The sequence below is a fragment of the Thermobia domestica genome, chromosome 2 (assembly GCF_964235325.1).
Source record: "Thermobia domestica chromosome 2, izTheDome1.hap1.1, whole genome shotgun sequence".
NCBI lineage: Eukaryota > Metazoa > Arthropoda > Insecta > Zygentoma > Lepismatidae > Thermobia > Thermobia domestica.
The window spans coordinates 384,908,060-385,052,238 of NC_137455.1; the positions used below are offsets into that span (position 1 = coordinate 384,908,060).

The 144,179-nt window shown below is 36.8% G+C and overlaps 2 protein-coding genes across 2 annotated transcripts in view; both read left to right on the top strand.

The window, feature by feature from the left end:
• The first annotated feature begins 12,960 nt into the window (after nucleotides 1-12,960).
• Nucleotides 12,961-92,991, top strand: LOC145679908 (tachykinin-like peptides receptor 86C). Its single transcript, XM_081750417.1, has 7 exons — nucleotides 12,961-13,374; nucleotides 51,750-51,884; nucleotides 58,284-58,364; nucleotides 64,323-64,473; nucleotides 80,428-80,624; nucleotides 87,788-87,915; nucleotides 92,738-92,991. Exons 1-7 carry the CDS (start codon nucleotides 13,172-13,174, stop codon nucleotides 92,941-92,943), a joined length of 1,101 nt encoding a protein of 366 aa, XP_081606543.1. The 5' UTR covers nucleotides 12,961-13,171; the 3' UTR covers nucleotides 92,944-92,991.
• Nucleotides 92,992-120,999: 28,008 nt separating this feature from the next.
• The window catches only part of SMC1 (structural maintenance of chromosomes 1), an 86,648-nt gene continuing 63,468 nt past the window's right edge, over nucleotides 121,000-144,179 (top strand). The window contains exons 1-7 of the mRNA XM_081749462.1: nucleotides 121,000-121,281; nucleotides 124,562-124,682; nucleotides 126,296-126,395; nucleotides 131,820-131,968; nucleotides 134,770-134,938; nucleotides 138,636-138,848; nucleotides 142,548-142,799. Of these exons, the coding sequence (XP_081605588.1) occupies nucleotides 121,170-121,281; nucleotides 124,562-124,682; nucleotides 126,296-126,395; nucleotides 131,820-131,968; nucleotides 134,770-134,938; nucleotides 138,636-138,848; nucleotides 142,548-142,799 (1,116 nt within the window). The 5' untranslated portion in view covers nucleotides 121,000-121,169. The remainder of the gene's footprint in view (nucleotides 121,282-124,561; nucleotides 124,683-126,295; nucleotides 126,396-131,819; nucleotides 131,969-134,769; nucleotides 134,939-138,635; nucleotides 138,849-142,547; nucleotides 142,800-144,179) is intronic.

Consider the following 144,179-nt stretch of genomic DNA (forward strand, 5'->3'; position numbering starts at 1 on the left):
CTGCCCTCAATTAGGCTCAAGTTAGCTTAGACTTGCATTCGCTGGAGCTAGTGTGTCTGATTATAAGGTAAGGCATACTCCCTACATAAAGCTCACACTTACTGCCCTCAATTAGGCTCAAGTTAGCTTAGACTTGCACTCGCTGTAGCTGGTGTTCTCTATCCTCAATTAGACTTGCCTTAGCTTGGTCTTACGCTAATTAACCTCTTATTCCCTATGGACTTAGCCTCGCAATTCTCAATGAGACTCTCAGTCGTTCGGATTCGCTCTCACTAGCTACATCGGGACTACCGTTCGTTCAAACTCAGGTTCTGGCTTGTTGCTTATTTATAGGATTAATGTTCATTTACTGAGGCCAAGAGCCGACCTCTTTATATTTTATGGACAAATCGGTTTTCTCAAACGACTGATTCATTTGTAAGGGACGAGATGAGAAGACAGAGAGATAATGCGTGATTCAAGAAGTAGAAACTGATTGTGCATATGGTATTCAGTGGGAATTTTGTTTCGCGAGACTAGAGATAGTATAACAATAAAAATTGATATGAAAATGTAGGTCATGTGTAGGGAAGGAAAGCGATATGCCTGACACTGTCCTTCCAGGATTACGAGTTTATTATAAGTAGAAGCAAATGTGAAATCTAGACAAAACTTTTTTTTTTTTTTTTTTTTTTTTGTATCAGCAACAGTGGTGCTATTCAGCTGGTTCCAGTGCCGTGCCGTGGAAAATCAGCGCTCAGGGAGAGAGTGTACGACGGCGCCCGTATACATATATTCCAAGTAATTTTTCCTCCCTTTTTCCTTTTTTCTCTCCCGAATTTTGCGTCTCTTACTTCAGCGTCCGGGAACGTCACGTCGCTCGCCCCCACCCCACAGCACAGTACTGGCCGGTTCGTAAAATTTACTCACTTATATCAAGGAACAAGTAAATTTTAGTTCAACTACGATCTTTGTTTTTAGAAATTCTTATACTTAGAAGGTTAACATATGATCTCTCAGAATAAGGTATAAGCGTTTATTTCTTAACCTCAAATGCTCAGACATCAAAATCAGAACTGGGTTCACATGAGTGTAGTGGTGAGGGTTATCTATATTTGAAACGCATACATACCATTATCAACTATTGTCTATCCATTGCTGGATTAAGATCTTCGCAATACTTGTTGACAACTGTCTATCTTGGACAATTATTGTTTCCAAGATATTCGCAGTGGCTACCTAATTTCGTCACACCACCTTGTATTAGGATGCTATGTAGGTCTCTACTTGTCACTTGTGGTATCCAGTAAAAAAATTGCTTTTGTCTACTTTGCATAGTTTATTCCTTAAAAAGAGTTATACCTACCTATCCATCGACTTTCTCTCTCTCTCTCTCTCTCTCTCTCTCTCTCTCTCTCTATCTATCTATCTATCTATCTATCTATAGAATACTAGAATACCACCACTGATTAGGAATATGTAATGTTAAGCCCTAGACCTGTTAAACCTTTAACAAGAGTTACATGATCGATTGTAATCCTTAGTTTTTATATATTGAGGGTATGTTCGCACATTAAATGCTGACCAATTACAGTACATAAAGTATTGGCATATCGTGAACTCCTAATGATTACTGCTGGTATTTCGAAGTGCTTACGTAGTAGTATCAAAGCTAAAATGCGAGATTTGTTGGCTTGTGTGTGAGACGTTGCCAACAGTATTAGAAACTAAATCCATTGATTGCTTTTTGGACTGAAAGCTTAATATGTTGTATGAATTGGCCAAGAGTAAGCAAAGCTATATCATCAACATTTGCAAATAAATATTTGTTAGCAGCGGTGGTAAATGACAGAGTATTAACAGCAACAAAGAGAAGATAGAATCCATCCCTATGGGCCATTGGATGCGATATGGTAAGTAATAATTCGTGAAATGTAAGCTGGACGGATGACAAGAAAATTACATAGTGCAGTATAATGAGAGGGATATGTGCAATTCAGACAGTTTTCGATAAAATATAGCATGAGATATAGGGTTTATAAATGTTCAATTTGGTTTATTTTACAGTTGCACTTAAGAAACTGAATATCGAATCTCATGCCATAATAATAATTAGGCTAAACCACAGTGGCTCAGTGATAGAGCGTTCACCTCTGGTGCATAGGGTCCTGGGTCCGATCCCAGCCCGCGCCAAGTGAACTTTGTGGTGGACAAGCACCGTGCGCGTGGGTTTTCTCGGGGTTCTCCCGTTTCATCCCACTTTTTTCATTCCACCATTTCATTCATTTCTTATCATCACCGTCTTCTTTAGCCCAACCGGCATAATTGTGGGACGCAAAACTTAAAGATTGCATTTCATTTAACACAAATATTTGGAGAGCACATAATTTAAATTCACTGTTGAGAAGAAAGTTTATACTGTCGACGGGACTTCCAAATCTCATTAAGTAACGTTCTAGTACAAGGTTTTAGGCGGGCACGGTGGCTCAGTGGTAAAGCACTTAGGCTACCTGTGGTGCATGGGGTCTCTCGTTCGATCCCCGGCCACGTAATTTTGTGGTGGATAACACAGTGTCAGTAGGTTTTCTCCGGATACCCATGTTTCCTCCCACTTTGGCATTCCATCAATTCTTCCATCAGCATTCACTTGCCTTAGTCAATGGCTCTCTTAGCCTAAAGAGCATGGCCCACCCCCGAGGCCTATAGCTTTGCACCAGTATAAATAATAAAATTTCATGTCTCTAACCACTGGATTTCGAAATATGGGCATCGTATTAAAATAATTGCGATCCCCAACCTATCTGTTCACAGTATTTCCTGTTGCAATGATGCCACGTCCTAGATCCCCTGTTTCGCTTCACCGCGAGTAAGTAGAGGTACCAACTTATGAGATTGACCCGAACGAAGAGTGTAATGATTACATGGGGAAACTGCATGAATTATTATTAGATTTATGATTATAAAAAGTTAGTGATTCCAAAAGTTATGAACGGGCAGGAAAGGGCTAAAAAAAACAATGAAACAGGTATCTAATTATTTCAAATGGGAAGTCCATATACCAAATCTTATATCTCTACCTTCAGAGATTCGGACATATCGACATTTTACTATAATAACTGCCACCTCCATTTTCCTCTTTCCCTGACAAATTTTCGAAAATCCTCTCTTAGTGGTACTTTACGTCACAAATCCTATGTCCTGTCAAAATTTCAAGCTTCTAGCTTAAGCGATTTGACCTGGGAGTTGATCAGTCACTTAAGACTTCTTTTACATACAGAGATGTCCAAGAAAAAGAAAAATAGGAAGGAAAACCACCCTAATCCACCCCTTCTCCGTTAAATTTCCAAAAATCCAAATGTGGTACATTACATAACAAATCCTGTGCAGTGTTCAAATTTGAAATTTCTATCTTAAGCGGTTTGGCCTGGGAGTTGATTAGTCAGTCAGACAGAACGTCTTCTTTTATATAGAGAAATAAATAGTGAACTAATTATTTCCACATATCTTTTGGTATTATTTGTGCGTAGCTATCAGAAGTTGTAATATTATTCTTATTCATATGTTTGAGCTTATATTTATCTATCAGAACATTCTGATGGAACGCGAATATGACGCCATTTAGTCTAAACAAGAAAAGTAGCATTCTCCAGTAGCATTGTTGCCAATTTGGGGAGAAAATCGCTAAATCTTGGAGATTTAACTTCCAAGATATATTTTTTTCCGATTGGCGACTTTTCTTTCTACTTGCATTTTTGTTTTAAAAAAATACGATTTGCCGACATATACATAAGTCTAACGACTTTTGTGCTACGAAGAACTTGTCTTTCTGAAATGAAACATCGTTACTGTAGTTCAAAGTACTTTTGATATATGTGTCCTTTTTTTCTTGTGATCAGCGAGTTGTGCAAATGTACGACCTTTCCACATCTCTGCCATATTTTCTGTTATCCTCTTTGCTTTCTGACGGAGAATTATTCCAGCTTTCAGATTCTAGTTTGCAGTGCTTCCATTAAGAAGCATACGTAAAAAGCCAATTAGTTATGGAAGCGTGACTTAATATGAAGTGAGAATTAGTTTTTTCCTTGTTTGTGGACTTCTAATTTTTATGTATTTCTTAAAATCGTATAAAGTAATTACTTTATAGTGTTAGTTGTGTTGGAAATATTGTGGTTCCAATTTTTAGTGACTTTTCCTGTAACATTTTATTCATTTTTTCCTTCGTTTAGTGACTTTTTCAGTCAAAGTTTTGCGTACACTCCCAGTAATTCAAAATAACATGAGGGAAACTAACGATTAGGAGTCTATAGAGTGATGGCAAAGCATAGAATTAGAATTAGGGATACTATTTATACCAGATAGGTTTATTGTGAGATTTATGATATTAACTTCTAAACACAATTAAGTTTTCCTCCGATATTCAAGACTTTCACTTCCTACAGTGCGAAAATGAGAGAAATTCGTTTCCTTTTATTTTTTTAATAATTAAAAAATAATATACAGAATCCTATGCCCTTCGATTTCTGTAACCCTTATACACTACAAGTTTTAAACTTATATGAACCAACAAGTAAGTTTTAAAATAGGGGGCAAATCACAGAGGAGAGTGCAATTGGAAGGGGAGTTAGATGGGATGATGTCTCTTACCTACATTATTCAAAATATAGCTAGAAGAGATAGTGAAAAAGAGTCTAGGAAATGAAGACGGTAGCATTTCAGTAGCAGGTAGAATGATTAGGTGTATACAGTTTGCAGATGATATGGCGCTTGTTGCAGAATCTGAAGAGAAAATGAATAAGATGTAAGAAAACTTGAGGAAGGGCTGTGAAGAAAATGGGATGAAAATAAATGTTAGAAACACAAAAAAAGCCTTGGTGATTGGAACGAAAGGATCGGCATCAAATATGGAAGTAGGAGGGGAGAAAATAGAACAGGTGACTAGTTTTCGATACTTGACTAGTATTGTTAGCAATGATATGAAATGTGAACGTGAAATAAAAGCAAGGATAGGAATGGCGAAAGAAGCCTTTAGGAGGAAGAAAGTAATATTTTGTGAAACTTTGAATAAAGAGTTGAGAAAAAGACTCATAAGATGTTTCGTGTAGAGTATTGCACTGTATGTGTCAGAAACGCAACAATTATGAAAAACGACTGGAAAATTTCGACATGTGGGTGTGGAAGAGAATGGAAAGAATTAGCTGGGTTGAGCGGAAAACGAACGAGAGAGTGTTAGAAATGGTAGGGGAGAAAAGAACACTTTTAGATATTATTAAAAAGAGGAAGAGAAACTAGTTGAGACATGTTCTAAGAAGAAACTGCATCATGTGGGACGTACTAGAGGTGGCAGGAAAGAGGAGACGGGAGTAGACTAAAATAAATTAATGATATCAAAGCAGAAAAATCGAATGTGAAGACGAAGAGGTTAGCGGAAGACCGTGAAGCATGGAAGTTTCTCAGTGGCGGCAAGTGACCTGCAAAATACCTGTGATGATGATTATGATGCTATTAAAAACGAAAATAATAAACTGAAGAGCATTGAAATGCGACACAGCAGCATTGGATGAATTGCACTATGATTTCTCTACAGACTACATTGCAATGGGTAACTAATCACCAATAATTTGTGTATGTGACATCGTAATACGAATTGATTTCCCTTTGAAGCTGTATAGGGACATCGAACGGAAACAATCATGTGTATTGAGCCACTTGTTGCGCTAGTCTTCACTAAAATTGCCCTCTCCATCGAGTAAAGGGAATCCATACGAACAATAGAGTTTGCTAAGCTCAACTTGATTGTTTCCTAAGAGTTTTATTACCTGAATACTATTGTTCATTTTTCAACTTACTGTTTATCTTCCTCGAGTTTAAATTGTGCTTTGCTGTAGTGAATAATTCTATTGAGATGGAAGCCAATAATAACGCTTATATGTTTAGCAGGTATCATCAGAGAATGTACCAGGAAAATCTTTTAGATAGCAACAGAAGAGTACAAGGAAACATGGAAGCCAAGTTCTCATATACACGTTTCATAAGATCTCAAATCCAGCTACACATGTATATTAGGCACACAGGTTCCGGGTGGCATATTTGACAGTGAAAATGGATTTTGATAAAATCTTCAAAACATAATTCACAGCAACAAAAGCGCTAGAAAGTAGCAAATAGTAAAAGCTTTATAAAAACAGAAAATAAGTCATTGCCATTATATACGAGGTGGTATCAAAAAGTTTGGAAACTAGTACTGTTTACAAGAAAGTACTTTACTTACTTATTTATTTATTTACAAATGTTTCAGATGCAGATCAATGTCTATTTTACACTGAAACAATGTTACAGTGTATGTAAAAAGAAAAAAGAAAGAAAAATTTACAAAATAAAAAAGTTACAAAAATATATTTATATACATAGAACATGAACCAGATTTACAGAGACTTTAACTTGTTTTTAAAATGATTTTCAGCGTCAAAAATATCAACATCTGACAATAAACTATTATACAATGATGCCAGCCTGAAGTATACGGAACGTTGTATAATTGATAATCTGGGTGTTACATATGTAAGTAACATGACTGCGAGTAAGGCGAGAAGGTACGCGAAAATTGACAACGTGGACCAACAATTCAGAGTTAATTTTCCCATTCATAATTTTATGAAGAAATAGCAAGTCCGCTATCATACGTCGCGTAAGTGGAGTCTGAATATTGAGTTTGTTTAGGAGCTCTGTTTTATTAAGACTACGCACTGAAGGAACTCTTTGTTTGACAATGGCAAGAAAAAAGTTAAGGATAGAATCAAAACGGGATAAGTTTGAAGCGCAGGTCATATTTAATATCGGTGAGGAATATTCGATTTTAGGAGATACAGAAGCTTTGAAGAAAATACTGAGTGATTTGATATCTCGAATTTTAGTAAATCTGTAAAGCATACCCAGTATTCTCATAGCACTCTTAACAGTAAATGTGATGTGATCAGCAAATGTAAGTTTCTAATCGAACACTACTCCGAGATCTTCATGTGTAGCGACTCTTTCGATAGGACTGTTATTAATACAATATTTGTGATAAATTATATTTTTCTTCAAAGAAATACTAAGAGTACAACATTTTTTAGGGTTTAGTTTTAAATTTCAAGTCGTACACCAGTCCGTAAGTTTAGTAGGAATTTGTTGAAGTCGTAGGGCACCATCTATGGTAGAGATTTTATGGAAACTTTTACAATCATCAGCAAAGAGAAGAATGTTCGTAGATGGTAAAGAGAGGAAGGGAGGGAAATCATCCATGTAAAGAAGAAATAGCAGTGGTCCTAGAACACTACCCTGGGGAACTCCAGAAAGAACTGGGACAAATTTGGATGATGCATCTGGCATAACAACACGTTGCATACGATTAGTAAAATACTACTTTAGTAAAGACAGGAATTTGCCATGAAGATTAAATCTGTTGGATAGCTTGTAAAGAAGCATATGGGTGACAATTTTGTCGAAAGCTTTGGAGAAATCCAAGTATATAACATCCAGTGAGAGGTTTCTGAAATACAGTTTATAGCATGAATAAGAAATTCTGATAAGTTGGTGAGGCATGATTTCTGTTGCAGGAAGCCATGCTGTGCAATGTTCAAATAAGGGGCTGTGAACTTATAAAGTCTGTCCTTAATGATTTTCTCGCAAAGAATTGACAACAGAGAGAGAAGAGAAATGGGTCTATAGGAACATATATCAGTTTTAGTGCCAGATTTATAGATTGGAATAATGTTAACCTGTTTCCAAAGTTGGGGGGAAAAGCCTTCTGTAGAACATCTATTAAATAAAAAAAAAAGCCACGGGATAGGTAATTGACGCGGCTGTATTGCGGAAAAGGAAGGTTCGGGTCCAAGAGCACGATGATCAGGTAGAGCTGACAAGAGTGACTTGACTTCAGCGGGCGTAGTAGAAATCGAGGATAGGGAATGCGAACATACAGCTTCAAGAGCAGGAAGAGGATTTGGTACCGTCTGGGTGGAGAAATACCTGTAAAAATAGTCATTGAATGATTCAGCTGTGTTCTCCAGTGACAGTACTCCCAACATAGTTGACGTTCATAGGTATACTAGTTTTATTTCTCCCTGAATTCATTAGAGACCAGAAGCTGTTAGGTTTCGAACAAACCGAAGTTGTAATATTGGAGATGTAACTATTGTATTTTTCTAAGTAGGAACTTTGCGTATCGATAACTTTGCGAGAAACTATTGTAAGAAACTGCTTGGGATGTTGTTTCCAGAGTGATCACGCGAGCTTCTTGTTTTTCAGAGCAGAAAGAATCTCAGCATCAAACCAAGAAGGGAACTTAGATTACTTTTATGGTTTCTGAGGAACAAAGTCTTCGACAGCAGCTACAAAGGTATCAGTAAGGAGCGCTGTAGCATCATCGATGGTACCATTTTCCAAAAAAACACCATGGAAAAAGATCTAAGGCACGGCAGATATCATCCCATGGCGCCTTCTTCTACAGTCTATTAACATGTTTCACAGGACTAGAATTTCTGTTAGAAGTTCGTATATTAGGACAAAATATAATATCCAAAGAATCATGGTCAGAAGAAAAAAGTTCATACGTGGAGTTATGTCAATCTCATTTAAAGAGGAGACAACATAATCTAGGTTACTATCCCCGCGCGTATTGAACGTGTTATATTGACGTAAGGACAGACCGTGAATAAATGTATCCAAAAACCAGTCATCATTTCCACACTTACCAACCCCCATACCAGGTGATGTCCAATCAATGGACAAATTAAAATCACCCATTAAAACATCACCTAAGAAGAGGCTGCTAATACAGCCTTGCTGCTTATCTACGCTTGTACACTATTACCTTCAAAATAGTCACCTTGTACAGCAATATAGGCTCCCAGCGTTTCTGCCACTGGTGGAATGTGTCCTGAGAGTATTCTTTTCGAAACGTGGATTTCAGCTTCGGGAAGATAGCGAAGTCTGTAGAAGCCAAATCTGGCAAGCAGGGTCGGAGCGGAAGTGCGATCATCTTGTTTCTGGTGAGAAACTCACGTGTGGGAACAGCATGGTGACAATATGCATTGTTGAAGTGGAACAGCTAATTTCCGGTCTCTTTCGCCGAATGATCTCCCTCAGGCGCCTTAATATCTGTCAGTAGAACTCGCTATTGACGGGTTGCCCCCTGGGGATGAATTCGTGATGCACAATGCTGCGAATGTCGAAAAAAATATGCGCATGCACTTGGTTGAGTTGTGTGGAATTCTCACGCCTTTTTCGGTCGTGGAGGTGATGAGCTCTTCCACTGTGAAGACTGTAGTTCTGTCTCAGAGTCTTACCCATGCAACCAAGTTTTGTCGCCCGCATAATTCTCGACATAAAGGACGGGTCATCCACGACACGCTGACGAAATTCCTGCCAGACTTCGACGCGATGTTCCTTTTGCTCCTGAATCAGTAGCCTGGGAACGAACTTCGCATCAATACGGCGCATGTTCAAACCACACTTGAGAATTGCCTGTACTGTTCCATATGACACGCCGACTTTGGTAGTAATGCTGTGTGGGTTCTTCTCCGATGATACTCATGCACAAGTTGCCGAAGAGTTTCAACATTTTCGGGTGTTGTACTTGTTGAAGGTCCCGATCTCCCGTCGTTTTCCAGTTATGTTCTTCCACTCTTAGTGAAGCGTGCGTCCCACTAAAATACCTCGAACGACTCATCGCAGCATCGCTGTACACTTGCTGAATTATGTCAAGCGTCTCTGTGGTGGATTTGACCAGTTCACACAGAATTTTACGTTCGCTCCTTGTTCTAATTTGCTGTCCATAATGAAATCGCAGACGTAGTGACGCACGTGCTCAGAATGGCACCATCTGCATAGGTCCCGATGTACATAGGACGATGTCTCTTGGCACACTCATTTGTAAAGGACAGTGCTTCCTTTGTCTGTGGATGCAGCCTTGCGCTGCCATCTATTGACGTATTAAAGAACTAGTCTGGAAACTTTTTGATAAAATCTCGTATAAGAAATTTTGAAGTCTTTGACAAGCCGAAGGAATTAATGACAAAATTATAGTCGAAACTAATTTTATATTATTCATTAATTTGTTTGGCAGACGTAAAAATATTTTTACTTATAATAGTAACGAACTATTTTCTGCTTTTCACCGCTTTTCTTTTCTCTTTTTAGCGCTTTTGTTGAAATTGGTTAATATCGTTTTATTTTTTAAAAAAATTCTGGTTTTAAATACACTTTTATAGACCGTTATTTCTCTTTGTAAGTTTATTTAACTTTTCTTTTTACTCAAGTAGTTAGGTAGGTTTCTAAACTAAAGGTAGGGCAATAACTTCCTAGAAAGTAAATCAGCTTGCGAAACATGGATGACCATACGTTAATCCGTGGTTCGATCCTAGCTCGCGTTAAATGAATTTTGTGGTGGACAAATAAAGTGTGTGTGAGTTTTCTCGAGGTTCTCCCGTTTCTCCCGCTTTATTCGTTCCATCATTTTATTTATTTCTCGTTTAGCCTAGACGGCATAAGCGTGGGACATAAAACTGAAAAATTTAATTTTATTTCCTTCATTTCATTTGCGTTACGAAGTTATACGTGAACATAAACACGATAATAACACTATCATGGTCTAACTTCAAAATGATGAATTTCATGGTCTAAATCCAAAGATTTAATCAGATTCTGATAAAAATTTGTTGGAACCTGTAATATTTATGCTGAAGTCATGCGTGTGAACATGTACACAATAATGGTATGAACGCGTCAACTATTCATGGAGAATTTTCATGGTTCAGCTCCGAAGGCTATCATTAGATTCTCATGAAGTTTATTTGATACCAGAGAAAAAGTTCATATCGACCTGTGGGGTAAAAGTGCATATTTTAGAGCTAGAGCTGTTTAAAATCGCGAAAAAGCCAAATTTCCAGAGGCCCTAATTCGAATTTTAGAAACTGTGGATGGTGGTCCTTATCAGTGTAAAGGAAGTCACGCATGTTAAATCCAAAAATGCATAATTCATTAATGTTCAATGGGTGTACAGAGTATTCCCTGCAGGGTGATATTTCCAGACATCAACCGAATTTTGAGATGTACTCTGACTTTATGATTGGTCCAAAGTAGGCAAACAATAACCTTTGACAGCAATGAACACGTAATCTTTGGGCGGGGTGTCGGAAGTGTTAAGGATCGTCAGGAGCACGGTCTTTCGTATTCGGGAAAACTCATGCTGCAATGTTTTCTTTCACGCTTATTAGTGAATAAAACTTGAAATATACCATAACAAAATACATCACAGCACCCCGAACACAAAAATAGATGGAGCTACCGGTTCCTAACACTTTCGACCCCCCCCCCTCCCGAAGCACTGGATGTCGATTGTTGTCAAGGCTTACCTCCTGCCTACTATGGACCCTCCTTGAAATTACGGTACATCTGAAAAACTCTATTGAGAGCATATCTGAGAATTACACCCTGTGGGGAATATCCTGTACACCTACAGAAAATGAATGAAATATACACTTTTGGATTGCGTATGCGTGACTTCCTTTATGCTAATAATAACCACCATCCACAGCTTCTGGAATTCGAACTAGAGCCTCTGGAAATTTGACTTTTTTGCGATTTTGGACAGCCCTAACTCTGAAACTATGCACTTTTACCCATAGGTCCATATGAACTTTTTCTCTTATTTTGGTGTGAGGAATCACCTCCTTCAGTTTGTCGGTATAGTTCATTAACACCCTGTATATGGGTACAATCGAGAAACTCCCCCCCCTTTGTTTAGTCGGTTAAAAATATGGTTAGTTGTTTGCTAGTACCAAAGCAGGAAGAAAATCATTTTCCTGGCGGAATTGCAGACAATGGAGTACTGCTTAACTGTACTTGGAAACTTACTGAAAAGATTGTATTGCAACGGACTCTGTTCAACTCAAATAATTCAATTCAGCTACATTGTAATTAACTTCTGAATTCTTTATCTGTAAGAACTGCTATATAATTCTGTCTAAATTTGTTTCCAAGTCATTTACTCTACAGAAGTTATCGTGTAAGTTCATGCAGTGACAAGTATGATAAATAAGTATATTAAAAGTACACGTACTTACTATTTCACCACAAGTACAAAAAGTTGGTAACCTCAGCACTAGTCAAGAATCAAAACTACTTCGCTTTTCTAAGTTGCAACAAAAGTCTTAAAGAGTCTTCATCCCGGCGAAATTAAAATACCGCTAATTTTACAGTAATTATGTGATATCTTCAAATAGATAAAAGATAATCGAAATGTGAAACAAGAGCGCCCTAGACAATATTATTTTACATGAGATACCGCTATCAAGACTTACTTATCTGCTTTCGATTTCGAGCCATTTTGAAAATCGGCATTTATTTTCGCGTTTCTGAACAGCTGAAAACGGAAAGCCACTAGGTGATTTGTGATAACGGTACCTCACGCAAAATAATATTGTCTAGGGCGCTCTTGTTCCATATTTTAATTATCTTTTATCTATTTGAAGATATCACATAATTACTGTAAAATTAGCGGTACATTAATTTCGCCGGTATGAAGACTCTTAAGAAAAAAGAAACATCTTATCAACACTTTGAAGATAATCTCAACATTAAGAAAACATAAAAGTGAATAATCTATTAACCTTCTATTAAACCATAATATGTACTCGTTTCACATTTGTCAGTACCTGCGAAATTTCAACAACACAAATAAACATAAAATCACATACATTAAAATCATTTCTCCAAACCTTTAATTATTTCATTCCACCATAAACAAAATATTCATAGATGTTGGTGTATAAATTATCAACGTCTGAATTTCTTTTTTTAAAAAAGAGTTTATTGCTATAACTACAATATTTCTTCCGTACATCTCGTTCTATGTAAATCGTAGATAACACATAAGCGTAGTAGTATTTTTCTTTTGTGATTTTTTCATTTTTTTAAAAGACAAACTATAATGTTTCGTCTTTTGTCAGTTTTGTGTTGTTTTTGCTTCCACAAAACTGAGTACGAACAAATAAACTAGGTGCAAAATATTCTTGATCCCTGGGGCGTAAAATACCTGAATACAATTCTCTCTAGAACAGCCTTTAATAAATTCTTAACTTTTCCCTTTGTTTGCTCTTTACTTGAGCATACCTAATAAAGTTTCTATTTCCTGTTTACAGGGCATCGTCGTATGCGGACTGTGACCAACTACTACCTCGTGAATCTGAGCGTTTGTAATCTGTTGATGGCCTTCCTCAACTGTGTCTTCAATTTCATCTTCATGCTGAACTCCAACTGGCCCTTTGGCACCTTCTACTGTGTGGTCAACAACTTCGTTGCCAACGCAAGCGTGGCAGCTAATGTCTTTACTCTCACCGCCATATCATTGGACAGGTAAGTTAGACACACTTACAGTTGTATATACAAGGGATTTATTGTAAATTTATTCTATGATATGAAAGCAAGGGTACTTTCAACAGTAGTCAAAATGGAAAATTAATAGTTCGGGTATATTTGTGTACTTCAATACTCATCTATACCGTCCAATAAAATGCCCGATTTTAGAATTAAAATAAGCAACCCTAATATTCTAGCTCGTATAATAATAATGGTTTGGGTACAAAACCTCGCGGCCAGAACCTCGCGGCGACAACCTCGTGGACCAAAACCTCGCCTGGCCAAAACCTCGCCTCCCAAAACCTCGCGGCCCAAAATCTCGCCAGGCCGAAACCTCGCCTGGCCAAAACCTCGCCGCCCAAAACCTCGCGGGACAAAATCTCGCCTGGCCAAAACCTCGCGGGCAAAAATCTCGCGGGGCCAAAACCTCGCCTGGCCAAAACCTCGCCACCCAAAACCTCGCGGGCCAAAATCTCGCCGGGCCAAAACCTCGCGCCCCAAAATATCGCCATACCCAAAATCTCGCCTGACCAAAATGTAAATGTTCCAACAGATGATAAGGATGACGGTATAAAAGACGCTGTTTCAGAAGAAGTATCACGGGTATTTGACCAAGTCCCGCGATACCATATGAAAATTCTATTTCTGTATTAGAGGATTTCAATGTGAAGGTAGGGCGACAGGATATTTTTAAACTGGTTATAGGGAAAGAAAGTCTGCATAAGGAAAGTAATGACAACTAACGAGGTTAGTTTCGTGAACTTTGGAACATCCAAAAACTTAAAATTTTAACAAAAATCTAATAATATTTATGAAAATATGAAACAATATATGAGTTTTTACGACGTCCCTTGATTATGTACTATAGGTTAAAGAAGGCGTAGATGACCAGGATGAAGGAAATGATCGAATAAAGAAAGTGGGAGGAAACGGGAATAACCCGAAAAAGCCCACGCACACGATGTTTTGTATGTTGTTATTATTATTATTATTATTATTATTATTATTATTATTATTATTATTATTATTATTATTATTATTATTATTTGTAATGTGGAATTGCATATTAAGAAACACATTGGGTAAATTTTAAAGAAAAGTTTCATTCGCGGCGAGGTTTTGGCACGGCGAGATTTTGGGCGGCGAGGTTTTGGCCCGGCGAGATTTTGTCCCGCGAGGTTTTGGGCGGCGAGGTTTTGGCCACGCGAGGTTTTGACCACGCGAGGTTTTGGCCCGGCGAGATTTTGTCCCGCGAGGTTTTGGGCGGCGACGTTTTGGCCACGCGAGGTTTTGGCCCGGCGAGATTTTGTCCCGCGAGGGTTTGGGCGGCGAGGTTTTGGCCACGCGAGGTTTTGGCCCGGCGAGATTTTGTCCCGCGAGGTTTTGGCCGGCGAGATTTTGGGCGGCGATGTTTCGGCCGCGAGATTTTGTCCGTATACCAATAATAATATCAAATGACCACTATTCTTTCATCCAGTGAGTTCGGAAATTTTTTCTTTACTACTTTGACCTACACTCGAACTACTGCTATTAGCTTTGCTTGGACAATCACTTTTGTCTATTGCAAAGAATCACACAAATCACTGAAATTTGATGGTCGTAATTCACAAACATTACATTCGTTACGATCTAATTTACGGTTTTTAATAAAACCTTGTCTGACATATTTATTTACTTAGTTTTTGACAGTTTATGCCTTCAATATTTAAACAAATTACCCAACAGCAGTCACTGTCTCTCGATCTCTTTCAATGTTTGTAGTCGCAATGAATAAGTTCGCTTTTAGGAATAGACTAGAACTTATTAATTGTTCTTTCTCTTCTACTTGTCAACCGATTTTTTAATAAAACATTCCCTTTGAATACAACAATCGAAGATATTTCTATTACGAGGCACATCCAGAAAGTAACTTTCCTACGCGTTCCAAGCCTAGGAAACCGTACCGGTATGTTGCGTGAAGCGACTGCGTGCACGCGAGAGAGCAAGGTCCTAGCATGGCACATGCGCCAGCGGAACTTTCCTAGTGCTCTCAGTAGCGTCGTGGCAGTGGTTGAAGCCGGACGTTCCTATCCCAGCTCTAGCCGCGTGTGAAGTGTGAGTGGTGATAAAATTTTTGAATGCACGGGGCATAGCGCCGATTGAAATCCATCGTCAGCTGTGCCAAGTCTATGAGCTTAACATCATGAGCAAGAAGTTTCTGCACATTTCCCGCTCCTTATTACACATAATTGTCACAGAGCGCCTGTTGTTCAAGAAGTTGGATGCCAGTTGGTGTCAAAGCAATTGACTCCGGAACACAAAGCAAGGCGCATAGGGTCAGCACTGACATTTTTGCAACTATACAGGCTTTGTGTTAGAGGTCTGCACGGGGTCGGGCCCACAAAACATATACCACTTCGGGCCCGGGCCATAAATTTTTAAATATATAACCATATTTTTCGGCCATTTTCGGGCCTAACTTTGTAACTACATTGTATAATGATATTTATTGGACATTCTTTCTGGAGAACTTTTAAAACACAACTGCAAACTTAAATCTCTAATTGCTGTAAATAAAAACAATTTTGCCTTAATTATTATGTTTCTGTAATTCGGGCTCATTTCGGACTCATTTGATTATCACCCGAGCTCGGGCCTAAATGCTGAAACATATTTCGGATTTGGGTCGGGCCTCACATTATAAATTCACGGGCCTGGCCGGGCCCAGGCAAAAATTAGCGGTCCATGCAGACCTCTAACGTCAAGTCAAAATCGACACTTCCGCAAATACACTTTGCGGAAAACGAAAAGGGTGTCAATTGTTAGTGCTAGTTAGTCCTGCAAACACAGCATTAGTACTCCTACGTACGGAAAGCTATTTATAAATTAAAGTGACGATTCTAGCTTAACGTGAAGCAAAACCCGTCACATTTACAAATAATCCTTCTGCACAACAAAAAAGTTGACAATCATTAATACTACGTTATTCCTGGCTATGCTCGTACGTACGGAAAGTTATTAACAAATTAAAATGGCGTCAAGCCAAAATCACCACTTCTACAAATAAGCTTTAAGAGAAACGAAAAGAATGTCAATTCCTAGTGCTACTAATTCAATGTTAGTGCTCCTACATACGGAAAGTTATTAGTTAACTAAAGTGGCAATTCAGGTATGACGTCAAGCTAAAATCGCAGCGTTTGCAAATAGTTTTGCAGAAAACAAAAAGGGTGCCAATCGTTAGTGCTAGTCCCCCTACACACGGAATGCCACTAGTAAATGAAAGTGGCGTTTATGGCTTAACGTCAAATAAAATTCGTCACATTTACAAATAACGTTTGCGCAAAACTAAAAGGATGCCAATCGTTAATGCTACGTTACTACTACAAGCACAACTTTAGTGCTTCTACGTAAAGAATATTATTAACAAATTATAATTGTCATTCTGGCTTGACATCGAGTCACAATCCCCACTTCTACAAATTAACTTTGCGGAAAACGAAAAGGATCCGAATTGTTAATGTTGGTTAGTGTTCATACGTATGGAGAATTAACAAATTAAAGTTGCGATTCTAGCTTCAAGTCAACAAAAATCGCCTCTATATGGTTTGCCGTAAACTAGTGCAAAGGAACCACGAGGAAAAACAGAAAGGTATCATGTCATGAATTCTCTTATGATATAAATTTAAAGATCTAATAGTTAAAAAGTTATTTCACAACAAAACCCCGATATTAGTCATCAGTGGCGTATTTACGATTTTGTTTCGGGAGGGGCTTTGCTAACTTTCGGGGGGGCTTTGCCTGGAAATGTAAAAATTCTGCAAGATATTTCATTTACTTTACTATACTAAGTAAGATTTCGGGGGGGGCTTAAGCCCGGAAGCCACCCCCCTAAATACGCCACTGTTAGTCATTTCATAATAAGTACTGGCAACCATTTGGTCATAGTATATTTTACAGCAGGCATTTTGACAAGAGCATAGAACCGACTGTAAAATACAACAGAAAAGGAGCGATTTCAAATTTTATGAGTATTTGAAAAATCATAAGTTATATTTTACATGCAAGAAATAACTAAGTCCCACTAGAAGATCTTTGAAAAGAAATGTCATGCGTAAAAACTAAAAACAATCCCACTTTTGTTATTAATAATTCAAATAAAGTCAGTAATTGCACGATTATAAATCCTAATCAGCCCACACATATATCAAACACTTTCAGCCGTAAACAAACATGACAAATCTTGCACTTGAAACTAAACAAAACCTTTCTTTCAAACGCGTTAATCATGGGATTACTAGTAAGAGTATTAAGAACCACAACTAAAGCACTGACGAGAAAATGTGATAACTTACTAATGACTATTGACAGAATTAGATCAAATAAACACATGTTGAGTGAGAGTAATAGTCGGAACTGTATACTACGGCAAAGTAAGTCCCTGTCGAATTACAATTCAACTCAAGAGGCATAATTGCTTATTATGCTCAGTAGATCTACCATTAAATGCTAAATAGGCCCCTTCCAAAGAAAACTCTGCGATCTCATATTGCAACAACCCTTAGATCTACGTTAGTCTTTAGGTGATCAACAGTAGAAAAAAGATTTTTAATTATTGATAAAATGGCTATTCAACCACAATTACAATATCTGAGATTTTCTTGTTTACCTCAACCATAAGTTGGTGGGCAATATGGAAATTTTAAAACTTTTCTCTGCCTTGGGAGAGCTGTTTTATACTTTGATAAAGTCTCTTCTTCGTAACTGCATCTAGATATTCTATCCTTGGTCTTCCTCTTTATGAGTTTCTTTCTGGCTTTTCCCTCTATCAGTACGGTGATCCAATCGGAGTGTCGAATAAGTGGGCCAAGCATGTTCTTTCTTCTTTTTCCTATTATCTTCATGATATGTCGTCCTTCATTAGCTTTCTTTAGTACGTCTTCATTCCTTTTCCTTTCGGTCCATGATATGCGCCAACCCCACAAAATGCTTCCAGCTTGGATATTTCAGTTTTTCTCAATGTCCACGTCTCTGATCCGTAAAGTGCCACGCTCCATGCCAGGATCTTAATAAATCATTTACGAATGTCCAACGACACGTTTCATGATGTTAGTAGTCCTCTTTTCCTATTGAATGCTTGTTTAGCCTGCGCTATTCTATTGAAAAAGAACATGCAAATATTGCTTCCAAAAATCCTGCTACAAGTAAGTGGTACGGTGTTCACAAAAATGTTATTCGGACCACATATAAGGAATTATTGCTAAAAGGACATTAGTCACTACAAACAAATGGAATCATCGCCTGAAACCAGTTAGATTGACAGATATTTCAGAGGAAAAAGGAAGTTTTCAATTTTTAGTGGCGAAGGAAAACTGTAATATTTTGAACTAACCTAGCACTAACGATTAGCACTTTTTTCCTTTTCCGCAAAATTTATGCGATTTTCGCTTCACGTGAAGCCAGAATCGCCACATTACTGTATTAATAACTTTCCGTTTTCAGGAACACTAACGTTGAGATTATGGCACTAATCAGCACAGACCTAGCACTAATTATTAACACCCGTTTCATTTTTTGCAAGATATACGCCATTTTCACTTGACGTTAATCAGAAATCACCACTTTAATTTGTTAATAACTTTTCGTGTGTAGGAACACTATAACGCTCTGCTTGTAGCACTGACGAGCACTAAAGTAGCACGAACGATTGATACCCTTTGCGATTTCCGCAAAGCTTGCTTGTTAAACTGGTCATTTTTACTTGATGCCAAACCAGAATTGTGATTAAAATTTGTTAGTAACTCTTTGTACATAAGTGTATTAACATTATGCTTGTAACAGTAACGATTAATGTAATTTTTGTTATGATTTTCAGTTGTGTCTATTTTGATTTCGTTCATAATACATGCAAGTTTGTTGGGATCGTAGTACGGCAAATGATGGATGCTTTAAAATATTATATAATACTTTAGATAAAGTGAATACTTTCAGATATCTAGGATCAATATTAACAGACGAAAATTATATTCATGAACAAATTAAATGTCGACTAAAAGCAGGGAATTCGTGTTATTATTCAGTTCAAAATCTCTTGTCGTCGCGAATTCTGGCGAGGAATTTGAAGCTTAATATATACAAAAACGGTAATCATGCCTGTTGTTCTGTATGGTTGCAAGACATGGTCACTTACTCTGAGGGAAGAACGTAGACTGAAATTATTTAAGAACAAGATCCTGAGACGAATATTTGGACCCAAGAAGAACGGGAATTGGGAATGGCGGAAACTTCATAACGTGGTAATATATACGGTTTACGAAACACTGTTAGGGTCATCGAATCGGGGAGGTTTCAATGGGCATGTCATGTACCCAGAATGGAAGAAAGTAGAAACGCTTTCAAAGTCTTGACTGGAAGACCAACCGGAAAACGACCATTAGGAAAACCTAGGCACAGATGGGAGGACAATATTAAGATGGATCTCGCAGAAATGGGAATTCAAATAGAAACTGGATCCAGTTGGCTAAGGATAGAAGTCAGTGGAGAACTTTTGTGAACGCGGCATCGAACCTTCTTGTTCCAAGGAGTTAGATAGTTTCTTTTATTTATCCCTTTAACTTTTTCATGGTCTCTCTTCAACTTTACTAGGATAATGTTGGCGGGCCTTATAAGATTGTGATATTAGTCCCTCCGCCCGTTACTCTACACAATAACTCTTGAGGGAGGCATGGTGGCTCAGTGGTAGAACATTTACCTTTGGTGTGTGAGGTCACTGGTTCGATCTCCGACGAAGTAAGTTTGTGGTGGACAACATCATGTCCGTGGGTTTTCTTGTGGTACCCTCGTCTCCTCTCATATTCTCATTCCATTGATCATCACTTACTTGCCTTAATTATCCGTCTCCCTTAGCCTAAAGACCATAATCATGGGACGTTAAACTGAAATATTTCTTTTATAATAAATCGTGATCGAAAGCTACTTTTTAAAAATCTTGTCTTTTGTAATGTAGATCGATTATCTCAGCCGAATTCGTTAATGCAGTATATCGTTTAACACCTTAACCGATAACGGTGAGTAACAGTGTCTATCCATACCCTATACATGGAACAATGAGTGTTTCAACTTCCAAATAGTTAGTTCATTGGCAAATGCAAGTTTTGGGTGATTCCAGTGACATAACTAAAGGGGAGGGGGAAACGGGGCTTCTTCCCCTGGCGCCGGATTGGAAGGGCGCAAAACTGGGCAAATATTTATTTTTACTATAAGGCAAGGGAAGTAGATTTATCAAACTAAAGATCTTCAAAAACATTCGGATTTGCAGTTATTATGATAAGACTACAAGAATATATCAAGCATGCTACTTTCAGATCATTTGGCAATCCAATACTAATTAGTTGGTGTTCTATCTTATACTAAAAATGAAATTATGTACTGCAATTTTCAAATCAACCTTTACTACTTGAAGAAAAATAGAATAGGAGAATTACTGTGTGATGCCAATATCAAGTGTAGTCGGAGAGCATTTTGGTTTGCTTGATCAGGGAGTGGGAGACGCTAAGCTAAGCTGTTGCCCCGGGCGACAACTAACCTGGTTGCATCGATGTCCCTCCAGAACTTTTTCTTTTCTTTTTTCTTAATTTTTATGTCATCTACGAGGGCTATCCAGAAAGTAGATTACGTTTTCGTCTGTGTCCGCTAGGGGCGGGGCTAGCGCGGCCATCTTGGGGTCAGAGCGTTGCGCAGCTCAGTCGGCATCTAGCCGTGCTAGTGAGAGGTTCGTGCTGTGCTCCGTTAAGATACTGTGACGGTTTGAAATGTCTGCGTTAATTGAAAATCCCGCGAGCTGCGAGGTGCGTGCAGTAATAAGGTTTCTGACAGCACAAAAACTGTAAACCGATAGAAATCTATCGGCAGCTGTGTGAAGTGTATGGGGACAACATTATCACTGAAGGTGGAGTGCGACAGTGAATCATAAGATTTAAAAATGGCCGAACCAATGTTCACGACGAAGATCGAAGTGGGAGACCCAGCAAAGTGACTGCCGAACTTGTCGATAAAGTCGATGTTAAAGTCCGTGAAAATCGAAAGTTCACAATAACGGAACTTTCTTTGAGTTTTCCACAAATTTCGCGAAGTTTGTTGCACGAAATCATCAGCGAAAAGCTTGGTTACCACAAGTTTTGTGCAAGATGGATTCCAAAAATCTTGACAGAGGACCACAAAAATCAGCGAATGGCTGCAGCGTTGCACTTTTTGGACGCCTACAATAAGGATGGTGACTCTTTACTCGATCGCATCGTTACTGGTGACGAAACATGGGTGAAACACGTGAACTGTGAAACGAAATTGCAATCAATGCAGTGGGGGCACACAGGTTCTCCCCAAAAACCCAAGAAATGCATGCAAACAATGTCGGCAAGGAAGATGATGGCGACTGTTTTTTGGGACAGAAAAGGTGTGATTTTGGTGGACTTCCTGGAAAGAGGCACTACAATAAACGCTCAAAGGTATTGCCAAACTCTGCAAAACCTCAGAAGAGCAATTCAAAACAAGCGCAGAGGAATGTTGAGCTCTAAGATCTTGTTGATTCACGACAACGCCCGGCAAATGTCACGCGTGAAGTTCTTGAATCTTTTCAGTGGGAGTTGTTTCCTCATCCGCCGTACAGTCCCGACCTGGCACCGAGCGACTTCCACCTATTCCCAGCAATGAAGAAGTGGCTGGCTATGCAGCGTTTTGATGACGACGAACAGCTGCAAGAAGAGGTAACGAAGTGGTTGAAGTCGCAGGCGGCCGAATTTTTCGACGAAGGAATTTCCAAGCTCGTACATCGCTACGATAAATGCCTTAATTTGAATGGTGACTATGTCGAAAAGTAGTATTTGTGTGTGGCTTTCATCTGTATATAATAAAACTAGCAGCGTTCACCCCGCTTCGCTGGGGTCACCCCGGAACGCAATAAACTTTGTTACTTAGATAATTTTTACTTTTTCGCTTTCAAGTGATATGATAAAAACCATAGAAGATTGCAGTAAATGTTAACATTATATCGCCTGTCATTTATGTTAACCCGCCGAGTGACACGGTCATGTGGGTTGCATATAAATACGGTTAGATTTAGCTATGATGAGCTAACAAAGGATTTCTACGTTATGGACACTTGAATGGTCAATTATCTCAAGACACTGGTAATTGAAAATTAAAGTGATATGATAAAAACCATCTAGGGTCCAAATCTTAATAACCCCCCAAAAATGAAAGAAATTGGTTCAGCCGTATTAGCGTGATGAGCTAACAAAGGATTTGTACGTTCTCTTTTATATATATAGATTTGTTTCCTATACTTTGTTGATTTTTTATTCCAAAACGTAATCTACTTTCTGGATAGCCCTCGTATTTTGTTATTGTTTTACCTTTTTATTACTTTTGTTGTCTAATTTATCTTTATATTCTCTCGTCTATATTTCATCAAGCTTCTATTCAATTTAGACTTCTTTGGAAATTACAATTTTTATCATTGTTTTTATTTTCGAATTGTTTTACTGAACAGCATTGACCATTCGTGACAAGGTCAAAAGTCTCATCGCTATTGTCTTTATTAAACACCCAAACCATTCAATCAATCATGCTAATTACAATTTGAATTTGTTTACTTCCCACAGCTGGCGCTACATACAAGTTTCTTTACACTTATATGACACGTTGAGTGCACAATGGAATAATAATGAACTTTGTGGCCATTTTGAACATGTTTGATCTTTAAGATCTTTATCTGAAGCTTATTAACTAACTAACTAACTAATTCTATGGTCTATGGAACCCGGAGGTTCAATGCCGTGTTCACAAAAGCTCTCCACTGACTTCTATCCTTAGCTAACTGGATTCGGTTTCTACTTTGTATTTTTATTTCTGCAAGATCAATCTTAATATTGTCCTCTCATCTGCGCCTAGGTCATCCTAATGGGTTTATTCCCGTTGGATTACCAGTTTACATTTTGAAAGTGTTCCTACTTTCTTCCATCTTAGCTACATGACCTGCCCACCTAAGCCTTATAGACTTGATGACCCTAATAATGTTTGGCAAACCATATAAATTATGTAGTTCCTCGTTATGAAGATTACGCAATTCCCCATTCACATTCCTCTTGGGTCCGAATATTCTTCTCAGAATCCTGTTCTCAAATACTTTCAGTTTAATTCTTCTTTCAGAGTAAGCAACCATGTTTCGCAACCATACAGAACAACAGACATGATTATCGTTTTATACATTTTAAGCTTCCTCGACAGAATTCGCGACGACAAGAGATTTTGAACTGAATAATAACACAAATTCCCTATCTTTAATCGACGTTTAATTTCTTCGTGAATATGATTTTCCTCTGTTAATATTGATCCTAGATATCTGATAGTATCTACTTTTCTAAAGTATTATTTAATATTTTGACACATCCACAATTTGCTGTATACCGGTCCCGATGCACTTCCATGTATTTAGTTGTCTCCGCATTTACTTCTAAACCCATGTCTCTGCAAGCGTTTAATAAGATCTCTGCATTTCTTTCTATTGTTCTCCTATCATCCATTATTAAATTTACATCATCAGCATACGCCATAACCTGGTGAATACCGTTCAACTGTAGGCCCTGGTTGCTATCTTTGATTTTCCTTATAGCGTATTCCAGAACGAAGTTAAATAATAATGGCGACAACGCATCTCCTTGTTTCAGGCCATTCTCGATGTGAAAGCTCGTAGACAAAAGTTTTCCTACCCGGACTTTACTTTGGGATTCATTTAAACCTATCTTTCTTAATCTGATTAGCTTTTTCGGTATTTCAAATTCTGTAAGAACGTTGTACAATGTTTCTCTTCTAAGCGAGTTGTGAGCCTTTCTAAAATCAATAAATAGTTGATGTACCTGGGCTCTGAAGCTTATTTGAAAGCTTGAAATGTTGATGTCCAAATATTGTAAATAGCTCTTATAATAGTGAAACAGTGTTAGCTTTTACATTTAGTTAAACTTGTCATACAAACTTTTCGTCTCTGTTTCTGACAACTTTCACAATTAAATATAATTTCCTTGTACTCTGAACACCGCATATATGACTTCATACAAACCATAAACATTCAAGGAAGGTATAAAAGGTTAGTGTCAATGCCAAGGTGAAGCGCGACAGGTGATTAATAGAACAAAAAATTTTTTATAAGTGTTTTGTCACTGTAAATAGTATCAACAAAGCACTGAGGGCAACCTAGAAAATGTAAGAAAATTGTTGCCCAACAGATTGGGGATGTCGTCTCCACCACCAGCTTTATGAAAAGCTGGTAACATCAATATTTAAATTGTATAGTTCTTTCATGAAAATACATGAATACTAAATTCGGGATGTAGCTTTAACAGAGCTAATATTGTAATTATAAATGAAATACACAAAATACATATTTTTTAAAAAAATGCAGCAGAATTTGGGTAGGTAAAATAAAATCTTTGGTTCGTAAAATGTAATGGTTTGTAATGTAAAGTCCCTTCAATATATCAGCTGATTGCAATACATTTAAGTATTGAGGTAGCTCCATGACCTTTCGTCCAACGAAGTTTCTCTGTCAAAATCTTATGCACACTCCCCTCACAAACTCGGTGTTCGTGGTTTTATTCAAAGGCTGGTTTTACGAAACCCAACCCCCTTTCTTCTCTTATCCATAAAAGGTAACAAACTTTAAATGTTAGGAAACACCCACAATCACATTGTCTTGATGTAAATCGAAAGTTTTAGAAGGTTTAGGACATAAACCTCCAATGATCAATATCACAAGCGTTACCCTCAATTGACCTCACAGGAGGTGACATCGTCCACCGTGAACTTACCAATATAGCTGATGAAGTCGAAAATAAGAATTTCCACAATAAAATAATGTTTATGTTTGCGGATATAAATCACTTCACTCTGTAGAAAGCATTGTCTGGCATGTTAGTCAATATCAAAATATTGACTCAACAAAATAACATGACAAAGTATAGCTGACATTTGACAAGATGTATATTGTGTAAAAGTAGCAAGTAAGGGAAAATGTCAGGATAAGGAAAAAGATATAGACATGTGCCAGGTAAAGGACTTCTGCCATTGCATCTACCTTAATGAACCGAACAAGTTTTACAAACTGCTTGAAAGAAGCTTGAGCCCACATGAGTTCAAATCTTCTTGAAAAAAAATAATTAAAAAAATTGTGACATACACAAGAATCGAACGACGGACTTTCGAGACCATATCTCTGAAAAAAATGAAATCTTTGAGTTTTACGTCCCACGCTTATGTCGGTTAGGCTAAAGGAGACGGCGATGATGAGTAATGAATGAAATGGTGGAATGAAAAAAGTGGGAGGAAACGGGAGAACCCCGAGAAAATCCACGCACACGTTGTTTGTCCACCACAAAGTTCACTTGGCGGGGGCTAGGATTGAACCCGGGTTCCCAAGCACCACAGTTGAACGCTCTACCACTGAACCACCGCGATCCCACCATATTTCTGATCATGTAACATAAAGATATATAATTAATTTGACAGGTAAGCGTATAATGGAAAACATGTGCAAAGATGAGATGTACTAATTGATATATCATACTAAGCTGAACGAAATGAAATAGGTAAGTGTGCATCCTCATGCGTAGTTTTTGAACAAGTCTAGAAAAACTTATTTTTGTACACCTAAAAATGTATATGGTGTGCGATAGCTACGTCACCTATTACGATGTAAATGAACCTGAAGTATGCCATCATCAAGGTTTTCAATGTGACACGCTAGAAAGATAACAGTATATTATATGGTTAAGAAAATGTAGCCCAAAATTATGATAAAAAATTTACTTGACCACTTGGGTCAAATTTACACAGGTGATAAAGGGATCCAATATACGTATTTAGAGATAGGAAACCGAAGGTCGAAAATGGCCAGTTCAAGCATCACGCCATCTTGAAGTTACAGCAATTTGTGGGAACAAGTTCGAAATATTAATAAAAATGTATTATCAAGTCAATATAACCTGCTTTATTGTGCATAACACTACATCTGAGTATGTAAGGTTCAGTACAAACAAAGTACTGCTGCACTGTACGTACCAAAAACCCACAGAGACTGCACAAAATGACGACCACCAACCACGATAGATGTGCCTACAACCTGAATGGATGTATCACAACGCGTAAGGAAATTTTGTTTCACTCACTCAAATATTCCCGGCGTCTCTTGCACAATTAAGCAGGCAGTTAAGACTCTTGCAAGCAAGTCCTCCTGCGATTCACACACCAAGGACTTGATGTGTCCTCAAAGGAAAGAGTCGAGAGAGTTAAGATTCTGGGAGTGTGTTGACCACCGGATGGGGCCTCCTCTTTCAATCCAACGATTACGTAATTTTGTATCCGAATAATGGCGAACATCCACAGCGAAGTGGGCAGGTGCACTGTCATGTTGCACCCACACTCTCGCACGGATATCTAAAAGTACAGTCTACAATAGTTCAAGCAGTACATCACGAAGGAAGGAAGGTCCCAATACTAACACATATACTCTTAATAGTAATGCCCATAGTACTTGTAATAATAATAATAATAATAATAATAATAATAATAATAATAATAATAATAATAATGCAGTGAAATCTCTACAAACAGGCACCGACGAGACATAATTATTTCCCTGTAAATCAGAGGTGTACCGTTAGACAGACATAACCCAATTTCAGCGTAATCACTGTGAAAATTCCCCACCATAAAGAAAGAAAAATGTCGTTGAGGAATGTGTTTATAATGAACGTGACATGGAAAATATAATATTTGTGTGATAATTTCCTTATTAAGTACAAGTTATACCTGTATGGAAGTTCCTTAACACTCTTATTGACTATTTTAAAAGTAAATGTAACCCAATAAGAGCATGCAACATCTTTATTAGATACTGAAATGTAGACAGAAGAAACTAATTGTGATAATTTATGAATTACTTGCCAAAAAGATGGAGTGGATGTCAATTTTATGATTAAAGCTTCTTTATAACTGTTTGGCCAGTGGAAAAAATATACAGGGTGGCCCAAAAGTAGGCTATACAGTCTTGTACTGATAAACTCATTGCATTTTATATAATTTCTTTTTGTTATCCACCAGGTAGACTTAGTTTCTTTATTATTTGTTCTTAATGTACTTTTAGTTATACCTTAAGCTCGGAACAGCCGAAGCAAACAAACCTATAAGCTACATTGTTATACTTGATCAATGCAGGGGTGTATATCTACTTTTGGGCCACCCTGTATTGAAGACTTATTTTCAAATTACATATAAATTTTCTCAGCGAAATACGAATGAACTAAGACTAATTTCTGCGTGTTATGAAGAATTACTAAAACATCAGAGATAAAATAAAACTGATCTAAGCATGTTCGTAAAATGGATGGTCCTCTTCTATGAAAATATATATACGCTGTTGCCAGAAAAAAATCTGTTCCTATTATGAAGGGAAACGCTAATGAAATGTGTCCGTTATGGGAGATTTCACTGTAGTAACAAAGAATCAGTTATGAATACTACATTTGATGTTACCAAACCATTCCGTTCTGCAATGCTACATCAAACTTCCTAAAAAAAAAATTGGAAAATGATTTTCCCTTTACAGAAGTATAATGATTTATAGCAATTTATATTTTATATTAACTCAAAAGTACATTACAACACCAATGTTAATGGACTGTGTGAATCCGTTTGTTATTTCAGCTGCTCATTTAATATTCATTGACTTGCGTTCAGATATAGAATGAGATATCACCCACAACAAATATAGAACAATATCATTCATGATTAACACATCATGAAAGAGAAATGTTCAATTCAATGTATATGACTTTGAATAATGGACTCTTTCCAATAACAGTTTTTACATATTTAATTATCCTATTTATGCATTAGTTCCATTTGCAAGTTAATATTTATATGTATTTGGTGTAAAACAAAGAAAAAAGTCCTACATAATTGACTGATTAACGCCAAAGTCAAACTGCTTAAGAAACTTCAAATTTACATAGTACATAGGATTTGTGACGTAAAATACCACTAAGGAAGGATATCTGGAAATTTGACGTAGAAAATTAAAAATTGGATCGAGGTTCCAACTGCTATAAAGTGCTCATATCTCAGAATCACTTAAGCTTAGAGACGTGAAATTTAATATTTGGATTTTTCACTTAACTAACTCTATGAATTGTGGAAACCCGGAGGTTCAACGCTGCGTTCACAAAATCTCTCCATTGACTTCTGTCTTCAGCCAACTAGATCTAGTTTCTACTTTGTATTCCTATTTCTGCGAGATCCATCCTAATATTGTTCTATCATCTACACCTAGGTCTTCCTAATGGTTGTTTTCTGATTAATTTCCAGTTAAAACTTTGAAAGTGTTCCCACTTTCCTCCATTCTGGCTATATGATCTTCTAGACTTGATGACACTAACAATGTTTGGTAAGCGGTATAAATTATGCAGTTCCTTATTACGAAGATTCCCCATACCTGTTTCTCTTAGGTCCGAATATTCGCTCTAGGATCTTTGTCTCAAATACTTTGAGTCTACCCTCAGAGCAAACGACCATCCATCGCAGCTATCACAACAGGCATTATTATCGTTTTGTATACTTTAAGCTTCAATTTCCTCTTCAGAGTTCTCGACGAGAGAAGAGTTTGAACTGACTGATAACATGAATTTCCTGCTTTCAGTCGACATTTAATTTCTTCGTCGAAATAATTTTTGTTTGTTAACACTTATCCAGGATATTTGAAAGTATCTATTTTGTCGAAAGTATTATTTGATATTTCGACGATCCATAATTTGCAGTAATAGATTTTCTCACTTAAAATAATTTACACTTCTTTCAGAGTTTCTTGATATTTTAGGTAGAAGTTAAGAAAAGAGGTTGTGAGGGAAAAGGGGTGGGATTCCATACATTATAAAAGTTGTTCATATGTCGGAATAACTATAAGAAAAAGCATGTTTAAAAAATCTGAGGTTATTTTCCTACATAATCAGCTGCATCATATAACGAAATATTCCTTTCGCACAGACCTGTATTATGTTGTGTAATTGTATTGAGTATATGTGCTTAGTTGTGATACTCCTTCGTGGCTAAGTGGTTAGCGTACGCGTCTTTAGCGTGGGAGACCCGGGTTCAATTCCTGGTGGGAGCTCATGTGGTTCGGATTCTAGGTTAATCAGTAGGTCTCGTATCATATAGCCTCGCTGCTGAAAGGGACGTTAAACTCAGACAAAACTGAACTCAACTTAGTTGTGTAATTGTTATGTGTCTTGTGTAACTTTGATGCTCAATTTAAGAACTTTAAATAATGGAGGAATAGAGTAGAGTAAAAGGAGTAATAATAAAATCTTGAACCAATACAGTCTCAAACCTATTATTTAGATTTTATTTAAAATAATTGAACAGGTCTTCAAGTGTTTCTTGATCCTTGACTTAGAAGGGAAGAAAACAAATGGGAAGAGAAAGAGCAAATATGGCAATTACTGTAATCATGTTCATTACCTTTGTGATCCTTTACAGTTAGACATATTAAGTATGGTACTTGGACTTTCCATTAAAATAATTACTTTCTGAGATTCGAATATATTTTGCGTGTGTTTGACCTAGAAAGGAACAAGAAGGGTGATGATTATTCACAAAGTTTCCCACACGAGGAATTCTAATTTCATCTTAGGCATGCAGTTCAAGCGAATTCGATATGAAAGATGCAAAAGAAAGAACGCAATATATTGACCGCAGTAACTATAGAAGCACTTGTTGCTAAAGTTATATAAAGAAACACCAGAATATAAAGTACTTTTTATATTCTGCGTCAGACGTTTTTGTTTTATATTAGTTATATAACTTCCTCGATCATTGAGAAATGGAATGAAATGAAATCTGTCAGTTTAACGTCCCACGATTGCGCTCTTGAGGCTAAGGGAGACGAATAACTAAGGCAATTGAATGTTAATGGAAGAATTGGTGGAATGAGAAAGTGGGAGGAAACGGGAGTAGTCCAAGAAAACTCACGGACACGATGTTGTCCACCACAAACTTACTTGGCCTAGGACTGAATTATGCACCTACCACAACACAGATCTGAATACAAGAAAAATGTTTATGTGGGATGTTGGTCGGAAACACGTAAGTCTGGAAATGGAATCAATTTAAGGTTATTAGTGCAATTGGTCGAAGAGTGGTTAGAATGAATTGGCCTCATCTCTGTATTAATGATCGATTTTCTTGTATGAAGGATCCTACACACGTATGCAAGATTTATCGGTTGTTTGTTTCAATGTAGCTATTATACGACCTTTCCCACTAATCATTTTTAATTAGCCAAGTCTCTGTACTTGGTCGTTTCCAACCAAAGTCGTAGATAAATTATTTTTCTTGTGTTCAGGTCCTGAGCATGTATGCGAAGTTTGTCAGTTTAATTCCGGAATACCCTGCATATGTATTCTGTAGTCCTCCAAAAAACCGTATTGAGTTCCTTCGTGATTAAGCGGGTAGCGTACACACCTTTGGCGTGGGAGACCCGGGTTTGACTCTCGGTGGGAGCTCATGTGGCTCGGATTCCAAGTTAATCAGAGTTCCCGTAACAAATAGCCTCGCTGCTGAAAAGGACGTCAAACTCCAAGTCACCTCACCTCACCTCACCAAAACATCCTTTAAAAAAATCTCGGTAATAGTATACATGAGAACCCCCTGATCTGCGTTTCTTCTGTGTTCTATTACCACTTCTACATGAAATACCATAAATTTTCTACGTAGTGCAATAATTAGAAGTATCCATGTGCACAAGACATGCGATATGCGTTAAATCCCCCCCCCCCACACACACACATAGTCATAGATAAAGTACAAGGGCACTACACATGCAGATATAAAGTACAGATACGTACTTTTTTATTTTCGTATCAGTCGATAAGTAAATAAAAGTCGCTTTGTTACCCCCTTTGTAAGTTCGTACATACTCAATGAATAATCCCTAAAAGTATGAGCGTCCTGCTCCTTCGGGAACTGATGCAGCTTCATGTATACTATATCCAAAATCTCTTCTGGACCGCCTTTGGGACCGAAAAAGAGGACATGTCTTGATGAAAGAGGGTATCTGATAACCCTAAGTCGAAACCTTCACGAAGGGATTTTAAGAGATGGACATAGAATTCAGGCTTCAATACAAAAGGACGCAAGGGAACAAAGGTACACAAAAATGAACATACATTTAACACCCTTTAGACAGTTTTCCACGATTCCCACAAATCTTCACCATCGATGCGGAAGGCGTTGATAGACCTTATACATCGACAAATCCCACATGGCTTAGATACTCAACTTCATTGGCTGCTTTATATGTTTTGTGTTTATTCTAAGACGGACAGCATTTAGTGTCAGATATTTTAAGGAAAACTTGACAACCTTGAGAGAAGAATGAGAGTTATACATTTTTCCTTATCCTATCTTTTATGAAAATGTAATTAATTTCTTCTTTTATGATACGTGTCCTTATTTGAGAGCAAACAATACACGCTTTGTTGAGAAACAGTACGACTGATTAAAATGTCACTTTTTTTAAAAAAAATGAGGTGCTCTCTCTAAAATTAAAAATAAGAGAGGAGACTTAAGTTTAAAAAAGAAATTGAAAGAAAAATAATGAAAAATGTCAGCAGCAAATGTATTCGCTTTGAAGAATGAAAAATAAAATCCTATTAAACAACCTTGCTTGCTTCTAATTATAAAATAAACAATAGAAGATCGAAAAATGTTTATTACGCCAATATTCATTGTCTTTACATTCTTTCAAGTAAATTTCTGCATTCTCTCTTATTGTCAAATACCATGGCTACTCACTTTTTTTAAAAAAATTAAGTCACTCTCCGAAGACTTTTTTTAAAAAATTAAAACTTATAATGCCACCTTGGAGTGCAATACGTCCCCATCATATAAATATTAAAAGTACTGTTTACTTTAAATTGATTTTTTGGGACCGCGGTGGCTCAGTAATGCCCTCCCCGCTGGTCTACTGGTTAGCACGTGTGCATTTGGTGTACATGGTCTCGGGTTCAATTTCCAGTGAGAGAGCATTTGTGATTTTAATTGTCTTCGATGTTTCTGTGTTCGTGTCGTGCCCCTGTCGTTCTAGGTGATTGGAAAAGCTAGTTAAACGAGCGAAACAAGTAAGATTAGTAATAAGTAGTTTAAGTAAGTTAATGAAACATGTTCGGTGAGTCAATTAACTTTTAAAAAATAGAGCGTTCATGTCTGATGCTAGGGGTCGCTGGTTCGATCCCAGCTCGCGCCAAGTGAACTTTGTGGTGGACAAACACTCACACAGTGTGCGGGTTTCCTCGCGGTTCTCCCTTTTCCTCCCACTTTCTTCATTCTACCATTTCATTCATTTCTTATCATCATTGTCTCCTTTAGTCTAGCCAGCATAATCGTGTGACGTAAAATTTAAAGATTTCATTTTGTATTGCTTCAATTTCTCAGTGTCAAAATACACTATAAATCTTAATCTTAACTATATATAATACTACATGAACTGACATAAAATAAAAGGGTACTTCTGGTCAAGGGCGCCGATGTTTCTGTAAATTTGAGGGCGCCCATTCAGATGCAGAAGGTATATATATGAGAATATTAAGACAAATTGTATTCAAATTATGCCAAATAATGTATATTCATAAATACAATAGGGGGGCTCACATGAGCTTTGGGGGATCGGCCCTTCCCCCAGGATCGGCGCCCTTGCTTCTTGTTGACGTGGAAGGATGAAATTTGGCATGATTGTAGCTTTCCTGGACTAACCGACAGAAAAATTGCCATTTTTTTAAAATTTTTAGGGTGTCTAAAGATGGGATGAAGAATTTCCCCATGTTATTTAAAATGTCTTTTTTTGACATATAATCTCATGTTTTAGGTACTTAGAATTAGAATAAAAACTTGAAATTCGGTATACTTGTACGTTTTCGATAGCATTATCTAAGGAAACCAACAAAAATAAAAATTTCCAACTTTAGTGTGTCTTTATGGGGAAGTGAAAGATATTTCCCATGTTATTTATATGGGACATGTTTTACACCCCAAAATTATTGAGCACTTCCTGTAGGGCTACAATGACTAAATTTGACACGATTGTAGGTTTCCGGGACTAACCGATAGAAAAATTACCAAAAGTGAAAATATTTAATTTTTAGATGGTCTAAAGGGGAGATGAAGAAATTCCGTATGTTGTTTAAATGGGTCATTTTTTGGACCTATAATATATCTTAGGTATTTGTAATTGGAATAAACACGTGAAATTCAGTATGCTTGTACGTTTTTGTTATCATTACCTAAGTAAATCAGTAAAAATAAAAGTTTCTAACTTTAGAGTGGTCTTATGGTGAACTGAAAAATCTTTCCCATGTTATTTACATGGGACGTCTTCTAACTAACTAACTCTATGGCCTATGGAACCCGGAGGTTCAATGCCGCGTTCACAAAAGCTCTCCACTGACTTCTATCCTTAGCCAATTGGATCCACTTTCTACTTTGTATTCCAATCTCTGCGAGATCCATCTTAATATTGTCCTCCCATCTGCGCCTAGGTCTTCCTAATGGTCGTTTTCCGATTGGTTTTCCAGTCAAGACTTTGAAAGCGTTTCTACTTTCTTCCATTCTAGCTACATGACCCGCCCACCTAAGCCTTCTAGACTTGACGATCCTAACAATGTTGGGTAAACCATATAACTTATGTAGTTCCTCATTATGAAGTTTCCGCCATTCCCTATTCCCGTTCCTCTTGGGTCCGAATATTCGTCTCAGGATCTTGTTCTCAAATACTTTCAGTCTATGTTCTTCCCTCAGAGTAAGTGACCATGTTTCGCAGCCATACAGAACAACAGGCATAATTATCGTTTTGTATATTTTAAGCTTCAAATTCCTCGACAGAATTCGCGACGACAAGAGATTTTGAACCGAATAGTAACACGAATTCCCTGCTTTTAGTCGACATTTAATTTCTTCGTGAATATGATTTTCGTCTGTTAATATTGATCCTAGATATTTGAAGCTATGCACTTTATCAAAAGTATTATTTAATATTTTAACGCATCCATAATTTGCTCTATTCCGGTCCCGACGCACTTCCATGTATTTAATTTTCTCTGCATTTACTTCTAAACCCATGTCCCTGCAAGCGCTTAACAAAATCTCTGCATTTCTTTCTATTGTTCTCCTACCATCCCCTATTAAATTTACATCATCAGCATATGCCATAACCTGGTGAATACCGTTCAACGCTAGGCCCTGGTTGCTATCTTTGATTTTCCTTATAGCGTATTCCAGAACGAAGTTAAATAATAATGGCGACAACGCATCTCCTTGTTTCAGGCCATACTCGACGTGAAAGCTCGTGGCCAAAAATTTTCCTAACCGGACTTTGGGATTCATTTAAACATATCTTAATTAATCTAATTAGCTTTCTCGGTATTCCAAGTTCTGTAAGAACGTTGTATAATGTTTCTCTCCTAACCGAGTTGTACGCCTTTCTAAAATCAATAAATAGTTGATGTACTGGGGTATTGTATTCCCACTTTTTTTCGAGTAATTGGCGAATGGCAATATTTGATTGATTTCGTCTAAATCCGCACTGATAATCTCCAATAATTTCATCTGCGTATGGGGTCAGTCTTGCTAACAGAATATTTGAAAGGATTTTATAGGATGTTGACAGAAGAGAAATGCCTCGATAGTTATTACAGTCAGTTTTGTCGCCTTTCTTGTGAATTGGAACAATGATTGTTTCTTCCCACTCCTGTGGCAATTCTTCCTTGTTCCAGATAAGGAGAATGAGTTTGTGTATCTTGTTCCACAATTTCCCGCCTCCAGCTAAAATTAACTCAGCCGGAATTTCATCTACACCCGGAGATTTGTGTTTCTTTAAATTCTTTATAGCGGTTTCTGCTTCTATTCGGTTGGGTTCTGGAATATTGGGACGTCTTTTACACCCCAAAATGTTTAGGCACATCCGGCAGGATTAGAATGATGAAATTTGGCATGATTGTAGCCTTCCGGGACTAATCGACAGGGAAATTGCCAAAAGTGAATATTTTTAATTTAAAATTATTGTCGCATGTCTATAAATATGTTATTGTAGGAATATACTTTGATAACGAATTTGTCCGGTATTTCTTATAATGTTAGTATGTGTATAATCGCCAAAGACATGTATGTGGGAAATTTCATGAGAAAAGAGCAGTAAATAAGAACAATAAAACGAAAATAAAACTTTCTTGTCCATTTAGCAACTTTGTTTTACTCATTCTAATTTTAGTATTTATAATTATTTTCTTATGAAATTTACCACAAATTTACATTTCCCGATTGTACACTTAGTATCAGTATTAAAAGTACTCTGCAAAATCATTATCAAATTATATTCTTACAAGAATACAGTTATAGATATGCGACAATCATTTTGGACATTATTGTATGTATAGTAAGATGTCCATATCTAGTAATCCCTTAGTGCTCAAGACATCACTTAACATAAAGTCCTTAGTCAGTCGCGTTCAGTCCTTTGTATTTAATATTTGTTTTAGGAGAATTGTAAAGGGAGATGGGAAGAAAAAGGAATGGGGCTCAATTTTTGCAATAAGATATTCATATTTGAGCAAGAGACATGGAATTTGGTATTTAGGGTTTTCATTTAAAATAATGAAATGCATGTTTCAGCGTTTTTAGATAGTTGACGTAAAATGGAAAGAAAAAAAGGTCACGGCAGCTTAGATGCTAATACGAGCTGTTCGAATTTCGTGCAAGAGAGACGAATTCCATATGAAAGTCAACGAAGGAGGAATACAAAATATTCGGCGCAGACACGCGTGGCTGATTTTGCTAGTTACAAATAAGAGAACATTATGATATCAGTACAAAAGAATATGGTTACAAGGGTGTCATAAATCTTTCAATATTCTGGCATACAATACCTGCATTTATTACCAACGATGTTATAAATAGAGGATCTGCCCATATGTATCTTCATTCTATTAAATCTATGGGGCCAAAAAAATAGCCGAGCATCGGCACGTCTGATTGGCTACTCTCGTTTCTGCCATCGTCTGGTTGGCTACTTTCGTTTCCGCCATGATTGTTGGCTCAAAACATTGCGATACTTTGGGCGGAGTGAGCAGAGTGGGAGTGGCGAAATTGTGACGTATGGCTTCAAGATTTTGTTGTAAGGGCAGATCCTCTATTTTATAAGATCCTTGTTTATTACGGTACAATGGAAGGAAGTTAACATTTAAAGTATAGTGCCTCGTGTTGGGCTGTCTGCAGACACCTTACTGTCTGCTACCATGTCTTCTCCTTAAAAGAAACCTAATCGCTGCGAAATTAAAATACCGCTAATTTTACAGTAATTATATGATATCTTCAAATAGATAAAAAAAATTAATTGAAATGTGGAACAAGAGCGCTAGACAATATTATTTTGCATTAGGTACCGATATCATGACTCACCTAGTAGCTTTCCGTTTGCAGCCATTTAGAAACGCGAAAATAAATGCCGATTTTCTAAATGGCTAGAAATCGAAAGCAGATAAGTGAGTCATGATAACGGTATTACATGTAAAATAATATTGTCTCCCGAGCTCTTGTTCGACTTTATCATTTATCTATTTGAAGATATCACATAATTACTGTAAAATTAGCAGTATTTTAATTTCGCCATGATGGAGCCTCTTAAAGGCAAAGATCCCTGTTTTCACCTTGTGCTGGTTGGTGAAGCATAGTGATTTCAGGAAGTGTACTATAGACCGAAACAGGTAGTAATCTAAAGGGGCAAGGTCAGGACTATATGCGAATGTGGGATAAATTCTATGTCACCAACTTCATAAATTTTTTGTTTGCTTTTCCTACCAGACTATTTTTTCGTTAGTCTGTTCCAGCAGAGTCGCTTTTGATTCACTAATGCAGGATATTTTTCTGGCGCAGTGAATATACTTTCTCTTCAACTGTTTGCAATAAAAGTCAACATTGATAATACGACTGTTATCGAACGAACTCCAATTTAAGTATCCCCACGTAGTTCCACTACACGCAGAGTATAACGTTATGCTCGAAACGGCACTGTTTGACGACCAGTTCTCGAAGTTGATCGTTGCTCAACCACTGTTTTTGCACATTCGGATTTTGAAAGAATACGCACTTTTTATCTTCGTCGCATGTGGCAAATCCTTTCAGGAAACGCATATTATACGTATTTTCCAGTAGTTGTCGACACACATCCAATCTCCTCTGAACCTGAGCTAGAGTCGACTCATGTGGCACAATACGACAAATTCTGATGGTTTTCCTGAGTTCGTGAAGGTGACGCAGTACAGTGGACTGGAACATATAGAGTTCGCTTGAGAATCGTCATGCGCTGGTGGATAGATTTTTTTAAGTGGGGTGTTGCATGACCTCAGAATCTATTATCCTCGGGCGGCCGGATCTTAGCTGAACTTCGACATTGTTGCAACATGCTTGAAATTTCTGGAACCAACGAGGTGCTTGCTGTGGTACATTCAACCCTCCCCTTTCTCATAACAAATGTTTTAGGTTGCTGCTGCAGCGTTATGCCCGAGTTTGAACTCATGCAGTAAAAGCTGACGTAGAAGACGTAAATGAGTGCTCATCGTCACTGCAAATAACAGCTGACTGAAGATATTGACAGAGTAGCGGCCTCCCTGTTAAATAGTACGCTTGCCACATTATTTCTTGAGCCAACTTGACCTTATACTTGCTGTCGATTACGGAGTATACACCTGCACGATGTTTAAGTTGTGGTAATATTGTAAGACTTATGAGTCACCCTTGTATTACATAAAAATATTTTTGTCTTATGACTGTATTTTTTGAAAGAAAAAGTCAAAGTATTAAAGAATTGTCATAATTATCAATTGTTTGAGTTTCTTTGTATTAACCTTTGTGCAACGCCGAGGTTATGAAGACCGGGACTTTCTACATGGGGTCTGAACCACGACTGGAGTCTACGAGTACACGGACCATTATGTAAGGTCAACTCTCAGAGTATAGACCGCTCCCCACCACACCGAGGTTATGAAGGACGGACCTTCTATATGGGGCCTCTACCACGAATGGAGTCTACGAGTACACAAGCCATTATGTAAGGTCAACCCTCAGAGTAAGGCCGTTCCCCACCACACTCTCTTTCCGCCGAGAAAACTGGAATACAGGAAAAGGCCATTAGCTCCTACTATTTTGCTCCAATTCGTTCACTTTGTTTAATCTATTTTAGCCTCTTTGTCTCTCTCTTTCTCTCCTTTTCTCACTCTTTTTCTTGCTTATTTTCTCTTCTCTTTCTTTTCCTTTCTCTTTACTTCTCACCTTTTATTTATCTATTTACTTCCCTCTCTTTATGTTTGAATATTTTCCCTAATTTTTTATATTTCCCTCTCTTTATGTTTGTATATTTTCCCTAAATTTTTATGTATCATTTGTTCGTGTTACACAGAGTATTGAATCTAAATTAGGGTCCGTATACATTTGCCTCATTCCATGATTCCTTCCGTTTCGCTATTTTACTAAAAAGTACATTTATTTTATTGATTGTAAAGATGGTTCAACCGAGCGGTATATGATTACATTAAATTTTAACTGTTTCATTTTAATGTCAATTCTCAGAGTATAGGCCGTTCCCCACCACACACCCAGGCTATGAAGGACGAGACCTTCTATGACGGATCTGAACCACGACTGGAGTCTACGAGTACACAAGCCATTAGGTAAGGTCAACCCTCAGAGTATAGGCCGTTCCTCATCACACCGAGGTTATGAAGGACGGGTCCTTTTATATGAGGTCTGAACCACGAATGGAGTCTACGAGTGCACGGGTCATTATGTAAGATCAAACCACATAGCATAGGCTGTTCTCCACCACACCAAGGTTATGAAGGACAGGACCTTTATATTAGGTCTGAACCACGACTGGAGTCTAAGAGTACACAGGCCATTATGTAAGGTCAACCCTCAGAGTATAGGCCATTCACCACACTCAGGTTATGAAGGACGGGACCTTCTATGTGGGGTCAGAACCAAGACTGAAGTCTGCGAGTATGCTTGACTTGTACGATTTGACTTGTAAAACGCTTGCGTCAAGCTTGAATGGAACACTAAATGCAAGTTTGTTCCCATGTAACTTGGTTACAGGAATCTAGCTTGCGGCATGCTTGTACTTTTTCCAATCAAGCTGGATGCAAGCTTGGCCGATTTGCAATTCAAGCCTGGAGCAAGTGGTTTGCAAGTTGTATCTGCTACTAGGGCCTCTAGTAAATAATGCAAAATAGATAGAGAAATTTGAATAGTCTTATTGGGCTGTGGTGGGTAATAGGGAAGCCCTTCTAGCTGTTGTACCAGCTAACGCGTACGCCTTTGGTACGGTCCCGGGTTTGATTCCTGGTAGAGAGCCTTTAAAACGTTAACTGTTCTCGATATTTCTGTGTTCATCTCCTTGTCGTTGAGATTAATGGTCTAAAGTGAAAACAGTAATTAGATAATTTGGAAAATAAGTAATTGAGAAATGTTGAGTTGAATAGTTATTTTTTAAAAACTGGTATAGCGTTCATCTCTAGTGCGTGTGGTTCCTGGTTCAATTCCAGCTTTCGCTACATGGGCTTTGTGGTGGACAAATATTGTATATGTGGGTTTTATTCAGCTTCTCCCGTTCTCCTCCGTCACTTTCCTTCCACCATATGTTCCATCATGCCTTTCAGAATATAATTTCTCCTTATTACTCTCCTAGTCAATTCCATTTTCTCTGTTTGATTCTTTTCCTTGTTTTCCTCTCCCAAATATTTGCTAATTACTCCTGATTGTTTGATTCTTTTTGTTCTACCCAGATTATTTTCTCCATTCTCCCCCATATGCGAATTTCTAACATTTACGGATGTTTTTATTTTCTCCATTCTCCCCCATTTGCGAATTTCTAACATTTACGGATGTTTTTATTTTCTCCATTCTCCCCCATATGCGAATTTCTAACATTTACGGATCTTTTTATTTTCTTCATTCTCCCCCATATGCGAATTTCTAACATTTACGGATGTTTTTATTTTCTCCATTCTCCCCCATACGCGAATTTCTAACATTTATGGATGTTTTTATTTCACTTTCGTGATATTGATATCTCCTTGTATTACAGCAAAGTTCTTCACAGGAAGTACAGTACCCTTACGTAAGTAAATAAGCGTCTGGAGGCCAACATGATTTCATGGAAACATGCCGAACAAATGTGAACTGCCGCTGAATATGACGTAAATGATGATGTGATAATATAGTATAGTAAGTGCCCTCAAGGGAACGCGGACATGGAGGTGAGGAACTGACGGAGTTATCCGGGGTCGCATAATGAGGTATTCATTGGCATGTTGTTATGCTAGTGTACCATTAGTATTATATTAGGTCCACGTCTCATATAGCCTCGCTGCTGAACGGGACGTTAAATTCAAAATCAACTCAACTCAACATTAGTACATAGCAATGGCCACAGATCCTATTTGGAAATATATGTATTTATGTCAGGATTATATATATATGATTATTGTATTTATAAGTTTTTCGTAACTCCTTACTTAATGTGAGTTCCTTCGTGACTATATAGTCAGAATACTCGGTGAATGGTAGGTACATAGAGCTTCGGTGCTGAAAAATGACGTAAATTTACAAATCAATCACCTATTTTTTTTTTTATCCAAATACTATTTGGAAATGAGATTTGTTTTAGTCATATGTAAAATACATTGTTGAGGAGTAACATCCAAAGTAAAATAGAAGTCTAAAGATTGAAACTGGGTAACTTCTAACCTAATAAAGTAAGTATTGTATTGTACAGCCAGCGACAAAAGTTTTTTCCCCGTTTGATGAAATTAGTTTCGCAAGACAAGTATAATCCAGGACAATTAAAATAAAGTTTTCAGTGAATTAAAAAGAACATAATTTTCTGTACGTTCAAGCCGTACCACTTATTCCTAAAATAAATTTTACCAAACGAAAAAAACTTTCGTCGCTGACTGTACATCAATTTCAGTTTTTTTGTTAATTTAATTTTTTATCCTGTAGTTTTAATGAAATTTCATGCTTATATTTTAGTAGAATTACTTATCATTATACATAAATAGACTAAATTCCAGAAACAAGATAGTTCAAACAAATGCGAAAATACTTCTAGAATCTCCAAGCAGTGTTTCAATAAGAGTGGTACTTTCGTTGTGTTTGTTTTGGTGATAGACCTACTGCAAAATCCACTCCATCATGTACATTCATGTCCAAAATGATTGTCGCATATCTATAGCTGTCTTCTTGTACGAATATAATTTGATAATGATTTTGCATGGTACTTTTAATACTGATACTATGTGTATAATCGGAAAATGTATATTGGTGGGAAATTTCATAGGAAAAGAATTATAATTACGAAAATTAGAATGAGTAAAACAAAATCTTGCTAAATGGAAAGAAGAAAGTTTTATTTTCGTTTTGTTGTTCTTATTTACTGCTCTTTTGACATGAAATTTGCCACATACATGTGTTTGGCGATTATACACATACTAACATTATAAGAAATATCAAGCGAATTCGTAATCAAATTATATTCCTACAACAACATATTTATAGACATGCGACAATAATTTTGGACATGAGCGTACCTAGCTTCAACCAAAATGTTGCGTACAGCAATATCATTACTTAAAATTGCCATACAAAGGCGTAGCTCATGATTAAAATGATAGAAAGTTATACTAATTTGATAGAGCTTATGGAGTTCATTAGAACATGGTAGGTTAAACAGGAAACTCTTACAAACGACGTAGCGACTTATTTATCTTAGTTTGAGTCTGGAAATAACTCTTGAGTAAGAAGTTTATAAGTTTGAAAAAAAAAACGTAACTTCGATAATCTTTAATTACCGACAATTAGAACATCTTCTAACAGCCTCATCGACCTTCTTCACTAATTAAAAGTGCCATCAGGCTGGTTTCGTAGATTGGCTAAAAATAAATGCTCTCTATGAACGACCTCAGATTGGCTGCTCGAAATTGTAGTGTTACCAACGAAATAACTGAAAATTCTGCCAGACTCGTATACAAAACCGCTAGAATTTCACTGAAAAGTATGGCACTTTGGAAATATCGTCAAAATCCTGCTAATGCTATGAAAGATGCATAATACTTTAGTCTATATACTTACTATAGTATATATACTTAATAAACAATATATTTTTTTAAAAAAAGTATTTCCTACTATTGGCGTAACTATTGTGCTGCCAAAATGTCTTGAGCCGTGGCAAAAATGCGAACTACAGCTGAGACCCTCACGCACCCACACGCTGAGCCAATAAGGGTTCAGCTGCTGCTAAGTGAGAGAAAGTGAGTGGAATTCCTTGAGCAGCGCTTGCAATGGAAGACTAGGGATCAAGTGAATGTGCTATATGTTTAGCATAATTTCCTAGGGTGGGCATCGACCCTTACTTCTGACATTTAAAGGAACCTTACCTAGGGCTCAACGGTATTCTGCTGGGGTCTGCCCCTTGGTCTCTATCTAGCAACGCTCGTGCTTTCTACTAGCACATAACCTGTAAAGTCGAATGAGTTAATCTTGTCATTGTATCAATACTTGAAAAGACGAAAATGAGCAAATCCTCAGGAATATTTCCCAATCGACTCTGCAGTCAGTACTTTAAATTTGTGTCACATGAGCAGTCTTTGCTAAATTTCGGATAATTTGCTGCTTTTTTCTCCTCTATTTAATAACAAACGTATGGGGAAAAAAAATACCAAAACACGAAATAAATTGAAGCTTACGAAAGAAGGATTTAGGATTTAGATTTCTGGGCTTTCGGCATCTAAGGCCATTTAGCCCGTCACGTTTTTTAAGGGATGACGTCCCTCGGCGAGCACACTGTCCAGGGAAAGGGAAGGAAAAAAGGATTAGGAAAGGAAGGAAGCAGCCTGCAACCTATAAGTTAGGAACTATTCCGGCATTTGCCTGGTGTGAATGAGGGAAACCTCATTCAGGGTGGCTGGCCTGAAAAAGCGTTTTACGCTTTTTTGATCCAATACCTCAACCGGGAATCTAACCCGGGACCACTCACACCGAAGGCGAGAGCGTTAGCAACTACGCTACGCGGAACCACGCGCTTACGAAAGAAACGAGGTATTAAGCAAGTAATAGAAATCGACACATAGGTACGGAAAATCAAAAGGGTCATATGACATTGATAGTTCTTGTAACAGTAACGTAGCCACTTTTCTCAGCAATCATCTGCACTGCAATCAGAGATAAATTCAGGGGGTAGCCCGGGGGGAATCAACCCTTCCCCCCCGAAGAAAATTCATTCCCCCCGAGAAACTCCCAAAATTTCAGTCACAAAATGTAGAAATTACTTCACCCAATTATTTGCTTTTCTTTCCGTGCACGTACAGACGAAATTCGATCTCTCAATATACATATAAATGACGCAGACCCATACCAAATAGTCAAGAAAACTTGTATTTCTTAACGCTATGACCGAGTTTGGCAGAACATGAAATTGCTAATTGTTGAAGAAAGGTTTGTATTTTAGTAGGTACTATACTCTCGCCCTATATTATATATTAGTAGGTACCACTAGCACAGATTGAGATAGGAAAGGAAAGTTAGGGAAGATCTTTCGATCATTCCATATGATATCTGATGTCAGCAGACTTCAGTTCTTGAAAATGTACAGTTCTTGCATTATTTGAAATAAAGCGCCTAAATCCCATTTCTCGCATCGGAAGTAACAGACGTAAATGTGTTTTACGATTGTTAAAGTAAACACACCTTTCTTTAACTAAAAATATATCACTTAAAGGGTGAGATTCAGAGGGCGTAATTTAGAGGGATCAGGGAGGAACAGTTATCCCTCCTGGGTTAGAGATTTATATAGAATTTATCAATATAATAATAGTATATACACCTAAGTGAAAGATTGCTATTGAAGGTTACGAAGATCCTGCTCAGTGCCGTGCCATGGGGGAGGGGCAAGCGGGGCGACGGCCCCGGGAGCCGAAGTAAGGGGCGCAAAATTCGGGAGAGGAAAAAGAAAAGAAGGAAAGAAAAAGAGAGGAATGAAACACATGTGCACATATATAAAATGAAAGGAAAAAAGTAATAAAAAGTGCTTAAAATCAAGGAAAAGCAGGGTTTACTTTTTAAAATGTTCTCACCTTTCGCGGCTGGTCTGTTTACCTCAGTCATATGTACGGGGGTGCCGTCGTATACTCTCGCCCCAAGCGCTGATTTTCCACGACACGGGCACTAATCATACTGAAGATTTCGTAAACTAAACTATTGATGTGTATGCAGTGAAGAAACCAAGGCTAATATGCTTGATTTAGAATCAGAAGTTGAGAAAGAATGATAACTTTTTGTTAAGATATTCCTATGTATATTTGTTTTAGGACAAAAAATATTTGAGTGAATTTAAATCTTTTTTTAAAACTTCTACATTAGTAACAAACAGTAAGTACTGAATATAGGAAATAATAACAAAAATAGCTACTATAAATAGCAGTTAAAGTTTAGTCTAAAATATTTTTGCCAGTCTTTATTTAATGTTTTAGATAAAAATTAAACGATTGTTTTTTTTTTTTAATTGTAACCTCACATTGAATATTTATCAGTAATTAATCTCAATATTAGGTAAGATGTGCATGTGAATGGAATTGTTAAATATGCTGCTTTCTTGCAAAAATAAAGAAAAGCAACCCTCCCCTCCCCGCGAGGAGTTCGCATTCCCCCCGGGTGAAAATGTCTGAATTCAACACTGACTGCAATATATTTGTCCTATCTATTCCAGACGAAAACAAAGATGTACAGAAACATGTGTTACCGAAATACGTTACCAATAGTATTTTGAAATCTGGTTTCCCTACCCTCTGATGATCAATTTTCACTAATTATACACGATTGCAAAACCTCTAGATTTAGCGTGAAACCGCTGATGTTGACAACACTGCGAGATTGTTTTTTGTCCGAGTGTCTTTTGTTTTTCCGTTGTAAGAGTTGAAATAGCAATAAGGAAGTTTGCTTCGGAATGACGAAGGAACTTGTTATACCAGGAAATCATTATTTTATCTGTTCAAAGGGATAAGGAAAAGGTGATTCAATTTATTACTCAATTAGAACCAAAGATGTTATAAAATTGTGGAATTGCCTATATGTATCTTCATCCTATTAACTGAGTGAAGCCCTCCGCCCTCTCCCCCAAAAAACGAGTATCGGTGCGTCTTGTTGGCTACTCTCGTTTCCGCCATATACGTTGGCTTAAAACATTACGATCGTCATGTAAACATGTAGTGTGTCTGTCGTTTCTTTTTACAGTATTTAAGTCGTTGCTCTCCATTATACAATAGTTACATGCTGTCAGTGGCGGATCCAGGGGGCGATCGAGGCGATCTCTCCCCCAGAAGAGGAAACTCTCTTATTTTATATATAAATAAAACCCATCCTAGAGTTTGGAGCTCTTAAAAGTAGCTCTAAGTAGCAGTATTACAACCAACCGCCCCCCCCCCGAGGAAGTCCATCCTGGATCCGCCCCTGCATGCTGCACATATGGCTGTACAAATAGGAGTGAGAAGAAATTACCCGGAATATCCTTTCACAGGTAAGAAAATCACCAATCATAGGATACGTATGGCTTTATTATTTTGTAGTATGGGCAGATCCTTTATTTTATAACATCCTTGATTAGAAGTGTTGACAACAAGAAAGAACAATGAATACTCTCTAAACTAAACTTAGCATGTGACTTGTATCAGAGAGTTATTTGAGTAAAATTTGTCAAATATTTCCCCTGAAACTCCATATTTGAGGATGTACAACAATACACGATTCATAGTCATCTAGCGTGATGTGGAAGAACAATGGGTTATTATTGTGAAACCTTTCGATAGCAACGAACAATTCAGTCTTGTCAGTTGGCGGGAAATTTTCCGTAAAATGGCGGGAATGTGGGAATTTTCCTCTAAAATAAGCTGAAAACCATAAATAAAATCATAACCAGATATTCTCATGATTTTGGCACTTTTTTTCATTAATTCTTACTTTCTTTGTTTGTTTCTCATATACATAACAGGAAACCACTTATTAATCGATCTCAAAGTTCATGGACTAATATCAGCAGAGATCAGTTTTCAGTAGCATCTAACGTCAACGCAAAATAAATGTTATTGGACCAGGCAGTCTGTACGCCAAAGCTCAATATTTAGAGCTACTCCAGATCACTTTTCTCATCATTCAGCTACACTTTGTCCCTCATAAAGCGATACGGATCCCCCAACAGCTTCATCATGTTCATTAAAAACTGCTATTTTTTTCGAGTATAGTTAATCATAAATCATTTTGTTACTGTTTAGTGCGCATGTACGAGGGGTATCCAAAAGTTTTAAATATCACCATGAAAGAATAAAAACATTCAATATTCGCTGTAATTGGTCAAAGTTAGTTCTTCTAAACTTAGTGTCCCTGTAGAGTCACACATTTTCCCCCAGCGTTTCTTCAATTTTTTCAATCCCTCTTTGTAGAAGTCCTGCGATTCTCGCAAACCACTGTTCCACTTCGGAAATGGCATCCTTTCTATCGTCAAATCGCCCACCAGGAAGTGATTTCTTCATCTCGGGAAAGAGGAAGAAGTCACTTGGCGCAAGATCAGGCGAATAAGATGGATGTGGTAAAAGTGTATAGCCTAACCGGTGGGTCGTGGCAAAGTCATGGCGAGTTTGAAGAGGTCAACAAGCGAGGAATCTAGCATGCGGACACCTTATTCATGTGTCGTTCCTCATGAATAGTCCTCCACACATTTCCGTAACTTAGACCAGTCTCCGCCATTACTGTTTCCTAGGTCGATCTCATGTCTTTGAGAATAATGACCCTCACTTTATTTACCATGGCAAGGATCATCATTGATTGAGGGTCTCTTCGCTCGTGGCTCGTCTGTGAGGGACATGTAGCCACTTTGAAAGTTCCGCTTCCATCTTACAACCGTGTCATATGATGAGCTTTTACCCTCATAGACAGCTTTCATTTCGTCGTGGATTTGGCGTGCGTTGTTGCCCTTCAAATGGAGGAACTTAATGACACTTCGGGCTTCAATTTTGTTCATCATGCAGGTTGATGTCTTCTACAGGCTGTGGAAAGAAAAATACTTTAGACACATATTCGATATTTTTCACAAGTATACATAGAAATAACACTTTAAATAAATAAATAAATAATGCACAAAAGTGTCATGTAAATATCTGTATAACTGCTTTATGATAATTTATGATACCCCCTCGTATCTTTATGAACTTGGTCATGCAAAATCACAAATAGTTACTTTTATTTTTTAGGAATGGAATTATTCATTGTATCTATTTTAGTTCGTGTAAAATTTGACATGCAATCTGAAAATTTAATTGCTTTGGACGGGTAATTTCCTGTTGCGAAACTGACAACACGTAGCAATATTTCCCTTGAATAGTACCTGGACACGGTCCTTTTGACTGTCAGAAGCTTAAGCAATGACTTCTTGCCACCCTCAACGTTTCCATATATTTTCTTTTAGGCTATTGATATTTGAACGTTCCTTTTAGATTCGGTTTCTCTCTGGATAGATCTTATCATCTGTAATTAACATGTAAAAGTTTTTAACATATCATCAACCGGAGAAAAACAACGCACACAATATTCCGCCAGTAATATTATTTACGTTACTCCGGCCAATTCTGTAAAAGTTCCGTCAAAACTGACTTAGTTAAACCACAGATAATAGCAAGCAAGATGTGAAATCCTGTAGGAGATTGAAGGGAATTCCCCTACTTAATATTAAAAAAAAAAAACCTCTCCACTAAAACCATAGTGGAGTAAATAAAGTGACACTATTTTCATAAGTTTGAAAGTAATTACGGTAAATAATTAATGTGTATTTGACACGTAATTAATGGGTGAACTAGTGATAACTATATCCGTAATCTTACATAGTTTAATAATTTATGGCTCTTCAAATATGTGAATTCCCTATGTCGAACTATCCGGTGCTTGGGGTCCCTGATTCGATCCCAGCTCGCACCGTGTGGACTTTGTGGTGAACCATCATCGTGCTCGTGGGTTTTCTCGGGGTTCTCCCGTTTCCTCCCACTCTCTTCATTCCACTATTTTCATTCATTTCTCATCATCACCGTCTCCTTTAACCTCACCGGCATAGCCGTGGGACGTAAAACTTAAAATTTCATTTCATTTTCTTTCTATGTCGAAATATTCCACTGCGAAGGTTTTATTATTTATTTATTTATTTATTTACACTTCTGTCTCCCCTTTCACTGTTTAGATTTCGCACCGAGATCGCAAGTACGAACATACATCAGCTATCCACATCCCCCTCATTCATTTACCTGTGTAAATTGCGAATGAAACCTATTTTTTTTTTAAAAAAAAAGTAGAACAATGAAAATATAAAGATAAAAGATATAAAGAATCTAAAGATAAAGTTATAAGGTGAATATATTTTTATATAGACTATTTTTATTACTAGAAAGAATGTTGAATTCCATCGTAAAGTTATTTTAGTTTCTATTTTTTTTAAGAAAAAAAAGAAGAAAAGTAAGAGTAAGGAAGGCAATGACACGGGTTGTAGATCGTGGCAACACTGTTGTGCGAGTTGTGCAAGGATGTTATAAAATAGAGGATCTGCCCTTAGAATAAAATCTTGAAGCCATACGTCACAGTTTACCCACCCATACTCTGCCCACTCCATCCAATAATATCGCAATGTTTTGAGCCATCAATCATGACGCTTCATTGAGTTAATAGGATGAAGATACATATGGCCAGATCCTCTATTTTATAACATCCCTGGAGTTGTGATTGCAAGTTCTTTCCCTTATAGATCGGTGGAGTAGGGGACGGCTGAGTAGTTGCTCGAGTAGTGTGTTGGTTTCCCTCTTTCTTATGGATGAGTTGAGTGGTGGTGTAACTTAATTGGAGAGATTAGCGAGAGAAGGTGAAATGAGGTTGTTTGAAAGCATTCAAACGCAATATGCATGGTGTATTTATACTTACTTAGTGCTAAATTTTCTCAATTTCATCAATTTGAGTGATTTTGTGAAAATTGATTGTGGAAAGTTGAAGTAAATCCGTTTTTTTTTTTTTTTTTTGTCTTTAGAATATTTTAAAGGTAATATCTTGTTTCCTTCTACATTCTGTGGAAGTTGTGACAGAGCTCTGTTTAACTTAACACGTTCCCTGCGTTACAAGTCACCGATAGCTCGTGCGGTCTTACTTTGAGCTTCTCTCCACAGATGACGAAACGGTATTTCAAATTTACACTTCAGCCATCTGTTCACAAAACCTGAAGCTACATGACATCAAAGCAGGACGAGACAGACGGTGATTCGTATAGCACTGAGATCCAAACTCAGTTTTACATCGCCGCAGCGAACGTGTTAAGGTTTGATGCGAGTTCAAATCGACTCACTTCATCTTGTATAAATTTAATTATAAATAAGTCAATCCGATTGGAGGAATGGAATCCACCAAGACGAGAGGATTAAAAGGTAATCTTTTTGAGCAAAAGTAATACGTGGAAGAATAGAGAAAAGTAAAATTGGTAAGTGAAGCATTTTATCAAAAGTGGTTGTAGCAGGAACGGATCAAGGGGGAGGGGGAGATCGGGACAATCACCCACCCCCAGAAGAGGAAACTTTCATATTTTATATATAAATAAAACCCATTCCAGAGTTTGGATCTCTTAAAAGTAGCCTAAGTAGTATTATTACAACCCACCGCCCCCCCCCCAGAAGTCCGTCCTGGATCCGCCCCTGGGTTGTATGGGTTTATTTGACCTAAGGTGATGGTCCTTTAGCGAGATAGTTGGGAGTATGTGAAGAGAATTACATATGAGCGAAATCAATACTCGTACCAGTTCTCTGAATTTTTTAAAGAAAAATAGTAATCTCCAACTTCCCAAATAGTAATCTCCCCCAAATAAAGTTTCAACTCCACCTTGCTTTACAAGTTGGACTATTTTTTTTAAGACAAACAATTCAATGTTCATTATAATTTGTTATATTAGTTATGATTTATCATTTCTGCCTTCAGGATTTCGTTGTTTCGTTTATTCTCTTTATCCGAGTATCATTGCCTTGCTTAATTTTTAAACGGAAAGATTGAGGTTTGTGATGACTTGAGAATTGAATTAGATTATTATTGATTTGCGGATTGGTTGAGAGCAGTTATTTATTATGGTATTTAAATTCCAGAAGTTTGAAAAATTGTAGGGTGGATGATAAATTAGAATTTTGATTACGCTGAACGAAATGATTAGATATAATTTACCTGTTGCATGAATATTGATCATTTTGACTAATGTATTTGTTGAAAAATATAAATGGATACGATTATATTGTTAAATGAATAGACGAATTGAAGGAAGAAATTAGGAATACTTATGTGTATTAATTTGATATGCTCGATGGTATTTTAGGAGCATATTGCGTGAAGAAATGTTGTGGACTGCTCTGAACAAAAAGACTTAATTTTTTGATTTTTTGAAGATATTTAAGAAAATTGTAAATTAGGGCCCGGATTATTATGAACTTACGATTGTGTGTTTCTTCCCGAATTTTGGAATTTATTGAATTAACTCAAAATAGACTCCTGAAATCGGTTCGTATTTGAGATATTGAAGAATCAGGACGAATTGGTTGATATTTTTTAATTCGATTAGATCATTCTTATTCCTGGTTACATTCACAAGTGATTATTCTTTATTATGTTTTAATTATTGTTGTTGTTGTTGCCTGTATATGTATTTATCTAAGAATAAGTACATATTCAGAGCATGGTTTATTATTTGATAACAAAATTGTTTTCAATTGAAATTATTGTGATATATATATATATATATATATATATATATATATATATATATATATATATTCCTTATCCTTATGAATGAATATTGAATTGTCTGAGTTGAGCAATGACCAGGCATTTTGGGTCCCGTAGTTCCGTCTGTTGTAGGGTTTGCTTTTCAGATTGAGTCTGAGGTGACCAGTCAATATTTTGCTATTGTTTTTTTTTTTTCTCTTTGTTGACTGCTTATCTTTGATTCGACAGTACTTGATGGATAGGAATGTTAAATTGTTTCTAGTGGTTAATGACTCCAGAGTAAATTTCTCATCGTGGTTGTTGTCCTTGTGTTCAGTTGTTAATGACTCCAAGGTAAATTTGCTCTAAACAAGGTATTTCTATATATGTGAAGTAAATAACTATTTGTTTACAAAAGGTATTGTTAAATGTTCCAGGTACGTGGCGATTGTACGTCCCCTCCAGCATCACATGACGAAGGCTAAGGCGAGAATCTCTGTTCTGTTGATCTGGCTTTGTAGTATGGCGTTGGCAGTCCCCTGTCTCTTGTATTCCACTACACAGATCATCAGGTGAGTGCATACAAAGACAATTAAGTTTTTCTTTAATTCTAACAATGTCATTTCTTTCTGATATCAGAATTTTATCTACTTATATAATAAGTGTTATGCCTTATAGCTCGCATTCTGCTAAGATACGTCTATAATACAATTGTCAGAGCCATCTGCATCGGTTATGTAAAAAGCAGGGATAAAGAGAGATAATTATATGCAAAAAATATCCAAATAAACTTGCCTACAAAATATTCAATCTCATTTATACAAATTGTTTAATCTTCTACTAACTACTTAGAATTTCAACAAGCTAAATATAAAAATAATGCATTATTAACTTTTATCGGTAGAGTCAAATCGCTAATTATTTGTTCAACTGACATTTCTGTATGTGTGATTTCCATTTTTATATTTTGGTTAACTCTTTCAGACTTCCTTAGATATGTCAATTTATGAATTTGGTAATTTGCACCTTTATACCAAAGAAATTTGTTATTACCAACAAATGTAATTACTCCCGCGACGCATCTGACAACAGCTAGTACAGTTTACAGTTTCCTGAAAGAAACAAGCAACAAAATTTTGTACTCATATCATTCGAAGGTTTAATTGCAAGGCCAGGAATGATAATTACATTTATGAAACACTCGAACACTTTTATTGCCATCAACACTTATATATATAATAAAAAATAAATAATAAAATATAAAATATAGATAAGTTTACTTATGGCTAGAAAATAACTTAATGTTGTTAAGTTATGGCTAAAAAAAGAGTAGGGTTTGGTTGGATGAGTGCCTGGAGTCTAGAGACCTGCACGGGCCGGGCCTGGCCCGAGGCCCGAAGCCCGGCCCGGCCCGCGGGCCGGGCTTGGGCGGGCCGACACTGTTATTTCTTTGGGCCGGGCCGGGCTTGGGCGGGCCGACACTGTTATTTCTTTGGGCCGGGTTGGGCTTGGGCTGGCCGACATTGATTTCTCTTCAGGTCGGGCCGGGCTGGGGCCGATCAATTGCAATTCTTTAATAATCATTGACTTTCGTTAAACGATAATTGGAATAAAGCCAAACGTTGAAGAAGTGTGTCCGTGAAAAATGTTACAAAGAATGCAATAGCTATTTACATTTTGTGTTGCTTAGCGGCTCCACTTCTACTATTAGTCCAGGAACTTTAGTCAAAAAATGGGTGTTTCTTCGGAAAAATTAGAAGCCAAGGTTTTTCTTCACAAAAACGTTCATTAGGTAATTCTAAATGACATATCAAAAGTCCCCGACTTTCTGCTGTACGCTTCCCCTTTTTTCGGGGGTGGAAGTGGGGGAGGAAAATGCAATTTAAAATACAATCAAATTCAGCTTATTTGCATGTTAACCTAAATATTCTGAATAAAAAAACAAAATTTTTCGGGAACACTTAGCATATGTGCTCGTAAATGTTTCACAGGAAGTCCCAAAGAATATCGGGTAGGGTTTCGGAAATATGACGTCATCAATATGGCCGACACCAAAATTTGTAGTGTTTTGTGGGAATGGTTATAACTTCCCGCAGAATAGTGGTAAAACCGTCGTTTTTGTTTCAGATTGAAGATAATTAATTAGCAAATGTACGGAATGAAGCGTGATTCTGCATTGTTAATTTCTTTCGAGATACAATAACAAAAAAACTAGTTTTTGAGTACTTGGTTTTAAGTGTAAATTCAAGTAACTCAGTAATCATAAAATATTTCAAAATATATCTTCAAATAAAGGTTGTAGAACATTATAAAGCCTTTCCAACGGTATCTGTACCTGCATTTTTTGTAACTAAAACCAACTAAATGGCAGAGGTCCAACTGCACAATTATGGGACCAGTATTTAGATTTGGTGTTAATCCGTAAAGAGTTTATTAGGGCAGAGAGGATGGTGTGACTGGAAGGCATATCTATCTGCAGTGAAGAGGATGATTCCGTATTTTCACGCCGCAGGACATTTTTTGTACGCTAAAAGTGCCAACTTGTTTGTATATACAAGACATGGTAAAGTTGGAGTACATAATGGATGGAGAAATCTATAGAAAATTTACTGCAGACTTTTTCACTGTTAAGCGATCAGACAAATTTGTTAGTGGAACTCCAACAGATATGGTAATAGAACAGTCACTCATGAAGTCTTCAAAGATACGAGGAGGCTTTGTGCATGGAAGAAGTACAAGAGAGAATGTTTTAACTAAGTTTGTTGTTGGTTTTTTAAGGGCGAGTAACATTTCTGAAGGACTAGAAAACTTTTGTGGGATTTCGTTTGCAAGTGCAGAACAGCACGTAGATGCACGAGAATCTCGAATCAAATGGGACCAAGATGTTAGGAAAGTATCAGAGTGGTTGAGTTCCCACAACCCTTTCCCAAATATACAAGTGATCATGTCTATAGCAACAGGGGTTACAGGTAATATGGAGAAGATAAACTGCTACGATGCACTGAACATTGGAGAACTATGATGGAAAGAAAAGTTGGTGACAATTTTCATGACATAAAATATTCTCGCACTGATAGGGTTCTTTCTCTTCAAACAGTGAACAGTCACCTTACGGTACATGATGTTACTATGCCTGTCGATCCACTGCTGTTGTTTCAACGATTCAGCATAATCAAAAGATCAGATGATGACCTTCGAGCATGTTTAAATTTCGAACTGGATCCTTACCCAATGACTCCTTTCGATGCAACTGGAATGAGAAAAACGAAAAAATCATCCTTATTCAACATCTTCAACCCAACCAATGTTCATCCTGATCTCGGAAACGCAAACTACGTCCTTGATGGAGGGTTCCTTCTTCATCGAGTGGTGTGGCGTCAAAACGATTCTTTCATGGAAATTTGTGATAAATATGTGGCATATGTGGAAAAACACTTCGGTCAAAACACTGTCATCGTATTTGATGGGTATGGCAATCCTCAGAAAAATGTAAAAGGCACGGAGCAACTTCGACGGTACTCGAAAGCAGCATCAAAAACAATTATATTTGATGGAAACATGGTTGCGACTACGAGCCAAGAAAACTTTTTCGCCAATACAAACAACAAAAGTAGGTTGATTGCTTTGCTCACTGATAAATTCAAGGCTGTCAATATTGATGTCAAACAAGCAGAGAATGATTCTGATGTCCGCATTGTAGAAACCGCACTCACGATATCAAAAATTAATTGTAATTCTACAGTTATTGTTGATGGGGATATTCATTTGTTAGTAATCACAACAGCCCGAACTTCGCCGAATTTAGAAATTTTTTTCTTGAAGCCAGGAAAAGGAAAGACAGAACAGAAGATTTACTCATCAAGGAGTTTAGAAGGTGTATTCAAAAATCACATTTTATTTCTACATGCTTTTTTAGGCTGTGATGGAACATCTGCCATTTTTCAGAAGGGGAAATCAGCTTGTTTGAAATTATTACAAAAACGTCCAGATTTAAAACATGTCGTAGAAATTTTTAATCGAAGTAATGTTTCCCATCCAGAAATAACTGAAAATGGCATACACTTTTTTTTTGGGGGGGGGGGATTATACAGTGCATCTGCAAATGACATTTCACTAAATGATTAGCGTTACCATTATTTCACCAAATCCGTGAAGAGAAATAAGTCTGTCGATTTAAAAGCCATACCACCGACTTCAGCTGCAGCACAACATTTGTTTCGGGTTTATTACCACGTACAAACATGGCTTGGAAACCAACTAAATCCTGAGGAGTGGGGTTGGGTTATGAAAGACAATTTGTTAGTACCAATTCGATCAACGCAGCCACCTGCTCCACCGTCCCTTTAAAATGATTTTCTGTTCATGATTTAAAGGATGCGGCAATGTGTGTGGATGTCGAAAGCTGGGTCTGTTCTGTTCTCTTGCTTGTGCAAATTGTCACGGACAATCCTGTTTGAATGTCACTCCAACGGAAGGAATATCTGAACGTGAAATATTCATGGACGCCGAAGAAATAGAGGCCGAATACTTACCGAGTTCCTTTGCTGATTGATAAATAATAATTGTAATAATTATAGCATGTCCCAAACCGGGTGGACATGCTATAATTACAATTATTATTTATCAATCAGCAAAGGAACTCAATAAGTAAACCATTACAGGTAAGTTGAATAGTTTACATTTCTTATTCGTTATTACTCTGAATTTTACATTTCTCATTCTATAAACGATAAGAATCTATCGCCGAACGTTGTAAATCCTCATTTTTGTATCTATGTCTGGGGTGTATGTGACTTACGGATTCTAATGCGATATTGAATCTTATATCCAATATTTTTTATATTTTTTTTCAAAAAAGTAGGCTTATATTGTCTTTACAAGAGTCGGTATATTAAACAAAACAACATATCTTCCTTACATTTCAAAATACAAAAAAAAAAAAAATGCAGGTACAGGTACCGTTGGAAAGGTTTTATAATGCCCTACAACTATTGTTTGAAGATATATTTTGAAATATTTTATGATTACTGAGTTATTTGCATTTACACTTAAAACCAGGTACTCAAAAACTAGTTTTTTTGTTATTGTATCTCGAAAGAAATTAATGATACAGAACCACGTTTCATTCCGTACATTTGGTAATTATTTATCTTCAATCTGAAACAAAAACGACGGTTTTACCACTATTCTGCGGGAAGTTATAACCATTCCCACAAAACACTACAAATTTTGGTGTCGGCCATTTTGATGACGTCATATTTCCGAAACCCTACCCGATATTCTTTGGGACTTCCTGTGAAACATTTACGAGCACATGTGCTAAGCGTTCCCGGTAAATTTTGTTTTTTTATTCGGAATATTTAGGTTAACATGCAAATAAGCTGAATTTGATTGTATTTTAAATTGCATTTTCCTCCCCCACTTCCACCCCGAAAAAAGGGGAAGCGTACAGCAGAAAGTCGGGGACTTTTGATATGTCATTTAGAATGACCTAATGAACGTTTTTGTGAAGAAAAACCTTGGCTTCTAATTTTTCCTAAGAAAAATGCTAAAGTTCCTGGACTATATAGAGGAATGCAGGCATTATGCGGTAATTGAGCTCTGACCATGACCATCACTGAACTCAAAATATAAAAAGAAGAGGTGGGAATGTTTTGCCTGTCGCTAAACAATATTGCCATCTTCACTTTATGTTAAAAATCAATAAGGTTAGATTTTTGTTACAGGAAATGGAGTTTTTGTTCTCTCGATGACAGGCAAAGTTCTAGGAGGCAATGGTACCATTCGGGAGGCAAGCGTCAGGTTGTGAACCAAAGTTTAGAAAATGTTTCTGAGGGTTCGGTCAAATTTAGTACTAAATTTTGAGAAAGATTGGGGCTCGAGCTAATTTTTTAAAAAATTTATCGGGCCGGGGTCGGGCCAAAAACTTTTAAAATTTATCGGGCCCGGGCCGGGCTTGGGCCAAGAATTTTGAAAAACTTATCGGGCCGGGCCGGGCTCGGGCCGAAAATCTCTAAAACTTTTCGGGCCCGGGCTGGGCCGGGCCTAGGTACGTTCGGGCTGGATTGGGCTCGGGCCGAAAAATTCGGCCCGTGCAGGTCTCTACTGGAGTCCCTTTCGAGCACTCAAACTATATGTAACGTGGACTTACAGCTTAAGATGGAAACCGAACCACCTTACCTTCAAATTTCAATGTTTGCCTACCTGAAATCGAAGCTGGGACCCCATGTACCAAGCCCGTACGTGCCACTAGACCAGCGATGAAGGCAAGAAAGACACATTATTTCAAAGAAAGACTGTACACATAAAATGTTATTTTCTTTTGCCGCATGCTGTACATAAGCTGCCTTTCATTATACATCGGACGGGACAGAATTTTCACGACAAGAGGCAGGGCTTTCCTCATACAAAAGGTACGCTTTTCCGAGACGAGATAGGCTCTCCCAATACAAACAAATACATTTTCCAAGACGAAACAGGGCTCTCCCAGTACAAACAGGTAAGTTTTCCGAGACGAGATAGGCTCTTCCAATACAAACAGATAAATTTCTGAGACGAGACAAGGCTCTCCTAATACAAACAGATACGTTTTCCGAGACGAGGCAGGGCTCTCCTAATACAACAGATAAGTTTTTCTAAGACGAGACAGGGCCCTTCGAGTACAAACAGATACAGTTTTTCGCGACGAGACAGCTTCAATTCTTGTCACTTGCGCAACTCTAAAGCTGCCTACCAAGCGGGAAACTAAAACAGGGGCGATGAAAAATTCCAGAGAAATTGTTGCTCCGTAAGAAACTCATAGCGTCTTCCGTGATTACAGGACATTAGAGGTCAAAGCTGTTATATTGTATTAACTTCATGGCTTACGAAGTCCGATAATTCATTGCCAACGAACAAAATTCTGGTATACCTATAGTTTATGAAACCAATATTTATTATTATTATTATTATTATTATTATTATTATTACAGATACCCCAACGGAGAGACAGCAACCAGATGTTACATGTTATGGCCTGACGGTGACTCTACACATTCGCTGCTGGATTACCTGTAAGTATAACAACTTCCTGTTCACAGGCCGAACACTGGGAATTTTAACTGCTTCCCCACTTTCAACTGTTTGCTTTGATACACAGACATGAAAATATGATTTCAAAGGGAAGAACGAAGGAGAATATTTAATCTGTTGTAATACTTTAAATTTTATTTAAAAATAAAATTATTGAAGTTATAAGCTTGTAGACCTCCGAATTATGAAGGATGAAGCGGTAAAACTTCTTTATGTTAACCATTTCAGATGAAACATGTTGGAGTTCCAAGTGTCCGGAAATAGTGTAGCACTTTCATCTTGCTTGTAAAATGAAACTACGATACACAGAGGCAGAATAAAGAACTTAGTTTCCTCAAACATATAGCAAAAGTGAATGTCCACTACAACATACTCTCCACGTGATTGTCTCCACATGAACACCGTTGGCTGCTTGTAGAATGCCAGTTTCACCCTTAAAAGCTCAAGAATGCATGGTGTTACGTAATGCTTTCTTGGAGACCAATGATGCACCTCACGTTTGTTTTGGACATGAAATGCTTGAGTGTTTCCATAGAAAGAAATCACATGGAGTTATATCGGAAGAACTAGGTGGCCATTGTATTAAACCACTTTGAACAATAGCTTCCTCCTGCGTAGACGCCACCTATGATTATTCAGCCAACTATTGTCACCACTTACAAAAGTATCAAATTACCGCAACGTTTCCATACTTTAACAGTTGATAGTCACTTTACTTACAACAGAAAACATATTTGTAATGTAGTTTTCATTCTACTGGGAGAGGAAGTTGTATACATCATTTATAGAGACACGTGGTAGAAGACATATTTTTCTTCTTTCCTCTCTCTGCGACAACCTATGATAAAGTTAATGTTCGAATTTTTAAAAGACTCTTATGTGTTAAGTTCGCTGCTGTTACTAGAAGTTTAAATTATTATCCTAGCCTAGCATTGGTAGATGACTATTAGAACTGGCTATAAAGTGTATCTGAATAGGAAAGAAGCATCATGGAATGACACCTGGGAAAGCGCTGAAACATGAGCAGGAGCTAGTTCACGAAATTATGAAGCTGTTTCCAACTACACAATTTCTTGAGTTGAGTTGATTTTGAGTTTAACGTCCCGTTCAGCAGCGAGGCTATATGAGACGTGGAATTCGTGGAATTCGAACCACATGAGCTCCCCCCGGGAATCGAACCCGGGCCTCCCACGCCAAAGGCGCGTACGCTAACCGCTTAGCCACGGAGGAGCTCAGTACACAATTTCTTATTAGCCTCTAAATCCCTTCTTTACATCATTCTTTCATCCTCATACAATTACCTCTACTTGGTCGTTTCTTCACTGGTACAGTCAATGATGAGTTCAGGTGTATTGGGGGAAAATTCCCCCCTGGAGTTACGAAATTCCCCTAGGTCCATATCTCTGTTCGTGCTCAATGTATAGTGCAGGATTTCTGCAGTACTACTTTACGCCTCCCGTTTATTAGTAGGTCCCCTAGGGAGATCTTCTGAAATCACCACTCGATACGATTTGCCTGAAATTTTAAAAGATCTCCAATGGTTTCCGCTTTTGTTACCACTACAATATACAATATTTTCTTACCATTTCTCTTTTTTATTCTCTCGCAATTAATGACAAAATAAAAAGCCCGAAATGCCTTACAAAATTGCGAAATATAAAACCCAAAAATAGCACATAGAATGGCAAAATAAAACAAAAAATAATGGCCTTTGAAATAGTAGGTACTATCATATTTAAAACCTATAATAGTCAACTAATCAAATAAAAAATACGGATACTGAGAAATAAACGTTTCATTTTGCAGTTAGTGCTTTCAATTTAAATTTTGTGAAAACTTGCAAATTGTGCAACCCGTAAGGGACGATGTCTAACGATCCATTCGTCATTCTTCAATACTAACAATGACACAAAGTGATAAACATAAAAACACTAACACACTTTACTTACACGCGGTTCCGTTATCGGTTTAGAAAACACTCTAAGGATAAGAATTGCTCAAACGAAGTCGTTTTACACTGCACTAGCAGTTTATTTTCACTTAAGAAAGTTATTTCATATTTTTGTTCTCTGACATTATCAACAACTTCTTAAGATTTTTAACCCTTATCCGGGCAAGCTATTTTTGTAACGTAGACTGCAACTGGGGCCTTACCAACTCTATTAGCCTTACCAACTCGATATGTTCGTAACTTTAACTTCGACTAAAGATAGAAGAATTTTATGACATCGAATATTTATGGTTATTAAGAAATTCGAAGAAAAATATGAAGCTACTGGGCCTGGGAGGCCCCGGTTGCCCGGATAAGGGTTAAACGAAAGAATGTATCTGTCAGAAAGAATTCGCTTTAGTTTTGAAAATAGTTTTTCCATATCTACAGATGTCACTAGAGTAAACTGGAAAGAAGTAATTTGAGAAGGATTCATGTCATTGTCAACACCAATATCAGCATCACCCTCCATAACACTAGCAATGTTCTCCAATCTTTCCAAATCTGGATTAGCCGAATGTGCACGACCTTGTCACCAGCTACAACACTCAAATCAATGGCAGCATTTTTCAAGATTTTCAGAGCAGAGATGGAGTGGGTGAAGATTTGTGATTGGGTCAGTGGGTCGTAAATCAACAGGATGTGACTCACTTATCCACCCTGCTCAGTGCATTGCAGACAGCATGTTCTGAACACTGGTGAATTTGTCTACGATTTACTTTCAAGGCTTCCATCTTTCTTTCTTTTTCATTTGTTTCTACTATTTACTTACGTGAGATGAGTATATTGTGATTCAACAAGGAAACATAAATTGAAATTCATCGTAATATAGCCTATGACAAACACTTTACCATTTTATATCATAAAGATCAGATCTACCGGTATTGTAACAGAGAGGTTCTTGAGCGATTGATCGTAGAAATTCAAACTCCGATTAGTAGTAATTTCACAGTCTTCTTTTATTACAAGTGTAAACCGTTTAGTCAGTGGAGAGGAGGACGTGGATCATGGATCAGAGTTGATGACGATGTGTTTTGGTGGGTCAGTGGTTCATGGTGGGTGGTGGGTCATGGTGGGTGATTGGTTAGTGAGTCATGGGTCAAATTTTCATTGAACCACGCCGTCTCTTTTTCAGAGAACTAGTCAAAGTTTGTTCTTGTTTTCAAGCTTTTCAACCTGCTGACAACGTTGCAAAATGTATTGCAATGAAAGTTAGCTTCTTTTTCAAGAAACTGTTCCTCAGCAAACTTTGAGGAATCTTAATTGAAAACGCATTATCCTTATCAAGTTAATTAATGTCTTCTTTTGATGGATTCGAAGTTCTTAGCATAATAGAGAACAGCTATGATCCACTTCCCCATTTCGTTAAAACGGGCTGTGCTAGAAGCAGAAGTCCAGGAACCAATTTACAAAAGGCGCTGGTTCACGGGAGAGCTTTCAAAAATACTTTCACATGTGACACGAGAAGATCAGCGTTGGGAAAATAAGAACGTACTTCCTCTGCAATTCTATGTAGTGTGTGTGCCCGACAGGTGGCATCCAGTATACTTGGGAATAAAACCTTAAAGGCTTTTGCGGCGTCAACTCCATCTATAACCAAAAAGAATTCTATCGTGTTTTACGTACTCTGGACACATATTAGTCAGTGATCTTGTAAAAGACTGTGTTCTTGTCGTACCATTTATTTTTCCAGATCTTCTGAAGTAATCAAATACGTTTCCTCCTCTGCTTTCTCTTCCTTCTAAAGTTCCAATTACAACAGTAGCAATTAAATGGCCTAGAATATCGAATGTTTTATCAACTGAAATCCATAATTTTTTGTCTCCAACACTTTTACAGATATCGTAAATAGTTCCGTTGTACGCGCTATCAACTTTTTGTTTTATCTGTTTCTCGAGAAAGTTTCTAAAGGAAATGTTTTCTAACTTCCATGAAGAAATGCGCACATTAATTACAGCTTCACACAGATCACTCACAAAACTATTAGTATGCAAATCAGGGTTCCTGTAAGTTCCAAGAATATTCAGAACCTTTTCACCAGTTCTCTTTCCTAGAAAGCCAACTTTCAGCATCTCGAAAATACTGAAATGCAGAACCAATCTGTGTTATCACGCCAGTTACTCACAATAAGAAAGTAAGCTTTTTCGTTTATCTTTGTCATTCAAAATTTCAAGAATTGAAGACGCACTAGCATCACCCCTCCCCTTGCAACATTCTAACAGCAACAGACTGCATTGATTATCAGGCACCGCGACGCTTGGCCAGATAAAAGCGAACAAATATTTGATATGCTGTCATTCATGAACGGATAAAAAAGCAGTGAAAGAGAAAATAGAAAATGGCAACAATTTTTTTCTAAATTGTGAAATTGCACTCTTCCTGATAATATCACGAAAATTGCAATATATAGCACTTTTCTCATTAATTCCGGACTTCACTCATAATATGATTGCATAAGGAATTATTTAAATTAAGATATGCAAAAAAATTAGTAGTCGAATATATTGACTCTGAGTAATTAAGTTTTAGAGAACAAATTGGCAGACTCTAGAGTAAATACATAAATGCGTCCATTTTCTAAGTAGACTCTAAAGCAGTTAAATATCAAATTTTATCTCTGTGAACGGATATTTTCTATTGGAATGGAAATGAGAACCGAAGTTAGTCTGATAAGTGAGAAAATAAGGATGATTTGATTTTTGAAGGTTGTATTGAGGGACTTGTTTGAGATCAGAATTCCTAAGGAAGTTTCAATTCTTCATAAGATGAACATGGTTTGATTCTTGGTGGTGGTTCTTGTGAATTGGATACCACGTTAAGCTGTAAGCTCATATTTCTCGTTGCTGAAAGAGACACTATATTCAAATCCAATCGAATCCAATCTTCACGGAATCAAATAGAACTTTCTCATATTGCTCCTAAGTTCTTCCGGTAATACTTTCTGTTTTTCTTAGATATATCCCCACTCCAGAATATTCTTTTATGTCCACCAGGTAACTTTCAAACCTTAATTCTAGTCAGAGTAATCGTGTTCTCCGTATGAAACTCAATCTAAATCTTGGAGAGCCGCGGTGGCTCAGTAGTTAGCCGAGCGGTCTGAGGCGTTAGGCTGATTATCGTGAGGTGAAGCCCATTGGGGGTTCGAGTCCCTCTGTAGTAGCAAGGGTGGAATTTTAACTGTCCGCGATGTTTCTGTGTTCGTGTTCCTGTCGAGTCTAGTAGTCCTGAAGAGTAATGGAAATAGAAAAAAATAAGTCAGGAAGTTTTAAAAATAAAAAAGTGGTAGAGCATTCACCTCTGGTGCTTGGGTTCCCGGGTTCAAACCCTGCTCCCGCCAAGTGAACCTTATGGTGGGTAAACACCGTGTGCGTGGGTTTCCTCGGGGCTCTCCCATTTCCTCCCACTTCCTTCATTCCACCATTTCATTCATCTCTCATCATCACCGTCTCCTTTAGCCTAGCCGGCATAACCGTGGGACGTAAAACTCAAAAATTTCATTTCATTATTCAATCTAAATCTTGCGTTACTTATCAACCACAAATCGTTTCTGGGTCCAGAATTTTAAAAGAACTGCTAGACAACGAGTTAGGTCTTAAGATATGGATAATAAAAAATTGATGAACTTAAAATTGGATATCAGCACGGTGCCATTTATTACAGGTCATAAAAGTATCCACCACAGATTTGAGAATTGAAAACTCTGAAAAGAAATATGGAATGAAAATAATGTTCTACTACGTTTTCCATGCAAACACCCATTGTCATCTGCTTCTTCAACCTCAAATATTGTGTGAATGAGTTGAGATTGAACCTTGAGAGGTTGATCACATCTGAATTTAATGAATTTGCTTTCCGTTTCGCATTCAATGAGTTTTGACAAATGCTTATTAGTGTTCTACGTTTATTATCTATTTGTGCCCTAGTAACTCTTTGTTATTCCTTGTTTCAGCTACAATATTATATTTCTTGGACTGACTTACTTGGTCCCAATGTCTGCAATGGCTGTCTGCTACATTAAGATGGGAACGACTCTCTGGAGCACAAAGCACATAGGAGAAATCACCCAGAGGCAGTTGGATGCCATCAAAGCGAAAAGAAAGGTACAATTCGAAAACTTCTATTGGACTTTATTAAGGGTTTCACAACGTAAACTATTATTATAATATTAGACGAGGGTTCGAAGGAAATTTCACTTTAAGATTTAAATTAGCTAACAAATGTTTTGTAAAAATTGAATAATTTATACAAGAACAACGGAGGGGCACGAGGTCAAACTTTGTTTGAAAGTCACCTATCTTTCGTGATCGTAGTACATTACATTACATATTTTATTTTTTATTTTGCAGCTCAGTTAAAGTGTATGCAGTTATGTATCTCGTAATTATCAAAATTAAGACGAAGTAGAGTGCAACCTTAAACACTTTTCATTCTTACATGTTGTAAAGTTTTGCTTATGCAGATATAGGGAGCTAAATTATAGGGAACGTTTCTCCCACTATCAAATTTTATTATAAATATCTCTTTATTATAAATAGTGTAATACAATATCACGCTAATATAAATATTTCCCTAATACTGGATAAAGAAAGGTATCCCAACGTCCAAGCAGCCTAGGGGAATGATCTTCACAGAGCTCCGAGCAAGCTAGGTGGAGTCGATTTAGGATCCCCAAAGCTCCAAGCAAGCAGATGGGGATTTGAATGCCACAAAGCTCCACGCAAGCTGGTTGGCTGAGGTTAGGAGTACCACAGAGTTCTAAGCAAACTAAGCGGGCAGGAAAGGAGTCATATAGCTCCAAGCAAGCTAGGTGGAGTCGATTTAGGATCCCCAAAGCTCCAAACAAACAGAAGGGAATTTGAAAGCCACAAAGTTCGCAAGCTGAGTGACTGAATTTAGGAGTCCCACAGAGTTCTAAGCAAACTAAGCGGGCAGGAAAGGAGTCATATAGCTCCAAGCAAGCTAGGTGGAGTCGATTTAGGATCCCCAAAGCTCCAAGCAAGCAGAGGGGGATTTGAATGCCACAAAGCTCCACGCAAGCTGGTTGGCTGAGGTTAGGAGTTCCACAGAGTTCTAAGCAAACTAAGCGGGCAGGAAATTAGTCCTAGAGCTCCAAGCAAGCTAAAGGACTGTATTTAGGATCCCCATGCTCCAAGCAAGCAGAGGGGGATTTGAAAGCCACAAAGCTTCACGCAAGCTGAATGACTGAGGTTAGGAGTCCCAAAGAGTTCCGAGCAAACTAAGTGGGCAATAAAGAAGGCCTAGAGCTCCGAGCAAGCTAAAGGCTTTGGGTTACATTCCTCTCAAAGCTCTCGGTAAGCTGGGAGAGTGGAGATGACCAGCCGAAGAATGATAGTAGTTGCTGAGATCCTCCTGGTTTTATTGCTGCTCGAGTGTAGCGGTGGCGCTGGTGTCTCTGTCGTGTGCTACTGTAGTAATTCGTAGTAGGACTCACAGGATTAATGTTTTTTTTTATAAATATAACTACGTTTTGCTTGTTAGTAATCAGAGCCATGTGCGGGGATATTGCAATATGTAATATCTCTAGTCTATGAAATCTCTCTTTCATATATTGAATAATAGTTCAGTGAAAATGACAAATACGAATACTGCAGTTTAGAGTAACGAGATTTAGAAAGTAAAACAGGGCAAATTGTCATAATTTGACAGTCCACGTAGATATTGTCATTGTTCGTGTCAATGAGAAAGAAAGCTTTAGCTTTTCAAAAAAAAAAATTAATTAAGTTTATTGCAATTTTACTTGTTCCATTATCTTTTGACATTTACCAGTTTTAGCAGTATCAGAATTAGAGTCATTTCTTCATGATTCGATTTCATGTTAAAGGGTTGGATTTTCTTTCAAAACATTGTTGACGTCCATACAAGAAATTACTATTATACTACGTGAGTACACGCCAAAAAAGGGATATTTTGTGTCCGGTTTGCCTTTTTTTCGGCATACCGTACGACTTTCTAAAATAGGGGAAGAAAATCCCATTAAAAAAGAGATGTAGACAGAGAAAACATGTATGTGGGGTACTAAAAACATGCGTAAATCCTGGGGTTTTGGACTTAACGTACGACTATATGTAACATCCTGAACCAAACGTATAACTGAAAACGTATGACTTAACGTACGACTATATGTAACATCCTGAACCAAACGTATAACTGAAAACGTATGACTTAACGTACGACTATATGTAACATCCTAAACCAAACGTATAACTGAAAACGCATGACTTAACGTACGACTATATGTAACATCCTGGGCCAAACGTATAACTGAAAACGTATGACTTAACGTACGACTATATGTAACATCCTGGACCAAACGTATAACTGAAAACGTACGACTATAGCTAACATCCTGCAGTAAATGTATAACTGAAAACGATATTTTATAATACTTTCCGTATAAGTGTTCCATCTATACGTACTTTCTGTTTGAAAGAAAGAACTGTATATAGGCTGTTAGAATCTCATATACAGATGGACGTATATAACATTGTAGGTGACGTACGTAACATATATATACGTATATAATATACGAAAGACTATTAGATGTCAGACATCCTCTAACGACCTGATGTATCATCTAAGCGGGAAAAGGTAGCACCTATATAACATATAGATAATGTACGAATTTCGAATTTCCGTAGTAAACTTATGGAATCCGTATATTTGTACAATATACCGCTGTCCGAATAACGGATTTTTTCTCAGTGTACAGTCAGCCACCCTACTGTAGCTGTACCAATGGAATATTCATGTGTAATTAAACTGTAAATTATTATATTTAGAATTGATTTCTTCATGGAGGTTTTGCTTATTAATATAATAAATTGTAACGTTAGTATTCCTTCTTATTTACATTGATCTATTGAGCCGTTTTTCTCAAGAACTTCATATACCCGAGATATGAGGTGTTGATAGCACATTTGAATAGAAATCCAATCAGAAAAGTTCTAGAGAAAACAGAGAAAGTTTCTACGGTATTCTTACGTACATGAAAGTATCTGCGGATCCCAAGTTCGATCCCAGCTCTCACTAAGCGAACTTAGTGGTGGGCAAACACGGTATAGTGGATTTTCTCTGGAATCGTCCGTTTCCTCTCATTTTCTTCACTCCAGTATTTCATTAATTATCATTACCACTGTTTTCCTTATCCTTGGTGCATAATCGTGGACCTTGAACTGGAAACTTCATTTCATTACATGGAAAAGTTAACAGTATTTGTTTTAACATTAAAAGTTATTTACAATATCTCGAGATGAATCTTTTAAGCTCGAAAATGAGCTTCAGGAATAGGGTTGCCAACTATGGAAAATAGAAAAACCGGCGTCCCCTGAATATTCCCTAAGATATAGGTCTAAGTGTGAAGTATCTCTGTTCGCTCCCCCCCCCCCCATGGGAAGGAAAATACTATCGTAAACAAAAGTGCATTAGCATCTATATTCTGCATATCCTTACTACATTCACTAATAAGCTTAATAGATACAATGTGCTATAAATTAGCGATGGCCAAAATTTTTCGGAATCCAGATTCCGGAAATTTCACTTACCGGAATTGGCCATCCCTACTATAAATAAGAAACTGAAATCGGCATTGATCATTTTATTGTATTTATCACCACCTCTTTAAAATTATCGAAACAAAGAACAAATTAACGTTTACGTGAAAATTTTGAATTTTGAAAATGAAATTTATTCTTTAAGCTTGTACTTCAACTACAGGAAATTGCATTAAGAAGTCCTTTTTTACTCTCAATAAATGTGTAAAATTCCTTTTCCAAATAAATTTCAAATTGTCCGTGATACAGTCCCTGTCATCTCTTTGAAATTATGTAAACAGATAAACAAAATATATTAATCGTTGATAGATGGTGAAAGGTGACAGCTTTGAATTTACAGAATGAAACTTACTATTTAAGTCTATACTTCAAACTATATACAAGTTTGAAAAAAAACGGTCATAAATGGGCTGGTAAGAAGTTTGCACCGGTCACATGCTTTAATCAAAATAACAGCAATATTTCCGGCCAGGCCGGTGAAAAACCGGCCAATTTTCAACCCTATTCAGGAAGAGGTCATAAAGATTAAGTATATCAAAAATAAGGAATAGTTTACTTCATTTCCTTGTGCACTGAACGCACCGTATAAAATGAAAAGTTTTATAGCTTAATCCCATTGTAACACACATATATAGTTAAATATTGTGGTTCCAGTTCGATTAAAATTACTTTAATTATCACCAAAACTTACCGCGATAGTTATTTCAATAAATTAAACTATTTTTATTCCTTTCAAACTTTGCGTTTCCTTAATACTTATCATTCATTTCGTAGAAATTAAAAAATACACTCCAATCACTTATGGCGGCTTCCTCGCTTATAACAACAGAAACAGTGTTGCCATAGTCCTAGCTCTGGAGCGGGCTGAAAAATGAATAATAGTACCAAATTGAAACAAAAAGGACTGAATTCATTATTTTATACCACTGTAATAACATGTCTCTATAACACGAAACTAAAAGAGGTGAAGTTCTAGAAGAGTCCCTAGCCTCTTACAAGAGTCCAAATCAAGAAAGTGCTCTTTGTAAAAATTACTTTTTAAAAACAACCAAATTAAAAGAGAAAACAGTTATCATCTACGGTATGTATTGTATGGTTTCTATTTCAAAGTGACCAATAAACCAAAACGGTTTTATTGTCATATATGAAAAATATATATAAAACGAGCAACAAATCAATCATCTCTGAGTTCGTGTGTAAACAGTACGTTATAATAAAATATTAAAATATAAACTATTCCACGTTATTCCCGCTTATTTCATAACCGAATAGAATGTAAGAATAATATAAAGTAGGTAAACTGACAATTGTAAAATATATATATATATATAACCGGTCCAGGGTCCTAGAACCTTCCCTGAAACATATCACAACATATTGTTACACTAAGAAAAATGCGTTCTCCAGACAGCAGTGGCGGATCCAGGGGGCGATCAGGGCAATCTCCCACCCCCACCCCAGAAGAAGAAACGTTTTTTAAATTTTATATATAAATAAAACCCATCTCAGAGTTTGGAGCTCTTAAAAGTAGCTCTAAGTAGCAGTATTACAACCACCGCCCCCCCCCCCAGAACTCCGTCCTGGATCCGCCCCTGCCAGACAGCTGTATATTGTATAAATATGCGGTATCCTCTTGTTTACTACAGAAATCAGATGAACATACGTTATCCGTATGCTACATAGGCACTGCCTTTATATGTTACATCATGCCGTTGCAGGATGTCTGACGTCTAACAGTTTTCTGTATATCGCATGCAAATACTTATGTTACCTTCGTCATCTATATGTTATATACGTCCATTTGTATGTGAGATCTTGACCACCTATATTGTTTCATACGCAAAGTACGTATAGATGGAACACTTATACGGAAAGTATTATAAAACATGCGTTTTCAGTTATACGTCTGCTGTACGTTGTCAAAAAACTACAGGAATTACGCATGTTACCTACCTTTTTAAGTTTGCCACCTATATTTTTTTCTTAATAATTGTAAGTCACAATAGTATATATTATTTCTAACTAATGAAGCACACATATACATAATAAACATATAAATAGTATTTGTTAAAGGTGCTGAATTGGGTACAATTGTACCATTTTTTTCACAAAAGGGACTGAAAATGCGAGCGTGGTACCAACGGGCCGATCTGAATTTGGTACAATTGTGCCAAGTGTGGCAACATTGAACAGAAATAAAACAAGTTTAAACAAGTCTGGCCACCAGGTTTGTTATCATAAGGTACCGGACTATTATTCTTGTTCCCCTTATAAATAAATATGCATAAACATTATAGTTGCAATATCTCGATCCACTTTCCAAGGGCGCCCATGTTGTGGTTTCCAAGGGGGACAAGTATAAGCGACGTTTCAAATATAGTTTCAAATTTTGCTGTAACTAATGTAAAAATTCTATTGGGTTTTCAATATTCTCAAGTACAATTTCCTGGGAAGAGCGCGTCACCTTGCCCCCCCTGATGGGCAGGTGCCGCCGCCCTTGCTACTTTCCCTCTTTATATCAATTATTTTTCAAATTGAGAATTGAAACTACGTAATATAGTTGTTACATAGCTCGAATATTACACATTACATCAAAAATGTTCATTGAAAAAATCTTTCCATTTAATAAAAATAATGGATGAATTTATTTCTTTTATACACGTCATAGCTTTTATGCGAAGCGTACATTACAATTTACGTGTTGAAATTACGTATTATCACATTATTTAGATATTAACAACACACAGAGGAAACACATCTTTTTATACCACTTCCAATTACAATCGTTCCATATCAAATATAAAATAATTAAATTACAAATTCGTTGTTGAAAAAAAGGGGTTAAGTGCTCTTGATACGTACCTATCGTACTCGGTTTAAATCCACTTGTAGATAATGAAACAATAAATTACAATTTCATAATCAACACTTAAAAGAATTATGCTATTTAATGTAATTACTTTTAAAGAACTATTCTCGCTTTACTGATACATTAATCTTTTTAAATCAAGACCTTTATCCATTATACACATAACTCGAATACTTGAAACTACTCACAAGTATTCCAAATATGTCAAATAGTTTTATACTCTATTTTCGTTGGGAGCTTTCTCGTGGGTAAGCGGTTATCGTAGTGCCTGTACCGTGGGATACCTGGGTTCGATTCCCGGCGAAAGCTTATGTGGGTCGGATCCCAGCTTAAGCTGTAGGCAGGCCCATAGCATGCCCGAAAATGTAGGGGGGTCCGGTGATAGTTAGGGGGGCCCGATCCATAAATATTTTAGTTCATCACCATATTATAGTTCATTTGCAAGCCTGTGAAAATTTTAGAGGGGGCCAGTAAAAATTTAGGGGGCCTGCACCCCTAGACCCCCTGGATACGGGCCTGGCTGTAGGTCCACGTCTCGTATACCCTCGCTGCTGAAAAGGGACGCAAACTGAAAATCAAATCAATCTATTTTCATTGCTATTGTTAAGAGTGGCGAATCTAAACGGAAATAAACGGAATCGTTAGTTTATCGTTCCACGATTATACTCGTTATGATAAAACAAATAAGTGGTTAAAGGTACGGTAATGATAATGATAATGATAATAATAATGATAATAATAATGATAAACGTAATGATAATGAAAGAATCAGTAGAACGAAAATGTGGAGGAAAGATCGGTAGAGCAGGATAAAACCAACGAAAGCTATGCTGTTCACCGTAATTTCATGTGATCTGTAGTGAAACCATGACACCTTGTGCCACTGCTTTGATCTTCAAAACTGAACCGTCGCGCCTGTCAGTATCGAATCTAATCTGATGTATCACCATTTTCTAAGTTACCTATCAATGGCTTTTATATCAATTTTCGTTGAAATAAACATTTATAGTTTCACTTTTTGGTCATGGCCAAAATTGACTCATGGCCTCGACATAGGCCTATGAACTAGACCATTACCAATCTTCATACCAATGTGTTGGCCAAAATTGGTTACGCTGTTTCTATGAAATAAATTGGTATGTCAGTTTCGTTACATACTCCATTAAATTTGCTAGCTATCAGGGGCATACTTTAGGGAGTCAGGGGAGGCGGTTGCCCTTGAGTTTGATATTTGAATACTCACGAAAAACAAAACTTTAACTCTTCCCCTCTCCCAGCAAAACTTGAAATGACGTTATTGTAACCTATGTATCATGTTATTAACACACTTTATCCCATGCACGTGCTCTGCACGCGCAAGTAGTATTTTGAATGCATATTATTATACTTATTAAACTAAAACCTAATTTCATAAACGCGAATAATTATATTTATTTTGATGTATAAATATATTGGTAAAACAGAATAATTACTTTCTTTAAAAAGAAGACAACAAAAAAAGAAGACAACAAAAATGACTTACATCATTCGGTCATCTTTGTACAGAGTGATTTCAGCGGAGAAACGAAAGACATGCTATTTAACATGACTTTTGACTCACTCCGTATATGATTACTGAGAGTGAGCTAACGTCAGTTGTGATAAGTGGCGTAACTAAGGGGGGTGGCAAACGGGGCTTGTGCCCTGGTTGCTGGATTGAGGGAGCGCATAACTGGGCAAATATTTATTTTCACTAAAGGACTTTTAACAAACTAAAGACCATAAAAAAAATACCTCAGAAACTTAACAGACAACGACTCACCAACCTTAGGATCATATCCATAGAGCATAAGTTAGCTTCAAAGCTACGTATCTTTTGAGGACACTGTAAAAGCTTTTGTAGCCATAGAGCCCGCAAAGTTAAGTTTTAGTTCCAGTTTTTTGTGTTTTCATTTAATTACATTGATTTAAGAGATCCTGATATAATTCGAAAATCATTGTGATATGCTAAGACCAAAAGAATGTGACAAGCATGCTACTTTCAGATTATTTGACAATCAAATACTAATTAGTTTGGTGTTTTTAGGGATGATACCGAGACGGACTTTTATATACCGAGACGAGACCGAGATCGAGACGAACTTTTACATATCGAGACGAGACCGAGACAGACCTCTATAAATCGAAACGAGATCGAGACGAGACCTTGGTCAATCTCTAAAGTCTCGGTCTCGTCTCGAATATTGATAGCAATTTTGCCTTTACTCAAAATTTGTTTCGTTGCTGTGTGAGATAATATGAGAACGGTTGACTGATGTACAGTGGCGTATTTAGGGGGTAGGTATCGGGCTCAAACCCCTCCCAAAATAAATTTGTGATAATTTTTTCGCATTGCACGTACAACACAAATGTTTCCTACCCGTTCCTCCAGCTTCTCCCGAAACAAAATCCACTGCTGTTGTATATAATCTTTTCTCTCTCTCTCTCTCTCTCTCTCTCTCTCTTTCTAGATACTCTGCAATACCACTAGATAAACATGCAGTGTTGCCAACGCAAAATAAAGTTGTATTTTCTCAAATTGCACTATGTAAGGTATTACCTATTTCTAATTTTGATATTAAATAACACCACAATACCACATACATTATTCAGTGTAACAAAGGACAATACAGTATCACTAATATCAACATTTTGGAGATCTCTAATAACTCAAATGGCATGGGCGGTGCAATGCGCATTAATTATATCTTACCGTCAAATACTATGATCATGGTATAATGTATTTCGAATAAATGAAGGAACAAGGTTACAAAAAATGGAAAATTTAACTTTTTTCTAAAGACTCTACTTCGGAAACGTGCTGATATATCACGTCTCATCATGTAGATGCTTCCAAAAGACTTAAGTGATCATAATGTCATTTACAACAATTGTTATTTCAAACTGTTTCAGAGATACCAAACACATGGATAGTGATTGTTATACTGCTTAAAATAACGTATTTGTGTTAATTTTTTTGTAATGATTATTGCTTTCGTTTGCTGCTATAACATTACAACAATAGTTTTTGGTGGTTTTAATTACAAAGCGCAGTTCCATTATTTTAAGCAGTGTTGCCAACTTAAATAAATTGGTAAATATTATTCTAAATATAGTGCAAATAACGTAGCTAAACTGCAAAATATTTTAAAATTATTCGTAATTTGTTTTATGGTGCAAGAATGTTTTCAAAAGACAATGTTTTTCATAGTCTTTATAATGTTAATGTAAATATTAAAGTTTTGGTTACAGCAATACATGCAAATGCAAATTGTAACTGAAATTAAATGTAACTGATAACTTTTCAGTAACACTAGTTGTTCCCTTAAGCCTTAGGAATGATGTACACAAATCCATGCTTATTTAAAAGTTCTAATTACACCCTAGTTACATTTCACTTGTTTTAGTTTGAACACCGATCACCTCAGGCTCGATCCATACGAGCTATATGTAATTATATGTAATTATTCAAAGTAATTATATGTAATTATTATTATGTATTTTATAGCTATATGTAATTATTCAAAGACTTACAGTTAGTAATACACATTGTTGATTTTTAGTTTGGTTTGTTTTAATTTAACGTCCCATGATTATGCTAGGGCATCTAAAGGAGACATGGAGCTAATGATTATAATGGAATCTGAACCACTTTGGTCGTTCAACTGTACCCCCACCGGAAATCGAACTCGGGACCACGCGAACCGAAGTCAAGCGTGCTAGCCGCTAGACCAAATAGAGGTCTTCACATTGTGTTGATTTAAATCATCGAGTCAGTGTTGTCAGATTCGAAGATGAAAAACTAGCGTGTCTATGCTCCAAAAGCAGTGGATTTGAACCATTTGTAGGCCAAATATATACAGTAGAAATGAATTATTTGGCAACTAATGACTGGTACTAATGAAATATTTTTTAACATGGGCTAGAAAATGTGCTGGACATATTGCAAGAAATTATGGTCGATGGACAAAAACAATTCTAGACAGGATACCACGAGATAAAAACAGCCTAGGAAACGTCCTTGTACAAGAAGGTTTGAAATCAAGAGCAAAAGATAGGCAGTTGTGGAGAAGACTTGGAAAGACCTTCATCCAGCAGGGGATTGGTAATGGTTGATTATAATTATGGGTATGATTTTATTATATCTGGGCCTCAGAGGTAAACTAAAGAAAGTCATAATTTCGTAATTTTATAGGAGAAGCGTAAAACCGGTTCCTTAAGTACAGGGGTGTAGCCAGCAGGTTTGTGTAGGGGGGGCCCGTCGTTTATGAGGGGGACCAGCTACAATGTACAAAGCCAAAAAAAGTGTTGCTGCTAGTGTTTTTGAGGCCTGAAAGAAATGAAAATTTTGGTTTTCTTCTGGAAAACTACTTATTATTATTATTATTATTATTATTATTATTATTATTATTATTATTATTATTATTATTATTATTATTATTATTATTATTATTATTATTATTATGATCCATAAATTATATTCAAGATAGTTTTTATTATGCTTAATCAAGAACTACTGCCTGGGATCAAACGCTATACTTTTGTGTATAACTATAAAGGTAACCAAGAGAGTTCTATCCCTTTTCGTGGATGTCTGTGTTCAATTAGACCTCACACCGTGAGTTGAATGCGAGTGGAGATAAGGCGAACGTCAGTTGTTGGTGTGGATATATCCAACATACTACCTGGTTGTGGCAATTCAGACACACCGTGAACTTGCGTAAAGACAGAGGGAACATGGGACATCCACAGAGCCTCATAAGAGCATGTATGCTGAACGAGTTCAAATGGAGGTCAAACGCCGCTGTAGCGGGACAGAAGATTTGCCAGGCCTTTGATGAGGGTGTCGTGACGACGCCGACATTGCAGCGATGGTTTAACAAGTTTAAGAACGATGACGAAACACCCGAAAACACCACGTGCCAGAAGACCCACACATGTACAAAGAGGAACTGGGACTACAATTCAGTGTGTGGAGAAACCATTCGGCAGCACATCCATCAACTTGTAAAGCACTACAAGTTGGGTTAATGGGTCTCACATATTTTGACTCCGGGCCAGAAGGCAACGCGGCAGTCGCCTGTGTTTATTTACTTTCGGAGCCATTTCTGGACAAGTCGTTGACATGTGATAAAAAGTGTGTCCTATACGAACCTCCACGGCGCCGTCGTCATTGGTTAGCATCCCATGAACCGATTTCAGAACAGCCGTAACCAGCACTGTACCAGAATAAGGTCCTTCTGTGTGTTTGGTGCATCGTGCATCGAGAACTGCTACCAACTGGTCAGAGTATCAATGCAATTGTGTAGTGTCAGCAGTTGAGCTGTGCTCAACAAAAACTCAAAACTCTGGAGCCATCACTTCTGAATTGCAAATGGGTCCTCGTTTACGGGACAACGCTAAGTTCTACGTGGCTAAGATGACTCAGGACACCATTTTCCGCCTTGGATGGGAAACAATATTGCAACCACTATATTCCCCGGGTATTGCACCGTCCGATTATCACCTGTTTCATTCTTTGAACAATCACCTTAGAGGACGCCAGTTCAAATCCCTAGTAAAGTCCAAAATGCACCTGATACTTTCTTCGTTTCACGGCCCATCAAATTCTACCGCGATGGATTCCATGACCTTGCAGAATGTTTTCAGAAGGTCGTCGATGCTGATGGGGACTATTTTTGATCTTCCAGGTTAGGTGACATATCAATGTTCAAAGGTAGTGGGTGAAAAAGCAACAAAACTTTTCTTGGTTACCTTTATATTTAAATTTAAGGCATTGTATACAGAACCTATCTACACAGGATTGATTTTCTTTGAAATTTCACTTAATTTCTTTACAGTTTCCTGACAAAAATATTTATTATTCGTGACTAAAAAACATAATTATTTTATTACACTGAGTAGAAATAAAAGAGAGAGCGAATGAAATCCAAATTGAATAAAAACATTGTTTCTCACCAAATTTTCCATCCTCTATGTCTTTTAAAACACTTGTTAAAGCATATAAAAATATACTCTACTTACAAATCAGTTTAATACCTTTGTTTTATGGCTGTATGTGTAGTAGAGACCTGCACGGGTCGAAAAATTCGGCCCGAGCCCAATCCAGCCCGAATGTGCCTACGCCCGGCCGAGCCTGGGCCCGAAAAGTTTTGAAGATTTTCGGCCCGAGCCCGGCCCGGCCCGATAAGCTTTCTAAAATTCTTGGCCTAAGTCCGGCCCGGACCCGATAAATTTTAAAAGTTTTATTTTGTAACAGTTTTCACGGGCACACTTCTTCAACGTTTGCCTTTATTCTAATTATCGTTTAACGAAAGTCAATAATTATTGCAATTAATCGGCCCCAGCCCAGCCCGACCTGAAGAGAAATCAGTGTCGGCCCGCCCAAGCCCAAAGAAATAACAGAGTCGGGCCGGGCCGGGTTTCGGGCCGAGCCCGGCCCGTGCAGGTCTCTAATTTGTAGTATCTTGTTAAAACGTTTGTCTTCAAACTGTCAAATATAAATCACAGTAAATTCTGTAATCTGCTGTCACAAAAAAAGTATCCTTTTTTTTTTTTTCGATCGGTATAAGGAAGAGATACTATACAATTTTTCGTTCGCTATGGAAAAAAAGCAATATTTCTTCTTACTATTTTACCATAAATTATTAATTGTCAATAAACTTTGTTACTTTTAAATGAATGAAGCGAGATAATTTTACTATGATATTTTAAAAGCTGGTCATTTGGGGGGGCCAGGAAACCATTTGGGGGGCCCGGCCCCGATGGGCCCCCCCTTGGCTACACCCCTGCTTAAGTAAGACCTATAGTACTGTTCTTCAAACTATACTAAGTAGTTACAAAGTAATAGGATGCTTTTAGACTTACATTATTACACCACTAGAAAGAACATAGTCTATTAATAATGTATTCTTAACTCAATTTCGACCAAAAAGTGACTTAGCATAGTCTACCTGTAAAGTTCATATATATATATATATATATATATATATATATATATACTATGGCGCTAAATTCGTTGCACAAAAGCAGAGGAGTGATTCCTGAGAGTAAAACAAACAAAAAAGTTCCAATAAACATAGTGCGAAAACCCCATCGTTTACGTGTTATAGGCTGCCGAAAACATGATAAAATGAATTTTTTAAGGTTCATAGCTCCAAAACTATGGGATCTACCTTGCTCGGGTCAAGACTTCACTTAGAAACTAGTATGTGCCCTATCCAAAAATACGTGTTTGAGAATGCGTCCTGAGGTGCTTCTACAACAATTTTTATAGAGGGAGTTTGACTACGGGCCTATGATACAAAGTACTCTCCAACTACCTCCATGAAAATTGTTGCGTGAGTACCTTAGGTTTCTAAAACATGTATTTTTGAATAGAGCACATACTAGTTCCTAAGTGAAGTCTTGACCCGACTACAGTAGGTCCCATAGTTTTTGAGCTATGGACCTTTAGAATTCATTTTATCATGTTTTCGGCAGCCTATAACACGTAAACGATGGGGTTTTCGTCCTATGTTTATTGGAACTTTTCCTGTTTGGTTTACTCTCAGGAATCACTCCTCTGCTTTCGTACAACGAATTTAGCGCCATATGTATCCAAAATTTAACGAAATTCGTACAGCAAAAAATAAATATATATTTGATCCTTCATATTGCAGCAAAACTACGAAAATTAATAGAAAAGAAAACTAGAAAATTAAGAATCACTTGTTTTGCCGGGACACAGAAAATAGATACAGATAGCTCGAATTACCTTTATACTTATATAATATGTATGTCCATGTTTCGCAAGTAATTTTCAATCAATATAAAATTTCAACGTAATGAACGCACGATTAGTTTTCTCGAGTAAAGATCACATACACCGCTGAGAGCTCATGAATAAGCTTAATCTATGTTACAGTCTGGATTTATACTTATGTAATACATTACGACCTTATGAACTTGTATAAGAAACAGAATGTACTTAAAATGAGACGCGAACTATACGAAACATTGGACTTTGAATCTAACTTGTTTGATGATCCAATCCGATACCACACATAACAAAGAGGAGTGCCGTAGCTCCCACCACAAGGTTAAAGAAGTCCCTGTTTTAAAGTGTCAATTAAACACTGATATGTGAAACGGCAATAAAGCATTTGGTCAATTTGAAACAAAATATATTGTAGTAATAATTTACTCTATTTGTTAAGATAATGAACGTTATATTCTGTATTTAAAATGACAGTGAAAGCAGAATGTATTGAATAATAACTGAGAAATTGTAAAATTTCATTTCGATGCGATTAAATACATTCGTGCTCCTATGTGTTGCGTTATCCGTTAGGAGGTATTGAACAATTCTGATACAAAGGCAGTAAATAAACTACTGTATAGTACTGGAGTTAATTTAATAGAGTTAAATTGTATAGGCAGTACTGAGGCTATTTGAGACAAAGTCTATTGCTGAAAGTGAAATATGGGTTACTATTAGGGTATGTTATTTATCCCAGGTATGTTATACCCAGGTATGTTATACCCACTGATGATTGAACCTGGAACACACGCATGGAAAGCATTAGCGGTAGCAAATTAGCCACGAAGAGGTTCATCACACCATAATTCTAAGTCAAGAATGAAGGCAAAAAATGAGAAGCGGAAACGACAGACTGTACGATAATAATACTTTTACAATTTTAAGTTACACTATTTATTTTGAGACTTTCGAGACGAGACCCGAGACCAGACCGAGACTTGGCCTTCGAGACGGAGACCGAGATCGAGACAAGCATCTGTTGACCGAGACCGAGACGGCGATTTTTGACTCGAGACGAGATCGAGACCAAGACCGCTACTTATAAAGCGAGACGAGAACGAGACTGTACAAAGTCTCGTCTCGTCTCCTCTCAATACCATCCCTAGCGTGTTTTATCTTGTACTAAAATTTAAATTATGTATTGTAATTTTGAAATCAAGATTTACCACTTGAAGAAAAATGGAATTGGAGAATCATTGCGTGATACTAATATTAATTTAGGTATAGTCAGGGAACGTTTTGGTTTGATTGGTCAAGGGGAGGAGCAGGCCCGTATCCAGGGGGGTCTAGGGGGCCGCCCTCCCAAATTTTTGCTGGCCCGCTCTAAAATTTTTACGGTAGGCTTGCAAATGAACTATAATATGGTGATGAACTATTATATTCTTGGATCGGGCCCCCCTAACTTCAGCGGTCCCCCCTAAATTTTTGGGCTGGCTACTAGCCTGGGGAGGAGCGCTCTGACGTGTTCTTGCCCCAGGCAACAACTAGCCTATTTGCGTCGCTGGTTGTGACTGTTTGCATCCAGATTCTTAAGCATGATGCATGTATCATGAAGCTTTCCAATTCTTTTTTGTTTCATTCTAATAATTGTTTAGGCTGTAAACAAACGATAATATGCGTGACTACTAATTATTTTTCGCGTACCTGTGAACAGTCCAATGTGTGCTTCCAATTATAAGCGTACCTTAAATTGGATGTCGCTTCTCTATAGAATCAAATAACTATTGTACTTAGTATTGTTCTCCTAATGTAATATACTGTATGTCTAATTTATAATATTGATGACATTTTACAGGTTGTTCGTATGTTTATAGTCGTGGTAACCATTTTTGCCTTCTGCTGGTTGCCGTACCACGCATACTTCATCTACGCCTACCACAACAGTTCAATCCAGAAGAGCTCCTACCTTCCACATCTCTACCTGACTTTCTATTGGCTGGCCATGTCCAACGCTGTTGTTAACCCCATCATTTACTATTGGCTCAACAGCAGGTGAGACTTATTTCGTAGTAGGCTTAACTGTTTCCATTCCAAAAGTTTTCTTTCTATTTATTAAGTAATTACTGATTTCACTTATGTTCCTATAACTCACATTGTAACTCTAGCTCTGTTGCATTGCGTTTTAATAGACTTTCGTATAGTCTAAGGAGCCTATCCCTCATCTCAAAAATTAAGTCTCTATTTCTGATTTTGTGATTATTACGAGCAACGCTGGTAACAAATAGGCCCGCAACCAGCCACAGAGTCATTAAAAATTCTCTTACACATAGCTAAATTGTGTTTTTTGTATTAACAATAGCATTATGTGTTAAGGTCTAGGGGTCCACGAAAAGTTTTTTGGGGGCAGGCCCCCTCTAGCTCCCCTCTAGTTGCGGGTCTGGTGACAAAGCAGACAAAAAATATAGGAATGGAGTACGGTTCACCGTGGAGTACGATCCACCGTACTGCAATCAAATTTTTGTGAACGGGAATCGAATCCGAGACCATGTACACCAAAGACGTGCGTGTTACTCACTATAGACAAGCCAGACGATCGTCATATATTATGTTAGCTACTTCCTTTTTGCATGGTTAAGATTGAAAAAAACTTTTTTTGAATAGTTGAAATGTTTTCGACTCCTTCCCTAAAAAATATAACAAGTAAACACTATTACTGTTAATTTGGGTTTTAAAAATATATTTTAAAAATCTTGATTTATTCGCCAACAATTCCGCCGTTAATATATAAAGTTTTTTTTTTTTCTGCAGAAGACCTATATTCTTTCGAAACTAAATCAATATTACAGCGCCTATTTTACGAATGGTGACGGTTTTTCTTTTCCTTTACTTTTTTCAATATAGCGAAGGAAACAGTTTTGATTGTAGTGTCCCCGTTTTTCGTTTATCTTATCTTTTTATTCTTTTACTTTTCTTGTGCTGCCGACGATCCTTTCAGGAAGCCAAAACGAAACGTTATCGCTTCAAACTGTAAGAATTGTTAAGATACATATATAGATATTTTATAATAATGGTCCTCTGTGCCTGTCAATAAATATGAATACACGATGACAGTTCGTGATTCGATATTCATGATTTTCGCAATATTTTAATTAGGTTACATTTCTGTTTGATAGAGTCAAACATTGCAATTTAAAAATTGGGCGTCCTTCCGTACTAATTGGAGCTCTGAAATTTGGTGTTGGTACGTAAACTCAATATATATTTTTTTTTTTAATATACTTTTCGCTCTAGATTATCGTCCTTCATTAAAATTATTTGGAAAATAATTATGCAGCGCCTGCTGGTTATACAACCCAAAATGCTGGGAAGTTTGTTTGGTTGCAGACAGCTAGGCATTCTGCGGATTTTATATCAGCAAGATTGAGCATTCACACGAGAATTAACAAATCAGTTTTATTTATTTTCGCAATAAGAGGAAAGAGACTATTGTTTTCCATAGTGCAATTAAAAATACTGAATATAAGTTAAAAGTAAAAAAAAATAAAGACCTTTAAATTTAAAGCTACTGCTTTTATAAAATGCAATAGACAGAAGAAAATTGTTTCTGCTCACTATTATTTTATTAAACATAGACTGAAAATATCGAGGGCACAAAATGGAAATTTTGCGTGTAAAATCGAAACAGCTCAGAAGGAAGAAAATGTATAAATTATTTGTTTCTACACCTTACAGTAAAACATACAATAAATGTATAACTTAGCACAAAATACTATGGTTTATATGTTTTCGATTCCACATTAAGCTGTAGTTCCACGTCTCATATACTGCAGTCTTGATGCTGAAAGAGCCACTAAATTCCAAAGCAAAAACAATTAACCAACAAAATACCTTAAATTCTGTGTAAATTGCCATAGTTCATCATCTGCATATTTTGTAAATTTATAAGGTAGTTATATAAGGAAGATCTCCTGTTCTAAAGATCAGGAGTTTCTGACTGCCCGAAGTTATCCAAAAATCCCACCGCTGATATAACTTATAGAGCATAGAAAGGCCGCCGTATTCTCTGTAAATTTGGGGGGAGGGGCATTCAGATGCAGAAGGCATAAATGAGGATTTTAAGACAAATTGCATTCAAATTATGCCTAATATTGTATATTCTTAAATACGATAAGGGGGCCTTATATGAGCTTTGGGGGTCTTGGGCCCCCCCAAGATCGATGTCCTTTTAGCATAGCATCTTCGGCATCGTTACTGTCTGTGCTATTTTTCTGCCTCCGCTCCATCACTTTCTGATGTAGAGCTCCTTCATAGGTATATGGTTAGCGTACGTGTCTTTGGTGCAGGAAACCCTGGTTCGATTCCCAACAAATGTTCATTTGATTTGGATGCAACGTCAATCTATAGGTGCACATTTCATGTAGCTTCTCTGCTGAAAGGGACGTTAAACCCCGATCTAACCCAGCCAATTTCTGCTGGTCATGAAAAGTAATTCCTTTGATAGGTATACGTATTAAAAGTGTAAAATGTTAGTATAATATAAACTGTGCTTAAGGCAGTAAAGAGGATCAACTTACACTCATGAGTAAAGTATGTGTGCTGGTAATAGAAGCAATCAGTATTTCATAGGTAAGATATGAATGGTCATGGTTAAAATCATTGTTACCCATGAACATATGAATTGATTGACTCTATCAATGAACTTGCAAAAATAGATTTAAAGAATTACTTTCCTTTGAAAAGTTGTGTGGAGTAACGGACGGATGCACGGACATACTAACATTACGATCTTATAAGGCACACTGAGGTGATGCTAACAAGTTTTAAGGCATTACAAAAAGTATTACGAAAACAGTAAATAACCTTATGTGTCCCGAGCTTTTTTTTTTTTTTCATAACTATAGCAAGTTGTGTCCAATTCAATTGCGTTTCCTACGAAGGATACTGGCCACATCTTGCGAAGAAATTGTCTTCTTCATACCGCCATAGAAAGAAAGGTGGAAGTGAAACGAGGAATAGGAAGAAGAACACAACTGATCGATTATTTGAAAAATAGAAGAAAATATTGAGAGTTAAAAGAGTAACCTGGAGAGCGAAAAACGTAGAAGAAGCATTTCCAGGCCCAAATTGAAAATTAAGAAGACAAAAACCCTCATCCCTCATTAGTCTCAGGACCTAACCTATCAAAAGGCAGAATACGTAATAATAATAATAATAATAATAATAATAATAATAATAATAATAATAATAATAATAATAATAATAATAATAATAATAATAATAATAGAACATTTTACTTAAGTATAAAGACGCTGATAGAATACGAATGTTGAGGGTATTAAGAACCGATTTTTACAGAAAATATTAAAATTATCCACCATTTTATAGTGACTTGGATCGTTTCAATCTGCACAAAAAAGTGGTGCTAAGGAACGATTTTTATAAGAAATATATCATTAATATTATATTATAAATACATTCTGATATACGAATAGATAGGATCTTATATACAGTATGGCGATAAATTCGTTGTACAAAAGCAGAGGGTGATTCCTGAGAGCAAAACAAACAAAAAAAAAGTTCCAACAAACATAAGGAGAAAATCGCGTCGTTTGGCGAAAGCGTGGGGAAACAAACTTTAGACTTAAATATTACACAAACTACTGATCGTAGACGTGATGCGGCATGATATCATCAAAGGATCCTAACCTGCTCTATCTAAACTTGCAGTTTTCAAATTTGTGCAATGGCGACGCAAGGGATTCCCCAAAGGACGTTTGTGATTCCGGGACATTTTATGACGTAAATTGAGTGGACAAGAGCAGGTAAAGGACGTCTCACTACCTGGAAATAATTCTATGTGGTAGGTCAGTACTCATACACGTAGATTAAAAGATGGCGGATGAGGTAATTATCCCTGTGCGTGGTTGCATCCCTCCTCAAAAAGTACTAGTAAAGACGATGTAGAAGATTTCACTTGAAACGTCACGTCGCTATAATGTAAAAATATGTACAACAGAAGCCGATAGGTAACAGAAACTAAAGAAATTCTGATTGCAGATATTGATGATATCGCAACGCTTTTGGGAACGCGTCTAATTTTACTGCTACAGGAATGGAACGCGTAATAATAATAATAATAATAATAATAATAATAATAATAATTATTATTATTATTATTATTATTATTATTATTATTATTATTATTATTATTATTATTATTATTATTATTATTATTATTATTATTATTATTATTATTATTATTACAAAAACTGTTTGAGCATATTCATTTCGATCAGTCTATCATATAAATGCGAGTACAGTACTTCCTTCCTTCCTTCCTTTTTTTTTTTTTTTTTCAACCAATGCTCTAAACTGACGAACATGAAACAAAATATTCTTTCCACTTGCGATATTTGTCGTAGCAGAGGCTGATATTTCTGGTCCCAAATCGTTTAATGGGACTGCATATCGAAGAGAGTTGTAGGGAGCAAGGTACAGAGAAGAGTCTTTGTTGGAATGATAAGAGGATGGTTGTCAGAGCTGTCACTACAAAAGGTGTTCAAAGTTAAGTTTCGACCCGCCAGTTCAATGGAAAGGTTACAGCGACGGCGAAGGGATCGGCGGACTCGTTGAAACACTCTTGGCGTTTCCCTAATGCTCCATGCGGCAGCAACAATTGAAGCAACCAAATCCTCCTCTGACTGAACATTCGTCGCATAGACTAGTTGTTTCATGTGGCCCCAGAAAAAAAAATCTAAGGTGTTAAGGTCTGGTGAGCAAGATGGCCAAGATGCCTGTCCTTTTCTGCCGATCAATTTGTTCGGAAAGGGCGCATTAAGAAAATTTTGGACCTCCGTTACGAAGTGTGCTAGAGCACCGTCGTGCATAAACCAAATGCTTCGATGAACAGCAGTGGCACACTCTAATACTTCAGGTAGAACCTCTTTCAAAAATATGTAATACTCTCACCCGGTTAAGCAGTAGGCACGTTCCGATGAGATAATTATCAACGATTTCTGGCCACACATTGACAGAATACCGTCCCTAATGAGCACGAGTTGACATTCCGTGTGAGTTTGCGTCAGACCACAAATATTGATTGTGAGTATTGAACACCCCATCATGAGAGAACGTAGTTTCATTTGTGAAGAGAACACGAGACATGAAGCAGGGTGTATTAGAATGCCGTTCACATAGCCACTGAACAAGCTCCTGTCTCGTGTAATGCATGTATTTTTGGACGTGGAAAGGATACATATGATTTTCGTGAAGTACGTTCCATACCTGCCGATGATGGGCGTTAACTTCAGCAGCTACTACCCCTGTGCTGGTGGAAGGGTTTCTCTGAACTCGAGTAAGAATGTCCTCCTGAAAAGCCACAGTCTGTACGGTTCTGTTTCGTTCAGCATTTGGCCTGTGTGTTTCAGCAATCCTGTTTCTCGTAGTTTTCGATCTACACTTGAGAAAGTTGCATGGTGTGGAATTATACGATTACAAAACTGCTGTCTGTACAGCCATTGTACCAGACATCCATTACCATCCGCTTTCCCGTATGCTAGACGAATGTCTGCTAATTCCTCACATGTGTACTACTCCATCTCCTCTGTAATTACAGGCGTTGGGCACGCACACCGTATGAAGATGAAATGAAGCAAAATTTAATTAGAAATGACAGATATTCCCCCCGGCGTTGTAGTCACTGTCCGGAATCTAAGATAGCGAGATTGCTACTTAGTGCAAATTATTTGGTCAAAGAATTATATTTGTGTGTGCAAATGTACAAGACCTACAGCGTGACGGAGAAGACACCACATCACAAGACAGAAAAGTGCACATACCCCTAGTACGACAGACGTCGAATATATTCACAAATATCGTATCGCAGTTAATGTCACATCGAAATTAGAGGTGCAATGCCCTCTAATAAACGCAAATAAACGAAGGCAGCCTTTAACAGAAATGACATACAGTACTTACTTATAGTGTCGATCCCGTTCTTCCGCAAGCGACGAACAACCTATCTTATTCACTCATGTGCAATGAATCCAGTGCACACAATGCAACAAACAAATGAAAGAGGATAGCAAAAGAACCAAACAAATATCAAGTTGTCGAAGTTCTTTCTTACAAAGATACTGGAAAGTTGAGTTGATTTTGAGTTTAACGTTCCTTTCACCAGTGAGGCTATATGGAACAGGACCTACTGATTAACGTGGAATCCGAACCACATGAGCTCCCGCCGGAAATCAAACCATTCTCCCACGCTAAAAGGCGAGTATGCTAACCGCTTAGCCACGAAGGAGCTCAAAAAGTTACTACAGAGAATGACAGACGAGTATGTACATCACGAAACAAATAAACTAAAAAACAGTAACAGTAGTAACAGGTAATTGTTAAAAGTGATGTGATGTCATTAATATGACCAGATCAGCAATCGAATATTTTATTTTTTCTTACTATCGGCTTCTGTTGTACATATTTTTACATTATAGCGACGTGACGTTTCAAGTGAATTCTTGTACATCGTCTTTACTATTACTTTTTGAGGAGGGATGCAACCACGCACAGGGATAATTACCTCATCCACCATCTTTTAATCTCCGTGTATGAGTACTGACCTACCACATAGAATTATTTCCAGGTAGTGAGACGTCCTTTACCTGCTCTTGTCCACTCAATTTATGTCATAAAATGTCCCGGAATCACAAACGTCCTTTGGGGAATCCCTTGCGCCGCCATTGCACAAATCTGAAAACTGCAAGTTTAGATAGAGCAGGTTAGGATCCTTTGACGATATCATGCCGCATCACGTCTACGGTCAGTAGTTTGTGTAATATTTAACTCTAAAGTTTGTTTCCCAACGCTTTCGCCAAACGACGCGATTTTCTCCTTATGTTTGTTGGAACTTTTTTGTTTTTGTTTGTTTTGCTCTCAGGAATCACCCTCTGCTTTTGTACAACGAATTTAGCGCCATACTGTATATAAGATCCTATCTCGTTAATACGTAGTCAAAATATAATTAACATTTTATCAATGTAGTCTGTAGTTTTGTTTCAGTGCAATAAAACATTGAATATTAAAAATATTCATGCAATAAATTTTAAAAATAAGAAAACGATAGTTATAAGTAATTTGAGTATTTTTTATGAGTAATGTTATAAGTAATACATTTAATTTCCTGAGCGTATATACTCAATAGTTTTTTTTCGCTACAGGTTTCGTTTGTACTTCAAGCTTATCTTGAGTGACTGCTACTGTTTGAGGCCCAAAAGAAAACAAAAACACATAGAAATGCGTTCAGTGAAAACGAACAACCTGAATGATATTAAAAGAACACGATCTGGTAAGTAATTAATCTATGTTACAATGTATTGTAAAATTATGTTTCGATATCATTTACACTGGGAGAAAGAAATACTTTGTAACCTGGTGACTTTTGAACCAAGCAGGCGACAGTAGAATAAACCATGAAACGGACGTAGAGAATCAGCTGGAGGACACGCATGTATCCACATCAATATGGAATAAGGTGCTATCTGGAGAGTGTGATACTGCACGGACTATAATCTTTATGTACAGTCCACAGACTCACGAGGAAAGTCATACTGATGAAAATTAAGTTTTTTTTTCGCTTCAAACTAAATGAAAACTACTTTTTAATGTAATATTTTTATATACAACAATTAATATATTAGAAAACCCTTATTCCTTAGTTTCAAGCGATAAAACTGTAATCCTTACTAGAGTTCTCTCACGAGCTGCAATGGCCTATAATGCTGTATTAGTGGTTAAACCTTGTTGAGGACTCTACTGAAACACTATCAATGGACACTATTATTAATAATAAAACACTATCAAATGGAATGTGTTACTATTTTCGTAGAGTATCGAATGGATTTGAACTTTAATTAAAGTAAAGAGACGTTTCACAGAGAAAACAATCGCCAAGTAATCTTCACGTTCTCAACGTCTAGGTTTTTTTTTATCCTTTTCATAAATAGCTGTTTCTTATACATTTCTGGTTAAATGAAGGACGAATACTCCATTTGCTATAGTGATATAATTCAATAAAACATTCAACACCCTTAACTTGAAGCATGAATAGTATAATACCATTACGTGGGAGAATCAAGAGATGGGTTGAAAAGCAGTTAGCGGACTATCGAATAGCGTATTGTCAGCAGAGAATCTCGTAGGCATATTACACCTGAATAAATTTTAAAACTATTGGACTATCTAATGTCTATCTAGAAGAGATAGTGAAAAAGAGCCTACATGATGATGATGGCATTTCGGTAGGAGGTAGAATGATTAGATGTATAAGATTTGCAGACGATATGGCGCTTCTTGCAGAATCTGAAAAGAAAATCAATAAAATGTTAGAAAAAATGAGAAAGGGCTTTGAAGAATATGGGATGAAAATAAATGTTAGAAAGACAAAAGCCATGGTGATTGGAACGAAGGGGTCTGTGTCAAATATAAAAGTAGGAGGGGAGAAAATAGAACAAGTGAATAGTTTTCGATACCTGGGTAGTATTCTTAGTAATGACATGAAATGCGAACGTGAAATAAAAGCAAGGATAGGAATGGCGAAAGAAGCCTTTAAAAGAAAGAAAAGTCTGTTTTGTGGGACCTTGAACAAAGAGTTGAGAAAAAGACTCATAAAACGCTTCGTGTGGAGTGTTGTATTGTATGGGGCGGAAACGTGGACATTACGTAAAGGTGACGAAAATCGACTGGAAGCCTTCGAAATGTGGGTGTGGAGAAGAATGGAAAGAATTAGTTGGGTCGAGAGGAAAACGAATGAGAGAGTGTTAGAAATGGTGGGTGAGAAAAGAACACTTTTAGATATTATTAGGAAGAGGAAGAGAAACTGGTTGGGACATTGCCTAAGAAGAGATTGTATCATGAGGGACGTCCTAGAGGGTATGGTGGCGGGAAAGAGAGGGAGGGGGCGAAGGAGACTACAATTAATGGATGATATTAAAACAGAAAGATCATACGCGAAGACGAAAAGGTTAGCGGAGGACCGTGGAGCATGGAAGCTTCTCAGCTGCGGCAAGTGACTTGCCAATAAAGGCAGAATACCTATGATGATGATGATGGACTATCTAATTGAAATTATTGTGAGTTCAACACCACTATCGACTTTTTATTCGATAGGGAAAAGTATTCGATACTGCCCATCACCAGAATAAGAGAGAGAGAAAGCAAGTGATAGGGAGCAAACAATTTCATATCTATAACACGAGGTCATTTTTCGTTAATAAGTCATACTGTTGTTTTTTCTACTTAGTCTTCTGAATTGTTTTCATTCATTATTAAAAAGCACGAGTAATTTCACAATAAATTGCACTTTCCTTAGTTCAAAAATCTTTTCCAATCGTATGGTGATTTATTATTTTTCTTCTACGGTAAAGTTGAAGAGAGTCTCATTTGACGGTACGTTGTTGGCGATGACAGTTATTATTCCCTCATCAGCAGAACTTAAAGAACATCCCTTCCTAATGTATTTTTGTTATCTTTATTATTAGTTATCTTTAATATTTTGACAGTCCTCTTGAAAACATTTACACCGCTTGTATTATTCATAGAAGACTCACCAAAAGTAAATTCAACATTTCTAATATTTGCTACACTTTACTCCATTCGTAAGCGAAATTTTAATGCAAATTCGTGGTTTCATTTTTCCTTTAGTAAAAAATCATATAAGTTACAACACGTGTAACCTTATCGATAACTAATAATAAAAGAATCATTCAACACGGCTACCAATGTCAAACATACTTCAGAAACAAGTCCAACACAACAAAAAAAAATTACTGTGGGATTTATACAGACCACAAAATTCTTAAATTTCGTATATTTTTGGTGTAAAAAAATTTTAATATACAATCTCTCCGCAAAACTCTTTTCAACAGTTATGGTTATCTTAATTGTTTGTAGAATTGTTTAAAGTGTCATGACTAGTATTGACTAATATGAAGTAAGTACATACCTTAGACTTATAGATGTTGGTCTAATAGAAATCTTGTAGATGATACACTTTAATATAACTTTAATGTATAGGTAGGGGTTGCCATTCGTCCCGGAAAATCCAGGACCATCAGGAAATGGAGATCTGCGTTTCGGTGTCCCGAAAATATTTCTCGGGACGCTTAAATGTCCAAGATTTCAGCGAAGAAGAAAGCAAGGTGGGACTGTGCAATAATGGGTGATTATGCTTGGGGTTAGTCCGTGACGAAGTGAACGTTTCCCACAAAAGAAAAAGAACCACCAATCTTCACTTTTGACTATGGAATTCCAATACCTGATGAACACTTTCCTCCAATCTCAAGTATTTTTGTATATATTTTTATAAGAAATGTAATATTCATATATTTTAGTATTCATGTATTGTTATATAGCTTTTTGTTATCCAGAAAGTTGATGTCCAAAATGTGTGTATTATGTTTGTAGTTCAATGTTCCTATAAGACACAATTGTATAATATATTACTGTTTGAGTAAAATCTGATATGCTTATATCATTACAAATTTTGACATTACGGGAAAATAATTGCCGTACTCGTGTTCAGCGGGTGCAAATCATTAAGAAACCAATGAAAAATCAACAGAAACACGACTACAAAGTTTGTTATGCTTGTAGTTCAATGTTCTCATAAGATACAATGGTATAATATGTTACTGTTTTAATAAAATCTGATATGCTTATATAATCACAAATTTTGACATTACGGGAAAATAACTGCCATACTCGTGTTCAGTGGGTGCAAATCGTTAAGAAACCGACGAAAAACAAACATAAGCACGACTTTGATCAAAATTTGTATACCAGTGTTATAGTTTGCTTTTTTCACAGGATTAGGTATATAATTATTGTGTTCAACTTCTGAGTATGGCAATTCAAAAGTTGAAGGAAAAACTTGAATACATAAAACATGCATTTAGTTAAGTTTTTGATTTAACTACTTTGACATTGAACGAAGCATTCGTTTCATTGGGCGAAGGACAAAAGGTTTTACTGCTCAATCTTATTGTTATCTTTAGTATTCTGTTTCAATCTGTATCTTGCTTCTGAAATATTTTAATCAACAATCCCTGATGTAATACCTGATCAACTCTATGTAATGGAAGAAAGTAAATTAGTGTATAACACTTCTTTTCATTTTAAGAATTTCAAAGATTCTCGTAATTTAATAACGTCCCGGATTTTCGTTTTTGAAATATGGCAACCCTATTGGTCAGATTCACGGTTGGATATGGAGTCGTCTTTTTTCAATCGTTTAGAGTTGCAGTGCCAAGACTTGGGGAATCTAAGTCGTTTCTCGACTAATCTGAGGTCATGCACTTACTGTACTTATGGTGAAATAGTAGCTAAGTGTGCCCATATTAATAAACTTCTATCATCATGTTTGTCAATGCATGAACATTACACGATGGTTTGCGTAAGGTAGTTATTTGTGGAACGTGGAAATAAATTTAGACTGAAATACAAAGCAGTTTTTTACAGATAAGGAATTCTTAAGCTAATCATAATTGAGTTCTGAAATATCCAAAATTTCCTTTCATTGTCTTTTGTAAATCATATTAATAGGCCTCATCACTGCGAAATTAAAATACCGTTAATTTTACAGTAATTATGTGATATCTTCAAATAGATAAAAGATAATCAAAAAGTGGAACAAGACCTCCCTATACAATATTATTTTACGTGAGATACCGTTATCACGACTCACTTATCTGTTTTCGATTTCTAGCCATTTAGAAAATCGGCATTTATTTTCGCGTTTCTAAATAGCTGCACACGGAAAGCAACTAGATGACTCGTGATAACGGCACCTCATGCAAAATGATATTGTCTAGGGAGGCCTTGTTCCACATTTTGATAATCTTTTATCTATTTGAATATATCACATCATCACTGTAAAATTAGCAATATTTTAATTTCGCAGTGATGGGGCCTCTTAAAGAGTAATAAGCTACTTGTAGAAATACAATCACAAACAAAAGTTTAATAAATAAGTTTAACGAAGTCCATGACAATATTGTGAAATATTGTCTATAGTGCCTCTGAACGGAATGTTCATAAAAAATAATTTAACACAGATCACTATGAGACTGGAATAAGTGAGTTATATATTTTCATTTATTTTCTATTTTCAGGTCATCAAAGAACCATCTCCGCTCGATGGCGTAATTCAACATTGGAGTCCCATCAGCCATTGTATTGCAGCAATTCAAGAGATTCTGCAAAGAATTTATCCAATGATACGACGACAGGAATTGTTGACAATGTTATACCTAAGTCTGAATCGCTTAGTTTACGCAATGGAGACATCCAAGTCACCAAGGCTTCTATGTTGCGTTAAAATTCTTGTTTCTGGAGTTATTGACATTGTATATAAATATATATTTTGTAAAGCTAAAGTGGCATTTCTTACTTTCAAATAACCCTTTAGTTTTGTTATTCTGTAAGAATATGAACTACACAGAAATTAAGGCTGCTCAGTCAAATTAGACATTTGACCATAAAGAAATTTAAATTCACCTTTCCTTGTAGAAACCTGCGTAAAGTGTCATTTTATCTTTGATAATAACAAAATAGTATGTCTGTCTGTTATCAGCTTTTCGCATAGAAAGGAGTGACTTAGAACAGTGATTCTCTGTGGGGTCTGAGTGTCTGCGGGACCTAGCCACAGGGGTCTGCGAGGCCTAAAATTTGAAATGTGTTGTAATAAAATGGACTCAGCTGTTATGCAAGAAGTATTTTATAGATTAAGAAACTGCAGCTGTGGGTAATGCGAGTACAAAACAATAACTATTTATCATTTCCAGTGCTCAAGGACTTCATTGATTCTTCAAGTGAAAACTCTCTGCTGAAATGCACAAATACTTTTAGGACACTTGAAAGTATTAGCTACAAGTTTTCGAGAATATTTTCCTGTTCCACTCTCTTTGAGAGAGAATCAAAAAAATCTTTCTTATGATAAATTCTAGGTCAAAGTTCGAAGCACTTGATTTTGACGGGTGGTTTTTGTATCTTGTTTTCGGGAGCAGGAAAGTTTTTCAGCCTAAAAATTACAGTATATAATATTGCAAATTTGCAAGTGGATTCAATCTGTAGTAATAAAGAAATTGTCATTAGAAGACATTATTGTAAAAATTAAGTATTATTTTTTCATCCATCGCAAGTCTTAGTAGCCCCTGTACCACACCTCCCCGAAGATCGATATCGAAAATTTAGGGTGTTGATACATCGATGATGATATATTTGCAAGATTGAACGTTGATATGTGTCACTATCGTTATCGATGCTATCGATATATTGACATCGCACAGGCCTAGATCTGAGAAATAATGCTTGATATATAACTGAAATCAACAATCAAAATCTAAATGTCCTTCCATTTTCGTACCCAATGTTGATTGGGAAGGATGTGAACTCGAATAGAAATTTTAAGAAAAAAATGTTAAGAGGAGAGTAGGTTTTCCATTTCCCCTTGAATACAAAATTATTAACAGAAAACTATTACTGTAACTTATCTTTTACTTCTGTTATCATCACAAATCAGCAAAAGTACACATACTTTACATAGTATAGCAATATACTCTATAATTTTTCGTAACTAAGCAAACCGGAAGATGAAATTAATGTAATATTAAAGTGGAATGTTATATAAACTAATCATAATTCATTGTCCTTATTTCTATCAGTACTTTTGCCACAGACTCAGAGCTACAAACAAATAGAACTAGAAATGAGAAAACTCATTCCTTTTTCTCTCAGACTAAAAGACTTCTGCATTTTACTGAGATTGTCATTTAAAAATATATATAAGTCGCATATTACGTTCTAATTCTAGCTATTGGGATTTCGAGGTAATCGGTATTCGAAAGTGTAAAGTTTGTCAACTCTCAAATCTCGACAGTTTGTTAACCTGTTAATTGGGGGTTTTCGAATGAGAAAGTTGCATCTGAATGGAGAATAAATTTGTGAAAAATACATATTATAAAAAGAAAAGAAACCTTCGAGTTTCACGTTCAACGCCATGCTTAATACGATACGTATTAATTCGTCACACCCAATACGAATCATATTACATGAACGTAGTCCTCAGACTGCAAATACAAGCGAAATTATTATGACGAATAAAATTTGTCATTGGCAGTTAAGATGTTAAAACAAAGTTCACATTCCATGTTATTTCTTCGTTACAAAACACTTCTGGTTTATTCTATTTATGGTGAATTACTGAGACTTCAAAAAAATTGAAGCCAACAGATATGTGTTAGAGGTACCGAAAGTGAGACAGAGAGAGAGAAAATTATATAGAATTAAAAATAAAGCACAGATAAAAGTGTGGAACTTAAACATGGTAAGAAAATAACCTAATAAAGTTCCTTTTCCAGAAATCAACAGTAATATAGAAATAATGTGTGATTTTTTATATCTTTTTAGAACTATTCGAATGTATACGTAGAGGATGCTTGAAAAAATCATAAGTCACTTTCAAAATGAAAAACAAACTTGATGGTCAAATAAATTATTCAATTTCCAGTGAAACTGTAGAGCTCCGAGACACATCTAGGAGCATGCCAAAAGTTTAACACACAGTATTTCTTTCTGCGTGGTTCGGTTGCAAATTCGGTAGTGTTCATTAAACGTACTGATACGAAATACATTATAATAAATCTAGTAGGCAGAATAGGTCATACCTTTCACTCCAGACTTCCAATGCAAAATGAACAAAAAAGAAAGAAAAGAAAGAGAAAAACAAAAAATTGTGTAAGTGCTGTTTTACTGCTAAATTTCTATCAAAAAGAGCCCATATTAACATTCCAAATTGTATCATAATGAAAAGTTACAGATGTTTAAAATGAAAATTGTATGTTGTTTCCTTATAGACGTAGCAAATTTTTCGCATTTCATACGTGGATAAAACAAATTGCATTTAGGATGGGAACGAATTTTCTGTCAAATTAATATAAATGAAATCTTCTCTTCAAATAACCAAAATGGGTCTCATTTTCTAGTCATTTCTGAACATTTGTCTGTTCCGAACATCCACCCTCGATTCCGCCTATTGCGGATATAATGTAATTCGCAATGATAGAATGAACACGCTAGAACTAAAACGGGTCATAGCATTAGTTAGGTGATGTTGGTTAACTTATGTACCACCACTGGGTCGAGGATTCGAAGCCGTAGTGACATGGTCATTCGATTGAGACTCAATAAAAATATTTTGCTTATTTCCTTGACACAAAGTATGTGTTTGTGTGTGAGAGAGAGAAAGAAAGAAAGAAAGAGAGATTAGGAGAGAAGAGAAAGATGCAAGACATGAGAAGGAAACGTCAAGAAAGATAGATACAGACACATAAAGAGGGACGAGTGTTAATATGAAAACTACTTATCATTACCCTATATGATGAAGAACGCACACACTGTTTACACGGATTCTTGCAAGTAAAGCCTAGTAACCTCTCCAACCGCATATGAATCTCTGGTGGTACCGAGTGTTTTACGAAAAAAAAGAAGATACTACCTGATGGGGATTCGAGCCGAGATTTTCAATTAGGAAGTCTAGCACGATACCAATACTCCATCGGTCACTCTATCCGAATCTTGTTTAACAAATTATAGTGTTTCTTTCTAAGAACAATAACATGAAAAGTGGATACTACAGACCAATTAAGTGTTTCTAATTGTCCTAGTAGCCCCCATAGTTATTAATATTTGCCCTTTCCCACCGAACATTTGTAAATCGTATCTATCGTGATGCAGATGTTCGCTTCCACATTCTTACGGATTGCTCATTTAGTTTGAAAAGTCACTCTTCGATTTTTCATGATCATTGTTTTGAGAAAAATAACCTTTGGCTTGAACAGGATTTGAACCTACGTTTTGAGTCCATACTACTCGTAAGTCCAGGACGTTAACCCTATACTATCCTGCAACCTAAAAGTATATAATTTCGGTTCTGCGTTTTGGAACCAACCTGCGTCTTCTTGTTGGGTTATTCACATCAAAGTGCACGCCAAAATTCATTTATTCGACTACCTGCAGACAAATTATCGCTCACTATTAAACGAAGTAATATACAATCCAGGAAAAATTACTTAAGTAATATACTATGCAGTAATTTCGCCATGCAAATTCAAAAGTACGCTAACAATAATAATAATAATAATAATAATAATAATAATAATAATAATAATAATAATTATAATAATAATAATAATAATAATAAATGTTCATTTTCACTGTATAGTTGTCACTAAAACGAATAATAATATCTATATGCGGTGTCAATCTAGCGAAAATTTTTGAAGATTAAGTAGTCCTATTTTCTGTTCCGTTTCCAGAAAATCCACACACGTGCTGTTTATCCACCATAAAGTGCATGTAGCATCAGAAGGGATAGATATTATGTATACATAAAAGTCGGGCCCAGTACTACACATGTTATTGTCGAATAAACTTGTGTGCAGCGTTACAAAAATATTTACTTACGTCTTGATGCAAGTGGACATGGTTTCAATTTCGTTGGGGACTTTAGAAGACAGTGGTTCTTAACATACTTTAGCTAAAATTGTAAGTTCCGTCGTTAACAGCTCAGCTGTTCCTTTTAATCTTTCGTATTAATTATTATTGATAACGTTTAGTAAAGGTAATAGTTATTGTGTTTGCCTACTGCTTTTATTCTTAATTTAAAAATATATCCAAATAAATGCCACTATAATTACTCTTATTTAGAATGTAAACGCCATTTATAATTTATAAAGAACAAAAATTTAACGTTCCGACGTAGCTGCAAAAAAGTAAAAAGAAACGAAAGTGGAAGTATTGAGGTTTGAACCCATAGGTAGAGGTTCAAACCCATGAGGGGAAAGCGTGTATTGGTATATAAGCTTTTCCCTCATATCTATTCCGTTTATCGATATAAAACTTGGTACACACATTTCTTATCCCCTATAGTATTTTTCGAGATACATCTGAATTGTATGCTTTCACCCGGGGCCACTCCAGAGAGTTCCAAAGTTGATGAGAGGGATTTCTGGAGGGAATTTTAGTGACATTCTCACAATTTTCCCTGTTCAACTGCGTTTTAAGCCCAAATACATAGCACCTCTGTGAAGCTTGTTTCACTCGGAAGGAAATGAACTGACTTTCCTAATGAACAGTGTTAATGCAATAGCTATTTCACTGTGAGTGTATGATTTTCTTTATACTAACAGCGTTAATGGGCCCTAGGGACTTACTCCGTTGTCCATGGAATCTTTTTTTTTTTTGTGCACGAACATATCTTTCTTACGTTTATCGAATGGACTAGGTATATTCGGATGTCCGGATGACAGGTTCATGTTTGTTCCTTGTGAGCTTTACCTTCTTTTTGTTCTCCCTCAAAGATTCAATAGAAAACGATAACGACAAACGTTTTCACTTTACCTGTACAATGTTATGAAGGAAGAGATACAAGCGAATGTGCTCCTTGTGCAACAACAGGTAATCTCGTAGATACCTGATGTTGCACAGAGAATGCAACTCTAGCCTCTAGCGTCTAGTCTCTCTCTGCGTCCAGCTCTGAGAATGTTTTCTCTCTACTGTACGTTTCAGAACAAGGTTAGTATTCCGACTCTTTAGTCTCTGGAACAAAGGATCAGAAAGGAAATAATAATTCTGTAAGGCTATGTTTCTACGGTGGTCTCTAATAATTTCAAGACGAATGTCACTCATGGGAGGGTGGTGACGCTAGATTTTAAATTTCTCCATCTTCAATCAGATAATTTATAAAATATAAATTGAAATAAAAATGCATTTCGGTATTGTGCCTTTTTGTATATTTTGTTATTGGTTAATTAATATCGGACTTCCAAAGGGAAACATCAAAAAAATTTAATGACCCTGTCTATAGCAACAACTGTCAGTCACGACTCCTCTTCAGTTTTATTAGAAATAGGAAAAGTAAAAGTGAAGAAGTCAAGAAGAAAGTAGGAAGAAAGAAGGAAAAGACGAAGAAGAAAAGAAAGGAAGAAGGACCTAGAGATGAAGAATTACTGTATAATGATGGGAATGCAGTAAAGAAGCTTGAGTAGTTATTCAAAAGGTGATTAATACTCGAATTTTATTACTTGAGAATCAATTCTGAATTGATTCTGAAGGAACTACCCTGACCTGGACCCAGGTAACTACACAAGTGAGAGTTACCCTGACCCAGCCCAGGTGATGAGATGTATTAATTTAATCGTTTGTGTGTTATTTCCAAATGTTAAATAACCTTTATCCTGAAGTTGAATTTCCATAGTGGAGATCGAACACACAGTTGAGTAAGCCAAGAACAAAAATCAAAGTGGTTCACATATCTTCCACAAATCTGAGTTCCTGAAATTCTTGAAGAGAATGTCGTTATCCCAGCTTATTGTGTTGTTTTGGCTTTCCTTTCAGAGCCGATTTAGAATAATTCAGAGTTAGTTATCTTTCATGACCTCGATTCACCAATTTACATATAATATAGTATTACACACATATTGTAAACACTATCGTCGTAAATCAAGATTAAAAGCTACTACTTAAAGCTAAATTTGTCATTCATTAACGCACACACACATACATAGAGGACAATGTATTGATATATGTAAATCAGTTTAAAAGAAACTATCATCTAACCGCAATTGATCAACATTTATTACATCTATTAATAATTTATACACAAAGAAAATATTTACGACATTCAATTGAATACATATATAAATGTCTCATTCCACAAAAATCTTGCGTTACATCAATATAGTTTTGGTATTAACAGAAAAATGAAAGAAACATGAAAAATAAATTTTGACAAAATAAAACGTAAATTTGAAAATCTGGTTACATTTTATTATATCTCACATGAGAAAAAAGAAGAAAAAACTTAAAAGATTATAAGAGCTAGTCCTTCCTGTTTTGTTTGTCACTAATTTCACATTGAATACGTCACTCATTTTGTCATCCCATTTGTTATCTCATCCATTTAGTAGCTTTTAAATCACTACATTAGGAGGGTTGGTTGTGCCTCTATTGAAACAAGCACACAATGGGAGAAACGTCGAGAGGACACGCGCTGTCGTATTTCTTCCTCGTTGGCAGCAACACGATCGCATTACTAGGTGAAAGTCAGATGATGCGAGGATTTCTGCATGCGGAACCAAATTGAAGAGTAAATACTGGACTGAAACGAACGGGATGTACAATTGTACATACGCGGAACCACACCGTGTAAGTGACGACAACAATGGCGTCAGCGAAAGACCACGACAGGGGGAGGGTACATACTGTAACAGTAAGCAGAGGTACATTTGCTGCTGTTGAATGAAGCTCTAAATAGGGAACCAATGACATACGCAATATTTGAAGAGAGTGGTTTCCGTATGACTGCGACAGAAGCGCAGTGGATGGGGAGAACTATGATGAGGGACAATGTACGATGCTATAACAAAACGGAAGAAGAAACTATTGGTTGCAACGAAGAAAGACAAACCGAATGGGCTGTTGCCAAAGCATGGAACAAAACATGGGGACAGAAAGCTGAAGCGTTGCAATCAAGCCATTGGAGAAAGATAAGTAAAGAGCTAAAGAATCAGCTTACCTTCTGCGGAGTGTAGTCGACGCGCCTGGCTTTCACAAATGTTCAAAGTGATGTCTCCGAACAGCAATACAGCGATTTATTTGTTGTACGTAATTGTGAGCAACAGCTTCCAACTCGGCCACGCTGATGGTCCGGAATGCGGTTGTAATGCGGTCTTGCATGTTGCGAATTGTAGTTGGTCGGTTGACATACATAACATCCTTAATTCGACCCCAGAAAAAATAGTCCATACAAGTAAGGTCGGGTGACTGCGGAGGAAACTGTGGATTGGAACCTCTTGCGATCCAGCGTTGCGGAAATAGAACATTTACCTCTTCCTTACACATGGCAACATTATGCGCTGGACAGCCATCTAATTGAAAGCACAGCGTCTGACGTATATGGAGCGGAACGTTTTAAAATAGCAGCAAGAAATCACGAAACATTGTATCTGTTAAATGACCAGCAAAAAATTATGGCCCAATGACCTGAGTCCCTACAATGCCCACCCCACACATGAACGCGCCATCGGTGTTGCCGATTGACTTCTCTCACCCAGTGAGGGTTCTCCGCTGCCCAGTAATGTGCTTTGTGGAGATACACGTTGCCATCACTGCAGAATGTCGCTTCATCCGTTCATAAAATGAAGTGAATGAAATTCGGATGTTCTCACGCGATTGACCATCCAGTTGCAGAACAGTAGCCGTAAATTACAGTCCGCATTACTTAGTTCTTGATGCAGAGAGAGGTGGTACGGGTGAAAATCTAATTTCCACAGAATACGCAGGACACTACCTTGACTGATACCACGATCTCGTGCGATCTGCCGCGAAGATACATGATGATTTACTGTAATAGCGGCACGTACAGCAATGACAACGTCTTCATTTTGTACGACTTTTCTCCGGACCATGCATGCTGCCTTTTGTAGGGTCCATGCATGCTGCCTGTCTGCCGCAATCATGCTGCTAATCTCCGCAGCAGATTGTGGGAAAAAGCTTGTCGCTGTGGATAGCGTTCAGCTTATAATCAAGCTGCAACCCTATAATTTTCGTGGCATTCCCCTAAACTCATGAGCATTTGGAATGCCTCCGAATTCGTATACCGCATGAATGTTATTTACTACCGACACTTCCTACTACAATCACTCAAACATCAATACAATCAAAAAGCTTTCACTGCTTGTGGAAGTTTCCTATTCGTCCCGTTACGAGCATGTAATGCACAGGGATAGTAGAACTCAATGCACGACACCTTGTCCAGTACACGGACCACTTTAACTCACTGCAGAGGTTAATCATTCTCGGACTCTACACGCTTGTGTTACCTGTTTTGACTACAGCATCACTCCTTCTGCCCTCTGTCTGACATTGCAGAAATCGCCTGTTCGAGGCCGCATAGACTATTTCTTGAGCAAGGTCATGTACGTGTTAGCTACTGGATCTACAAGAATACCACCACACAATCACTGGCAACGATAAATGAGTGCGCTGTTCGAAACAACGACAAACAAGCCCACAACACATGCTCCCGGATTTGGGAGATATTTTATATTGTACGTACGCACACAAGATGCATCGCGCGTCCACGTCATTGTGGGTCTGGGCTACCTTTGGCTTAGGCCCCAAGTTAATCCTGCAAAGGCGTCGGCGGTTGTTTGCCAGGGCATGGTTTGCACGTACCCTCCCGGCATTCGCCTGATGTGACTGGTGACACCCTCGCACCATCTGACTTTCACCTAGTAATGCGACCGTGTTGCTGCCAACGAGGAAGAAATATGACAACGCGTTTCCTCTCGACGTTTCTCCCATTGTGCGCTTGTTTCAATGGAGGCACAAACAACCCCTGTTTCCATGTCAAATTTTGCACATGACTCCCGTTGGAGATATTCACGATACGCCACTGGTATCGCTACTATTTGTATTGCATTCTACACATACGATTTGGTAGTTCAATTGTTTGTTTGACGGCTTTATGTGCATTATTAGCTGAAATAAAGGCCTGCTACGGGTAGTCAGATACAAATCTGCAACAACGCCTCTAGCGGCTAAATGGGAAAGGATATGACAAAGTTTGTCCTTTAAAAGTTGCATGACATTTAATGTCCTTTCGAACGATTCCAACAGTTATACCACTTTCCATTTCAAATTTTGAAGTTGTCCCCCGTTGGAGGTATTCACGAGACGCCACTGATCTCGCTACTATTTTGATTACGTTCTACACATAGGATTTGGTGATGCAATTTATTGTTTGAAGGCTCTACGTGCAGTATTAGCTGCGATATAGGCCTAGTAGTTCTTATTGAATCACCCTATATATATGTGTGTGGGGAGGGGGTGTATGTATGTATGTATAGGAGCAGCGGTACCCATCCCCCCCAAAGCTGATGGCGCACTCCCCCCCAAACTAATAATCTCTTCCCTCCTCAAAACTCAAGTCCTCTAAAACCAATTGCTCAGTGTAGCAGTAGTTTTTTATAGTACTAGTAATTGTTATTTTTGTTGTTGTTTTTATTTCCTGTAGTAGTATTATAGAATGCTTGTAGTAGTAGTAGGGGCAGTAGTAATTATAAAAATTGCATTACTTTTATTAGTAGTCTTGGTAGTGTACAATACTAAATATGTTCTATAAGGATATTGAAGGGTATAAAAACTTCTACACACTGTGTATGGCACAGGTATTCTTTTTTTACAATTAGTAGTATTATTTTTTCTTTACAAAATATTGATATAATTCCCATGTACATGAAAAGTAAGACGCAAGTTACAAGTTATTGAGTTTGATGCCAAAAGAAAATGATATCCTCGAAATTAGCCTACAAAAAGAAGTGATATCCAACAAAAAGCATTCCTGTAAAAGAACCAAGTACGAGTGGCCTTAAAAAGAACTGAAATCACAAAAATAGGCGCCAAGTTCTGGTGGACAACAATTACAAACACTCACTGGCTCACTTCAAATTTAGATTTGAAACTTGGCTGTTGTCTGTATGGTTACCACTAGCTCACAATTATGTCAAACTACTTTATAATTTTCAACAGACAACATAGGCAAGTTGAAAGTGATTCCTTGAGTGTTTGTAACTGTTGTTCACCAGAACTTGGCGCCATCCTTTCATTAGCAACTTGCGCGGTACTTCATTCATAGAGTTTCTAAGCAGGGGGTACGGGGATTCATTCTCGAGATTTAAAAAAAAATCGCATCGTTTTCCAATGTTATTCTGACGACAGCAAAATTACTTAATCGACATTAGAGTAAAATTCTTCCCCAATTTTTTTATTCCCCTCAATTTTTTTCTCGATGGCACAACTCCCTCCTGTGGGCGGCTCTTCTCTCTTAAAACGAACCAACCTTTCCTATCATACGGCTACCTGCGCGGTACTTCATTCATCGAGTATCGAAGCAGGGGGTACGGGGGTTCACCCCGGAAAATTTTTGAAAATTAGCTTCTCAAAATCGTGTTTTAATGCTATTCCGACAGTAAAATTGCTAGTTCGAAAGTAGAGTAAAATCCCCCCCAAAAATTTTCTCAATGGCGCAGCTTGCGCCATACATCCCCCCTGTGGGCGGCCCACCTAAGGCCGGCTCTAGATGGAGCTAGCAACATGCAGGGAGAACATCCTGTATTTACGAGGAATCTGAGTTATGTGTGCTCTCAGGGATTCATGTGTTATTCGCATGTCTTCAATCTTGTCATTTGTGATGTTACTAAAAGCTCTTTTGATGCAGTTTCTTTGTTCGGTGTTTATTAGAGGGTATGCCGTGTTAAACGAGTATGCCGTGTTTATTCGGAAGTCACATTTGCGAATGGAGGCATGGAGAAACAAGTGTAATGAAAGACGACTGAACATAATTGATGAAACAAGATGGTGGGCAAAAGATGCTGCACTGCGAAATGTATTTGGCTATTTCTCGAATCCCAGAAATGCATTGTTTTAAGTTAGTCTACATATTGAAGAAAATAGGATCTGCCCAGAATAGTAGACCTGAAGCTAGACATAAAGTAGAACAGCTCGCAGAAGAACTGTTAAAGTATAAAACAATACTTACTGCTCAAGTATTTCTTTGTATCTTCCAAGAAACAACACCTCTGTTGAAGTACTTACAGCGAAGTGGCTTTCAATGTTACAGGCAGTGGCGTATTTACGATTTTGTTTCGGGGGGGGACTTTGCTAACTTTCGAGAAGGGCTTTGCCTGAAAATTTGAAAATTCTGCAAGATATTTCATATACTTTGCTATAGTAAGTAAGATTTCGGGGGTGCTTAAGCTCGGAAGTTCCCCTCTAAATACGCCACTGGTTACAGGCTTACAGAATTCTTCATACAGTAATTTCCAAACGTGATGGAAATCTGTTGGATTTTGAATACATATTAAATCCTGCTACAGTGTTTACTGAATGGGAAAATAATGCAGTCGGGCAAAATAGACTGTTCTGATCTTAACGAAATAATATGTATCGAAGTACCGTCCATTAAATTGCGCACTGCTTCGAAAAATACTTTTTTTTTTTTTTTATGACAGCGAAAACAAACGTTTTAAGCAGATCTCCTATATGGAGAGTTAGTGCAACCTACAACAGGTTAGTTAAAGAAAATTTCAACCTGGATGTACTGGCAATGGATGTAAGTAGTTTTAAGAAGTCTATTAATTTTGTAAGACAAATGTAATTATTACCAATAGCTTTATTAACCTATATAATCTGTATAACGATATACTATGTAACACTGTAATTAGGCCTGTGCCTGTTGTGTTATATGTCAATAAATCAAATCAAACCAAATTACAACTTTAACTATCATATTTTAAGTCCATAATGTAAAGCTCAAGTTAAAAATCAACCAATCAGATAACTTTCCACCAATAATCTTAGAGTATGAATTGTGACTAAAGTTCAAAGTATTGTTTCATATCAACCGAGTATTGAACGTTAAGCATATCATTCAAACTTCGCACCTCATACTAAAATTTTTGTTTGTCACAATTCCCAAATTTAAAGAATAGTCCTACGTACTTCTCCCAAAGTCTTAGAATTAACCATATAATTATATGTTGTAGTTAGCTCTCAGTTAGGCCAATAACCTCCGGCTAATGTTTACCTTAGAAAGAAATAAGCAGAAGCAACTGTGGTCTAGAAACGTGTCATTTGGTAACTCCCAACCTTAAGAAGTGTCTGACGAAGGATATGTTAGATATCCGAAACCGTTACAAATTATAATTTAAAATGAAATGAGTTTTAAGCAGGGGCATCATTTCAGACTTCGCTTCGGGGGGCAAGAGCACCACCGACATAAGACGTTGACATTTTGTACTAGTATATTAGTAGACAATCGATTAAAGTATATGCATTCCTCAAACTCTTGGGGGGGGCAATTGCCCCCTCCTGCCCTCCCTAAATGACGCCCCTGGTTTTAAGCTTTGGTCAGTGTCTCTTTTGTTAAAATAATCAATCCAAAGCCATGAATAGTCTTACTTAAGAAGTGGTCCTATGTACCACAACAAATTTTGAAAAGGTGCATTAAAGGAAATGAGTCGCTGTACACTACCATATATTCATACCTCATCAAGGTCAATACCTTCCACGTGGTACAACGTATTGCTTACGTTTATATTTTGGTATTTCTTTTACCAATAGGAGGGAATAATCAAGACCAATGAAATGTATATTACGTAATTTCATTTTGACAATTCTCAAATTTAAGCAGACTGATCCAACAAAGTTTAAGAGGAACGTATCAATGTACCAATGTCATGGACCCATAATCACATCAATCACTGACCACGTGACCATACTAGTATTAGACAATGACTTACCGAAAGAATGGAATTAGCTGAATCAAACAATTTTTATATTCATATTCTAAAAAACAATTACCAATTATTGATTTCTCAATTCCCTAAATTTAAGGGCAATGAAATGCACCCCTCCCAAAATTTAAGATTGGTGCACAAATATACTTATGTCTTATAAAAGATAATGAACCCTGTACTCATTCAAAAATAAAGCCTATCAAAGAAGATAAAATAGGTCAATAACCTTCGAAATTTGAATTTTGGACATTTTTATCCCCATAAAAGGGAATAAGATAGACACCAACATTTACAATGGATTCTAGAAAACATTTGCCGAATTGTATTATTTGATAATTCCCAAATTTAAGGAATGGTCCTATGTACACCAAACAAACTTTAAAAGGGAACACCAAAGTATACATGTTCTATAAAGGAAATGGACCCCCTGTACATACCCATTATCGTGCTAAATCCTTATCAAAGAGAATAAATTGGGTCAATAATCGAACACGTGGTCATATTAATTTCTGACAATTTCTACTAATGAAAGGGAACAATATGGGCCACCCAAATTTATAGTGGTATATATTAAGAACCTATACTACTATACCAAATTCTTAAATTTGGCAATTTCCAGACTTTAAGGGGTGGGCCAATGTACCTCTTCCAAATTTTAAAAGAGAAGCATCGACGTACTCATGCCTTATAAAAGAAAATAGACCCCTGTGCACGCATATATAACCATATAAGGTAATAAGACCTCATCAAAGGGGAATAAAATGGGTCAATAATCGAACATGTGGTGGTACTAATTTTTAGCAAATTTTTACCCAGGAAAGGAATCGAGATGGACCACCCAAATGAATAGTGATACATATTAAGGTCCTATACTATTATACCAAATTTTTAAATTGGACAATTTCCAAAATTGAAGGGGTGTGCCAAGGTACCCTTTCCAAATTTTTAAAGGGGTGCACCAATATATCCATGTCTTATGAAAGAGAATGAACCCCTGTATATACCCATATAACCATATAAAGTAATATAACCTCATCAAAGGGGATAAATTGGGTCAAAACCCGAAAACGTGGAACAACATACTGCTTACGTTTATATTTTGGCAATTTTTTACCCATGAAAGGGAACGAGATATACCACCCAAATTTATAGTGATACATATTAGGGTCCTATACTAGTATACCAAATGTTCAAATTGGACAATTTTCAAAATTTAAAGGGTGAGCCAATGTACCCCTCCCAAATTTTAAGAAGAGTGCACCAATATACCTATGTCTTATGAAAGATAATGGATCCCTCTAGATGCCCATATAACCTTATAAGGTTATATCTAATCTAATCAAAGGGGATAAATTAGGTCAATAACCGAACACATGGTACAACGCATTACTTATGTTTATATTTTGGCAATTTTTTACCTCTGAAAGGGAGCAAGATGGACCACCCAAATTTATGGTGATACATATTGGTTGAGTTGATTTTGAGTTTATCGTCCCGTTCAGCAGCGAGGCTATATGAGACGTGGACCTACTGATTAACGTGGAATCCGAACCACATGAGCTCCCGCCGGGAATCGTGTGATACATATTGGGGCCCTGTACTATTTTATACCAAATGTTTAAATATGGCAATTTCCACAATTTAAGGGGTGGGCCAAGGTACTCCTCTCAAAATTTTAAAGGGGTGCACCAATATACCCATGTCATAAAAAGAAACGAACCCCTGTACATGCCATTATAACCATATAAGGTAATAAGACCTCATCAAAGGGGATAAATTAGGTCAAAAACCTCCCAAATTTAAATTTTTGGCAATTTTTTACCCATGAAGGGGAACGAGACGGACCCCCAATACTTATAGAGGTACATACCCTGGTCCTAGGATATCATACCAAATTTTGAGATTTTTGCAATTTCCAAAATTTAAGGGGGTGATCCTATGTGCCTATGCGAAAATTTAGAAGGTGGGTCAAGGTACACCTGCCAAAATCTGGAGGGTGTGGTCCCAAGTACTCCTAGGTCATTGACTCCGGTCCAAGGGCATTGACCTCTGACCTATGACGTCACAAAACATTTTGCTGACTCGACTTGCTATCCGGGTCCCACTACTACTACTTCCCTTGAACTAACTTCCTATTTGTTCCGATCTAAAGGTGGATTTTAGTATAAGCTCCCCTGGCGGGAAGTGTGCTTCCCATTGCTCGCAAAAGGGTTAACTGATTGTTACTGACTATGACAACATCAGATGTGATGATAATTTCAGATCGAGTATGGTGTGGTAAAGGCATGCAAAAGATTTGCAGAAAGTCCTGGAAACGCTGTTGCTGTGCCACTGTTTTGGAATGATAATTAATGTCTGCTAAGACAATATAATATTTAAAGTTACGATCCAGGTAGGTAAGAAAGCGATAAAGCAACAGTTGAGTGGAGCGAACATGGATGGTTACTAGAGTCGAAGTAAGGGCTGGGAAATAGACTGTTGTAATGACGTGTTCAAAGTATTATCAGGATATAGAGGTAATGAATAACTACGAGGTAATGAATGTTTGACAGCAAGAGTGGCTTCCCCACCTGGACGTAGATCATAACGAAACAGATGTTAATGCGGGAAGTCAAAGCACTGGGGGCTTAAAGAAGGTTTTGATGAGTACCATCCAGTCGATTTTGTGAAACAATACATAATTTCGAACAAAACACGGGTTATTTTAAGCGAAGTTTAGTGATTTTCCATCGAGAATCGCTCTCAAGACTAAGTGCACCAAAGATGCACACGCTAGCCACACTAGACTAGCGGAAGGGCTAGAATTATAATAACAGCCTCAAACAAATGTTCTATGTATATGATGCTGTTTCGTCGTTTCCGGGTCTGCTTAAGTCATACCGGATCACGACTACTTCCAGATCACGAAATTTGTAACCAGTTTCATCACTGCTTCCCAATAACCAAGTATAATACACTGATTCCAACCCCAACAAGTAACAACTGATTGTAGCATGACACTTTTTTTTTTTTCTAAAAGCGGGTTTCAATTACTGACAGGAAATTATGTGGTTCGAAACCCACGTTAAGCTTAATATCAACGCTTCATATAGCCGCACTGCTGAACGGGACCCTAAACTCAAATCAATTACAACAACAACTAAAAAGGAATATTCTAGACGAAGCTCTGCAGACCATTTTCTTCGTCATGGAATGTTATTCATATCAAACAGAACCAATGCCTACGTATTAGATTCTATATAGTTTTCCAAAATATTTACAAACCTTAAAAAAAATTTGATGTAGGAGTTCCATCACAAATAGTTGGCTATTTTAGTAACAAGCAGAGTTGGTTTTAAATTTGATCAGTTGCTACATTTGCTAACGAAACGTTGACATTACTTAATCTTTCTGATATATATGCAAACGAAAAATATGTTTTGATCTCACACCGAAATGTAGTAATAATGTAATTACTTGTATTGATTTATAAACAAATCGGGAAAGAGGTATTGGTTCAGTGAGGCACTTCCTAAATTTATCGCTACTTCAATCAGTTTGTAAAGACAATATTATAGCCAGAGGACGTTAAACTTAAGTGAGTTTTTTCAATTCTTAAAGTTCTCAACATATTTCAGATTTTGTAGAGAATCGAATCCAAGATCTATATTTCAGGGTGAAATATCTTGTATCTATTCAAGAAGCTTATGTTTCAGCATATAGGGAAGAATATTTTTGCTAACTTCCAATATCTTGCACTCCATTGCAATTTATTTTAGTATAAACCATAGCCTACTTTATCACAGAACTGTTCAAATGTTTGTCGCATCATCTTTGATATTTACAAGTATAAATGTATTCACTTTTTTTTTCATTTATGTATGTAATGAAATGTGAGCTCCCTCGTGGGTAAGTAGTTAGCGTGTGCGACTTTGTGATGGGAGTCACGGGTTCGTTTCCCGATAGAAGCTCATGTCGTTCAGATCCCAAGTTAGTCTGTATGATCACCCTCATGCCGTAAACGTCTCCAACACCTAGTGACCCACTTGAAGGTAGCGACTAGTCAAAGGATTGCCGCTATTGTCCCACTGACAGCAGGGTTTCGTCGAATCGAAACGAATATCTAGAGTCGGAGTGTTGAGGTTACCACTGCGTAGCAGCGAGGACTTCATTTTTGGTCCGCGCTCCTTCGACTCGTCGCGGAGAATCGCAAAGGGATCAACACGAAGTATCGCCAGTCATATGTATGCTGTTATTATTATATATTATTTTTTCCTGACGAATTGTTCCTAAAGTCAGCGCCGGGGGTCAAGAGTAACCCCTGGCTCTACATCATGAAGTGAAAAATCTTGACATGAGTGCGTATAATTGTATGAATTTGGATAACAACTGTCGCCGATCATTTGAAAGTTAATATGGAAGAATTATGAAATAAAGTAAATAGACGCGGGTCATTTTGTTATAAAATTACATGGTGAACACATTTTATCTAATCCCAAACGGTTATTGTCGAATATACACCGATAAAGGAGCACTCTGATTGGCCAAATTAAAAAGACGTCCATGATTTACCTCTCTACAAGCGAGTTTTCTTCATCGCCTGCATGACGAAGTCGGAAGAACACGCGCCCATTCCTAGTTTTTTTTTTTTTTTTTTTTAGTGTTTTTTAAGAATCACATTAGTGTAAAGAAATCACGCATATAGGCGATTAAACATATTTTGGGGGTGTTATTTTGTGATTTACTGGCGTTTCGTTGCGTCTCTGCCGCTGGTGTTATCATTTTCAAAACGGAAGTGCGGCCACAGCGGATCGTCGGTGAGGAGTCGCAAATTTTTGGCGAGATGTCGATAATTGCCCATCGGTGGTCCACCGACGCTTACGGCATGGGGACGTTTCACATAGTCTCGCTTCTGCAAGAAACGCTAAACTCTCATCAACAAACAAACTATTGACTACTTCTAAATCGCTTAATCTAAGCATCGAAAACTTAGTATTAAACGAAACGAGTTACGGCCTTCAGAGATTGAGTACAAGTAAATTAAGAATCAAGGACTCTGATATAGACTACCTGTGCTTTATCATTTTTATTATTATTTCCTTACTAATTAGATTCCAGACAGAACAGAAAGAGGCTATTTAATAGGGACACAATATCTAGGAAATTAATTTAAATGGTTAGTTAGTTGAACGGTCAGTTTCATCGAGTTATGGAAATCATGTGAGAATACATGTTGTTGATGCTCTACATCAAACACTCCTTTAGCCTAGCCCGCATAACTGTGGGACGTAAAAACTAAAGATTCTCTACATCAAACAATTGGTCCATATGTGAAGACCGTAACTGGTCACTGGCTAACCCTTAAGAGATCCGGTGTTTTTGGGCTATTTTTTAGACTTTCAGTCAAGCAGCTACTGCATCGTCACTATTTATCCTAGGATCATGGTTTATACCTCATTCTCTTCAGAATGGAGCTGGCTTTCAAATGATACCACTTGCATGCTCATACCATATACCAGGAGCGGGAAAAATGATGTCAAAGGGAAAATTTCGGAGGGATTTTTTTTCTCGCACTTTGCCCCCCCCCCCCTGGAGCGACCCTGTGTAAACGTAGCCATCTAAAAAAAATCTGATAAATAGTACTTGGTATACTGAATGTGTGTGCCAAATTTCAAGTTTATATCTTGAATACCAAGGGCGGGAGAAATTTTATCAGGAATTCCCACCATGCCCCAAATTACTGTAAAACACCATGATCTCAGGTAAAAAATTTCCTGAGACATCCCTAATTACCCTAGGGTCACGTTTCGCCCATCATTCTCTTTAGAATAGAACTGCCTTTCAGGCGGTATGACTCACGTGTCTCCATCATGTATCTAAGGCGGGAAAATGAGGGAAAACCGGATTTTTTGGGTCTAAATATCCTTTTTTCAACTTTTAGCCCCCCTGGACCCCCCTGTTTTAAAGCAGAGATCTGAAAAATCTGGTAAATACTACTCGGTGGGCTGAATGTTTATGCACAATTCCAATTTTCCAGGTGCAAAAGTAAGCCCGCCAAAAAAAAAAAAAAAATACCGACAATGTCCCATATTCTCGTATACAGAGGGAAATTTTTAAACATTCCCTGAGACATCCCTAATTACCCTAGGGTCATGTTTCGCCCATCATTCTCTTCAGAATAGAACTGCCTTTCAGGCGGTCCATTCACTTGTCCCCATTATGTATCTAAGGCGGGAAAATCCCGTGAAAGGGATTTTTTGGTAAAAATTTCCCTTTTTCAACGTTTAGCCCCTCTGTACCCCCTGTTTTAACGCAGAAATCTGAAAAAGAAATCTGGTAAATACTACTCGGTGGACTGAATGTTTGTGCACAATTTCAATCTTCTAGGTGCAAAAATAAGCCAGCACAAAAATAGTACCGAAAATGTCCAAACTTCCCCTATACAGAAGTATATTTTAATAAAAATTCCCTGACACTTCCCTAATTACCCTAGGGTCACGTTTCGCCCATCATTCTCTTCAGAATAGAACTGCCTTTCAGGCGGTATGAGTCACGTGTCTCCATCATGTATCTAAGGCGGGAAAATGAGGAAAATGGGATTTTTGGGTAAAAATATCCCGTTTTTCAACTTTTTGACCCTCTGGATCCCCCCCTGTTTTAACGCAGAAATCTGAAGAAAAAATCTGGTAAATACTACTCGGTGGACTGCATGTTTGTGCAAAATTTCAATCTTCTACGTGCAAAAATAAGCCCGCCAAAAATACTTTACATAAACCCCCCAAAAAGTATTACACGAAAATATAAATTTTAGACTTATGACGTCATCACCTCCTATGTCTCGACACAGGAAGGTGTGAAACCATCCGTAATGTCTTCTGCAATGCCTCTGGACTTGAAAAACAAAACAAAAAAAAAAAAAAACGGACGAAAAAGCTCAAATAGGAGAGTTATAACGCAATGTACCATGAAACACCCCGTATGGTACAAATTGTACCATGGGATCCCCAAAAGGCTAAAGCACGTACTTTCTGGGCGTGTATTCCCAGGTTTGATTTCTGGTAGAAATATTTGTCGCGGATACAAACCAAAGTAGTAGATTGAGTTTTACATTAAACAACAATTTAACAAGTTATCTATTATTTTATACTTAACTGTTTCATTATAAATAATTTATTGGTATTTATTAAGTAGGGATCTTTTTTGTTTCAAATAGCCTCGGCACTGAAAGGGAAAGCTAAACTCCAACCAGAGCAATCAATCATTGAATGTTTGATGCTGTTTCCATTATGATTCTTTAGAAAGTAGAAACATTCCAAGTCTTTAATATTTTAATATCCTCTTCAGTTCATAAATATACATATGTGCACGTCTGGTTTTTATTTATTTTATTTATTTATTTATTTATTTATTGCTTCTATTCTGAGGCTTACATCGTGGTAGAAACTGCTTTGTAACGTTTGTGTACTTCCCACCTGTGTTTATTACTAATCTTGTTCATTAGATGGCTTTAACAATCATCATATTTTGAGCAATAGTTTCAAAAAGAAAATGTGGACCGCTTAGTGCGAGAACTGAAGAGGATGGGAGTTGGGTCATGGGCTAGATAAGATAGGTGTCACCTCATCACCTTACTTGTGAAACTGTGGGGAGCCACGGTGGATTAAGGTAGAGTATTCGCCCCTGGTGCATGGGGTCCTTGGTTCGATGCCAGTTCGCGCCAGGTGAACTTTGTAGTGGACAAACACCGTGCGCGTGGGTTTCCTCGGGGTTCTCCCGTTTCCTTCCACTTTTATCATTCCACCATTGCATTCATTTCTCATCATCAAAGCTTCCTTTAGCCAACTCGGCATTACCGTGGGACGTAAAAATCAAAGATTTCATTTTATTTCATTTCATTTTGTGAAACTGTGGCAGAAGGTGGAATATTCTGCTCCTAAGGGAGGGGAGGGCCAATTGAAATTTCCTTTTATTTATTTCCAAAGTCCCGAATGCGGGAATTTGCTTAAGTTGGTGGTGAAAAACTCGGTTTACAGGCCCGTAGTCACGGGGGGCTAGGGCGGGCTCAGCCCCCCCTAAATTTTTTGTAGCCCCCCTAACTAAAATCATAGTTCGAATTAACGGGGGATGCCGGGGAAATTCCCCTTCGGTAAAAATTTATGTCCGGCTCGTATCACAGAAGTAACATAAATTTTTGCCTTCTACATTTACAGCAACAATACCTAAGCATCCCCCTCTCGTTCGAAAATTTAATTCAAACACTGACTGAAATGTTGGAAGAAATTGTATTTCCAAATGTACTTTAGAGTGCTAAATTAAAATTTACTTATCCTCATTTAAAATTTTATCCTCATTTAAAGTATTGGCCTATTTATGCGCTATGCTTCTTCCAATTGCTAATATTTATTTGAGCGTGAGTCTGTTTATATATATGCTCCATGTGCAAACGACCTTCGCTGCAGGAGAAAAATAATTTATGGTTATTCTATCGGCAAACATGTATTTGTGTTTAGAAACAACATACTTTTACCTTAATCTGCGGACGAAGAGTTTACTTCTTCCTGTTCTTTTTGGAATTTGCAACTGAAAAGATCCTTTTGCTGTGAGTCATTGGCTTTCGGTTAATATTCGAGAGATTGAAAAGACAGCATCCCTCAACAGGGGGGTCGCAACTGCTTCGCTCTAATAATCACACAGGTGTATGGGTTTGTTTTGTGTATATTGGACATGGAGAGAGAGAGAGAGGGGTGGGGGATTTTGACTACGTTTTATGTCACGTGATAACGGAGTACGAAAAGTTTCCTTTTCTGAATTGTATTTACTCTTGTTGTGTTGTGAGTTGAACATGGTTGTAATTGAAAGTTGGTCGATGCTGGTTTCTGAAGATGCACCGAAGTTCACTTTAAGAATGAGAATTTTAGTGTAGCAGCAACTTGACTATTTGTTAAATAATTTAGAATAATATATCTTTAAACTAAAGATAAGTTCGATTCACTTAATTTTTATCGGGGGTGAATAATTATATACTTATATTAAAATAATTTAATAATTGTTGCCAATTTTTGGTGCCAGATTCAAATGTTCAAGCAGATCATTAGAAGTAAGCCTAATCATGCAAAGTTACTATTTTGTAAATGAATACCTTGCAATCTTCTGGTATGTAAACAAAAAATGCAGCGGACTAAACGGAGGTAGTAGTTGCACTTATAGGAAAAACAGAATTTTCAATTAAAAATTGAACCTTATTGGATGATAATATGTATAATGCTTTATAAATTTGAAATTTCACCTTTGACTTAAAACAGGGTGCGTTGGGGAGTATAGCGTCTCTCTTCAGCAGGGAGACTATAAAGAAACGGGACCTATAGCTTAAAGTAACATCCAAATCACTATCGGTTTTAATCCGAGGATTCCCAGTACGGTTTGAACCCGAAACCAGACGCGCCGAAGGCGAGCGCTGTACCCATAAGGCTACGGGGTAGCTCACAAAAGTAACAATTTGTTAATGTAGTTTCATTTTGAAGAAAAGATATCTTCAATAGAAATAAGTAAATAGCTGTTTAAATAATTAGTTCTTAACTTAAACATTTTAGTACCTACGAAAGCAACTGATCTCGAATTCTTATTTGTACAATGTAAAGAAGAATTTCATGTATACTTTGATATGAATTGTACTATACAAAGAATATTTAATGAACTGTTACTTCTGTTATCAATTTCGTTTCGAGAAAGAAGGTAACTGCGCTAGAACAGGGAATTTTTTTGGAGTTATTTCTTATTTGAATGCTCGAGTACCAGATCATAACAGATTATTTTTTACTTAAACATGACTTTAGTAACAATCATCCTAAATGATTGTTGATAGTATGTTCCAAAGAGTATAGAGCAGTGGTTCTGAAACTGGAGTCCGCGGACCCCAGGGGTCCGCGTGACCTGGCTACGAGGTCCACGGCGTCTAAAAATTGAAATGTGTTGTGATAAAATGGAACTCACAGCTGTTTTGCAAAAAAGTATTTTTTCAGTTACTAAAAAGAAAGCAATTAGAAAATATACGTTTGTAAATTTGAATATTTTCTTTACTAAATTTCTGCCCTGAAGCCGGTCAACCTTTACATAGAACTACTTCAGGTGAGAGGAATTCCTTCTTTGTTAGGGCATTTTTTGAAAAGGAGTTGTACATTAACTGCACCGTGCCGATCTTGTTTTGCTGAGTTACGTTGTTTTAAGATTGGCAGCATCCAAAACAAGGAGACATACTGTGATTGTGTTGTTAGTGATTGTTCAAATGTACAACTTGTTTCTATTATAGTGTGCCAACATGAGGAGTGTATATATGCGTGTTGTGTTTTTGTTTCTTAATCTTATGAAATTTATAAATTTGTAGATAGCAAAAACCCATAAACATATCATTATTTCTTTCGAACATCACCATAAAAAAAGATCAAAAAATGTTTAGAAGTACAAGTGTAAAATAAAGCGCGTGATATTTAAAGAAATATAAAGTTTCATATCTAAGAAGGTGTAAATAATAATACAGGTAAAATGTTAATTTCATTTTTCCAATATGCATATATTTGTTTAGGCCACATGTATTTCAAAATATTGATTTAAGATTCTGAGACCCTTCTCTGTAGAATCTCTTTGAAGATAGTATTAAATCTCATTACTCTCTATATGTTTTCAAGTTTCACAAATATGTTTTCAGTAATCAAAAATTAAAAAAAAAAACTATTTCCTGTAGTAATTCTTTGGAAATTTTAATGATTGGTTCGTTCGGCCAACTATTTTTTAACAAATATTTTTTTTATTTCCTTGAAGATGAGAAAACGGAAGAAATATTTTGTTGCCATAACAAATAAAATAAAAAGGAGACATAATATTCTAGCTTTCAGGTATAGTTGTACTAACGCTATAGGGGAAAATTTTAATAATAATTCCTTCACGTTGTAGTTTTAGTTTTAAGAGCATAAGAAATTATTCATCATCACACACAGAGACAGACATTATATATATATATATATATATATATATATATATATATATATATATATATATATATATATTGTATAATGTCTGTGTCTCTCTCTGTGTATGCCCACCCTAATTTACATTTAGCCCCCCCTAAATTTGGAGGCTGGCTACGGGCCTGTCGGTTTATAAACTTTTATATAAAGCTGGGAAAACAAATGTTTCAGCCTTTTCGAAAATTTTGCTTCTAAAAAAGAAAAAGGATCGATTCTTTAAGTTCTACATCCCCCTTTCTTTTTTCAGGAAGTGTCTAATGTGAGGGTTCGTTTAAATTGAAGATGTGATATTCGGTAGACCTTATATAAACTCACATAAAAGCAAGTGAAAACGTGTTTAAGCTTTTTCGAAAATTCTGCTCCTAAGAGGGAAAACTGAGCTTGACTCTATAACATCTAAAATTCGCTTTCTTTATTACGAAAGTTCCCATTGTATGCATTTGGTTAAGTGTGAGATGTGAAAATCGTGTCATTATCTTATGGTAAACTCTACAATAGTTTACTTTGAGGAGTAAATATTCTTTGGGCGACATTTTCCGAAGACGTCTTACAATTTTGCTTGTATTGCACAAGAAAAATATTTCATTAATAACTGCAACACATCAAATTTTGTTTAAGGAATTGGAGAGAGAAAATTTAGTGCGGTGCCCATATTTTTTGTTATTATTATTTCACAAGCTAGCTCAGAAAGTTGAATCTTGCGTCCAGCTGTGGAAATGGAATTCCGGAACTAAGGGGATGTTTATTAATAAATATAGTCTGAACAGGCTATAGGGGTACGAGTATAGTCTGAATGGTGGCTCGGTCGAAAGCAAACTCTCCCGTGCAACCGGCCAAACAAAATTTAGGGTATTAAGGATCAAATATCTGGGTTTTCAGCATCTATGACCATGTTAGCCCGTCACATATATGAGGAATGACGTCCCTAGGCGATCACACTGGTCGGAGAATTGTACTGAAAGAAAGGAATGGGAAAGGAGGGAAGCGGTCTGGGACCATTATGTCAGATACCATCCCGACATTTGCCTGATGTGAATAAGAAAAACTTGGGGAAAACCTCACTCAGGGCGGTTGACTTCAAAAAGATGTTACACCTTTTCGGCCGAGTGCCCCACTGGGAGCCAAACCCAGGACCGCTCGCACCAAAGGCGAGAGCGTTAGTAACTACGTCATCCGGGGCCACCAAACAAAATCAAGATCATATATTGCTGCAATATAATAGCCTATCTGAAACATTCTTTAATACAAGTACGATTAAAAGAAAACGTAAGTCTTGTTCATAAAAACTCAAATGAAGATTTAGAACAGTAGTTGGCAAAATACATCCCGCATGCTAAATGTGTCCCTCCGGCCGGGAAGATTCATTTATTTGTTCAGTTGCACTTATTTTCTCATTTTTGTCTTCTATCTTTCGTTTTTCCTTTACCCCTCGTGTCCTCCCTCATTCCCACCACTACTTGTGCCACATCTCAACATTTCTCCCAATAGATGAACTTTCTTTTTTCACAATGTTGGCACAATGACTTCACACCAGATGGAACACTATTTAGGGGCGTGTTCGGTCACTGGAATATAGCTGATATCAAAGCACTCCGACTGGAAACTGATCATTCGTGGAGAGTATCCTTCATTGCCGGAAACAGACAAACGCGCTAGAACCGAGATCTGGTAAGTATGAAGCATGAGAAACCACTTGTCACGGAGAATCTGAGTTAAAAGTTCTCGCCTAGCAGAAATGTTGTCTTGATGGAAAAGCAAATGAGAAACCTTCTCAAATCGTTTTGCTTTCAATGATGGAATGATCTTAGTCTTTAAAACATGATCGTAAGATGCAGTCGTCACTATAGTGCTCTGTAGACATAATACACGAGCATTACGCCTTCGCTGACCCAAAATGTGGTCACCATAACTTCATGAGCACTGACGAAAACCCGAAATTTGTTTCTTGGCGGGGAATGTTTGTACTTCCAGTGTGACGATTGCTGTCTTGTTTGAGGATTGAAAAGTGGTGCCCATGTCTCATCCATTGTATCAATTTATGAAAAGAAATCGCAATTCGTGCCTTCAATAGTTGTTAACATTGATTAACACATAGCTATCCACACAGCCCTGTGGACAACAGTCAGCATTTGAGGAACCCGCTCCGAAGAAACTTCTCGCATTTTCGAGTCTTTATGCAGAATGATCTCAACAGATTTCATGGAAATATTATATCTAGAGGTGACATCACGCATACCTAATCGGAGGTCCTCCATAACAACGTGCTCCACTCGCGCAATGATGATGACGGTCGGGTTTGTTTGTGGTCGAGGCTGCTTGGGTTCGTTATCACACGACTTCGACATTTTCCAAATTACTACACTCATCAATGCACTTTTTCAATAGCTTAACCAGAATATTTTGCTAGGGGGTCATGACTCTGAGAATTAAAATAACCTTAACTGCGGTCCAACGGTATTCTAGGAGACCTGACCAACTCTATTTTCACCTATGCAATTATAGTTTTACTACGTGTCTCGCTGAGTTATTGATAAATATCAATAGGTGTCACATACATAGATGGAGAAAACGGATGATCACACGCTGTTCTCGTACATTGAGCGTTGTCTTTTGTACTAGCGAAAACGCTGCTCACTCTCGCTACAGTTGTAAGAGCTATGAGCGCTGCACGGTGGTGCCTTCTACAGTATATCTTCCACATATGTTAAAGCACACATAAAAAACACAAACAAACTATTTGCTGAACAAAACAATATATTCACATTTAAAAATTACATATGTGTGACAGTTTCGCCAACTAACAATTTGGCTTCATCAAACAATATCACCAGATACTGTCTGATGAAGCCAAAGTGTTAGTTGGCGAAACTGTCAAATGTATGTAATTTTTAAAGCATGAGTGTGTTTTCCTCAGCAAATAGTTTGTCTGTATTTAATTATATACCAAGTAAAGTTTCTTATGGAAAATTTAAAAAACAGTAAAATACAAAAACACACATAAGAAAATAACGATGTAAGTGCATGGAAATAGCATGCCGAACGCCATCTTTATAGCAGGTTGCACTGGTCAAGCTACCCATAAATCTGTTAGAACCTTCATATTGTTCAATAATGTTCGAAGAAAGAAGCGAAAATTCTCTAACAACAAGTTAAATTTCCACAGTGAAGAAAGAGAAATATTTTTTGCACATAGATAACGTAGCTTCGGTCTGCTCCCTATGGACCTACCACCTTACCCATGCCATAACCCGGAATAGATGCAATTCTTGCTTGAAGTGACTACTTACAGATTGGTGTATGTTTCTCGCATAACCGTTTTCATAGCATATAGTTAGAAGCATATTATCAGTTTGTACGCAATCATTTGAACATTCCCAAAGAATATTACACTGAATGAATTATGACAACATTATAAAGAAGAGAAGTTGTACATATTTAATTTGACGCTGAACCTCATTCTGCAAAATTTGCGTTCAAATTTTTGACAGTCGATATTTCTGTTATTACTTATTGCTTTATTTCCGTTGCGTTGCGATTCGCATATATTGCGCGGAGGGAACACCGTTATGGAATCAGGCACGATATCTCAGAAGCCACAAAATCCTATTCTACACTTTTTTATTTTATTTTATTTTTTATTTTATTATTATTTTTATTTTTATTATTATTATTATTATTATTATTATTATTATTATTATTATTATTATTATTATTATTATTATTATTATTATTATTATTATTATTACTTATTGAAAGGGGCATATACTCGTCCTATTCAACAAGAATTACACCAGCAACCAGACAAAGCAAGCTGTAGAAATCGAGTGGAGTACTCACTTTTTATTTCAAGGCTCTCATTTCACTATAACGACAACGAAAATAAAATTTCGCTTAAAAGTTTATAATAATCGGAATAGCAGTTTCAAATGCGTTTTGTTGCGATCCGCAAATTCTGCGAAGACAGATACGGAATGGGACCTCTATTCGTTATGCTCTTATGGTAATCCTGGATATGCGAGCGCGCGTTTGCGTTTGTTATCAAGATGGAAGCCAAGTGTTAGTGGTGTTTTAGTGCCTCAATATTTATAATTTTCTTTCAGTGAAGCAGTTAAATATTATCATCTAACAGTACAGGAATGTTTTAGGTTTATTTCTGTACGAGATATCAAGATTAAGTATTAAAAATGCCGGGCATGCTAAAGTATATTGAAGTTGAAAACTTCAAATCCTACAGAGGATATCAAAAAATCGGCCCGCTAAAGCCTTTTACAGCTGTCATTGGTCCAAATGGATCAGGTAAGTTAGACATATAACATTTTAAATTTATGTGCATCAATAAGGAATACAATATTTGGTGTATGAATGCAGTGTCTTCCTGGTAGCGTTGACCATTAACATGGAACTCCAAAGTACATCTCAGAGGCTGCGATCAAATACACTGACGTACTACAGATTATGAATACGGGAACATTTTTTTGTTAATAGTGAAGCTCGTATTTCGGTAAGAGTTTGGAGATGGAGGGCCAAAACTAGGTAAAAACAGGATAATTTAGAGAAGTGAGTTTACAGTGGTGACTTTTAATTAATGTTTGGGTGAAATGTGATAAAAATTTGAACTAATTTAGCGCTATATTACCGAAGTGTAAACAGATGAAAGTGAAACCGGAGCTTTTGTTTAGCTATGGAGGGCAAGCTTTTTCACCTACTTTTTTGCGATGTTTTACTCAGATTCGGTCGTTTTATAGTTTCATACGTTAAATTAGGTTAGGTTATGTTACCAATATTTAATTCACATAGTGATGCCGAGCGACCGGTAGCGAGTAAAGGCGGGTTAGAGCCCCGCAAGGCACGGTGTTTTCTGACTATTACGAATAATTTACTTTCTTTTCCCACATAGGTCGCTATAACGTTAAAGTTCTTTTTTTTTTTTTTAAATCTAGCGCTAAATTAGTTTAACTTTTGATCGCATTTTATTCAAACATCAATTGTCAGTTACCACTATCAACTTACTTCTCTTGTAAATCGTGCTGTTTTTTGTTGTTGCAGTTTTAGCCCCCTATCTCTCAACTATTACCGAAGCCAATTATGAATGTGAGTTATGACGGGTTCTTGTGTTTTATGCAAACTTAATTTAATATATTCAATTATAAAACGACCGAATACGGGTAGAAAATCACAAAAAAAAGGAGGTGAAAAAGCTGGCTTCCCATCGCTGAACAAAGGCTTGTATTTCTATAGAAATACGGGCCTAGGTTTAGCAGAAGGAATCCAGTTCTCTGTTTCTAAAAAATGATTCAGCTTTTGTAAATTTTGTTCACGTTAAATTAATTTAGGTTCGGTTATGTTAGCGTAGGGGTTCAGCATAATTATCAAAAAACTGATAGAATTTCGCTTATTTCTACTAATATTAGGTTAGTTCAATTTAGCTTAGGTTAGATTAGGTTACGTTATGTAACGTCTAAGTACTTGCACCATCCATTTCTCGTGTTTTTTGTGCTTCTGGATCCCTTCTGCTAAACATGTCCGAAATACGTTCCTCATAACTTCTACTTTTTTGTTGGCGGCTGCCGATATCCCACTTGCTATAGGTAAAGTTGAGGTGTGCCACCGTAAATAATTATTATTTCACCAATGGTTTCGTAATACCTTCTAGACTTTTTTCACGGCATGGAAATCGAATTCATTGATGGAGATAGTATTAAATTGGACGTGGTAGAAACCGACTATTTCTGATTTTAATGATCACTATAGAGCGAAAAGCGGTGATAGATAGCGAGAAAAGGTTTTTTTGCAATCGATTGAGCGTCCCAAGAATATTCCATGTCCACTCTAAACTCTCTTCTAAGACCGGAAGTTGTCTACCATTTCCGGTTTCAATATAAATGGAGGAAATACAAACCAAACTTCATCATGTGATGCTTTTCTAAATGAGTTTCAAATGAAGTAAAATGATTTAGAATAAAAGCCCCTAAAGGGTACGATTTCCATGAACATTGCAAAGGTGAGTGAGTGTGTGTGCAATTTGAAAAGAAATTAATAACTCTTGTAGAAAAAAAAAAAAAAATAACTTACTCTCCTTCTGAAAGTGAGTTAAGAGAAGTGAAACTATAGTACCAGTGGCAATTGGACACAGGTAGATCACCAAAGATTTTCGTACTCTGGGTTAGATCACTGAATCAAAATGTTCGGCCACGTCTGGCTTAAACTATCTTGATGATTTAAAGTTACCAGTTTTAGTTCCAGAAATAGCATACCTCGTATATCGTATAGTAGGGTAGAATATTATATACTGAATAACTTCAGCGAAGAAGTGATCGTTGTTTAAGCTGTCAGTATTGTCTCCTCTTTCAGTGACTGCTAGTGCAATACAATGTTGCCACACTTTGTAAGACTCTCAGGGTAATTGCCTTCGTGCTGTTGGTGCGTGGTAACAATAATAGTAAAGCATAGAACTTCAGTGAAACATTTCCATTTAATTCACTAATTTAGAATTGTCAAATATTATTATTATTCGTGGATAGTATTTTGTGTCTCCCCCAAATCCATCGGTGACTCCGGAGCCTTAACTGTGACTTATAGTGAATGTTATAACGAATATTGGGAATCAAAGTTAACAGTTCCGACAATACTGAATGAAAATCCCGAAACATCGATTCCAGTAATGAATTGAATCTTCCGCAATTCGTCATTCAGTGTATTCTGGTCTTTAGTAATGTACAAATTCTTAGTTCTAAGGTAAGTACTTGATGCTATATACAGCTATAGTTGTATATGCTACAAGTTTTGCGCTATCCTCCTTCATATGTATCCCACCTTCGCTGACGCTTCTGCTCCCTACGGACGCACCCTTCGTTAACGCACGCCCCCTCCCCTTCTACACTCCTGCTCTGACTCGGGTATATAGCATTGGTACCCTCTAGTGGCCACCTAGCACAAGTTGGTTGGTATCTTTTGCATAACAGTTCTTATCGTGTACATACACTAAAGACTTCTAAAGTAAATCTGCAGAGGAGTCAAATGACTTCAAATCTTGAACACCAGAAGGCGTTAATCAACCACATGCCACACGTTATCCAATACTAGAACAAATCATCAATGACATCACAGTTACATATAATGAAACACGATCATTGAAGTGAGCCAGAGTCACTATCAAGGGATTTGGGGGTAAAACTAAGTAATAACCCATTTTGAAAATTTCAGTTCCTGGAACCCAGAAATAGATCAGTCCAGTTTCTATTATTTTAAAGAGGAAAAATTGTCTTGAAAATTGAACAGTGTTCTGTGGAACGGATTAAGTTTCCAGTGTATGATTACATTGCAGCTTCATCGCGGAAGGAGACGTGACGTACTCTCCCATGGCTTTTTGAGGACATCGTTTCGAGTTCTATTTTCTGGCTATAAAATCAATTTGATGCTGCTGTACCTTAAATATGATAAATAAAATCTATATTTTTATAGTATGAGACATTTCATGTTTTGACGGTTTAAATTCGATTATAAGAATAACAAATAAATTTACCCAAATGTAAAAGAAGCATAATTTATTGTAGCACTTGTTTCTTTTCATTTACAGGAAAATCTAATTTTATGGACGCTATCAGTTTTGTTATGGGTGAAAAGACCTCCATGCTTCGTGTAAAGCGATTGAGTGATCTTGTTCACGGAGCTTCTATTGGACAACCAGTGTCTCGCAGGTAAGTTGGAATGCACGATAGTTTACGTAAATATTGATCGTGTAGATTAGCCATATTAACAAATTTTCTGATCTCATCATTGTTTAGGGTGGACGTGAAATTCTAAGAAATGAGGTGATCTGTTTTAAAATTACACGTTAAATCGGAGCATTGCTTGCACAGTTTTATACTGAATAGTGCAGATAGCGACATCTATCAGCGTGTGTGTTTATTATTAGGAAACTGTAATATACTACATTAGAATATATTTATTATCAAATTATAACGCATTCTCCTCTGTTTCTATCATTGGTACTCTTCAACAGAAAGATACTCATCTTGCAAACTTAGTATTCCAATATTTTGGGCAGCGGGTATCAATATGTAAGGAAACAATTCCCTATACATTATTTTTAACAGTATTAATACAACAGCAACTATAAAATATTATATTTTTTACGTCTCCCATCTTTTCTCTATGACCTAGGTAAAAAAAAATTTCATCAGTACCAGGGTTGGCTAGTTTAAACCAGCTTAAAAAAAATGGTTTAAACCAAAGACTAAAAAAAAATTGCTTTAAATCGTGTGAACTTCATGGTGACGTTTCGACATATCAAACCATCTGCATTAGTTTTATCTCTTTTTCACCTTTTAATCAAGGCGTCCCATGTTCAATTCTCAGTCGAGCCACAACCCTTTGAAGTATAAACCAAGTAGTGGTTCAGATGTGACTTTAAGCAAAAGTCTTCTCCTTGATTACCTCGGTATTACGTAAGGATGTGAAACCTAAACATACGAAACAAACCAAATTGTATATTTGTGCTTGCCTGAATGCCTGTTTTATAAAGAAGCCAAGGTTGCTTAAATATATTGATAGAAATTGGCAGAATTTATCGACTGCCTACGACGTAGCTTCCAACATTAACTCGGATTGGACTTTCACTTTTAATTTTATTGAATGATATCTACATGCTAAATTTGTAATTTAACACCTCAGTTTTAGCGTATTGATTATGATACGTTGACCTTAAAATTTTACATTCCAAGCAGTAACGGGATTTTCCCATTATTGCTTTTAATTTAAAGTAATAAAAGGATTTTTCCGATGGCTAAGGCGGAAGTCTCCCGATTTATACATAATTCTATATAATGGTTTCATTTGTGCAACTGTTTATCTTTTTGTCCTTCTGAAATGACTCTTGACAATTATATTAACATGTAAAGATCAGTACAACGTATTTTTATCCGGAGTCCTTCATGAGTGAGTCGGCATACTCATCGCATTTGTGACCAATTAGCCCAGGTTTCGAGTCCAAGTGGAGGACAGTTTCTCTCGAATGTAAGCCGAAAAGCTATTTGGATTCCACTAGAAGCTTATGTGACCCCTTCCAGTTTAACCCTGTTGTTGCATAATACCAAGGCGAAACAAGCTTATTTATGTCCATATGTAATATAAATACGTTTGACAAACTAATGTTGACAGTGGTGGAGGACATACAGCAGCGCACTGTTTATCAGTTCACCCTTGGCTATAGGTTTTATACTCCTCACGCCCTGTCTTGTAGTACGTATTAATGGTATTTGTTTCATCCTTTCTGTCATTACTGTACTATTCATATGTTGTTCTATTCCAGTGCGTCAGTAACTGCTGTATTTGAGATGGAGGATGGCTCCGAGAAGACATTTACGAGGTCTGTACATGGGTCGTCTTCTGATAACAGGATCAATGGAGATGTAAGTTACTTGTAATCTTTATTTAGCGTACATACAGTGAAATCTGTCTATGTTGTGTTGATTAGTCTGAAAAGTTACCAACTCACAAAATAATTGTATTTCGACGGAAAAAAGCTATTATAATGTAATATACGCGTTTTTAATATGGTTATTATTATGTACGTATTAGTTTATTTAAAATACAGGATTCCCAAATAAGTATATGTACCCAGGTCGAAATTCAGTAAAACATTATTTTTATTACTAAGTTTCGTAGGAGATAAAAGTAATACTTACCTTGTTAATTATGTGTGTCAGAGTTCTCTTGAAAAGTTTTAGCCCATTTTTCTGTGGCTTTTTGCACGTAGTTAGGTCACATACATGAAGATAGGCAGTGGCGAAGGGTGATAGTTTCAAGAGGGTAGGCCCAATGTTCTACTACTACTAATAATAATAGTAAAATGATACAGATTAGACATAAATATTTTACTACAGAAATACAAGAAGACGAATTCACATAAATTTAATGCAATTGTAGTTCATCGACAGCACTTATTCGATCCGGATCTCAAATTTCATAATGAAATTGACGTATGTGACTCATAGCTGATCTTAATTCGCCATAATGCCATTTAATTGCTTTAATTGGCATAATCGGGTGGGGAAGATGGATTATCGCATTATCTGCGCTTCACAAAAAACACATGCTGAAACAAAAACTGCTTGTAAAATTTTGTCTTTAATTATATTGTTCAAAACACATGACACGCATTCAATCAAGATATTTTGTGTGTCACTTAATTCCCCTTTAAAAACAGAATCAGACTTAAATATTTCCATACGCTGCTCTTTATTTCAAAGACCACTGACATAGAAGGTTCTTTAATAGCAATGATATTACGTATATTCATATTCTCCACTTACTGACATTTTCTCTCATTCACTTTTGCAGATGTAAGGAAAAAAAAAACACTCATAATATCTCAAAAACACACTCTCTTTCTAATGAACTCAACGAGTCTGATTTCGTACAGGTTTGCGCCAACGCAACGGAATAAAGGGGCATTAGTTTGCGATAATAGGCGTAGCGCCTTTAGAATTTCTCTTTCCAGTTTTTGCGTTGCGTTGGAGTCCGCAAAATTAAGCAAAGTTGGAACGGAATGGAGCCCACGTTATCTTGCTCTTTATTTGTTTGATATATCGAATCGAAATCGAAGATCTCGAGAGCAACTAGTAGGTAGAAACGAAATTCGATAAGCGCTGAGGCCGGTCTCTCGCAGGTTATACGGTGGTGAAGAAAACGTCATTTCCAACACGTTCTCTCGCGGGATTTTCTAAGTAGCTTGGCGATAGTTCTTCTGCCTCCTGAGACACTGCTCGGTGAGCCTCCTAGCAGTGGTGCCAACCACGATTTCTTTATCGAACATTTTTTTTTTCAACTTAGGAAATATCATGCATTCTGTGCAAGGAAAATTTATGAATTATAATTTCTGAAAGTAAATGGGTAGGCCGGGCCTCAGGGCCTCTTACCACCCTTCGCCACTGAAGATAGATCACATACATGAAGATCGAATCTTTTTATGGAAGTAATTTGTATTGTACAGTCCGCAGCAAAAAAACCTGCAACATGAGCATGTAATTTTATTCTGAAACTACGCCTAACAGCACAGGGAAACAACATAACGTCTAAGTGTCATGAATCATGGCAGGAGAAACCTCGGCGTCCTCTCCTACAAACTTATTTTGGAGCATAAGACTTAGTCGTTTCACAATAAATTTAGATGCTCATGTTGCAGGTTTTTTGCTGCGGACTGTACATATAAGGGTTCTAAAATCAAAATAGAATCTCTTGATAAATTGATAATGTAGGAAAATTCTTGTACAGATAATTCTTGAAGGGAGTACTTGTGATCCAATGCTTCTTCGGCAGACACTAACAATGTGTAAGTCTCATTTAGGCATTAATTCTGTTTTTTCTTCATGCAAGTCAGTGGTTCTCAACGTGGTGGTTAACGCCCCTGAGGGCGTGCTCATTTCCAAAGAGGGCGGTGGAACAAAAAGAGGCGATATATTACTTAGAGGGCCTTCAAGATTTCATGACCAGTTAGACTTTTCTTATTATTAGGTGAAATCCATTATGCATTTTACAAATTATCAAAAATTTAGACTTATATATATATATATATAATAGCATTATTATTATTTACAATCTGCAGCTAAAAATTTGAAGAACAGGAAGAAGTCGGTTAAGTAAGCACTTTTCAATAATAAGCAATTAGTAGTGCTGTTGCTACATTGTTATGATAGTGTATAAACAATATGCCTCTGTACTTACACGAAGAAAAGGAGAGGGAAAGACGTTTCCTTCCTAGCAATCGGAAAGTTGTAGATTGAGAGCGGTGTGCAGTAAAATCAACAAGACAACAGTATTGCTGAATCTGAAATCGCTCTTGCTTTTCCGTTGTACTCCATATAATTTTTGTAATTAATGTATAGTTGGTTCCCAATCGAGTAGTTTAAGTGTGCAGCTTGTACAGTCAGTGGGCACCGTACATTTTGAAGAACGCTCGTCAACATGTCTAAAAAGAAGTAGTGCCGTCAATATTCGACTGAGTACTTGATATTTGGATTCATTGCATCTTCTTCAGATCCACAGCTTCCTTTCTGCCTTTGTGAAAAGACATTTTGAATGAAGCTGTGAAGTCTTCGCGACAGAAAGATCACCTGCTGAAAATCCACCCAGACAAGTCGATAAACCTATTTCGTTCTTCCAAACTCAAAAATCAAGATGTGAGAGACGAAACACAATGGGGAAGCTGTTCGTAAAATCTTCACAGAACGCCGAATAAGGACTTCCTGTCTTCTTTTAAGAGTGTTATTATTAATAGCAAAATGTGAACAACCGTACACTATCGGAGAAACCTGATGTTACCCGCAGTTAAAGAAGTAGTTAATACTATGTTAGGGCCTGGCCCAATGAAATAAAATGAAAAGTTTTACGTCCCACGTTTATTCCGGCGAGGCTAAAAGAGACGACGACGATGATGAATGAAATGGTGGAATGAAGAAAATGGGAGGAAACGGGACTCACACGGTGTTTGTCCACCACAAAGCCCCCTTAGCGCGAGTTAGGATCGAACCATAAACCTCAAGCTCCAGAAGTAAACACTCTACCACTGAGCCACCGCGGCCCCGGCTGAAATACCTCTATGCAATCCATGCCGTTGAGTAACGTTAATGTTTGAAGTAGAATTGATGAAATGACTACTGATGTTGAAGAAATTCGCATCAACATGTTGAAAATTACAGAATTTGTAATGCATTATTTACGAGTGAACGGTTTGAAAAAACGAAACATTGCTGCTAGCTTTCGTCCGTTTCAGTGACCAAAATGATGAAATTATGGAGGAACTGGTATTCACCGAAAAGTTGGAGCCGCATCCATGGTTCAGCGATATCTCGAGTTTATAGGGTATTTAAAAAAAGATGTGCCTTGTAGTATGACTATCCATTGTGTCATTCAGCGACAGCAATTTGTTGCTGAATAGATGAGTGACAGGTTTCACGAGTTTTTGACTTACGTTATAAGTGCTGTTAACAAATTCCAGTTTCACTCTCTGAACGACCGTCTTTTTTTCGTAAATTCTGTCAAGAAAATTACGAAGAATTGGAAAGTTTTCTGCAAACGGAGGTGAGGTGATGACAAAAGAAAAGTGTTTATGGACTTTTTGACCCAGTAGTTGAGTTTCTTCCAATACTTATTCGAGTCAGGATGACACTCTTAAACTTGAACGTCTTGATGTGGCTTTTCTTACTGTTATGATGAAGAAACTAAATGAAGTCAACACAAAGCTACAAGGAGATAGAATGATGTTCACTGAGGCTGTGAGAACCATCTCTTTATTCATTACTAAATTGGACCTTCTTACAAGTAGCCTAACTCCTCGAGAGTTCTATCAATTTGTTAGTTTTCAGTCAGTTGAAAACAAGGGAGAATTTCAAGGAAGACATGGAAACTAGATTTCAAGACCTTGTACCAAATTGGATGTTCAATCCATTTTCAGTGAATACCGCAGAAGTTCTACCAAGATTGCAGACTGATTGAAACACAACTGTGAAGCCCAATCACTACTTGAACATAATGGTTATGAATATTTGTGGGTAAAAATAAAGAAATACTATCTTTTCCTATGACAGGAATTCAAGGTATCTCTTTTACCTTTTCCTTCTACCTACTTAGTGAAGATCGGTTTCAGCACTTTACAATAGATTCTCACGAAAATGAGAAACAATCTGCAAATTAGTTAAGGAAATTCGAACCAATCATTGTTAAATTGGCCTCAGTCCACCACTCAAGGGAACCATTTATGAATGCAGAGGAATACTAACGTTCCGAGGAAAAAAAAAATACTGTAATTTGTTAAATGTCTTTAGTTCTTAATTTTACAAAAAGTAAGTATGTTTACCTTGTATTACTTTTCAACTGCTCCTTTTTTGACAGCAGTCAGTGAGATTTTTTTATTTGTCGTCGTTAAGAAACAGTCTATAGGCAATAATACGAATTAAAGCATACATTTAAACATTGTAACTCTTCTACTGGCTCTATCAGAACAGTACCTAATTGTTGAAGCTATTGTATTACACAATATGGACTTTGTATTCCTGCAAGTTTCTAATAAGAGATTTGCCACTTCCCGCTTGCTTTTTATTTTATTTATTTACTTTTTTCGGCAAGAAAGGATAAAATTTGCCTTCAGGTTTGTTCCTTGTTAGTATGGGTATTTGAGAGGCGCGGTGGCTCAGTGGTAGAGAGTTCACCTCTGGTGCGTGGGGTCCCTCGTTCGATCCCAGCTCGCGCCGTGATAACTTTGTGATGGACGAACACTGTGCTCGTGGGTTTTCCCAGGGTTCTCCCGTTTCCTCCCACTTTCTTCATTCCACCATTTCATTCATCTCTCATCATCATCGTCTCCTTTAGCCTAACCGGCATAATCGTGGGACGTAAAACTTAAAGACTTCATTTTTTCCCGACCCGACCGACATAAAAAATTCAGTTATAAGTAAACCTTTTTAAGTTCAGCCTTGTGCATGACTGGATTGGATTAAAATGGCGGGGGACCCTGAGGGCAGTTCGTATTCACCCAATGAAGCGCTAGGCTCGAAAAGGTTGAGAACCGCTGATGTAACTATTATACATAACATTTTACATGTAAACGAAAATTAAAGTATAATTAATCATTTTTAAGAAATTATTGAGCATCTGACAACTATAATACAAAACTGTTTAGTTAATATAAAGCAGTATCTGTAAACTTCAACAAACAAATGTTTGTAGTTCTATTATATGCTAGAAATAGTCTCAACTGTTCTTATTTAGACTTTTCGTAGCAATAGAATGGAGTTCTTGTGATCAATGTAACAGTGTGTGTTTTTATACTTCCTCAGGCAGTGAGCAGTCAAGTATATCTATCAGAACTGGAGAAACTTGGAATCAATGTAAAGGCGAAGAACTTTCTGGTGTTTCAAGGAGCTGTGGAGTCTATTGCTATGAAAAATCCAAAGGAAAGAACAGCTTTGTTTGAAGAGATCAGTGGGTGAGTGATCGTAACAGAGTGTCAGGTTGCGAGAAAATTTTTTGCTTTTGTTGTTAACTTTCGAGAGGAAAAATATTTTAGTTTTTTCTCTTTTCCTTTCTTTCATTGTACTCCAACAGAATTAGCGGTGTTTTTAATTATTGTAGGACACTTTTTCCACTTGAAATATTGAAGTATTGAAGAAGGAAAGAAAGGAAGAAAGAACAAAATGATCCAGAATTGAGAGTTTAGGTGATAAAATAGAGATTCTTAAAACATTGTTTGAGGAAAGAAGCAATTAAAACATAAAAAAAGAGGTAAAAGAATTTTAGACTTAGAGAGAAAGGAAACAGGAACGAAAACTAGATAAAAGCAGAAGAGGAAGGAGTAGTATATAGAATTAGTTGCAGAGAATGTAATATGAAATACATCGGAGAAACACGAAAAAATTGGGAGAAAAAATAAGGCAACACAAAGACGATGCCAGAATGCAATATATGTAAGCACATCAAAGAAATAGGACATGAAATAGTTTAGAAAACAATAGAAGGTCTGGAGAAAGAAAAGAGAAATTCGATACTGAAGTGGAAAGAAACTCGGTGGGTTAAGAAACATGGGAAAGAGAAACATGAATTACGGAATATAGTACTGGACAAAATAGAACGGGAAGAGGTAGAAGGAAAGAATTAAGAAACATTGAGAATTTTTTGTCGAATGTGCCCAGAATTCAGAACAGATGTACCAATAATTGGGAAAAGTCTATAACGAGTACTTAACTAAAAATTTGCACACGTGCAAGGGAAAACCTGATTGGGTGTGGGTGAATGAGCGTGGCCTCATTTCAATTTCTGTTTATAGTTCAGTTGTTATTATTCGATTGATCTTTCATAATGTATCTGATGAAGGCGATGTTACAACACCGAAATTGATACCCCTAAGTGTTATTTTTTCTTTCTTTGATCAGTTTTTGTTTCATTAATATATGTAATTATGGCAATTTTTATCGCACTTCGATCGTTAAACAGTCTAATAAAGAAAATAAATAATTACCACATGTGATGCTACTATCTTCGCCTGAGTTGACTTCACCTTTTAAATCTAAGTTAGTGATGTGATGTTCTGAGAAATTTTTTGCAGTCAGTTTAACAAGTTGTTTTAATGGAATATCTGGATGAAGATGTTGAATAAGTAATATGTAAATATCCACTCGACTGACCTCTATTGTGACGAAGATACAGGATCATACGTAGTATTGAAATCATAAGGATTGTAAAAATAAAAATTTGCAACTGGTAGTTTTAATTTTACTTTACCATGCATAATTGTATAAAAAAGTGAAAACTTTAACAGCAATCAGTCGTTAACATCGGAATCCGGAATCTCCAACTATATTGGAACCTTCTCCTTTAATTGGCATATGTAGTCCCCTTCAATAAGCCTGCTCAATCATTTATCTTTTGAGAAGTCCTATGATCGTATCCATAGTTGAAAAGACGAAAAATGTGCATCTGGACTGGGCTCTAACTTGAGTCTCCGTATTATACGAGTCCGAAGCGCTAACCAATATGTTAAATAGCTTCGCGCTTGAAATCTGTGCAAGGTTATTCAGAACAGACCACATGGACTGTACGATGAAGTAGTATTAGATGATGAATGAATGAAGCGGCTGTGTGATACCCATCCCCTATAAAGTAGATGCACATTTTTTCATCCCTTAATTTTCATTTATATAGTGCGTATAGAGGACAGGGTGAGAAAAACCTAAGTATCTTCTCCATTTGGCCTACAAAATTTTTGACCGTTTAAGATAGTATTTGAAAACCAAAAATATTAAATTTTCCTATGTACAATTGCAAGAATATGGCCTTGCAATGGTATTTCGTATCCAAAATAGCTAATTATTATATGTAGTTAAATTCACCGTTCCTACGTATTAATACAACCTCCCTTGTCGCTATGTGAAAATGAAATCGTTAAGGTTTACGTCCTACGTTTATGCCGGCTAGACTAAAAGAGACGGTGATAATGAGAAGTGAATGAAATGTTGGAATGAAGAAGGTGGGAGGAAACGGGGGAACTATGAAAAATCCCACGCACACGGTGTTTGTCCACCACAAAGTTCACTTACTTGTAGCTGTATGTAGACCCGTATTTAGGTAAATGCTATTCTGTGCTCGAGCACAGGGCGGCAAAATTTTAGACTTTTTAAGGATTCACAATAAAGTAATATTTAAAACTAGCAACCCGCAGAGTCCCGCGCAAGCGCGAGTGTGTTTAATTCGCTCTAATTACAGTAGTTACTAATTAACTAGCTTACCTAATTATTTTTAAAAAGACATCCTCTCTCATCCCCACCCCAAAGGATGGGAATGAACTTAAGCATAATGAAAACTGATATCGTTAAACTCAGCGACCTCGAAAACTGTGAATTTAACTTGCATATTGGTCGTTTTCGGGGGTGGAGTGGCAAATTATTTAGAGCACAGGGGCGCACAATATATAAATACAGGCCTGGCTATATGCTTAGCGTATGTGTCTTTGGTGCGGGAGATCCCGGGTTCAGTTCTCGGTCGGAACTCATGTGGTTTGGATTCCATGTTAAACTGTACGTCCACGTCTCGTTACTGATAGGAATGCTAAGCTCTAATCCAACCAACTAACTTATTATCAATAGCAATGATGAATATAGGTGCATATGTTTTTGTAAAGGTGTATCTTTCTGTTTTCACAAATGTAGACAAGCAAGTAAAAGAGCTAGCTTACAGGTTTTACTGTATTAACTAGTTAAAATGTATTAAAAACACTTTCATTTCTTTTGGTAGCTCTGGTGCGTTGAAAGAGGAGTATGATCGTCTGAAAGCCGAGATGTTAAAGGCCGAGGAGGACACACAGTTCACCTACCAAAAGAAGAAAGGCATCGCAGCCGAACGAAAGGAAGCCAAACTCGAGAAGGAAGAAGCAGAGAAATATCAACGATTGAAAGATGAATTGGTGAGTGACAAATAGACATACGCGTAACTAGAAGCGGGGGACCACAGGCTGAAACAGAAAGGGGCCATTCTCCTTCACCCTAACAAAATATTCTAGGTATGCCAATGCAAATGGGTTTCTGGTACCGCTTAATACCGATATTTAGTGACTGTGACCAAAAATGTACAAGGCTATACTCATAATTAGCATATGTTTATCTCGGGATGAGATTTCCGTTGAATCCCAATCTCCGTTAGCTTACATTATAATTTTAGAACATAAAAATCAACTTCTTTCTGAGTGAAAGTCCTCAACTGAAGCATACTGTTAAATTAAGTGAAAGAGTGCTTACCTTAATGGATCGATCTTTTACTTGTAGTGATAATTATGCTCAGCTCGAATATAAGGGAATAGTTTCTCATATCCAGAAGGAGAGTAAGTGACATAAAAAAGTGCTACTAAAATGAAGTAAATTATGGATGAAAGTAATATTTGTACGAAGATGGAGGCGTTTACCAAAACCGTTTTGGCAACAACAAAAAGGAAAGGCACTCTTTTTCTCAATTTATTTATGTTTATGTACAGGGTAATTAAAATAAATGGTATAAGAAAGAAAAGTTACCTGTGACTTCTAATTCATGGGGAAATACCAATGTAATGAAAGTTCAAGTTTCTTTTTCCTCCGCAGCCATCTACGTCCATTCACAGATATTCGTCGTGAACCCTGTTGTGACGTGGTAAATACCATAGTATTATCAGTGGATTGGATTGCGTCACGTATTCACTGCTGTAACTGTCGTAAGTCCTATGAAAATCAAAGTTCGAACACTTTGTCCTTTACATGCTCCCGATAGGGAAACAAATCACTAGGAGGCAGGGTGGATTGATTTAAATCAGTCTGATTTAAATCACGATTTAAATCAAGATTTAAATCACTTGATTTTTTTAATAAAAATCGTTGATTTAAATCGAATTCCGAAATAAATTAATTTAAAGCGAAAATAAGTAAAATCCCGTTTCTTCTGTTATTTCGATTATGGAAGTTAATAATCATAATACAATGAGACTCAAATGTACAGTATAGTATGAAAACAAGCATCATGCAAAGGATGATTAGGGAAAATCCCGTTTTGAACAGGTAACGGAGCAATCCTGCTTTCTTCTTTTCGTAACATTGGGTTTGGGTTATAAAATCGTTAACTATTCCAACGGGGAAATCGCCATCGACATTTAAGACGAAAATTCCTTTTTGTGCGTGTCTGTTTGTTTGCTCCCAGATAATAGGGCGTATTTAGAGGGGTCCTATCCCTTCTCCAAATTTTTTTTAATAACTTAGGTGAAATTTATGTATTTCATGCCGCAAGCTAGTTCTGAGTTTTTAAAAACAGGCCCCTGCCAAATATCAGTAACTTTTGTGAAAAAAAAAAAGTGTCATTTTGATAAACGTTGCTGTACTTTTTCCTTAATGCTTAACCTTTTAAATTATATCACCTATTTTTAGGTGATAGGGTAAAATCTTCATTATTCGATTAAAAAAGTACCAATAAGGCTTTTTACTTCGTTTTCTTTTAGTACACGACTGGAGGCATTTTAAAACATACTACATATGCTTTAACGCCTTTCTGCGTTGAGGCATAGTGTGTGATGACGTCATAAATTTAAAGATATTTTTGTTATGTGTATTATAATTTTTTGGCGGGTTACATTTTGCATTCAGAAGACTGAAATTTTGCACACTCGTTCAGTGCACCCCTTAATAATTTTCAGATCTCTGCGTGGTAACAGCGGGGTCCTGAGGGGCAAAAATGCTTTTTTAAAAAAAGGATATTTTTAACAAAAATTAGCATTTTTCGTGATTTTCCCGCCTCAGATGGAGACATATGAATGGTACCGTTTCAAATGCTGTTCTATTCTGAAGAAAATCATGTACGTACTATGCTCCTAGCATAAATAGGGATGTCTCAGGAAACTGTTATCTGAGATCCTGTTTAATATGGGAATCTGGGGTATTTGGGGAATATTATTTTTCGCGGGCTTACTTTTGCACCTACAAGATTGAAATTTTGCACATTTACTCAGTGTACTCCTCAGCATTTTTCAGATTTGTTTCAGATCTCTGCCTTAAAACAGGAGGAGGTGTCCACAGAGGTAAAAATTTAAAAAAAAAAGAATATTTTTAACAGAAAATCCCTTTTTTCGTGAATAACACCCCCCCCCCCCCCGATACATGATGGAGACATTTGAAGGGCACCGTTTGAAAATTTGTTTTATTCTGAAGAGAATAATGTACAAATCATGATCCTAGGATAAATAGGGATGTGTGAGGAAATTTTTATATTACATCCGGGTCATCTGGAGCATTCTGGGAATGTTCTTAACTCATTGTTAAATAGTTTCCTCACCCTTACTAATCAAGATAGAATCTTGAAATTTTGTACACACATTTAGTACACAATTAGTATTTCCCAGTTGATTTTGAGATCTGTGCGTTAACACAGGGCAATCCAGAGGGGATCAAAATTTAAAAAAAAAAAAGTTAAAGAAAATTAGTCTCAAAATTTCCCGCTTCAGGGACATGATAGGGAAAAGTGAATGTTACCGTTTCAAAAGCTGTTCTATTCTAAAGAGAGTGATGTATGTACCATGATCCTAGGATAAATAGGGATGATGCTGTAGCTGCTTGACTGAAAGTCTATAATTTAACTTTTTAAAAGAGCCATAATTTAAAAGTATTAAGAAACATTGTTTGGGATAGATATAGGTTAAAGATTGGGGATAATTCAAAATTCAACCCCAATACTTTCACTTAAATGGCATAATTAGCATTTAATACTGATTCCTAATGCTTTTTAATCAGTTTGCGACTTGTATTATACGAGGAGAAAGATTTGATTTAAATCAAAAAAATCGATTTAAATAAAAAAAATCAACAAAAATGATTTTTTTAAAAAAAATCATGATTTTTTTCCACCCTGCTAGGAGGTGAGTCAGCGGACCTTGGAGACCAGACCATCCGTGGCACATCTTACGGCCAATCTACGTTATGCAAGATGCTGGTTGAGATAAGAATTAGCCTGTTCCGATGAAGTGAGGCGCCTTATTGTTTAATTAAGTTGGACACTTCCTTTTCCAATTGGGGCAGCAACCACTAGTGCAGGATGCCAAGTTAGTAAATATCTATAATGGTGAACTCGGCATGGAGGAGAGTCCGGTCTCAAACGTTTCATCCACCTTAAGATATGCTGGCGGTATTTGTCAATTTTTTTCTTCAAATGTTTCGGAACAACGGTTATCAATTAAATTCTAGCGAATTCGAACGCATTAAGCCTTCCATATCATTGATGCTATCATTTAGCATATCAGCACCCTTAATGAATACTATTGAAAATGACTGAAAGTTGGAGAATTTACCTTTAAGGTCACACCAGTATCTCCACAGTAAGTTCATAACAGCAGTTACAGGTAACTTCTCTTTTAATACTATTCGCTTTGAATTGGCCCGTATATTCAGTTAGTATTAATGCTGTAAGTTGATCGGAAAAATAAAGTAACATACACTCTACATGTCCATAATTATAATTTAACCGCTTTGAAGCACAGTGTTTTTTTTCAACAAGGGACAGAAATAAAAGGGAACATGCAATAATTTAGTGTCTCTTTTAATTAGTGGAATAAATAAAATGTAATTAATGAATATGTTTCTGCTTTTGTAATTTAGGCTGAGAAGCAGGTAGAGCTTCAGCTGTTCCGTCTATATCACAATGAGAAGGACATCGAGCGCTACGAACAGGAATTGAAGAAGAAGCAACATGAGCTGGAGAAAGTGGAGAAACGAAAGGAGAAAGCGGAAGAGGCTTTAAAGGAAAAGAAGAAGGAACATGGAAAGTTCGGACGGGAATTAGCCAAAGTAGAACAGGAGATTAGGGAAATGGTAAGAGCTGCAATGGATTTTATTTCCTGATCTTACGAAACAATACCTATCTTCTTTTTGGTAGTATTTTCTTGAGAAAAATAAATCATAAGTCTTCTCAGTGATTTATTTGCCTAGTTAGTTATCTGTTAGCATAACCTTTGATTAACGTAGCTATGGTAGAACTCTTGAACGTCCCGGATTTACATCATCTGCTCTCCCTTCGGTTTTTCACCAAAACTAAGATAATATCATTCGTGTGGTATTTAAAATATTTAAAATAACTCTTTTTTATTAGTCATCGACTCAACTGATAGTAATGCTCTACTGTCTGTCGTTTACTTTTGAGAAATATTGACTTATTTAATTATTTTTGATATTTCAGCAAGAAGGAAGTGTGTAACTATGAGTGTACTGGAATTTTTCATAAAGGTGTCCGGTTTTCAGTCTGAAAATCCGAGAACCCTAGCATACGAGAACATGCGACTGAATGCACGGGACACTAAATAATGACATAACTCACCATCTTAAATCCTGTTTGTGTAATATTTAATCTTAACCATCTATTCAAACCGGAAGTGGTTCAAAATAACGATTTTCGGTTTCAGTCTTTATCGCGATAGAACAAAAACAGTCATGCATAGCAAGTAATGGCTCTGTGATACTGATTCAGCGTCCGAGGAACAGATTGTATCTTTGAACTTATTAATCTATTGCAACCAGTAGTTAGAGATATACTGCTTCAAGTTAGTGTATTGAATTCCCATAATTTGGGAGTCTGTGGTAGTTTAATAGTATGAAACGAAACTCACTTGTTCAGTTAAGACCTTGATTAATTAGCTAGTTGAAGAATTCAGCTAGAGCTCTAAATGTTAGATACTAGCGTCGATTACCTGCTTCACTCGGGGAAAAAAATCTAATCGATAGAAACAAAGAAAATATAATGAAAAGTCAGAAAGTAATTAGTAACGTGTATAAATAAAAATTAAATATTAGTATTGTAGGGTGAATTTGATTTAAACGGCATCGAGTGCCACTGTTCATCTCAGCGACATCGAAAACTGGATTCCACACTAATATCGGCCATTTTCGATCATTTTTATATATCTCCTCTGCCCCAAGTTGTGGGGCTGAATTTAGATTTAAACGGCATCAGAAGTGTCATTGTTCAGCTCAGCGACCCCGAAAACTATGGATTCGACACTAATATCGGTCCTTTATCTCCCTGCTCTCTCCCCTAAGTTACACCATCAAAGTGAAATGATAAAAGCCATTCCAGGCCTGAATCTCATCTATGTTGAAAACTTCATGGAGATAGGTCTAGTGGTTCAAGAGTTACGTCACAAACAATCACTTTCATTTTTATTTATATAGATTAAAATTACACGAACGGGACTTAACAAGGTGAATTACGCCGTTCTTTTATAGGACTTGCAAACATGAACGTTTATTGGAAGGTTATACACTGAATTACTATATATCACCTGCAATATAAGCTTAATCTTACGAATGACTTACACAAAGGAATTCTAGCCTAACATATGATTGGTAGCTTTGAATAAGAGCTTATGTAACAATTTTGAAATTTCACAGGAAACTTTTTTCTTTTTTAGTTTTCGTCTTCGTTTTACAGATTTTGTTTTATGTGGTTTGTGTGGATACAGGCTTACTTTTATTATATCCTATACTTTGATAAGCATTGTGTAGACATATGTTTATATCCAAAAATGATCATTTATCAATTAAACACATTTCCAATGAAATACTACATAAGCCCTTATCCAAATCAACTCTATTAGAAATATGATTTCTAATTGCTCCAATTCTAACATTGCTTGATTATATTTTCTGTCTTCAGTTGTCATGTCATATTTTATTTGATTTAGCTTTTCATTACGTATATTCCTTTGTTTTATTCCTCTATTTGGGACTTGAATGCAAACACTTGGTGCTTGTGTTTCTTTCGGTTTTGATCCCCGAAAGATATACACAACTTTGAATATAGATTCGAGTACTGGTTCTAGTTCCACTTTAAGCTGTATACTTTACTGCTGAGAAGAAAGGGCAATCCATCTAACTCACAGCCGGAAAGGCACACTTCTAAAAAATATACAAAATAATTAGAAGTCATGCTTTCTAGAATTTGATCTGGTCACCTTCCTCGCGTCGCGCTTTCAAATATAACGGATTAATCTAATATTTGTTTGACATTCTCTGGTATAATTTTCTTCCTTTTTTTCTTCATTTTCTGATAAGGATTTATTTATTGTTTTGAGTAACATCCCATGTTTATATACCGAGACTAAGGGAGACAGTGATGATGAATGGTAATGAAATGTCAATGGTGGCAGGAAATGAGAAAACTCGAGAAAAATCACGCACATAGTGTTTGTTTTACAAAGTCCACTTGGCGGAAGCTGGAATCGAATCAGGGACTCAAGCAACACAGATAAGTACTCTATTACGTAGGTACCGTAACCCCTATGATGATTCATGATAAATATTACGTTTATTGTACATTTTTAGTTCTTTTAAATATGTGTGCAGTACTAAAGCTAGTCGTGCAAACACTATATAGTATGCGGTGACCCCACATGGCGTAGTCGCTAACGCTTTCGCCTTTTGTGCGAGAGGTTCCGGGTTCGATTGCCGGTGAGGGCACTCGGTCGAAAAAGTGTAAAAGCTTTTTCAGGCCAGCCATCCTTAGTGAGATTTTCCTGGGTTTTTCTCATTTACACCAGGGAAATGCCGGGATGGTGCCTAACATACAGATCCCAGGCCGCTTCCTTCCCTTTCCTCGGATAGTATGATCGCCGAGTGACGTCATCCCTCATACGTGACGGGCTAACATGGCCTTAGATCCTAATCCTAACACTAGGTAGTTGCACAGAAACGAAGCCACTTTTTCTGCTTGAAGGTCAAGAAATATGGGGGATATTATTCAAGGGTAGTGCAGATCAGTGTCCTTCTGGTGACAACTCCAAGAGGCTGATTCTGTAATGGTAGCAACATTTAATTAATTAATACCCGCACGTGACTCTAAGGCCATTTTCACAGTTTAATTACTGATAAGTAACGTGTTTAGTTTGAATTCTACAATGTTTTATTTTTAATGATAATATGAATTGTTGGGAAATAAGTGCTGCAATAAGTACACACATGTCGAAGTGAAAATGTTTTAAAGAAGATAAAAATGTTTCTGTATTATGTGGATTGTTTAGATTCAAATTATATAGTTTTTGCTATGATGTATTGAGTGTATGTTCATGGTTATATATTTTATAAGTATGTTTTTGTTTAGGTCAGCTTTTCATTGGAATTATAGATTATATTAAAGTAAACATTCATATTTACATTTTGCCTATGATTGGTTTAGTGGAATGTTATATATGTGGAAAAAATTATATGTCGTTAGGCCTAACTTGTAAGCCTAACATTATAAGAGAACTTTGCGGCTAAAGTGTATAAAGCAGCACTCACCATAAACAGTGTTTACAGGTATAACATGAATATGTTTTGTAATTCATGTAACAGCTATAGAGAAAAAAAGTAAATAGTACATAATATGGTTATTGATCAAAAGAGGAACTGTCTTCTAAGTTTAATCCGTTAATTTATGAAGGAGAAAATGTAACAGATTTCATTGCGTTAATATTCATTCTTTGACTTTAAGGGGGAAAAAAGCATTAACAATGAAATAAATTAATTTTGTATTAACAGGAAGTAGAAATCAACAAGAAGCGTCCAACGTTCATTAAAGCGAAAGAGCGAGTGACTCATATGAACAAGAAGCTGGAGTCTGCAAAGAAGTCGTTGACCCAAGCAAAGAAGGCGCACGCGGCCCATATGGAGGATATCCATGAGCTGGAGAAGGAGCTGGAGGAAGTGGAAAAGAAGCGGATGGAATATGAAGAAATGGTGGCAGGAGAATCACAGAGCCAGGGGCGAGATGTACAATTAGAAGATGCTCAGGTAAATTTTTTTCAAGTTAATTTTTATGTTGTTTAGTTAATTATTAAAGTAACTGTAAAGCTTAACACTATGCTATTAAGCTCCCAGAAGTTAAGACAAAAACCATAATGTAGAAACATAGAAGATGGAGCTAGAGAATGTGTATTTTAACCTTGTTTTTTATAAACTAGTTTGACAAGAATGCTTAATTAGGTACAATACAACCATCCGCTAAGAAATAGTCATTCATGCTTTCATCAGCAAATTTCTGTTCACGTGAGCTATGAATGAACGCGAAAACAGTTGAGAAGAATGCTTAATTAAGTAGGACACAACCATCCGCTAAGAAAAAAATACTTATCCTTTCTAGTCGCGTGATCTATGAATATACGTGGAAACATACATACCAAAGTAGCGTCACAGAAAAAAAAAATGTGAAAAATGGTCTCATGTCTGTTTAATTAACCGAGGAGGAGACTAAGTGGACAAGAGAGAGAAGGCCATACTTCAAATTGCAGTAATAAGTGAGTACATATTATTTCAAATACATTCTAAAGGTTTGTTAAAGCCAAAATGGTAAATCAAGCTGATTAAAAGATCAGTTTATCTCTTATTTTCGTGCGTTATCAATTGATTGTCATTAAAAGAAACACATCTAAAATATTATTCAAAGATTAAATTGAGATGCAGGACTCGTCTGACAATTTTACGTCTGCCTAATGTGATATTTAAGTGCAGTACAGTAAGATACAGTGTGTCACATTGTAGTTATTATGAAAATTCAACTTGTTTCTAAATTCAAACGGGTGTCTAAAAGTACGAGCACCTACCTCTGAAATGAATGGTGCGTGGTTGTTCATGGAGAAGGCCAAGTAGCATAATGCACATCTGCACGATAAGCCGAAGACTTGTTTCGATTCTTGTTTCAGTACTTTTTTACTCTTTGGATATTGATTGAATTCTTACTTATATTGTGAGGATGGTAAAAGGAAAATCTGTTGATTCATCCTTTTTTTTTTTCTTTCCTAATAGAATAACATACATAAGATACAATTACTTCTCAAGAGACATCAGCTCAATCACTTTTAATTCTGTGAAAAAGCCACGTTGTAAATAGTGAGTCAGATTCTCAGGTACTCTATTTCTGTTGAATACTAAAAATGATACATAAGAACCTGGTTTTATAAAGATTAGTTGTTACGATCTTTCAATTTCGAAAGTTGTGAGGATAATCGGGGGAAGAGTAGAATGTATAGTGCTTTACGCATCGCCATATAGCTCGAGAATCTGGTTCAATCCGGTTTAGTGACACGTTTTCGCTATTTGATCTTTGCAGCAAGAAATAGGTATTGGGAAACATGAGTTACTGCCTGCATTCCTCAAATATATACTCAGTGTCCT

Coding starts and splice junctions, on each gene's coding strand:
- LOC145679908 (XM_081750417.1), top strand. CDS start 13,172: ATGCGGACTGTGACCAACTACTACCTCGTGAATCTGAGCGTTTGTAAT. Junction 51,885..58,283: donor TCCACTACACAGATCATCAG/GTGAGTGCATAC, acceptor TTATTATTACAG/ATACCCCAACGGAGAGACAG. Junction 58,365..64,322: donor CATTCGCTGCTGGATTACCT/GTAAGTATAACA, acceptor TCCTTGTTTCAG/CTACAATATTATATTTCTTG.